At 42.1% G+C, this 144,179-nt stretch overlaps 1 non-coding gene across 1 annotated transcript; it reads left to right on the forward strand.

Moving 5' to 3' along the window:
- Positions 1-136,162: 136,162 nt before the first annotated feature.
- Positions 136,163-136,269, forward strand: LOC136130126 (U6 spliceosomal RNA). Its single transcript, XR_010656318.1, has one exon. It is a non-coding gene; the product is annotated as a U6 spliceosomal RNA (small nuclear RNA).
- Positions 136,270-144,179: the final 7,910 nt, after the last annotated feature.

Below are 144,179 nucleotides of genomic sequence, written 5' to 3' on the forward strand. Positions count from 1 at the left end.
CTTATGTATTCACTTATCATTCTTTTGAGAATCTATATGGTATACTCACATCTTCCCCTTGTTGTGGCGCATCCTTTAACATTATTTGTCTAACCTTCAGAATATCCCATGGAATCACTGCCTAATTTCCAACAACCCAGTGATAATCTCACCAAATGAAACTTAGAAGTGGATATTCAGATAGCTTTTTGGTTCAGATAAAGTGTTAAGTGTACATGGTCTCACTCCATTGGCAAGCTGAAAAGTATAATTGCCTCTTCTACTTCTGATAGAAATAAGTATCTTTCTGTGTCAAGAATTCAGGTTGCCAAAATCATTGTAAAGAGTATTATGAAACACACATGAAGATGAAGTTAATCTTTGAGTTCTGTCTCTGCAACTTGTAAGTTGTGTGATATTGGGTAAGTGGTCCTGGGCCTCAGTTTCCTCATGTGCAAAATCAAGAAAAATTAATGGTTTTTAGCACTTAGAATACTACTGTTAAATGTTCATCGTATATATATTTTGTCTTTATGTAACTTGATTATACTGATGAATTTGTTATAGTAGGGAGAACAGAATTATGTAATGATCTGAGTTCAGATTCTGCCGCAAACTGGAATCTTGATACTTGGTTCATTGGAAGAGATTTGATATTATATCATGATAAGATCTATATGATATGATTTGATATATGGTGTGGTATGATGATATATTATTACTACAAAAAGAAAATAAATTGTTTCCTCCCATGGGGAATGATTTAATTTAATATGTCATTGGAGACCAAAAGGAAGGGATTTGTAGGCTTTTTGATATCTCTTCTCTCACTGGTTCAGAACCAAAGTAGTGGATGAAGAAGTTCTCTGTGTTGTGTCTGGGTTGTGGAGCCCAGAGTAATCCTGGGAAGCTGGAGAAGACACTGCCCTTGGAAGTTTAAGTGTGATAATTTGGCCCTTTCTAGATGCTAGAGAGTGCTGTTGGAGTTATTCCAGAAAACAGGATCTAGGGTTACCCTATGTGGCTTCTCACATCCTCGTTAATATTTTAACAAAATATTTAACTACTAAATTAAATAACTAAATTGTGGCCATAGTATAGTATTAGTTAGTACACATTTCACATTGCCTTTTTCATTTTTATTTTTTAAATTTTCTACTGGAGTATGGTTGATTAACAATGTTGTATTACTTTCAGGTGTACAGCAAAGTGATTCAGTTATACATGTATCTATTCTTTTTCGAATTCTTTTCCCATTTACATTATTAAAGAGTACTGAGCAGTGCTCCCGATGCTATACAGCAGGTCCTTGTTGGTTATTTTAAATACAGCAGTGTGTACATGTCCATCCCAAACTCACAATCTGTCCCTCCTCCCCACCCTTCCCCCCAGTAACCATAAGTTCAGTCCCTAAGTCTATGAATCTGTTTCACATTGCCTTTTTTAAAATGAAGCAAAGAGAACAAAGGAAGACCAAGACCTCTTAGTTCTTGTAACCTTAAAAATCTTGGGGGACAGCCAAAAATAAATAAAATAAATTTTAAAAAATCTTGGGGGAATAGAGGCCATTCTGCCAACACACTCATCAAAATCTAATTTCTATTATAAAGTAACTTCTGATATTTATGCAGTTATAAGCTGCATGTCTACTAAACAATCACTAATCTTACATTTTTGTTATTACCTGTTTTTTATAAATAACCATTAATAATCATATCTTACATCTTTATTGTATTTTTCAAGTTAGCTCCTCCTTACAATCTTGAGAAGTAAATAGCCCATTGACAGATGAATGTATAAAGAAGATATGGTGTATATAATACACACACACACACACACACAAAATAGAATATTACTCAGCCATAAAAAAGAATGAAATAATGCCATTTGCAGCAACATGGATGGACATAGAGATTATCATACTAAGTGGAGTCAGACTGAGAAAGATAAATATCATATGATATTGCTTATATGTGGAATCTTAAAAACATACAAATGATCTAATTTAAAAAACAGAAATAGACTCATAGACATGGAAAACAAACTTATGGTTACCAAAGGGGAAAGTGGAGAAGAGACAAATTAGGAATTTGGGATTAACAGATACACACTACTATGTATAAAATGTATAAACAACAGGACCTACTGTATAGCATAGGGAACTAGATTCAGTATTCTATAATAACCTATAATTGAAAAGAATCAAAAAATGTATATTTCTACATATATTTCTGAATCACTTTGCTGTACACCTGAAACTAGTACAACATTGTAAATCAACTATACTTCAATAAAAAAAAAGAAAAGATAAGCAGATAAGACAGGTATTAGGACACGAAACTGGCACCTAAGGAGACCATTGGTTTGTTTTTTTTTCCCTCTCATCCATAGAGAGGACTCATTAGCTGACCCAGGTCTAGGACACTGTCTCCTTAATTTCAGGTGGACTCAAACACAGTGTTCTCTCTCCTGAAGAGATCATTGTCCTTCACATCATTTGTAACTCGTAAAATTTTATGAGATAGTATTCACTTTTTCTTACAAGAATGGTAATAAATGCTCTGTAGAAAATACAAAAAAAACCTCAAGAACAGAATAGGCTTCCTATTATCCAGGATAGCTTGTTAGCTTTCTAGGTTTTTCTTCTGTGCATAAATATATAGATATATAAAATTTATTTTACTGAATTAGAATATTATGTAATAATACCTTTTCCCATTTACTGTATTGAGAACACTTTCATGTCATTTAAAGTTCTAAAATAAGACTTTTTTTTTTTTTTCACATCGCCCATACCTGTTCTAGGATTTTTAAAAAAACGCTCCATCTCCATTTCTGGATTTTGTACCTTCTTCCCACCCATCCCAGCTTTATTTATTTTTTGTTTGTTTTCTTTTCTGTTTTTAACATCTTTATTTGAGTATAACTGCTTTACAATGGTGTGTTAGTTTCTGCTGTATAACAAAGTGAATCACCTGTACATATACGTATATCCCCATATCTCTTCCCTCTTGCGTCTCCATCTGACCCTCCCTATCCCACCCCTCTAGGTGGGCACAAAGCACTGAGCTGATCTCCCTGTGCTATGCGACTGCTTCCCACTAGCTATCTATTTTACATTTGTTGTGTATATATGTCCATGCCACTCTCTCACTTCGTCCCAGTTTACCCTTCCCCCTCCCCAAGTCCTCATTTCCATTCTCTAATGTCTGCGTCTTTATTCCTGTCCTGCCCTTAGATTCTTCAAAACCTTTTTTTTTTCTTTTTTAGATTCCATATATATGTGTTAGCATACATTATTTGTTTTCCTCTTTCTGACTTACTTCACTCTGTATGACAGTGTCTATCTAGCTCTCTCCACCTCATTACAAATAACTCAATTTCGTTTCTTTTTATGGCTGAGGAATACTCTGTTGTACATACATGCCACATCTTCTTTATCCATTCATCTGTCGATGGACACTTAGGTTGCTTCTATATCCTGGCTATTGTAAATAGAGCTGCAGTGAACATAGTGGTACATGACTCTTTCTGAATTATGGTTTTCTCAGGGTATATGCCCACTAGTGGGATTTCTGGGTCGTATGGTAGTTCTATTTTTAGTTTTTTAAAAAACCTCCATACTTTTCTCCATAGTGGCTGTATCAATTTACATTCCTACCAACAGTGCAAGAGGGTTCCCTTTTCTCTACACCCTCTCCAGCATTTATTTTGTGTAGATTTTTTGATGATGGCCATTCTGACTGGTGTGAGGTGATACCTCATTGTAGTTTTGGTTTGCATTTCTCTCATGATTAGTGATGTTGAGCATCTTTTCATGTGCTTCTTGGCCATCTGTATATCTTCTTTGGAGAAATGTCTATTTAGGTCTTCTGCCCATTTTTGGATTGGGTTGTTTGTTTATTTGATATTGAGCTGCATGAGCTGCATGTATATTTTGCAGATTAATCGTTTGTCAGTTGCTTCACTTGCAAATATTTTCCCCCATTCTGAGGGTTGTCTTTTCGTCTTGTTTATAATTTCCTTTGCTGTGCAAAAGCTTTTAAGTTTCATTAAGTCCCATTTCTTTATTTTTGTTCTTATTTCCATTTCTCTAGGATGTGGGTCAAAAAGGTTCTTGCTGTGATTTATTATGTATTATGTCATAGAGTGTTCTGCGTATGTTTTCCTCTAAGAGTTTGATAGTGTCTGGCCTTACATTGGGGTCTTTAATCCATTTTGAGTTTATTTTTGTGTATGGTGTTAGGAAGTGTTCTAATTTCATTCCTTTACATGTAGCGGTCCACTTTTCCCAGCACCACTTATTGAAGAGGCTGTCTTTTCTCCACTATGTATTCTTGCCTCCTTTATCAAAGATAAGGTGACCATATGTATGTGGGTTTATGTCTGGGCTTTCTATCCTATTCCACTGATCTATATTTCTTTTTTTGTGTCAGTACCATACTGTCTTGATTACCGCAGTTTTGTAGTATAGGCTGAGTCAGGAAGCCTGATTCCTCCAACTTCGTTTTTCTTTCTCAAGATTGCTTTGGGGGGCTTCCCTGGTTGCGCAGTGGTTAAGAATCCACCTGCCAATGCAAGGGACACGGGTTCGAGCCCTGGGCTGGGAAGATCCCACATGCCACAGAGCAACTAAGCCCATGTGCCACAAATACTGAGCCTGTGCTCTAGAGCTCACGAGCTAGATCTACTGAAGCCCATGTGCCAAAACTACTGAAGCCCACGTGCCTAGAGCCCATGTTCCACAACAAGAGAAGCCACTGCAATGAGAAGCACTGCAACGAAGAGTAGCCCCCACTCACCACAACTAGAGAAAGGCCGCGTGTAGCAACAAAGACCAAACACAGCTAGAAAGAAATAAATAAAATAAAGAAGTTAAAAAAAAAAAGATTGCTTTGGCTTTTGGGGTCTTTTGTGTTTCCATACAAATTGTGCAATTTTTTGTTCTAGTTCTGTGAAAAATGCCATTGGTTCTTTGATAGGGGTTGCATTGAATCTGTAGATTGCTTTGGGTATTATAGTCATTTTCAGAATGTTGGTTCTTCCAGTCCAAGAACGTGGTATATCTCTCCATCTGTTTGTATCATCTTTAATTTCTTTCAGCAGTGTCATAGTTTTCTGCATACAGGTATTTTGTCTCCTTAGGTAAGTTTATTCCTGGGTATTTTATTCTTTTTGTTTCAATGGTAAATGAGAGTGTTTCCTTAATTTCACTTTCAGATTTTTCATCATTAGTGTATAGGAATGCAAGAGATTTCTGTGCATTAATTTTATATCCTGCTACTTGACCAAATTCATTGATTAGCTCTAGTAGTTTCCTGGTAGCATCTTTAGGATTCTTTATGTATAGTATCATGTCATCTGCAAACAGTGACAGTTTTACTTCTTCTTTTCCAATTTGTATTCCTTTTATTTATTTTTCTTCTCTGATTGCTATGGCTAAAACTTCCAAAACTATGTTGAATAATAGTGGTGAGAGTGGGCAACCTTGTCCTGTTCCTGATCTTAGTGGAAGTGGTTTCAGTCGTTCACTATTGAGGACAATGTTGGCTGTGGGTTTTTCATATATGGTCTTTATTATGTTGAGGTAAGTTCCCTCTGTGCCTACTTTCTGGAGGGTTTTCATCATAAACAGGTGTTGAATTTTGTCGAAAGCTTTCTCTGCGTCTATTGAGATGCTCATATGTTTTTTTCCTTCAATTTGTTAATACGGTGTATCACATTGATTGATTTGCATATATTGAAGAATCCTTGCGTTCCTGGGATAAACCCCACTTGATCATGGTGTATGATCCTTTTAATGTGCTGTTGGATTCTATTTGCTAGTATTTTGTTGAGGATTTTTGCATCTATGTTCATCAGTACTATTGGCCTATAGTTTTCTTTCTTTGTGACGTCTTTGTCTGGTTTTGATATCTGGTTGATGGTGGCCTCGTAGAATGAGTTTGGGAGTGTTCCTCCCTCTGCTGTATTTTGGAAGAGTTTGAGAAGGATAGGTGTTAGCTCCTCTCTAAATGTTTGATAGAATTCACCTGTGAAGCCATCTGGTCCTCAGCTTTTGCTTGTTGGAAGCTTTTGTTTGTTTGTTTGTTGGAAGCTTTTTTTGTTTGTTTGTTTGTTTTTGCGGTACGCCGGCCTCTCACTGTTGTGGCCTCTCCCATCACGGAGCACAGGCTCTGGACACACAGGATCAGCAGCCATGGCTCACGGGCCTAGCCGCTCCGTGGCACGTGGGATCTTCCCGGACCGGGGCACGATCCTGTGTCCCCTGCATCGGCAGGCGGACTCTCAACCACTGCGCCACCAGGAAAGCCCTCCCTTTTTTTCTTGATGAGTCTGGCTAATGGTTTATCAATTTTGTTTATCTTCTCAAAGAACCAGCTTTTAGTTTTATTGATCTTTGCTATTGTTTCCTTCATTTCTTTTTCGTTCATTTCTGATCTGATCTTTATGATTTCTTTCCTTCTGCTAACTTTGGGGTGTTGTTGTTCTTCTTGCTCCAGTTCCTTTTGGTGTAAGGTTAGGTTGTTTATTTAAGATGTTTCTTGTTTCTTGAGGTAGGATTGTATTGCTATAAACTTCACTCTTAGAACTGCTTTTGTTGCATCCCATAGGTTTTGGGTCGTCATGGTTTCATTGTCATTTGTTTCTAGAGTTTTTGATTTGCCCTTGGATTTCTTTAGTGATCTATTGGTTATTTAGTAGTGTATTGTTTAGCCTCCATGTGTTTGTATTTTTTACAGATTTTTTCCTTTAATTGATATCTAGTCTCTTAGTGCTGTGGTCAGAAAAGATACTTGATACGATTTCAATTTTCTTAAATTTACCAAGGCTTGATTTGTGACCCAAGATATGATCTATCCTGGAGAACCATTTGCATGGAATATCTTTTTCCATCTGCTCACTTTCAGTCTGTATGTGTCCCTAGGTCTGAAGTGGGTCTCTTGTAGACAGCATATATACAGGTCTTGATTTTGTATCCATTCAGCCAGTCTACGTCTTTTGGTGGGAGCATTTAATCCACTCACATTTAAGGTAATTATTGATATGTATGTTCCTGTTACCATTTTCTTTATTATAATGGGTTTGTTTTTGTAGGTCCTTTTCTTCTCTTGTGTTTCCCGCTTAGAGAAGTTCCTTTAGCATTTGTTGTAGAGCTGGTCTGGTGGTGCTGAATTCTCTTAGCTTTTGGTTGTCTGTAAAGGTTTTGATTTCTATGTCAAATCTGAATGTGATCCTTGCTGGGTAGAGTAATCTTGGTTGTAGATTTTTCCCCTTCATCACTTTAAATATGTCCTGCCACTCCCTTCTGGCTTGCAGGGTTTCTGATGAAAGATCAGCTGTTACCCTTATGGGAGTTCCCTTGTGTGTTATTTGTTGCTTTTCCATTGCCGCTTTTAATATGTTTTCTTTGTATTTAATTTTTGATAGTTTGATTAATATGTGTCTTGGCATGTTTCTCCTTGGATTTATCCTGTATGGAACTCTCTGCACTCCCTGGACTTGATTGTTTCCTTTCCCATACTGTGGATTTTTTCAGCTATAATCTCTTCAAATATTTTCTTAGTCCCTTTTTCTCTTCTTCTTCTGGGACCCCTATAATTCGAATGTTGGTGCATTTAATGTTGTTCCAGAGGTCTCTGAGACTGTCCTCAATTCTTTTCATTCTTTTTTCTTTTTTCTGCTCTGTGGTAGTTATTTCCACTATTTTATCTTCCAGGTCACTTATCCATTTTTCTGCCTCAGTTATTCTGCTATTGACTCCTTCCAGAGAATTTTAAATTTCATTTATTGTGTTGCTCATCATTGTTTGTTTGCTCTTTAGTTCTTCTAGGTCCTTGTTAAACGTTTCTTGTATTTTCTCCATTCTATTTCCAATATTTTGGATCATCTTAACTATCATTACTCTGAATTCTTTTTTAGGTAGAAAAAGAATTTTCTCTTCATTTGCTTGGTCTGGTGGGTTTTTACCTTGCTCCTTCATCTGCTGTGCATTTCTCTGTCTTCTCATTTTGCTTAACTTACGGTGTTTGGGGTCTCCTTTTTGCAAGCTGCAGGTTCGTAGTTCCAATTGTTTTTGGTGTCTGCCCCCATTGGCTACGGTTGGTTCAGTGGGTTGTGTAGGCTTACTGGTGGAGGAACTGTTGCCTGTGTTCTGGTGAATGAGGCTGGATCTTGTCTTTTTGGTGGGCAGGACCGCGTCTGGTGGTGTGTTTTGGGGTGTCTGTGAACTTAGTATGATTTGGGTAGCCTCTCTGCTAATGGGTGAGGCTGTGTTCCTGTCTTGCTAGTTGTTTGGCGTAGGGTGTCCAGCACTGTAACTTGCTGGTCGTTGAATGCAGCTGGGTCTTAGCGTTGAGATGGAGATCTCTGGGAGAGCTTTCACCATTTGATATTATGTGGGGCTGGGACCAATGTCCTAAACTAGGCTCTCCCACCTCAGAGGCTCAGGCCTGACACCTGGGTGGAGCACCAAGACCCTGTCAGCCACACGGCTCAGAAGAAAAGGGAGAAAAATAAATTAATTAGTTAATAAAATAAAATAAATAAAGTTATTTTAAAATAAAAATTATTAAAAATAAAAAGTAATAAGAAAAAAAAGGAAAGAAGAGATAAATCAAACCAAAAGCAAATCCACCAATGATAACAAGCACTAAAATCTATACTAAAAAAAAAAAAGAAAGATGGACAGACAGAAACCTAAGACAAATGGCAAAAGCAAATCTATACAGACAAAATTACACAAACATACACATACACACTCACAAAAAGAGAAAAAGGAAAAATATGTATATTTAAAATAAAAAAGGAAGAGAGCAACCAAATCAATAAACAAATCTACCAGTGTTAAAAGCTCTAAACACTAAACTAAGAGAAACATAAAGAAACAAATTAGATGCAAACCCCAAGTCTACAATTGCTCCCAAAGTCCACCGCCTCACTTTTGAGATGGTTCGTTGTCTATTCGGGTATTCCAGAGATGCAGGGTACATCCAGTTGATGGTGGAGATTTAATCCGCTGGTCCTGAGGCTGCTGGGAGAGATTTCCCTTTCTCTTCTTTGTTTGCACAGCTCCCGGGGTTCAGCTTTGGATTTGGCCCCGCCTCTGCGTGTAGGTCGCCTGAGGGCGTCTGTCCCCGCCCAGACAGGACGGGGTTAAAGGAGCAGCTGATTATGGGGCTCTGCCTCACTCCGGCCGGGGGGAGGGAAGGGTACAGATGTGGGGCGAGCCTGCAGCGGCAGAGTCGGCATGACGTTGCACCAGCCTGAGGCGCACCGTGTGTTCTCCCGGGGAAGTTGTCCTGGATCACGGGACCCTGGCTGTGGCGGGCTGCACAGGCTCCCGGGAGGGGAGGTGTGGAGAGTGACCTGTGCTCGCACACAGGCTTCTTGGTGGCGGCAGCAGCAGCCTTAGCGCCTCATGCCCGTCTGTGGGGTCCGTGCTGATAGCCGCGGCTCGCACCCATCTCTGGAGCTCATTTAGGTGGTGCTCTGAATCCCCTCTCCTCGCGCACCTGGAAACAATGGTCGCTTGCCTCTTAGGCAGCTGCAGACTTTTCCCCGGACTCCCTCCCGGCTAGCTGTGATGCACTAGCCCCCTTCAGGCTGTGTTCACCCAGCCAACCCCAGTCCTCTCCCTGGGACCTGACCTCCGAAGCCCGAGCCTCAGCTCCCAGCCCCCACCCTTCCCGGCAGGTGAGCAGACAAGCTGCTGGGGCTGGTGAGTGCTGGTCGGCATTGATCCTCTGTGCGGGAATCTCTCTGCTTTGCCCTCCGCACCCCTGTTGCTGTGCTCTCCTCCGTGGCTCCGAAGCTTCCCCCCTCCCCTGCCCCGTCTCTGCCAGTGAAGGGGCTTCCTAGTGTGTGGAAACTTTTCGTCCTTCACGCTCCCTCCCAGACGGGTAGACCCCGTCCCTATTCTTTTGTCTCAGTTTTTTCTTTTTTCTTTTGCCCTACCCAGGTACACGGGGAGTTTCTTGCCTTTTGGTAAGTCTGAGGTCTTCTGCCAGCGTTCAATAGGTGTTCTGTAGGAGTTGTTCCACATGTAGATGTATTTCTGATGTATTTGTGAGGAGGAAGATGATTTCCGCTTAATAATGTTGGGAATTCTAGTTAATCACAGCAGAAATGCAGTGGAAGTAATTCAATCAACAGCAAAGGATTGTCATAAAGGATTGTCATAAAGGATTGTCATGCAACTGGCCTAAAAACTGAGCTAAAACCAGAGCTTCTAATACCAGAAGAAATCCTGGGAGTCTTTTCCATATCTCATTTCTGTGTCTGTTTTGGGTTTTAAGACTATTATAGCTTTTTGTATTTCTGCCACAAAGAAGAAAATGGCTACCAATGTTAGCTAGATTTATATTTCTGCCATCCAAGAGACTAGACACACAAAGACTGAGATTGTTCAGTCCTTATTTTAAATTTCCAAGATGCAACTTACAATAGAATCAAGAAGAATAAAATACTTAGGAATAAATTTAACAAAAGATGTACAAACTTCTCCTCTGAAAGTAATTAAAGAAGATCTAAATAAATGGAAAGACATCCCATCTTCCTCCAAATCTTCATAGATATGAAGACTTAGTATTTGTTAAGATGGCACTAGTCCCCAGTTGTGTCTATGTGTTCAAAATAATCCCTGTCAATATCCCAGGTGCCTTTTTTGCAGAAATTGTCAAGCTCATCCTAAAATTCATACAGAAATGTCACTGACCCTTTATGACAAAAAACAGTGTTGAAATAGGAGAGTAAAGTTAGAGGACTCTACGTCGTGATTTCAAAGCTACAATAATCATGACAAGTGGTACTGGCGTAAGGTAGACATGTAGATCAATGGAATAGAATTGAGAATCCAGAAATAAACCCTTACATTTACAGTCAGTTGACTTTCTACAGAGGTGTCAAAATAATTTGATGGGGAAAGAATAGTCTTTCGAACAAGTGGTACTGAGACACCCACATACAAAAGAATGAAGTTGGACCCCAACATCACACTATACACAAAAATTAACTCAAAATGGATCACAGGCTTAAATGTAAGAGCTAAAACTATGAAACTTTTTAGAAGAAAATACATGCATATATAAGTAAGTGTTCATGACCTTGAGGTAGGCAGTGGTTTCTTCAAGAAACACAAGAAGCACAGTGACCAAAAAAATAAATTGGACTAAATCAAAAGTTAAACTTTTCTGCTGAAAGAAAGTGGGAGGACAACCTAATGACTGAGAAAAAATATTTGCAAATATATATCAAATTAAAAATACTTGTATCAAGAATATATAAATAACTCTTACAACTAAATAATAAAAAGACTCAATCAAAAAATGGGCAAAGAATTTAAATAGACATTTAACCGAAGAAAATAAACAAATGGCCATAAGCAATGAAAAGATGCTCAACATTATTAGTTATTAGGGAAATGTAAATCAATACCACAATAAGAAACCACTTCATACTAGGATGGCTAAAATAAAAAAGGTAGACAATAACAAGTGTTGGTGAGGATGTGGAGAAATTAGAACCCTCATCCATTGTAATGCTAGTGTGAAAGAGTACAGCCACTTTGGAAAACAGTTTGGTAGTTCCTCAAAATGTATGACCCACCAATTCTACTCCTTAGGTATAGACCTAAGAGAAATAAAAACATAGGACCACACAAAAACTTAAACACAAATGTTCACAGCAAGCAGCATTATTCATAATAGCTCAAAAGTGGAAACAACCCAAGTGTCTATCAACTGATGAATGGGTAAACAAGATATGATGTATCCACACATTTGGATATTATTCAGCTGTAAAACAGAATGAAATAATGCATGCTACATTATGGATGAACCTCAGAAATGTTATGCGAAAGGAAGGAAAGCAGTCACAAAAGACCAGCATCATATGGATACATTTTTATGAAAATAGGCAGATCTGTAGAAACAGAAAGTAGAAGAGGGCCTTGGGAGTGGGAGAGGAGGGGGAAGAAAGGGGGGTGACAGCTAATCGGCATGGGGTTTCTTTTTTGGGTGATAAAAATGTTCTAAGTGGATTATGGTGATGTTTGTACACTCTGTGAATATACTCAAAAACTTTGAAGAGAAAAGAAAATTCCCTAGGGAAGGATTCTGAATGCCTTAGTTTAGGCTGTGTATCTACCCTTGGACCCATCAGCTATGGCCAGAGAGGCAAGAAGTCATGTTTTGTGAATATGTCTGCTTCTGTAAGTATGTGGATGGAAGTATAGGGAAGGAGAAGGGGCAGTTTTCAGAAAGGATGGAGAAAACAACAGATGACTCATAACTGAGTATTCCCTTAACCAGAGCACACTAGTACGTTAATATGATGGATATAAATACCTTTTATTAAACTTACCTCTCTCTCTTTGATTTAGTCCGTTAGGAAGGTACCTAGAACTTGCTTGTTGAAAACATTATTGGACATACTAAGCAATGCCTTGACTTACCGACAAGTTCGACTCAATATTATTTTTTCTTTATCTCTGAAGAGACATTTTAACCAAAGGTTGTCAGTAAAGAGGGAGCTGACATTCGCTTTATTTGCCTGTCCTCTCCAAACACAAATACTCCTATGTGAAATGCCACCTGGAGACAGTGGCCGTGGCCCATACATTTAATTACTAACCTTTAATTCATCGCTGGCAGAATCAGCTCTTGAAGCATCTAAGCTAATCAGCCTTCTCTGACGATGCTAATCAATCGTTCAGCAGTCCGCCTTTGGCTTAATTACTCTTGCACTACATTACATTTTCAAAATGTCAAGAATCCTCTTCTGGAAAAGCAATAAATCATTCCTACATGATGTGAGTGGAGAGCCTGTTATTATTCCCTCACACTTGACCTTGGCTGCATGAAGTTAAAATTGATCATTTGCTGTGCAGTGGTACATTATAGAGAAAAGAGATTCAATAAGAATCGTAGCACACAAAAACCAGGGAGGTTTTCAGCACAGTCTTACATCACCTGAAATGAACCAGCTGCTGTCAGATGTTGTTCTTAAGGGTTGGCATGTCTACCACAGCATTTCCTGAAACAGGTGAGCTCTGAGGCTTTTACACTTCCAAATTTCTGAGACCTGAGAAGCATAAAAACACCATCTTACCAGAAATCCAATTAATCTCTTGTTGTAGATTCAAATCCAAAAATGACTACTCATTTTCCTGATATTTTTCTCCAAATTACAAAAAATCATCTACAGATACTTCTCAGAAAATGAGGAGAAAGGAGTAAAACGAAAGAAGAAAGCTCCATGTTGAGATTAAGTAGCAGATTGAGAGTTGGATCTGGGCTCGAATCCTGATCACACCACTCACTACCTACGTGAAGCTGGGCAAGTTATTAAACCTCTGTAAGCCTTGTTTTCCTCATTTCTGCCCTGGGCATAATAACAGGCAAATGCCTCTCGAGCGATGGTTCTTACCTAGGGGCAATTTTGCCCCCAAGGGGGACATTTTGCAGCGTCTGGAGACATTTTGTGGTCAGAACTGGGAGAGGGGTGCATCCAGTGGGTACAAGCCAGGGATGATGCTCAGCATTTTACAGTGCACAGGACAGCCCTTATTGCAAGGGATTACCCAACTCAAAATGTCAGTAGGGTTCGAACGGAGAAATTCTGCTCTCTAGAGCAATTAGCGCAGGTCTTGATACATAAGAAATACTCAGTCATCTCCTCTGTGGTCCCACCTCCAGCTAGGTCGGCTCCTGGATTCTAGTAACAAGCACCTCCTCATCTAGTCTCTCAGCCCTAAGGATGGTAGATGCTTCCACTAAGCCCTGGGTTGTCACATCATCCCATTTTCAGATCTTTCAACATCATTTATGGCTGCACTGGCGGGATCAGCAGAACTGCCATCACCTATGAGCTTGTTGGAAAGATAGGACCATTGTAGGACCCATACCACATCTTCTGGGTCAGAATCTGCATCTAACCAAGATCTCTGGGTGTTTGCATATTAGGGATTGAGAAGCTCTTTCTAGAACTTGTGTGTGTTTGTGTGTGAGTGTATGAAAATCGTCAGTGTCATAACCAACTCAAAAAGCATTTCTATTAGAAAGTTAAATTCCTATTATTCTGGTATTTTAGTATTTGGTAAACCACAACTACAGTGTTCCCTTCAACAAAATGGGTGAAGAAGACAACAAATATTATGTCTTAAAAGCAAATAGGAAAACAAGAAGCAGATGACTAGCTTTAACAGCCCATGGCTAAAGTTTGCAGAGATCACTACAGTTGGCAAGTCTCCAGGGGCTCACTGGTCCATGTGAGAAGGACATGTCATGTGCCAGCAAAGCACATGGTCTCCAGGGCCTGGCTCTAGCCTGGCTTTGGAGCAACCATCCAGGAGCTTCACAAATATTTGTATTCATTTTATTGGAGGCAGAGTTCCCCTTGAAATGGGGCCAACTGAAAGCTACAAAATGCCCTGGAAAGAGAGATCCAATTTAGACTTGTGATCTGTAGAATTTTATAGGCAAAGCAGGTGGCCAGTATTTTGGATCATAATGTTTGTGAGGTTGGACTTGGGGATTTAGAATGACAGTACAAAAAGTATTCGTAAGCCATCAGTATTTCTTACCAGGCCCTTATACTTTAGTAAGAATTTAGTGGAAAGAGCATGTGTCTTATTCTTACCTTCTAATCACCCAGAATGCCTCCATATACTTCTTATAGAAATGTCTCTAGGTGCTTGTTGAAAACAGGTATGCATGTATGGAAGAGGGCTTATCCATGTCCATTTCTCATCTCCTTCTTGAGTGCATGGGGGGGATTATACTTCCCAGACCCCTTTGGATTAGATGGGACAAGATGACTAATTTTAGCCAATGAAATGTGAGTGGAAGTAATGTATAAAACTTCCAGGCTAAAGCATTTAAGAATTGGTGTGATAAGCCACCTGTTAATATGGTGGTGGTTCAAGTTGAAAATCTGGTCCTCTGAGTCATTGAACAGAGGGAGTCCCCACTTACCTACTTGACTTCACATGAATTACTTTTGCTCAATCACTGAGATTTTGGAGTTGGTCTTTTGTAGACTCTTGCAGTTACTTACCTTGATTAATATCAATCAATACCGTGGACTTTTGGGCTAAAATATTAATATAGTCTAAAAGCAGTGGATTTGAAGACACAGATTCAAGTTTTTGTTCCAACACTTAATGAGTGTGTGACATTAGGAAAATCATTAACCATCTCCAGTCTTAAGTAAAATTAGATTGAGCTATATCATCTCTAAGATCCCTTCTTCTCAACTCCAGTGTCCTGGAATTATTTGAAGGTCCATATCATGCTTTCTCCTGCTTCTTGGACACTTCTCCCCTCCCCACACGCTTAATTATTATAAATGATAAGCTCATGTAAATGCAAGTACATACGCTACGCAAATCCTAAGAATATATTATTTATAAAGAGTCATGGAATCAGCTCATGCCTATAAAAATACATTTTTTTAGTGAAGAAGGTTCTATCAGTACATAAGCGATATTTATAGTGCCATGCCTCGTATTTGCCTGATGTATTCATCTCCGTGATTCACAACCAAGAGAGTCTTTCAAAGAAGCCATCATTGTCACAGTGAGGGGTCTGCCCAAAGAAACAGTCATATGAAACTGAACTGTTTCTGCTACCTCTAACTGGATGAGTTTCTGTCTGTACTTTACCCCAGTCCAGTCTCCAACTGGAATCCTGGAGACCAAGGTAGAATAGGCTGAGAAACTGATTCTCTGGAATTTTAGGAGTTATATGACCCTTTGGGGCTGCACTTTGTAAATAGCTTGTGCGTAGGTTTCTTTGGGGGCCTTCAAGTTGCTCCATACCCTCCTTTTGTGTCCAGGGCACAATGCTGTTGCTGTGACATCCTGTCTCCCCCTCCGACCCCAATGCATTCACTCCTTTTTTTTTTTTTCCTCTGGCCTTGGACATGTCAGATTTTACACTACCAAGCTTGGACTGCAGTAAACAGTGGTACTTTCCACCCTCCTTTGGAAAAAAGAACACAGACTCTCCACATTTGATGTGAGAAGCATGCTTATCATAGGTTTTTAAAATGCTAAGCTCTGAGCAGCGATCTGAGGGAAAATAGCCAGGGACTGGAGTGGGGGAAGGGAGTAATTGGGGGGAGAAAGGGCACACAAGGAATAAGCGCACTGATTATTTCAGATGGTGCTTTGTTTTTCGTGAAATAAATATATCCTCCCAACTTGGGCCATCTTTTCAGAGTTCTTCTGAAAACAAGGATGTATTTTCTTTCTCACCGCCTGTCTGTTTCTGGTTTGGCCCCTCTGGGGCTGTTTCAGCTGCTGCTGCCTCCGCCCCTGCTGTTGCTGGATGAATTGTGCTGGTCCCACTGTTTCTGTTCACCACCATTCCAGAAGGAAAGTCCTTTTGTTGCAGCCTTCTCGGGCTTCACAGCTCAAATATGTGTTCAGGAACACCAGAGAATAAAGCTCTTCCATCTATCAGGGAATGCGCGGCAACTGCTTTCTTACCACAGGGCCGACAGAAAATAGAGTTTTCTCATTTTTTCACAGCAGGTGAAATTCTGTGAGGACAGACTTCAAAATAGGAGATGGCACAAAATATCAGTGGAGTGTTTGGGGGTCTTTTGTTTGTTTACATTTGGTCCTTTTTTTTTTTTAATTAATTAATTTACTTATTTTGGGCTGCGTTGGGTCTTTGTTGCCACACACGGGCTTTCTCTAGTTGAGGCGAGTGGGGGCTACTCTTCGTTGCGGTGCGCGGGCTTCTCATTGCAGTGGCTTCTCTCGTTGCAGAGCATGGATTCTAGACGTGCTCTGAAGCACGGGCTTCAGTACTTGTGGCTCATGGGCTTCAGTAGTTGTGGCACATGGGTTTTAGAGCGCAGGCTCAGTAGTTGTGGCGCACGGACCTAATTGCTCCGCGGCGCGTGGGATCTTCCTGGACCAGGGCTCAAACCCATGTCCCCTGCATTGGCAGGCGGATTCTTAACCACTTCGCCACCAGGGAAGTCCCAGTCCTTTTGTTTTTTATACTCAAAATTTGACTGGAAACCGAGGTGCTTCTCGGTTGTTCCTTCTCAAGTGTAGATATATAACAGTAATAACCACTACTGTAAAGTCAAACTTTTTTTCCTACTAATTCATACTAAAAGGAATATTGCTCAAATTTTAGTTCTTTGTTTTACAGTAATTTATTCTCCCGTACTTCCTGAATTCTTTAGAAAGAAGTCTAAATTCTATTGAAATGTTTAGAACAAAAGTTTAATCTTATTTTTAGTCTTTGGCTTCAAACATACATTTGCTCTGCTTTCTTCTTTTCTGATATTCAACTGACTTTGAAATTACCTTTCTTTCTCTCCTGTTTTCTACCCACTCTTTGTCCACTAATATGAGTTTGCTGCCTTACCTCTCTTTCTGGAGATATCTCAGTTTTTCTCTTCTTTGAAATAAATTGTTTTCTTTTGCCCTCTTTTCCTGTATAACCCTATTTCCCAATTATCGTTTCTTTACCTTTTCCTTCCCATTTCTATCAGAGTCTGAATCAGTTCTACTTGCTTTTACCCTACTGGCAGTTGTCAAGAAGTATAGTAGAGTGTAGAATAACAAATAAATAAAAAATTGGCTTACTTGTTTATTAAGAAATTAAAACGTATGTTTCTTATAAGGGTGAAATTCTTCCCATGCCTTGGTAGCACCATGGAAGGAAAGTGTCTTTTCATAAAATCATACTCACTATGGGGCTTCCCTGGCGGTGCAGTGGTTGGGAGTCCGCCTGCCGATGCAGCGGACACGGGTTCGTGCCCCGGGTCCGGGAAGATCCCACGTGCCGCGGAGCGGCTGGGCCCGTGAGCCATGGCCGCTGAGCCTGCGCGTCCGGAGCCTGTGCTCCGCAACGCGAGAGGCCACAGCAGTGAGAGGCCCGCATACCGCAAGAAAAAAAAAAATTATACTCACCGTGATCTTATTCTTGGTAAAATGTTGCTAATTTCATTTCATGGTAGATTAAAGATAAACAGCAATGTTTGATAATTCTCGTATCTAGAGGGAGGAATCTCCTCTCCCTTGAACGTGGGTGAGCTGTGTGACTGCTCTGAGAAACAGAATTTGGTGAAAGTTTGACTAGGCAGTTTGGGCACAGGCTTGGAAAGATTGTGTATCTCCTCATCCTCTCTCTGGGAACACTCACTCTCAGAGCCTTCAACTACCATGAAAAAGTCTGACTCCTCTTGACCATACTGGAGAAGCCACGTGTAGGTGTTCCTTGCAGTAGTCCCAGCTAAGCTCAGCCTTCCAGTCAAGGCTCCAGACTCACAAAGTGAAGCCATCATGGACCTCCAGACCAGTCCATCTGTCAGTCAACACCACCAGGTGACCCCAGTCAACATTTTTGAGGGCAGAAGAACCATCCTGTCAAACTATACAGAAATTCCGGACCCATAAAATTCTGGAAAATCGTGAAATGATTGCTGTTTTGAGATACTATGTTTTAGAATGATTTGTTACACGGCAGTTAATAACTGGAATGCCTTTTATGCTGCCAGATTTTACTATGGGCTGGTGGGCCTGGAAGGACCCTCAGACAAGATGTAAGTTTCTCCCTTGGGCCAACTTGGAACCAGAGAAGCAGCTGCCCTCACTTTTTCCTGGCCACTTGAGCAAAAGGATAATATCTTGCTTAGCCTGAAGCTACTCATTGTAATTTGAACCCCAATCAATAAATTCAATGTGTAAGAAATTTAAATTTCTTTATTTTTTTCAAAACAGCTTTGGCTTTAAGCTTTTATTCCACTTACATGTGTTATCAGAGAATCCTTCCCTTTCCCTGGGATCAGCAAACTACAGTTTCTAGGCTGCGTGTTTTTGTATGTCCTGAAGGCTTAGAATTTTTTTTATGCATTTAAAGAGTTGTTTAAAAAAACAAAGAATATGCAACAGAGACAAAGTATGGCATGCAAAGTCTAAAGTATTTGGTATCTGACCTTTTACAGAAAAAGTCTGACAACTCTCGGTAAAGACAAAGAGTTGGGGTAGCTAACAATCTACAGTCATCTTTTATGCTTATGATCTCTGAGATACTCTCCTGCTTAGATAACAGACATCAGTGGATTTGAAGACACAGATTCAAGTTTACCTCTTGTCTCATCTAGAAGTTTCCTTTGGGTCTTGGAGTTCTCCCTCCTATTGCTGTCCACAAAGGTAATCATTTTGCTACTCCTGCTCCACATACGGGAAACACTTTGGATAGCGTCCAAAGCCCTCCGTCACTCAGTCCTTCTGAGGCCCACAGATATTATTCACAGAAACCCCATGCAGCTTCATCAAACACTCCCTACCTAGACTGTGCATTTCTGCTCTAGGATATGCTGCCAACACAATGTTCTGGCTGGGAAAGGGGGCATGGGTCCCCTCCACTCATACATCCCTCACTTCTATCTGCCAGTCCTGTTTTTCTTCCCCAGGACTCACTCCTGGACAAGAAAGGGAAGAGGTTCATGATGTATTCATTATTTACTGAGCTTCCACTAAATGGCAGGCACTGTGCTGGGCACTTTGATCGACCAGTGAACAAAACAAAGATCCTTGCACCATTCTAAAAGAAGTAGCAGACAATGAACAATAGAAAAAAATGAATAAGTACATTATCTATTTACTAAAAGCATATAGTACTAAAGTAGATACAGAAAGTGCAACCAAGGAAGAACAAATAGAAGACAGTAAGAGGAATAAGTCAGAGGTGGAGAGTCTTAGGGCAGGCTTTACTGAGGATAAATATTTGAATAAAAATCTGAAGGAGGTCAGTAAATGAGCCATGTAGTTAGCCATCCGGGAGAAGAGTATTCCAAGGTACTGAAGACAGCAGTATGCCTGACCTGTTCAAGCAACATGAGGGAGGCTGGTGTAAACAGAAAGGAGTGTGATCAGAAAGAGAGTAGGGCATGTGTGTGGAGTCTTGTAATCCTTGTTAAGATCTTTTTGGTTTCAAGTTTGAGTACCATCAGAAGCCTTGGCAGGGTTTTGAGTAGAGGAGTTGGTCTGATCTGGCCTAGGTTACAACAGAAATCACTTTGTCTGCTCTGCTGAAATCAGATTAAGGGTGTGGGGCAAGAGTAAAAGCAGGTATACTTGTTGGGGAATTATGGCAATTGTCTAAGCATGTCATTATAATAGCTCAAATTTAAGGTGACAGCAAGGAGAGGATAAAAAGTGATAAAACTCACCATTTCTAAGATTCCATTATTCCCCCTTCAAAATTGTCCTCCTCAGCTCAAAAATTATTTTATAGATTAAAGGTGTAAGTTTGCTCTTAAATGATCATGTAGTCTCCAAATCTGTGGACTAGGTCCTGAAATATTGCCCTTCCCTTCAAGACCCAGGCTTTTAAATCTCAAAACATGGGAAGAATTCCCTTTTTCTCTGCCTTCCAGGGAACAAGTCCCTTCCCTGCATCCTAGGATAGCCTCACTGCAACTTGATTGATGAAAGAAGGCTGGGACAAAGGCAAAGTAGGAAAGACTAGGGGAAAACCACCCATTACTATCATCATTACCATCCCACTCTCACTTTGCTACATCACAAGTAGAGAGGCTTGTTCCAAGTCAAGCTTGTTGTGAGGGAACATACATTACAAGATAATCTCACTTTGATGGAGCTTCTTATCTTTGGTGATCTTCAGCTGGCCTCAGGAGACCACAGGATAACGGAAGCCTATTTAGGCAGGAGAGAACCTTCCAGTACCCTCGTGAATAAGGGTATGTTGGATCAGTCTTGGGATCCAGAGTTAGCAGTGAGTATAGGTTAACAAATCTCTCCCTGATTTCTACCTTTTTTTAATCCCAAAGTCCCATTCTCTCTTCCCTATCCTTCTAATGGTTGATTCTTGCCTTCTTAATGACTCTGTGAGCCCCAAATCTGCTGAGTGCCTGAAGTCATTTACTCCAGGTCAAATGGACACTAAGCCACAGAGACAAGCTTCAGGCAAGCCTCTCTGGCTCAGAGCCTGCACTTTCAGGCACTAGGAAAACTGTATCCCACTGTTGTCAGCAGTTTGACTATGATGTCCTTCGATGTGGCTGGCTGTCTTGTATTTATCTTTCCTGAGTTAACTGACTTCATGAGTCTATGTCTTCTGTGTTTCCCCAAATTTAGGACATGTTGGGCCATTATTTCTTCAGATGTTTTTCCTGCTTCATTCTCTCACTCCTGTCTTTCTGGGACCCCAATTATACGTATGTTACTTCTTTGGCTATTGTCCCACAGATCCCTGAGAGTCTGCTGATAACTTTTAATTCTCAGATTGAATACTTTCTATTGATCTATCCTCCCATGGGCTAACTTTTCTTGCATCTCCAATCTGTTGTTAAGGCCATTCAGAGAATTTTCTATTTTAGATCCTGTATTTTTCAGTTCTGGAATTTCTACTGGGTTCTTTTAAAAAGTTTTTATTTTGCTGCTGATATTTTCTATCTTTTTTTCTCACAAAAAGCATATCTTCCTTTGTGTCTTTGAGTATAGGTGTAAGACATGCTTTAAAATCCTTGTCTGTTATTTTAGTACCTAGTTCATCTCAAGTTTGGTCTTGGTGGATACTCATTTCTCTTGAATATGGGTTGCATTTCCCAGTTTCTTCATGTTATAAGAAAATTTGGATGGTATCCTGGATATTGAGTGTGATTATATCAAAGAGGCTCTGGATTCTGTTATGTTCCTTTGAAAACTATTGATGATTTTTGTAAGTAAGTTAACTTTGCTGAACTCAAACTGCAAACTTTTTCTCACCTGCCATTTTAGCCTTAGCTGGGTTGTTTGCTGTCCTCCCATGCATGTGTGATGTGGGGGTCAGCCACAGACTGGGACAAGATTTATATACAAAATCGGGAACTCTCTGTCTGTACCTCTCCTTTCTGTGATATCTCCCCTCACTTTCCAGCTGCTGGACTTACTGTGAACATTGACTTTTTTTTTTTTTTTTGCGGTACGCAGGCCTCTCACTGCTGTGGCCTCTCCCGTTGCGGAGCACAGGCTCCGGACGCGCAGGCTCAGCGGCCATGGCTCACGGGCCCAGCCGCTCCGCGGCATGTGGGATCTTCCCAGACCGGGGCACGAACCCGTGTCCCCTGCATGGGCAGGTGGACTCTCAACCACTGCGCCACCAGGGAAGCCCCTGACTTCTTAATTTCAAGCCACTTCACTGCAAGTTGTTCTCTCTGAGTTTGCACTGACCCACATGGCAGAGTAGGGACTTCCCTAAGACGAAAGCCATGAAAGTGGGAAACTCACCAAGTGCCATTCCCTTTTTTTGTCAACTGTCCACTCCCCTTACAGTGTCTGCTTTCCTCTGGTGGTTCTCCCATGCCTTTAGATAGTAGTTTTGTAGTTGTTATCTCCAAGAGTGTTAGTCAAACAGGAACTGCTCAAATATTACCGAAAATGAAACCCTCTCACTTTTCGCAAGTCTTCATTTACTCATCTCTCTTCCATTATTCGAGAGCCAATTGCAGGGCTATAATTTATTCATCTCTATTTCTGATGCCAAGAGGGTTGTACTCAGTGTGTGATCCCTGGGCTGGCAGCATTAGCCTCATGTGGGAGCTTGTTAGAACTGCAGACTCTCCGAGATGTACTGAACCAGAATGTACACTATAACAATACCCCAGGGATTTCATTTGTATGTTAAGTTTGATAAGCGCTGGTACAGAGCACACTGAGGGCCACAGCATGGGCACATGGCAAATACTAATTGAAAGTGTAAATAAATAAATTCTTCATCTAGACATTTACTGCTAAGTGTGGTATATTTGCGTTGAGAAATCATTTTCCTCTCAGATTTTAATAACATTTGGTTTTATATATTTTCCTCCTAAAGAACCTCCTCCTAAATTAGTAGGAGATTTGGTTGGCCAATGTGAGTCTGAACAGTAAAGGAGATTTTAAAGGGCCATCATAAAATGGAAAGTATGACCAGTGTCAGCCACTGCATTTATAGGAGAACCAGCATCACGTGTGGTTGTAATTGAAATAAGAAATTTTATGAATCACATCTTTGGTCTGCTTTTTTTTTTTCAATATTTATTTATTTGGCTGCGCCGGGTCTTAGTTGCGGCACACAGGATCTTTAGTTGCGGCATGCGAACGCTTAGTTGCGGTGTGTGGGATCTAGTTACCTGACCAGGGATCAAAGCCATGCCCCCTGCATTGGGAGCATGGAGTCTTAGCCACTGGACCACCAGGGAAGTCCCAATACCCACACTTTTTTTTTTTAACATCTTTATTGGGGTATAATTGCTTTACAATGGTGTGTTAGTTTCTGCTTTATAACAAAGTGAATCTGCTATACATATACATATATCCCCATACCTCTTCCCTCTTGCATCTCCCTCCCAACCTCCCTATCCCACCCCTCTAGGTGGTCACAGAGCACCAAGCTGATCTCCCTGTGCTGTGTGGCTGCTTCCCACTAGCTATTTTACATATGGTAGTGTATATATGTCCATGCCACTCTCTCACTTCGTCCCAACTTACCCTTCCCCCTCCCCGTGTCCTCAAGACGTCTGTGTCTTTATTTCTGTCCTGCCCCTGAGTTCTTCAGAACCTTTTTTTTTTTTTAGATTCCATATGTACGTGTTAGCATACGGTATTTGTTTTTCTCTTTCTGACTTACTTCACTCAGCTTTTCCCCCAGCCTCTAGGCCACAGATAAAAATCTCCCTCAAAAAGAATTTCCCGCCCCCATCCCATGCATAAATTCATCCAGATGAAAGCATTCTTTTTTATTGGCAGACAAAGCTGATGATAATTATGGGCCCTGACAAAGCACACCCTGTCATAAAAATATTTCTGATAAATGTTTATAGTTTAGAAAACTACAAAATAATTTTCAAATATAGAACATAGAAAAAGCTTGACAGAAGCCAAATGAATTTCTTCCTTTACATTTAAAAACCATTCTACTTGATTAAAAATTTGTTCACTCTTCTTCAGCTAATGGTAACTCGATGTAATTTTATATGCATTGCATTCTTTAAAGGAAAATCATAATTTAAAAGCATGCAAATGGAAAACAATGCTAGTAAACAAAAGAACTGTCAAATAGGAAAAAGTTGTAAATAAAACAGGAAAAAAGAGAATCATCAAGAGGAATTTGTAACACATACACGGAGAAGCAACAAAAACATGTTTGTGCACCGGGACCATGGTGATTATTTTTCCCACAGATGTGAAAATAATATCAAAATTCTTACCCATAACGAAATTAGTTAAACATCCTCTCTCTTTCCAAGTTATCAGTAATTTTTCTGCCACATAGTAGGTGAAAGCTAGTGTTTTCTTTGTTTTCCCCATCCTAAGCACATGATGTTATTAAGTGCTGCTTTGTGAAAATGACACTTCTAAATAAGAATGGGACAACACATAATAAACCCTCCTTTAAAAGAGAAGTGTCATTTTTGTCTGAATGCCAACATAAATTCGCTTTTTGATAGATAGCTGGAGTAGCTATCAGTATTTAAAATCAGCTAATAATTGGCAGCTATGAATTCTCAAATCATGGAAAAGAATCGGCAGTAGAATTACTCTAGAAATGAAAAAATCACTGTCAACCCAGTTTTTTTTTTGGAGTGGGCATTAGGATTGGCCAAGAATATGTTATCTCACTGGACTAATTTGGTGCAAGCTTTAGCCAGGTCCCTGTGGACCCTAACCCTAGCTCATCCCTTCCCCCTGGCTTTCCAGCAGGATCACTGCTAATGGAGACGTGGATCCATCTCTACAAACTCTGCATTACCGAACAGCCATCAGGAGCATGAGTTCTAGAACCAAACACGCCTTGGTTTAAATCCTGGCGCTACCGTATCTTCGTGATATAACCTTTGGCAATTTAATTAACTTTTTAAAAAAATTTTATTTTATTTATTATTTTTTTAACTTAACTTTTAAGCCTCTGTTTCTTCGTCTTTAGAATGAAGAGGAGTTATAACCTTCCTTTTGTCATAGGATTGTTGAAAGAATTAAATGAGACAGTTCATGGAATGTCATTATTATAGTATTTGACAGAGAGTAGCTGCTCTACAAATGGTTCCTTCACTTCCTTCTTCTCCTCCTCCTTCTGTTCTTGCCGTAAATGAATTTTCAGGATGTAAAGTTTGTCGAGTGGATGATAAGCGGTGGTGCCAGCCAGGACTCTGAAATAGTTAATGTCTAGAGCAGCCCTGTCCAACAGATTCTGTTTGATGATGGAAATGTTCTAACCTATGCTGCCCAATATAGTAGCCACTAACCAACCACCTGTGGCTAAGGGGCCCTTGAAGTGTGGCTGGTGCAACTGAGGTGCTGAATTTTATTTCAGTTTTTAATTTTAATTTTATTGAAGTATAGTTGATTGGTAATGCTATGTTAATTTCTGCTGTACAGCAATGAGGTGGTAAATTTTAAATTTTATTTAATGTTAAATTATTTAAAATACAAATTTAACTAGCCACAGGTGGTTAGTAGCTACTGGATTGGACAGTGCAAATCTAGAGCAAAGATCACAAGCTTACGTGCATGCAGGGAGTAGACAGGTGACAGAAATCATTGAAGTGTGTTGAGTGTATGATAGGGTATGGTGGGACTTGTGGAAACTAGAGACATATGCCTTGTCTAAAGGAGTCAGCCAGTACTAGCCTTGGCCAGCGCTGCTGGGTAGGTGTTTGTCCAGCTTTTCTACTGTTTCAGGAGAAGCCAGGACCGCAAGTTTTCATGCAATGTCTTCCTCTTCTTTAACGTGTCAACTAATTTAAAAATTTTTGGAGCACTGCAGGCCAAACAAAATATATTTACTAACCAGATGTAGGCCATGAAACATCGGTCTGCAGCCTCTAGTTGAGAGCCTACCCCTAAAATCGTGGGAAAGTCACCAAATTAGACTGTCCATAGGACGAGCAGGGAGCATCAGCCTTGTTACCATGTCAAGTAGATTTTCAGGAAATGGGCCTTCTCGGGGACCCCATTAATGACGGCCTCATTGCCTACATCAAACCTTCAGAAACTATCTCAATTCTGGGTCCTCCATTCCCCGTGGCTTTTATAAGCTGAAAGAAGCTAGTCTAAGAAGAAGGAATCTTGCAAAGACAGTAGGGTTTCCTGGTCCAGCTCATCCCCAACACTTGGTGTCCACTGGTATAAGCATCTTACCCAAAGAGGAGAGTGACAGGGACAGGAACAGGTCCGTCTTCCATGTTCTAAATTCTTAGGATTCTTCCATGTTCTAAATTCTTAGGATTGGCAAGCCCCAACTGATGGAGAAATCAAAAAGTTTCTGTCCTGCTTGAACACGAAGCTCTGTGGCATCTGGTGACCCTGTGAAGCCACCGGAGTTCCCCCCAGTGTATTCATTCATTTATTCGCTCACTTATTGAACAGGTATTTGTTAAGCATCTCTTACGTTTGACTCGCCAGTGCTGTCTCATTCCCCACCACCTGGGCGTGGAGCGTGGTGGAGTCAGCTTTCAGCCTTGTCTTCAAGTGGGAGCCAGATGTGAAGGCAACATATCACCCAGGTTAAGAGCATTAGCTTTGGCCTCAGGCCCAGGATTCAGATTGTCCACTTCCTCTCTGTGTGGTCTGAAGCAAGAGACTTTATTTTAGGGCACTGAAATTTTATTTCACTACATTTCACTTAAGATGATCACACAATGTCTATTCTTTTTTTTCTTAATTGAAGTGTAGTTAATTTAAAATGTGTTAGTTTCTGGTGTATAGCAAAATATATATATATAAATAGTTCTTTTTCATATTCTTTTCCATTATAGTTTATTACAAGGTATTGAATATAGTTCCCTGCTCTATTACAGTAGGACCTTCATGTTTATCTATTTTATACACAGTAGCTAAGCAAGAGACTTTTTTTTTTTTTTTTTAAATTTATTTATTTATTTATGGCTGTGTTGGGTCTTCGTTTCTGTGCTAGGGCTTTCTCTAGTTGTGGCAAGCGGGGGCCACTCTTCATCGCGATGCGCGGGCCTCTCACTATCGTTGCCTCTTTTTTTTTTTTTTTTTTTTTTTTTTCTCCGGTACGCGGGTCTCTCCCTGCTGTGGCCTCTCCCGTTGCGGAGCACAGACTCCGGACGCGCAGGCTCCACGGCATGTGGGATCTTCCCGGACCGGGGCACGAACCCGTGTCCCCTGCATTAGCAGGCAGATTCTCAACCATTGCGCCACCAGGGAAGCCCAAGCAAGAGACTTTTTAATTCTTAGTACGAAATGGGAAAAGTAAGAGTATCTTCCTTAGAAGTTGGTGAGAAGATTAGATAAGATAAGCATGTCAAGGACTTAGCATAACCATAGCAAGCTCTCAATTAAAAAAAAATTTAAAAAAAAAAAGGACATTTACAAATAACGGATTACATCTCTGCTCCATGCAGTAGTATACCAAGGGGAGGGTGCAGTGGGCGTTTTCTGTCTCAGCCAAGACGAGTATTTTATCGTTGACTTTGTTTACAATTGCTGGGGCACGCTGATAATTAAAGGCAGACTGACTTTTAGTCAGTTTTATTATCGGTTTAAAGGCCTCTACAGACGTCGCAGTCTGTTATCATCCGCTCCCCGGGCGACTGCTGCCCCTGGCCTCCACTGACCATATTTAGGTGCATCGCTGGCTTCATATTTACCCCTTTTGTCGTCTTGCTCTCTGAATATCTTCAATACTGGTTTTAGTCCCTCTTGGAATCATAGGTGCATTGTGTATGTAATGGTGAGTTGAAAAATAGACTCCATGCAAACACGTATCGAGCGCTATGATCCAGGGTGACCAACTTGTGCCAACTTGCCCAGGACTTTGCCAGTTTGAGCACTGAAAGTCCCATGTTCCCTCAGTTCTGTGCAGCTGGGGGACAGCTGGTTATCCGAGACACGCCACACATTAAGGAAAGATGGTGGAAAGATAAGAAGCCAGGTTCTAATACCACGAGTTTGAATATCACTCACTGTAATATCAGTGGAGAATGAACTACAGTTGACCCTTGAACAGCAAGGGTTTAAACTGTGCAGATCCACTATACGCAGACATTTGTCAATAAATACCTGCAGTACTACGGGACCAGGGTTGGTTGAATCCGCGGATGCAGAACCGTGGATGCCGAGGAACCGCAGATCCCGAGGGGGGACTGTAAGTTATAGAGACGTTTTTGACTGCGAGGGCAGTCTGAGCCCCTAACCACCTCATTGTTCAAGGGTCAGCTGTACTCACCAAATACACACACACACACACACACACACACACATTTAAGAGCTTGGCTAACACACGCCGTACCCAGATCCCCTGCCTTTGGCATCACTCAAACATCTGCCTCCACCCACTGATCACCTCCATGTGTCCACACTCATTTAACCAAACCTGGAAGCACAGAGTTACCAACCAGCTCTTCATGCCCTTTCTTGTCGGCTGTGTTTTTATGTGCCTGCCCAGGGAGTGTTCAACACGCTCCGAAGGAGGCCACACAGACACGCAGCCTGGGCCAAACGGGATCGTTGCATAATTGATAATAGGCCTTTGTATTCACATTCTATTTAGATTATTGTACAAAGCAGGTGACAGGTGTTCAGAGAACATTACCCAAGCTGCCTGTTGCCGAGAACATCCTGAGACCAGCTGGGGCAGGGAGCCCAGAGGAAATCCCCTGAGTAATTTAATAGTTCACAGGGCTTTGAGTTGGTGAGGATTACAACCAAGAATTCAAGTGATATTGACCACCCACTTAAGAAGGGCCTTTGTGCTTTTCCCTTCTACACTTATTATTTTTGTTCCCAGGGAAATTGCTGCATGGTGATCGAGGTGAAAACTTTTTTTTGCAAAAGGGTGCATGTTGTCGCTTAACACAAGAAACAATGGGAAAGAAAGCATCTAGTAAGGGAGAAGGCTGCTTTGAAACGCCCAGTATTGGGTATGCCCGGTTGGGGTGGATGGGGGTTGCTAACTTCTCTTTTCAAAAGATTTGTACCAGAGCCAGATGTTTAAGGAAAATTGTAGAATGCAACTTTCAGGATCAGGAGCTGGTTCTGAAACAGAGCTAGCCAGAACATTTCACTTGATTTCTCAGAATTCATCCTCTAGGTTCACAGCTGAAGTTTTCACACTTAATAGAGCCGCTACATTGCTCTATGTTTGAAAATTTACTTAACAGTTGGTCTCACTTTTTGACTATTTCTCCCCTGCTTTCTCATGCATTTTGGTTTTTCACAACAAGTTTGGGTCAAAATTCATGCACTGGCTCATTCCCCAAACATTTACTAAGTATGCTTTCAACACACTGTGTGAGACGGGATTCATTCAATATCCATCCTACAGATACTTCTGGAGTATCTACTAGGTGACAAGCTCTATGCAAGGCAATGAGGACACGTTCTGTACAGGGAGCTTACATTCCAACAGGGCAGACAGAGCCGTTTGGTGGTACTTGCTGTGGAAAAATGTAGAGTGGAGTAAGGGAGGGGTGAGAGGTGCTGAAGTAGGGGAGTGGAAGAGACTATATAACTGGAAAATGACGAGTGAACTGGCCAAGTGGACATTTCCGGGCAGAACGTTCCTGGCACGGGAAATAGGCTGTGTGAAGGCCCTGTGTCAGAGGATACCTGGGATGCTTGAGGCCACAGTAAGGACTTCAGCTTCATTCTGAGTGAAATGGGAAGCCTTTATAGGGGTTTGAATAAAGGAGCGATGGGATCCAAGTCAGGTCTTAAGATCACCCTGATTGCTGTCTGAAAACTAGTAAGGGTCAAGAATAGATGATGTAGGGAGACTTCTTAGAAGTCTGTTGGAATTATCCAGGGAAGATAAGGCAATACACAAATATGTAATTCTAGCCTTCAACAAGCATGTAACTACTTGGGAAAACAGATCTTGGCAGCATATTATTTAAATGGAGGCAAAATGGAATAAGAAAAAGTAAGTGGAGGAAACAGTGGCTAATTGTTTCCATTAGGGAAGGCTTCTTGGAGGAGGTGTCTGTGAGAGACTTAAACTTTTCATTTCATTCTTTAGACCTCCTTCATTCTCTCCTCTTTCTCTTACTTCTTCCCTCTCTCCATCTTTCCATATGCCTCTCTCTCTCTTGTTGTCTTTCTTTTGATAACCTTTCTTACCTTAGTGGTAGCTAAACATTAGCTAAAACCTAACTTTTATAATACCTTTACAGTACCTTACTTTTACTACCCTCAACTCTGCTATAGCTTCATTTTTCTCTCCTCAGGCAAATAGAGTTCAGTACATTGAATACTGTTTTAAAGAAGGTTTTAAGCACTGAAAGATGGATTTTGATATTCAAAATATGACACTTTATTAAACTGATTAAAATATCATTTGAAATGGAGGGGTTGGGAGTAGAGAGGGAAGTACAGATGAAATTTGATAGGCAGAAGTTCAGTAATGGCTAAAGCAGAGCCATGAGCATAGAGGTTGAGGACACCATTCTCTCTACCTCTGTGGATGTTTGAAATGTTCTCTAATAAAATATTTTAAAACCTCATTAGATCATTCTCATGACAAATTGCCATCTGTGATACTACATGTTTGGTATCTTTTAGAAGTGATATCTTTGAAAGTCTTTTCTTTAGGAACTGATCTCTGAATAGAACGGTTTTTAAGAGTAAACATTTCAGGAAGTAACTTTCTTGCGGGCCTGTCACTGTTGTGGCCTCTCCCGTTGCGGAGCACAGGCTCCGGACGCGCAGGCTCGGCGGCCATGGCTCACGGGCCCAGCCGCTCCGCGGCATGTGGAATCTTCCCGGACCAGGGCACGAACCCGTGTCCCCTGCATCGACAGGCGGACTCTCAACCACTGCGCCACCAGGGAAGCCCCAGGAAGTAACTTTTAAACATACGAGCAGACTGGTGCAGATTTTCCTTTGAATTTGACTTAACGATATACCACTTCTTGTTTTACACTCTTAGTTCCATAACATTGGCTTTCAGTTTGATAATGTGTATCTAGAGGTCATTGGAAATAGCTGTGATGGTTTGAAGCAGTTCTATAGTAAGGCAGACCTTCCTAATCAGGGCTCAGCATGGGATAGGTGTGTAACATTATCTGTGGAACTGATCGCCAAAGCAATTTGTATCCAAATACCCATTCGCAATCACTTAGTCTACTAATTCTTAAAAAATAGAACACTAGAGGGCAGTCTTCACATTGAGAAAGAATGGAAAGGTATAGCCGGTGTAGCAGTATATAGCAGTATAGCAGTCAGACTGACAATTTTAAATAGCCTTCTAATTGAGAGATTATGTTAGATTAACCTTCATATTTTTATATAACTTCACTGCTAGTGTAGCATACTTTATATATTTTCACATATTTTATATAACTTCACTACTAGTGTAGCTCGAAAGTATCAAAGTCATTCAGATGTGCCTTATATAAGTATATATGTGTTTACCTTTTCATAGAATATATAGTAAGGATTATATTACATCACAAATTTGATTTTCTTTAGACCTTAATCTGATAAGATATCCTTTGACAATCTTGAAAACCTAATTTAGGAGACAGCATATTGAAACACAAACTTGAATGGGTTAACTAAACTCTCAGCAAACGTACAGCCCCCAAATCCAGAGCAATTTAAATGCTTCACAATGACTGTCTTCTTTTCCTGCTTCATTGGAACCTATTTTCCTTCCCAAATAATGAGTGTGATGGCTCCAAGGCCATAGTTTCCAGGTAACGAGCCCTTTATCGGTTGTTTTCCTGCTACCAGATTCTTTTTTCTCTCCAAACACTCATTTGAACGTGTGTTTATTCCCGTGATACATTTTCTTCTCTTTGTACAGATGACATCTACCAGCATCCCAAAGTCCCAGAAGATTTCACATTGATGATTCCATTTATATAAAATTTCTGAGTCACAACAGTTTAAAAACTGACAATATGTTAGCGGTTGCTAGGGGGATTAGGAACCATGGGAGGAAGGGAAGGAGGTGGGAGGAAGTTGAGTGTAGTTATTAAAGGGCGACTCATGTGATCCTTGTGGTGATGAAACCGTTCAGTATCTTGACCATGGTGGTGGAGACAGGAGCCTACACAGGTCGTAAAATTGTATAGAACTAAATATACACATACAGACCCAAGGCCAAGTGAAACTGGAGAAATCTGAATATGATTGGCAGATTGTCTCTATGTTAATGTCCTGGTTGTGCTGTTAAACCATAGGTATTTTGGTTTTGTTTTTAAAGATCAGGGTTTTCTTGTTGTTTTTGTTTTGTTTGGCCGAACTGTGCCGCCCACGGGATCTTAGTTCCCCGACCAGGGATCGAACCCGTGGAAGTGTGGAGTCCTAAGCACTGGACCACCAGGGAATTCTCCTATTAAACTATAGTTTTGCAAAATGTTAACACTGCTGGAAATCAGGTAAAAGGTACATGGAATTAGCTTCTCTGTTTAATTTGTTGAAACCAAATGTGAATCTTCAATTATCTCAAAGTAAAATTGCAATTAAAAGACTATATAAAGCAAGCATTAAAGAATCCAAACAGGACTTCCCTGGTGGCACAGTGGTTAAGAATCTCCCTGTCAGTGCAGGGATCACGGGTTCCATCCCCGATCCGGGAAGATCCCACATGTCACAGAGCAACTAAGCCCATGCACCACAACTACTGAGCCTGCGCTCTAGAGCCCATGAGCCACAACTACTGAGCCCGCGTGCCGCAACTACTAAAGCCCGCGCACCTAGAGCCCATGCTCTGCAACGAGAAGCCACCGCAATGAGAAGCCCGTGCACCGCAAAGAAGAGTAGCCCCGTCTTGCCACAACTAGAGAAAGCCCATGCACAGCAACAAAGACCCAGTGCAGCCAAAAATAAATAAATTAATTAAAAAAAAAAAAAGAATTCAAACAACACAGCTCCTCAGTCCATGGAAATCTAAATATGTCTTCAGAGTCTTAACCAATTTTTTTCCGCTTATTCAGACTTAAATTTTCTAGAACAACATCTGCAAAGTGGTTGTTTCTCAGTCCTAAGACTATGGCCCAAGAGTTGATCAAAATAATCTGAGACAATAGTTCCCTAAGGCAAAAGGGGAAAAAAGTAATTTCCAAAGTAGACTGGCTATTTGAACACTTGCCACAAAAAATTACAGTATTGGAGAGAAAAATGGTAATTCTGGGAAAGCACAAATCTTTCCTCACTTATCATGCTTTCATCATATTTTGCCAGGCTGTGTGGATGAGACGTGAAATAACATCGGCGTGTTTGTTCAGTTGATGCGAGAGCATTGGTAATAAAATCTTTTTTTCCCCACCCTATACATACTAAGCTCTTCTGTGATCCTTCTGTCACCTCTCTTATCACATGATCAGGCTTGTCACTGCCAAATGTCCTGGGCCTTCACTTCTCAGGAGGCCTGACTTCTCCAATCTGATTCAAGTAACAATGTATTGTCTAAAAAGTGAAAAGCAAAGAAGATGTATAGATGTGACACTCCCCTCGCCCCCGTGATACCACCTCACACACAAAACCCAGAATGACCTCTGATCTCCACATGACCAGTGGAAACATTTTTGTCCTTGGCTTCTGGCAAAGGAGTCTTTTCCAGGAATCAGGTGACCTTTGAGGTTGCACCTAAGTGAAGGGGAGATTAGATGAATGAGTCAGGATAGGGTAAGCTCTGCTGTGGTAACAACCACCAAATCCTAAAGTGACCAGATACGATACCCATGGGCTCAGATGACAGAGACAAGCCCCCCCCCCCACCTCCAGCACACACTCATGAGTGCTCGTGAAAACTGGAGGAAATGAAATAAAGTCTGTCGTCTGATTGACGGTATTGTGCCAGTGGCGGGTAGGCAGAGGAGAGGGACGAGGGAATGAATGAAATCCTTCTGAGTGCTCGGAAGGTGGAAACCTGGAAATACTTGGCAAATAGTGTGAACGACTGTGATACTGAAGCAAGCAGTGAGCTGCAAAACAAGCTGTCTGGGGTGTTCTGAGTTCAAATTCAGGGCCTCTCAACAAGCGATCCAGGGAGTCGCCTTACTAAAGAAAGTCCTTCCCCCTAGGTGAATTCAGGCTCTGCTACTTATTAATGCTGGGACTTTGAGTCCATTACAGCACCTCTAAGCTTTAGTTCCTTCATTTGAAAAATGGGTTTGTTGAGAAGATTAAAGGAGATGACGTATGTGGAATGTTCTGTGTGAAGTGTACAGGGAGGTGCTCAGATAGCAAATACACAACGCGTTAGCATTCCTAGTACCATTAGTATTTCTGCTACTCTTGTTTTGTTGTTATTCATTATCTCCACTATCATTTCCCCTTCCAAGAGCTATTAGGGCTCAGTCTATCAAGGCGATATGTTGAAGGAGAAATAGAGGATAGGCATGCTGGAAGTTAAAGGGTGTGTACTTATTAATCATTCCACTGAACCCTTATTTAATCCTATTAGACCTTGGTTCTTATCGTCTCACCCATCCAGTCCAGTCTCTTTGAAGTTCTTTGAGCCTAAGCATATTGTTAATATTATAAGGGAGAGTGTAGAATAGCAGTTTAAGAGGAATGACTCTCAAGTCTGGCTAGCTGCGTTTGCATCTACTTCCATCATTTACTAGTTGTGTGACACTGGGCAACTTACTTAACCTCTCTGTGCCTCAGTTTCTTCGTCCAGAGAACTGGCTGTTGTAGGGATTAATTTGGGTTTATATTTTGTACAAAACACCAGGGAAACTATGGCAGCCACAGATGACACGATGTGTCCTTCTCCTCTCACTAACCAAATAGATATTAGGAAAACATATGAACTTGCTCATATACAATCATATAATGGAGTTAATGGCCCCTCAAAATTTAAGAACCCCAGTTTTAGGTGGAGAGAAAAGCAAAGATGCATAACTGATGGAGTGAAAAGAAGCTGCTTTTATAGGTTTTTTTTTTTAATTAAGGAAACCTAAGATTCACTGCGGGTGGTGAATATTCTCAGAGTTCACACAAGTATGTCCATCTTTGGTTGATGATGTGATTTCTTCATACGAGGCAGTAATGACCATCCTTATTCCAGAGAAAAGGGAGCCCTCTTTTCCTGTCGTTGTGTGCAAGAGTAAGTCTTATTGGTAGCTGGTAATGCCCCACCGACTCATTCACTTTCTCATGGTAGCTGGCAGAGTCAGGGGCTAATCCCAGAACCTTTTATTACGATGACATTTTAAAAACTACATCCCTTGTGCTCTTGCTGCATTTCATCAAAGGCTAAAACAAAAACCTATCTAATGTGTCAGAAGGGCCAATCTAATCTGCCCTATAAACTGTGTTTATGGAGGAAAGTGCTTTGTAACCTTATATATCATAAACTCAACACATGAAGCCAATGTAAAATGTTCCTGAAATTGCAAATACTGACCCATGTCTTTTTCTCCCCAAGCAGATAAACTTGGGACATACAAAACTCATCCTCTGTAATCAGAGGAGAGTAATAAAAAAAAATATGGTCAGACTGTTTATCCCACCACATCCATCTATTCCATAATGCCCATCACAAAACCCCAGCTGCCTAGAAACATTTTATAATAAAGCATATTTTTTGAATGTTGTGTCAAAATTATATTGGCCACTTTATATTTGCATACAGTAGAGTACATTACGTAGCCTGCATCACTTGTTTCCCATACCCCATATTATCTCTTAACCTCTAACCTAATCTCTCTCAAAGTGGCATCCATTCGTCTGAACTACTGGGGAGCTTGTTAAAGATGCAGGTTCCCAGGCCCCCCCACCAGGCCCACTGAATCAGATCTCTGGGCCTGGGACCCAGGAAATGACATTTTAATCCAGCCTTCCAGCTGGTTTTGGAATTGCTGCAGTCCTACCAAACCAAATATTTAGTAATATATTTATAGTTATGGTTTAAATATGATAAAACCACAGTTACATAATAAATAGATTGATTTATACTATATTTCTTCCTTTTTAAAGATTTTCCTTTAAATATTTCAGGTGTCCACGGGTCTTCACAAAGATGATGTTTTATTTGTCGTTAACATGTTGTAGATAGAGGGATAAATAGCTGTAAATATATAGAGAGAGATCTTTATATCTAAGTTTAAAAAAATTCCCTACACTACAAATGGTAAATATTTTTCAAAAGACAAAAAAATTAAGGTTTTTCTTGACCCTAGGAAGCCTAATAAGAACATGTATTTTTTAAATACAAGAGACTAAGGGGGGGAGGTGGTTTTTAATTTTATTAATTTTTAAAATTTCTGTTTTGCTTTACTTGAGTTATTTTCTCTAATGGGTAGCATAGCACTTTTGAAAATATTAAAGTGCTGAAAAAAATGTTTCTTCATATTAAAATGCACGTCTCAGTAAAAGGAGAAAAAGAGAAATAGCTCCCTTAATTTTGCTCTAAATTATAGCTCGAGCCTGATGACAGTGTCTTCCTAAGCCAGTGCTTTCCAAAGCATCTTCCAAGAACACTGGCCCCATATGATGTGCCTCTAGGGAAGGGTTGCATTTTTCCAAATATATTTGCAAATTGCTCCAGGCTCTCCGTCCTGGCCCCCACCCCAGTGCTTCAAAAGGTACATTTTCACATTAAAGACCGAGGAGTCCTGCGGGAAAGAAACTTGGTTGACTTTGATCAGAAAAGCATTTTTTAAACTTACTTGTCCTCCAGCCCTCCCCCCTCTCTTACTTTAAATCACTTCTATCAGTTCTCGAGCAGTTCCTCAGAACAAGCACACTTGGGCTTGTAATAAGCCATCCTGAACGTATCTGTTCAGTCAATGCTCTGGGGTTCCATTGAATTCTTGTACCTGTCGGTTAGGTAAGTTTACCCTTCACCCTCATCCAGGCCGTGGGTCATCAGTGGCAGGAAACTTAAGACCACCCCCATTGCCACCGCCCAAAAGCAGACTCAGAGCCCCTACCCTGCTGGTCATGTGCCAGCACAGCCTGGCATAAGCAGAAGAAGAAGTCAGCTCGGTGCTTCTAGACTGATAGCCATTCTCTCTTTAAAGATCCCCAACAGAGGTGATTTCCCAGTCTCCTTTCCTAAAAGATGTTATCTCACCCGTCTCATAAATCAGAGATTTCTGTCTAATGTGCTCCCTGTAATCTGTGGTCGCCTAGGGCAATACCTTCCAAGGTCCCATATTTGCAGTTCTAGAATGGCTGAGTTGTGTAATACCACACATTGAGAATCTTTCAACATTTCACTGTAAAATAATATTTTTTGCCTAAATGATCAAGCTAGTCTGTGGTCCAATAGCAAGACCTTCCCTTACCAACACCCCACTGGGTTTCCAGTTTTTGTCAGCACATCTTATTCACCCCCATCCCCGGTGCCTAGAATAATAATGCAGTTCACAAGGACACACAGTGGGCGATTGATGAATACTTGTTGGAAGAGTGGATTAGGCAGAAAGCTCAGTAATGACCCCATGTAAAGGCTCCTTAGTACAGCGCATCTCTGAGATTGACCCACCAACATCATACCTATCCACTTCCTCACCCTCTCATTCAGGACCGGCAAGCCTCCTGAAACCCATGACCCATATTCCAAACCCTTGCTGCTGTAGGGCAGGGACAATGTCGAGACCTTCTCCAAACGTCCATGGGATACTGTGTGCGGGCGCCCCACCGAGGCTTCTGCCCAAATGAATAAAACACATTCTTGGTCTGTCAGTCACTAAAGGAAAACCACTATTACAGAATAAGGGATTTATCAGAAGAACAGGACAAAGAAGAAAAACAATCCAGAGTAGAGAAATGAGCACAGAGCCTGTATGCAAGCGAGCCCTCCCTTAAGCCTGGGTCATGCCCGGGTCCACTGTTGGGATCCACCCAGGGTGGAGGTAGACAGACTCAGGAAGGAGCCCCTCCGTTTTCTTTGAATCTGGGCTTTTCAGCTTCCTTCAGGAGGAATCCTCTCAAAGTAAAAAGGAAAGCGACACGACCGACTGAATCACAAACCCAGGTGCAGAGGGTTGAGAAGATCCTGGGTAGGGCGATTTGACCTTAACTCCAGTGACATCCTGGAGGAGCCCGCTGAGTGCATGTCCAGGTCTCAGACAGGCTGTGAGTAAATTCTGAAAGTGCTTCTTCCCTAAATTTGGGTCACATGAATACTTGTAAATCCCTGCTCGGAGCCTCTCTAATGCTAACAGAGCCTCACGAATGAGAAAAGTTTTCCTGTCCTTCCCCCAGCCTCTGGCACCGCTTTGGTGCGTGGACAGATGGAGGGCCCAGTGTGGTCTCAGCAGGGAACTGTGAGGCAGGCCACACTCTCCGTGGGTCCCAGAGGTAGAGGGGCCACCACCTGTCACCACCTTTCTGCTCAGCAGAGCAAAGACTAGTGCTTGAAGCTACTCAGACCATATGGGGATGAAAGCGTTCCCTCGAACGCTTGTGGGGAGGACTTTGTGGGAAGCTGGAGGTCCTGTGCGTGCACAGGTGAGGGCCAGAGGGTGAGTGGCTTGTACTGCAAGACAGGAAGTTGTCTCTATGATGACAAGACCTCTGTAGCCAGTAAGTTTGGGCTTTCGGGACCTCCTTCTCTGGGTAGTCTTGGGCACACAGGTCGGGGACTAGCATTTTATTTACTTTTAATTTTTAAAATTGAGATAATATTGATTGATAACATTATATAAGTTTCATGTGTGCATCATTTTGTTTCTACTTCTGTATACCCTACACCGTGCTCACCACCAAAAATTTAATTTCCAGCCGTCAGCATACCCTTGACCCCCTCCTACCCAGTTTGCTCTCTCGCTTGCCTCCTCCCCTCTGGTAACCACTACTCTGTTCTCTGTAGCTACTTGTTTGTTTTTGTTTGGTTTTGTTGGTTCATTTATTTTGTTTTTGTTTAGTTGGGGCAACTAGCATTTTACAGGAAATATTCTGAGAGAGGAACTAGGGACTCTGATGGTAAAATCAAAGAAATTTAGAAGTAAAATGGACTTCGAAGGTGACTTCATTCAAATATGTCCTTTTATAGGTGAGAAAACATGCTAGAAGAGAAATGTGGGCAGTCCCTTAGGGGAGGAACAATTGAGTTTTTCCTAAACCATAGTACTAAGTAAACGTCCTATTCTAGTGCATGTTGCCTTAGCCCTGGAATTTGAAGGTGTGCTCTGGCCTTTGACGAGGACCCTCATGGAGTATGTGATTGCCAGTGTTAAAACGTCCAGAACTTTATTGCTCTGCAGATGTAAAAGCCGAGTTTTGATCTCTAGAACAAGGTACCTGCTTCAGGCACAGTGGGAAACACCTCCCCAACGTCAAGGCCAGAATTCTGCCACATCAGCTGCTTGGGGCTGCAGTGCCAACCAGCTGGCTCCAAGAAGTGCCCTAGGAAATCCGTGCCTCTGCTAAGCCTCTAAGCTGCCCGCCCCGGGAACCCTGTAGGCACCTGGGTTATTTAGTGCAAGAATATCCCATCCCTCTTCCCTTCCTGTGTGAGCTGCATCACAGCAGTGACTTTGGAATAAGAACCACCCTTGGCAGCATCTGCGAGGAATTTTTTTACAAGGTAGGCGTTAACCAGGCACACTGGCTGGTGAAAGGCCCAGCTCCTGCCTGATCCCAGGGGAGCCTCTGAGAAGGCCCTTGATGGGCCTCTTCTGGGAAGAGCTCTCCAGCAGAGCCCGAAAGCAATGGTGGGTGGGGTCTTCTTAGCCATGTCCTTCCTAAATTCCTCATGGCTTTGTTGTAAGCCTCTAGAAATTCCAAATCATTAAAATTGGAAGAGTAGATATTCTAAGGTTCAAAGGAGAATAACCACAGAGGAAGGCTCATTTGGGATCTAGACTTCACAGACTCATCTCCTTTTCTACCAGTTCTCCACCTGTCCAGGCTGGGTCCCTACCCATCAGTAGCATTCTTCCCTCAGCCCTCACTCTGTGAAGAGAGAATGCTTGTTCTTTCATTCATTTGTCCCACCAAAATACAGTTACTGAGCCCCAGGCACTGCACTTAACATCAGGGATACAGCATGGCATGATGGGTCCCTGTCATCAGTCAGCCTGCAGCCTGCGGGAGATCCTGATGATTACACAATAGGGTGAGAAATGCTGGAATCGGCTTCAGTGCAGATGGCAGGAGAACACACGGGAGTGACACCTAACTCAGTCTCAGAGGGTCTGGAAGAGTATTCTAGAGGAAGTGATGCTTTAACTAAGATCTTAGGAATAAACCAGTCACTTGTCAAAAGTGAGGGTCCATGGGTATATAGGAAGATTGTGGACCTGCAGATAGAACAGCTTATCTGCAAAAGCTCAGAGGTGACAGAGGACACCGTTCATTCAGAAATCAAAAAGATTAAGCGAAAGAAAAGAGCATAAAAATGGGAGTCCTCAGACTGGGGCTGCAGTCCTGGCACAGAGATAGACGAGCAGTGACCTTGAACAAGTCACTTGATTCTGGTCCTCATGTCCTCATTCATAATACAAAACTGGCCTAAAGGGCAATGGAGAGGAGATGGTCATAAAGCCCCTGCCCCGGTGATGATGGCACAAAGGCCCTGCATGGACTCTTGCTGGAAGGGTGAGGACAGTCACCTTGGTCTCAGTCTTTGGAGCCACTTCAAGTTCCTGCAGTCACGTGGCAGGACGGCACTGGGAGGCTGTGGAAACTTTTTCGAGACTTGGAGCCGCTCTAGTCGCCACTGAGTCCTGTTATCACAGGGAGACATTTGTATAGTCCTCGTTCTTTGATAGTCTGTGTCTGAAACGTTTTGTTAAACCCAGAGAAGGGCAAATACTTACGTGTGATTGCATGGCACGGTGAAAGAACTTTCATTGTTGAATGAATGGAAAACAAATAGTGATTGGAACTTGTTAAAATTGCGGTGTATAGAATAAGAAACAATGTTTATCAAGGTTCTTAGACTCCTCCTACACATAGTAGGTGCTTAGTGATGATGTTGGCTTGATTTAAATGAATATGTAGTATATATATTAGTTGTGATATTACATGTTTGTTACATGGGGCTTGTTACTGTTTGATTTCCCCAAAAACCTAGTTATAGGCTGGGTTCCCGCCATGTTGACTCAAACTCAAGGGATATTTTCCCCCATGTAAATGATTCTCTTCTGATTTGAAACATTATCTGTGGCCGTGGTCAAACAAATGTGAACCAAGGTAAATCCATATCATCACATCAGAACATGTTGTAATCAAGGTCATAGACCAAACACGTGCTTTATCTTTCATCCGCTAAGGTCTTGGTGCTGCTTAGGACAACTGTTATGAATACTGGCGGACACAGCTTAAGGTCAAACAAAATGTGGACTGGAAGGAATCGGTCCGTAAATGATATACATGATAACTGATTTCATTTTCAAAGGAAGCTGCTGTCTGTTGTTAAATAAACACGAGGGAGGTACCCGTTGCAGAGCTGTAACCCAGTATTTTCAACTACACACAAAAACCATTCAAAAATACATTGGTAAGTAAGACTGCATTAAATGAAACAAAGAAGTTAAGTTTGGGAAGGTTATAGTTTGGTTTCATGCAAACACGTCAAGCTGTTTGGCTGGCCTGACACCTGGTACAGACATCACATTGTAATCAGTCAGGCTGTGCGTCATTTCATCTCCACTCACCCAAACCAGGGATGTGACCGAGAAGGGTATTGTGAGGTGGGGAGAATTCAGGTCAGAATTCCGAAGCAAGAGAAGTTGAAAGCAGCCAATTCGAGAGTTGTCTCAAAAACTGAAAATTAGAGAAAGCCATATGTGCTGTTTGGAACAGGCGTGTAACTGGAATGTCACCACCCCCTTCTTCAGTTTGGAGGTCACCAGTGTTCATCTCCAGATCATGCATTCTAACCCCCTACGCCCATCCCGCACTTCCTCTCTGAGAGCAGCTCCAGAAATCACCACAAGGGGGAGCATTGACCTGGTGAGTCGGGGGTATCAGGCGGATCCTAGTCTGGGGATACAGGGGCAGGTCACAAAGCTGACACTTCATGGCCAAGCTTCCACCATTCGCATGCCCAGAAGTTACCTGGGTTGCAAGCTCGCCCTCCTACACCGGGTCAGGGAGGGCACAAGCATCTACCACCTATTAGAATCCCAACCAACCTCTCATGCCACGGGTCACTCCGAGGGCCTGGAAATTTCTCAGGCAGAACATGTTCTCATGCTTCCTTTCCTGAACATTGGAGTGGGCAGCAAAACCTCCCAAGAGAGACTGTCTTAAATGCCTGCAAACCTTCTTAGAAAGGGACATATCTACCTTTCGGGCCTTAGAGATCATTTCCCTTCCTAATGCTGACCAAGTTGACTCCCCAGGGTCATTTCTGTGAGAGCAAGGACATTGAACAGTGTTCCCAAGCTTTCCCAGGCATCTGCCGTAATGCGTTGTAGAAATCCTGGATCGAAAACTCAACTTTCCCATTTATGGCCTCTGTGAGGGTGGCACGTTTCTGCCAGAAATAAGTGTGGGGTCTGGTGTGGAATATCCACTTGAGTCTTGAAGATGACTGGCCAAAGAAAAAGGAGGAAGGAAAACAAGTCATGAAGGACTCCTGTCTGTTAGCACCTGCCCCACCGTAAGGTCTGCTCCTTGCCCCGACAAAGCTCTGTAAATGTGAATGCATACCACACATATGCAATGTGCACCCAAATTTAATGCGCTGTTTGCTTTGCTTGTCCTATAACTGGCTGTGTGCACTCTGGCATCTAGAGAAAACTGCAGCTTTTCAATGTTAATATGGCATTTTTCTTCCAGCTTTTTGAATTTAATTTTTGCAACTGAGGTCTTAGTCACTTGGTGCCAAGGCCAAAACAGTTCATTTTTGTGTAGAAACTTACACTGATCTTGACGATTCACTTTTACTGAGTTGGCCAAAGAGGAAGAAAAGTGAGAGCATATCAGTATAAGATGTCCTAGCTTTGGAAATGAGGGTAATTTAAGGATCTGGTTAGAAAAGATGGGTCTCCCCACCCTAAGGTTCGGTATTATTACAGTCACTTTGGAGTGGATAATTTAACCAAATGACTAGGAAGCTAAGAGATTCAATAGCCTAAGAAGAGGATTAATCAAAGGAAAAAGGTCCTAACTTACTTGTTGAAAACCCCCTCCCCAAAGTCTTTTTCAAGGGAGAGCATTGTCCAGACAGGAATGTTAACCCTAATGGTCATTTCTGTTTCTGAAACTCTCGGTAATACACTACCTTTGCGTACATTATTGCTTTTGTTTTTCACAGCAACCCAGAGAAATGAGCTCGGGGACAGTTACTATTCTTTACAAATGAGGAAGGTTTGAGGGTCATGCTTAAGGTCACCCAAATAACTGGCGGCATCGGTACTCACACCAAGACCTTTCAGTGTGGGGATTTAGTACTTTTCCCTTACCCCTGTCATTACTTTCTAAGAAGCAGAAAACGGGCTCATTAAATTGTTAGGCCTTTCAAGAATCACCGTGCTGGCAGAGGAACAGCATCTTCAAACCCAGCTGCCTCCCTCATTGCAAAAGAGCTCACAAAAACAGGCTTTCTCCTCTCACTTTTACTGTCAGCTGTGAGACATAAGACTTGAAAATGCCTTAAAGGAGTAAGTTGGAATTCTGATGCCCTGAGCCTTTTAAATACCCCATTGTCTCTCAGGAGAAGGACAATCCAGGCTTTGTACTGCGGTGCATTTTTCCTCAATCCCTGATCCCTGGAAGGCCCCCTTTCCTCAGAAGGGCTGTTGTGTTTTTCCTGCCACATCACTGTGACATGTCTCGCACTTAAGACGGCAGCCTACTCAGCCCCATTCATGGATTCCTCTGGAAATTGATGTCTGTTCACCACCACCCCCTCAAAAAAAAAAAAAAAAAATTCTGGCTTTTTCAAAAGAGTTATTGGAAATGGAACTTGTGAAAAACCCTTACTATGCAATGTGAACCCAGACAATAATGTTTTGTAACAGTTTTGTTTGATGTGTGCTGACAGGAATTAATCATTTTAGTTAACAGAATTGCTCTTTGTTATGTAAACTTGGTAAAGTCCGCCTCATCTGACCTCTGGCGTTGGGGAATCCACTGTTCAAAACTGTCATCTTTCTGTGGGCAGCAAGATTCTTATGGCAACTTCTGGAACCAAATTAGCCCTTGACCTTAAAGTTTATACCACCACTGGGTTGGATGCCAAGCCAAGCAAAGACGAAACTACTGTAAAGTATGTATACACACAAGTCCCATTCCCCAAGAATTGATTAAGTGGAATGAGTATTTGTTTTCCCATTTCTCCTTTTCATTTGCTGGTATCTCAGGGAGCCGACCTCTATCAAAAATGATCGCAAACCTGAAAACACACCATTTGTAAATTCTATACGCTTCTGTTCACTTTAGATATCCAGTGCTTGTGTACGTATAAATTGAGAAGATAGTTGGCCCTGGGTTGTGTGCTTTTAGATTGGCTCTTTAAGAAGCAAATAAAATAGGCTCCCACCTCAGTCATCACCTCCAAACCCCCTAAAATAGGAATTCCCTTACCATGCGGTTTCCCAAGCATCTCTGACATGGCTCGATCCAGCTCTTGCGAGAACTGTATTCCATAAAATCACCCCACCACCATCACCACGAAGACCACCAGTCTCAACTTTATTAGAACCCATTCTTCAGTCTTTTTCTGCCCAGAAGAATCTAGAATGACGTAACCATCTCAAACCTACCCAGACTCCTTCAAAGTTAAAAGATTTTTGTCTCCTGAGCTGCCAGCCTCCTACAGTTGCTTGTGAAGGGGTCGGTTTCTGTGTTTTCCCCGAGTATTATTACCCTAAGAAGCCAATGGATGGCCCCAAATTGTTGAGCTGTAAATCTTGCACAAGTGACAAGGGCAGTAGCAATAGATTAGCGTAACATAGGAAGAAAGAAAGTGGGAAAGAGAGGCCTTCAGAAAAAAAAAGATCTGAGGTCAAGCCCCACCTCTGCAACTTGCATCCCACCTATGTGTCCTGGGACGTGTTTTCAGACACCTCGAGACATATTTCCTCTCTTGTATAGTAGGAGTGATGTGTGATAGAAATGAAATGCCTCAGTTCACATTAAAGCTGAACTTCAGCGCGTGGCACATAGTAGGTATTTGACAGATGACAGCTGCTAAAATTATCACGGTTATAGCAAATAGTGCTAACTCCTTTTTGTTATTGAAGTCCGTTTTCCACATAGTGAAAAATCAGGACATTATACCAGGAAACAGATCATTGTTCTTCTTAAATTCTAGATTTCTTTTCTATCCTGCCCCAAGTTTTAAGATAAATAAATCTATAAATCCACTTTGGAATGCCCGTTGCCATCCGTAAGAACACATGTGAGAGTTAAATCACGTGCTTTTTAAAAGAAAAGGATAACCTAGTGGAAAATTACAAAAGCCAAGCATTCAGCCCCTAAGACTCTTTTCTTTGGAGTGATAGAAAAAAAAAAAACCCTTACTGGTTTCACTCCAACTTTATCTGCCATCTTAGTGAACAAGATTAAAGTTCTAACCTGTGCATTTAGCACAACTGATAATACCCTGAATGTAAAACGTCGGGTGGTAGCGTGACGTTTGTCAAGCACACACAAATGTTTCCCTTGTAACCCTACCTGGGTCTTCAGTGTTTCCCCATCCTTATCAGAAACTGATAGGAAATACAGCACACTTGTTCGCCAGCTGCAGGGGTATACGGTGGCTCTTCCAAATAAAGGGCATGGTAGGCATAGTCATTTGAAAACTTATCTGCCAGGATATCTGCAAGCCCATCAAATGTTCGCTGGTAAACAGGTAATCTGAACTGGTGGATTCCTGCAGACCAGGAGCGATTGAGGTGCCCTTGCCAGGGAGGGAGAGAGGAGTTTGCCTGATTCAGATGTATGCTGGGCCTCCCGGCCGCTGGACAGCCTCGCGTGAAAGAACACAGGAGCTTTTGCACTGGTTATCGAAAACCTCGGCCTATGGGCCGAGGGCCCTGCCGTGTCTCCCTGCCAGGACACTGAGCCCAGGCTGAACAAGCAAGGCTGCAGAGGAGATTCCCTACCCCAACTCGTGTGAAGGAAACTCTCAGCACGGATGACAGCGAGTTTTTTCTCACTCTGTTGACCACAGCGATGCGTAAACAGATGTATTTGAAACATACATTTGGGAGACAAAATTTCAAAACTGAGTCGCTTTTCATTGGTTTTTATAACATTGATTAGTTTATTTTTCAATGCAGGGAAAGAGGAAGAAAACAACTGGTCTGTAATCTTACTACCCAAGGATTCCTCTTGACATAATTCTTGGAACTTTTATTCCAGCTGCACACGCATGTAGGAAAGTATACAAATCAGAAATAGCTCGGTGAATTTTCAGATGAGCACACCTTTGTTACTGGCCAGCAGCTCCCAGATCAAGGGAAAACATCCTCCTCCTAGAGTCTTCTTGACCTCTTCTAGGGTACTACCCACCTCCAAGCACAAGCTTGATCTGGACTTCCCATGGCATGGGTTAGCTTTGCCATGCCTTTTTTTTTTTTCTTGAATTAAAACAAATAATTAGGTATATATGACCAGAAAAAATTTTAAGTACAGAAACATAAACCAGAAAGCAAAATCCGTCTCCCTACCCTGAACTTCCATTAATAGATTTTCGGTTTTGTGGTTTGTTTCGTTTCTGATTTATTTCAGGAAAATGATTATGCCCTTTGCCAGAATTATTCTCCTCCTACCCGGTCTCCCCCCTCCCCTTTCTCCCCTTCCTCCCCTTCCTCCCCTTCCTCCCCTTCTTCTCCTCTTCTTTTTCTTTGAATTTACACACAGCAGATGATACGTACCTATTGTCCTATTTGTTGCTTACCTTCTTTGTACCATTTTTCCCCAGAAAGGATGTTCCTACAGATTTCATACTGTTGTGTTAAAAAGTCCTTTGGTGGTAGGGGAGAGTAGGGGGGAGGGTGAGAAGGGCCATTTTGTAATTTACAACCAAGTAATTTCTGTTTTTAATTAACAAGGGGAGGGTGGTGCTTTTTCCTTTCTTTGAAAAGATACAATAGATCAGGTCTCCCGTGGTCATCCCTGCCTCTTGTCCAGAACTCTGGGTCGTTTTGTAACAGAGCTCGAAAAAGGAAGCCCCCAGCTCATGAGAATAGCCTGCTACGCTTACAGCCTAGGAAACTCAGCCCCCATTAGAGTTGGCCATGTGACAACTTGCAGCAAAGCTCTTTCCCGAACTATGGTGTTTGTGGGTCTCAGATTTCATTGTTATTTCATATTTTCTTTGTATCCAGTTAAAAATGAAAGCTTCCCCCCCCCGCCCCCCCAAACAAAATACCTAGAGCTCACCTACCGTTCCTTCAGTGAGCTGGCTTCACTTGGCTTTTCTTTGGCAGGGAAATTGCCATTGAGGGAGGCATTTTCCAATAGTACAGCTTTAAGCCTGCAACTTGATGAAAATATATTTTTCCAATAGGTGGCACTAATGTGTTTAGCTAGAGTGAATACATCCCCGCCGAGGGGAACTGTACAGGTCAAAAGAGCTGTTCTTACCACTTCTCACCAAGATTCTCTTACACCCTTGGAGGTTGTCTTAACTTAGTACCTCAAACCAGGTGACAAGATACCCAGATAAGCATCTCAGAAACTGGCCCTTGCCTCTTGATAAAGAATAAGAGATCACAGAGAGGATAGATCGCCCATGAAGAGTCTTCCTTTTGTCCTTTAATTCATTTGAGGAAACATTAGTACCTGAAATGCAAAATCTAGGAGTGAAAATCTTCTTTTATATATAACTAAACACCAAGGAAGCAGCGAAAGTCTAACAGGCCTACAAGTCACCTACTTGAAATGAAGGCTTGACACGCGTCTGGAGGAAGCCATGTGCTTTGCTTCTGTTCTAGGTTTTCCAGTCGTGAGATAGAGGCCATAGTGGCTTTTCCCAATTAATCATTGAATGTGAGGATTTGAACAACCTCAAGAGGTTGTTCTTCATTCAAGGTCAATTTATGTTATGGCCTCAAGAGGACTTTAATTTTCACCATGTTTCAGCAGTATTCTGAATGCAAAATGAGAGCTGCTCTTTGTGTATCACAGAATATGGGAAAACTCAAGATGAGACCATCTATGGGTACTTGAATTGTGTTGAATATAATCCCAGTTCCTTCCCTTTTCTATTCTGTATCGTCACCGAAGTGTCATCTAAACCCTTTGCTTATTAATCCATCTGTAAAATGGAATTGAATATAATAACTTCTGCTCCTTTACTCCTTCAGGGCAAACAAAAAGCCACACAGTTTTAGAGCACCAGGCTTGGGTTGTAGATGCAGTTTTATTTTTCATTCTGTTCTTTATACTTGAACTATTTCACAACTAAACATTAAATAATTCATTTGTAATAAGCATCACTGTGTTTGGAGGGAAAGGCAATATGTAAATTCAAGATGACTTTATAAAACTTTTAACTTATCATAAGAGTGATACCTGGTAATTATCGAATAATTGGAAAATTATGAAAAGTGGAAATGGAGGGGAGAGCTCACCAGCTTTAGGGGAGATTCCCACAGCTTCCATGAGCCTTAACACTTTGGAAGATTGTGATTAGCATTTTTCACAAAGGTACCTGTTAGAGAGTAGCAAACCAATATAATAGCACTGCTTCGGATTGCAGAAACCAAGGAACAAGCTCAGCGCCTTAAAAATCCACTTAAATTGTTGAGAATTTGCACCGGTCAGAAGATTCAACTGAAGTTCTAAGGTCCTTTCCAAAATTGATTCTATGTTGTTATACATTCGTTCAACAACTACTTAGGAGTACCTACTACATGGAAAACACTATGCTGGTACTAGGACATACAGTGATGAGCAAAAGAAACAGGAAGACAGGCATTAACCAATAAATCAGGTAATACATTACCTGATTACAAATGTGTATAATAAGGACTGTGGTGAGAGAGAAGGCAGGGTATCTGACCTGGTGTAGAGAGCCAGGAAGCTGAGCTTTGAACACTGAAAGAGCTTTGAACTAGACAAATGAAAGAAAGGTAATGGAAAGGAGGGAGCTATGCAAAGGCGCTGTGGCAGGAAAGAGCCCCATGTCATCTGAGAAGAGAGCACAGTGAGTGGAACGGTAGTGGATACAGGAGCCATCACAGATGAGGTCAGAGGGTTGTTTAGTTTTATTCAAAATAAGGTGGGCTTCCATTGAGTTATTTCAAAGTGACTTTTTTTTTTTAGTTGAAGCATAGTTGATTTATAATATTATGTTTCAGGTGTTCAACACAGTGATTTGCTATTTTTATAGATTGTACTCCATTTAAAGTTATTACAAAATAATGGCTATATTTCCCTGTGCTATGCAATGTATCCTTGTTGCTTATTTATTTTATACATAGTAATTTGTACCTCTTAATTCCCTACCCCCATCGTGCCCCTCCCCCTTCCCTCTCCCCACTGGTAACTACTAGTTTGCTCTCTATATCTGTGATTCTGTCTCTGTTTTGTTATATACATTCGTTTGTTTTATTTTTTTAGATTCTATATATATGATAACATAGAGTATTTGGCTTATTTCACTAAGCATAATCCTCTCTAGATCCATCCACATTGTTGCAAATGGCAAAATTTCATTCTTTTTTATGGCTGAGTAATATTCCACTGTATATCTCTATATATACATACATATATATGTATATATATATGTGTGTATATATATATATATATATATACCACATCTTCTTTATCCGTTCCTCTGTTGATGGGCAGTTAGGTTGCTTCCATGTGTTAGATATTATAAATAATGCTGCTGTAAACATTGGGGTGCATATATCATTTCAAATTAGTGTTTTCCATTGCGATTAGAACATTTCCTAACACCATATACAAAAATAAACTCAAGATGCCTTAAAGACCTAAATGTAAGACTTGAAACCATAAAACTCCTAGAAGAGAACATAAGCTGAACAGTCTTTGACATAAATCGTAGCAATGTTTTTTTTTTTAAATCTGTCTCCTAAGACAAAGAAGTAAAAGCAAAAATAAACAAATGGGACCTAATTAAATTTAAAAGCTTTTGCATGGCAAAGGAGACCGTCAACAAAAAAGACAACCTACTGAACGGAAGAATGTATTTGGAAATGATATGACCAATAAGAGGTTAATATCCAAAAATATATAAATAGCTGATATAATTCAGTATCAAAAGGCACATGAAACAGGACTTTTTAGGCCTGTAAAGATGCTCCACATAGCTAATCATCAGAGAACTGCAAATCAGAACCACAATGAGGTATCACCTCACACCTGTCAGAATGGCTATTATCAAAAAGAACAGAAATAACAAATATTGGCAAGGATGTGGAGAAAGGGGAACCCTCGTACACTGTCGGTGGGAATGTAAATTGGTGCATTTATTCTGGAAAACAGTATGGAGGTTTCTCAGAAAACTAAAAATACAGCTCCCATGTGATACGGCAATTTCGCTACTGGATATGTATCCAAAGAAAACGAAAAAGCTATTTTGAAAAGATACATGCACCCCAGTGTTCATTGCAGCAGTATTTACAGTATCCATTGAGTTTTAAGCAGGGCCTGTCTACCGTTCAGATGTGGCTTCTGTGTTGAGGCTGAATTAGATGGTGACAGGAGGGGATATGTGTAGAGACTGACTCTGCTTAAATAGTTCAGGCAAGAGATGGTGGTGGCAGTGGATGGTGGAGAAAGATATTTTAAAAGTAGTATCAATAGGACTTGATACAATTGAACATGGCTAGAGGGGGAAGGTAGTAGAAAGGATGACATCCAGGCCAAATATATTAAAGTAGGTTGTTGATATATCTATTAAATTTCAGGGAACGTGACATTTTTTCAGTCAACAAACATCTGTTAAGCCCCTGTTATGTTTCAGGCCCTGTTCTAGGCCAAGTGAACAAAGTCAACAAATTCCCAAAGCACCTTTGAAACCGTGTTATGAAAAAATTTAGACCAGGTGTCAGCAAACTGCAGCCATGGCCAAATCCAGCCTGCTGCCTGTTTTGTAAGTAATGGTTTCTTGGAACAGAGCCACGCCCACTCGTTCACAGAGTGTCTGTGGCCGTTTTCACCCAGCAATGGCACCGGAAAGCAGCTGCAACAGAGACAGTTTGACCCACAAAGCTAAGAGTATTTGCTCTCCAACTCTTACAAGAAAGTTTGCCAGCCCCTAACTTAGATGATCCGTGTACTGATCTTACCTTTCTCTCTGATTTTCTTTGTAACCTTGAGAAAACTAGTTAACCTCTCTTACTCAGTTTTCTCAGAGGTAAAGAAACTATGCTACCCAGGCGCGCAAATTGAGAAACTGTCAGTGAGGGCTTCGGGTGGTATAAAGTGTGAGCTGATAAAAGTGGTCTAGATCTATCACGCGTGTGCTGTTTTGATTCGAATCTTCCTTGCCTGGTCCCTAACCTCCTTTTCCAACCTGATCTAGCTCCAACTTCTAAAGGCATTTTCTGCTCCAGCAAAACTGAAAACTCTCTCAAGTCTACGCCATGTTTATGCTGCTTCCTTTTCCTTTAACTCTCTAAGTTTACTGAAACCGTGCCTGTCCGTCATCTTGCCAAAGTGTCCCCTTCTTAATGAAATCTTTCCTAAGTGAATCAGCCTGATGCCGTTCTTCTGTTCGTTTACTCTTTATGGTAGGTGTGTCCCTCTCTTAACAGCCTACCCACCTCCCCCGTCTGCCCTGGTGTTCGTTCTATTTGTCTTGTTATGACTTAAGAGATACAAGGGAAGATGGGCATTGTCACTTGCTCATGTCTGCAGCCCTGCCGTGCTTAGCACAAAGCCTTGCCCAAAGGTTCACCCACTAGCCAGTGACTTGAATTAAATATACACCTAATAATGACTTTAAGTTTTAGAGTGTAACCCTCAAACTAGCTCCTCTGTAGGAAGAAAGTTGAGTGGAAGATGAGACTTCCCAGCAACCTAATGACAAATGCAGTAATGATTGACTCCAGCCTACAGACCTGTTCTTTTTGACTTGAGCTATGTGAGCCCAGCCATTATAATTATTTTAATTGAGTTACCAACCTCTTAAAATGGGAAAATTTCACCAAAAATATCTGTATTTCTGCTTTCTTTTAAAAGAAGTCTGCATTCCCACATGGCATTCACCTGCCATACTTAGCAGAAACTGTTAGAAACTGTTACTTAGATGAAGCGTATGGTTTCAAACTTGCCATAGTCCCCGCCAGTCCCTGTTGTCTGTCTGGTGTTGTGGCTCTAACACTCTGACCATTTACTTGTGCTTGCTCCACTTAAATCTATCTTTTATCACACATAGAGTTGAAAAAATGAAATATTTCTTTTGCCCATGTTTTTAATAAAAGTGTAGAATTAAAAATAGCCTGAGAAGTAGAGTAGCATGTGAGTAAAGCCATGATGGACTCAGGAGTCAGACTGTCTGGGTTCAAGTTCTGGTAGCCCCTCCTACTTAGGGTTACCAGATAAAATACAGGAAACCCGGGCTTCCCTCGTGGCACAGCGGTTGAGAGTCCGCCTGCCGATGCAGGGGACACGGGTTTGTGACCCGGTCCGGGAGGATCCCACGTGCCGCAGAGCAGCTGGGCCCGTGAGCCATGGCTGCTGAGCCTGTGCGTCCGGAGCCTGTGCTCCGCAGCAAGAGAGGCCACAGCAGTGAGAGGCCCGTGTACCGCAAAAAAAAAAAAAAAAAAAAAAAATACAGGAAACCCTATTAAACCTATATTTTAGATAAACACTGAATAATCTTTAGTATAAGCGTGTCTCAGTTTCTTTGATTTGCTAAATCTGCCAACCCTACTTCTACTGGCTGTGTGACCTAGGGTAATTTACTTAGCTTCTCTGTGCTTCAGTTTCCTCATTTGTAAACTGAGGGTAATAAAAAGACAATGTGATGACAAAATAAATACTAGCTACTATCATTATCAGTTTTTAAAAATTTTTGTAAAAATTGAGATGTAACTGACATTCAACATTGTATAAGTTTAATGTATAAGATGTTGATTTGATGTATTTATATATATCATATATTGCAATATGATTACCGTTGCAGCATTAGCTAACACCTCTGTCACATGATTATCGTTTCCTTTTTGTGGTGAGAATGATTAAGATCTAGTCTTTTAGCAACTTTAAAGTTTATAATGCAGTATTATTGCCTGTAATCACTGTGCTGTACATTGGATCTCCAGGACTTATTTACCTATGAGTTGCAAGTTTGTACCCTTAAATAACATGTCCCCAATTTCCCCACCCCCAGCCCCTGTAACCACCATTCTACTCTAGTTTGGGGAGTTCAACTTCTTTAGATTCCACATATGCATGAGGTCATACCGTATTTGCCTTTCTCTGTGTGACTTTTCTCATCTAGCATAATGCCCTCAGGGTCCATCTATGTTGTTACAAATGGCAGGATTTCTTTGTTTTTCATGGCTGAATAATATTCCACTGCGTATATTTACATACTGCATCATTTTTTTTTACCACATTAATTGGTGAACACTTAGGTTATTTCCGTATCTTGGCTGTTGTGAATGATGCTGCAGTGAACGTGGGGGTGCAGATGTCTCTTTAATATACCGTTTTCATTTCTTTTGGACGTAAACCCAGAAGTGGAGCTGCTGCATCATGTGGTAGTTCTAGTTTTAATTTTTTGAGCAACCTCCATACTGTTTCTGTAAGGGCTGAACCAATTTACATTCCCACAGATTGTGCACAAGTGTTCCCTTCTCCAACCTTGTCAACACTGGTTATCTCTTGTCTTCTTGATGACAGCCATTCACAGGTATGAAGTAATATCTCACTGTACTTTTCCTTTTTAAGTTTTTTTTTTGGATTTTCGTTGCTGTGCACAGGCTTTCTCTAGTCGGCAGCGAGTGGGGGCTACTCTTCATTACGGTGTGCGGACTTCTCACTGCAGTGGCTTCTCCTCTTGTCGCAGAGCACAGGCTCTAGGCACGCGGGCTTCAGTAGTTGCAGCATGCAGGCTCAGTAGTTGCGGCACGTGGGCCCTAGAGCGTGCAGGCTTCCGTAGTTGCGGCACGTGGGCTCAGTAGTTGTGGCGCACAGGCTCTAGAGTGCAGGCTCAGTAGTTGTGGCGCAGGGGCTTAGTTGCTCCGCAGCATGTGGTGTCTTCCCGGACCAGGGCTCGAACGTGTGTTCCCTGCATTGGCAGGCAGATTCTTAACCACTGCGCCACCAGGAAAGTCCCTCATTCTACTTTGGATTTGCACTGCTGTGATGATTAGTGGTGTTGAGCATCTTTTCATATACATGTTGGCCTTTTGGATATTTTCTCTGCAAACATGTCTGTTTAGTTCCTCTGCTCATTTTTGAATCAGATTGTGTGGGAGTTGTTGTTATTGTGTTGTATGAGTTCTTTATAAATTTCAGATATTTTTCAGAGATTATTAGTCCTTTATCCTATATATATAATTTATATATGTAATATTAATTTATATAAACCATATATGTATAATTTGCAAATACTGATTTTTTTAGAGAAAATAGAAGACAGCATAGGCCATCAGGACAGTGAGGAGCGTGTCTATAATTTGATAAAACAAACTATGTCTTTGTTCAAGCATACAACTTAAGATGCTGCATTTGGGTAATTAACATTAACTGGCACTCTGGACAAAACTTGAAAATCTCATTGGCCTAACAATAAAGATTTCTTTCCACCTAGTATACAGTAGAATGTAGATCAGCAGGCCATCTCCTTCTTATGTAGTTACCTCCAAAGTCACCATAGCTGAAGAAGAAGAAAGTAGAGGAGGCTTTCCAGCTGTTAACAGCCTTGACCCAGAAGTGATACAAGCAGCTTTCATGCACAGCCCATTGGCCAGAACTAGTCACATCACCCTAACCTAACTGCAAGGGAGCCTGGGAAATACAAGGAAACACATAGAATATTTGATGAGTAGTAACTATCTTGGCCACAGTTACCATTGTAAGACAAATATGGCCGTCTTCACTTTTTGTATTACTCGTCTGGCTACAGTAGACAGTTGGATTTGCAACTCTAGCATATGCAATGGATGCAAAGTCAGAAGACGTGTGTTCTAGTTCCGTTCTTTCTTGAGCCAGAGAAGTATAGGCAGAGGATTTTCTTCCCCTGGGAGGTTCATCTCCTCCTCCTGCCAGTTGAGAAGGAAAGCGATGCTTTTCTCTTCCTCTCAGGAGCAGGAAGTTGCTCTAAGTTGAGTTGGTTATACCTCTGACTTGGAAACTTTGAAACAGAATGTGAAGTCGAGCAGAAGAGGAAGGGAAGGAGGAAGCTGAATTACTCTGATTAGTATGCGAAGTAGTAAGGCGTTTTTCACATTGTAGCATGTAAACCCGATCTCATTTTCTATTTTGGGTATGGATGTCTTCCAGAATTTAAAGAATGATTCTCAAAAGAAAGGAAAATGTCTGCACAGGTCCAATCAGTGGAGTGAACCCAGGTGTTTGCCTGGAATGGAATTTAACCAAAAGAGTTCAGAAGATCATCACGTCGATCAGTACAGCTGGGCACTGGGGCTCACTGGTCCATCTGAGAGACAAAAGCCAGTGCCAGCTGCCTGGCTGCCAAGGTTAATGAGGCTATGTTGTTGTGACCTCATCTTAAACAGGGTTCTGAGCCATGCACAGGGAGGGAGGGAGAAGTGAGCTGGGGAGAGTAGCTTGTGATGAGTGATGAGGCTTTGTCAGTTACACCCAACGTGTACAGTTCATAAATCAGAGAATATTTCCTGATCTGAAAATCTGGATTTGCAACTTTGGTGATTATTTTTAGATAAATTCTGAGAGGTTGCAAGTAGGGACTTGAAAACACAATCAAAACCCCGGAGCAGATAAGCCATCTGTGTGTGCTCAAGGAAAGAGAAGTGAATTTAATTTTATACTCTTTGAAAAAGGAGGAAGGTGCTGTTGGCAGGTCCATAAAATATGTGTGATCGTCAGGGTGGCAGACACTCAAAGTCAGGGAGAGAATCGTTTACCCAATGTAATCATTCTGCCTGGGTCATCTTTTAAAGCTTCATGAGCATCAGTCCCACTGCCAAAATAACCTCTGAAAAGAAAAAATTCTTTTCTCACAAAGATCACAGGTTTGTTCTATGACTTATCAATTTTGGGAGGTGTTTGTTAAATGTTTAGTAAAGTCAGGAAGACTTATCAGGCACTTAACTTCTTTGGGGGACTATGATGGTCCCTTTCACCTGTGCTTCACTTTGCCTCTCCAAAATCCAGAAAACTCGACAGCTCCATGATAATAAGACATCCCAGGGGCTTCCCTGGTGGTGCGGTGATTGAGAGTCCGCCTGCCGATGCGGGGGACATGGGTTCATGCCCCAGTCCGGGAAGATCCCACATGCCATGGAGTGGCTGGGCCCGTGAGCCATGACTGCTGAGCCTGCGCGTCTGGAGCCTGTGCTCCACGACGGGAGAGGCCACAGCAGTGAGAGGCCCGCGTACCGAGAGAAAAAAAAAAAAAAAAAAAGACATCCCAAATATAATCTCATAATACAGTCAAGTGAAAATTAACCAGACCCTTACAATTTATTTTTATTATCAATCATACTTGACAGTTAAGAACTTTAAAGCCATATTCAGTGAGGTAAAGAGTGTATACTATGCGTTTAACAAACTAAGAAATACTCTCCTTATATTTTCAGCATTTTTATTCTTTCAGTATTCATCATAGTTATTATCTGGTTGAAGGAAGATTCCTTTGATGAGTATCTTGCTTTTGGATAGTCTCACTTTGTCTCTGCACATTTATTTGTCTTTCCAGTGACTGTGATGTTACTAACATCCTTACAGTAACTTCCTTGTTTTGCTTAAATCAGATGGTTAGTTTCTGTTGCTTGCCCAGAACTTCTGCTTGGTACATTACCTATTCTGCCTGGTATTAGAATTGTTTGTGTTTGTGTGTATCTCCCCAAGGAGACTCTGACATCTTTTGAGATGAGTTAACTTAATCTCTGGCATTTGTAATAAAGCCCATCGTAGAACCTCACCTACTAGGACAGTTAAAAGTGTGGATTCTGGAGCCACGTCACCTTGATTAACATTCTAGCTTCTTCCTTTACGAACTCTGTGACCTTGGGGAAGCTAACAGCCTTTCTAGGTTTTGGTTTCCTTGTGTAAACTTGCGAGCACCGAGCTGTATTAATGCTTAAAACAGGGCCTGGTACGTAGAAAGCATTTCATAAATATTAGCTGTTATAACAGTATTACATTTTATTATCTTATTTCTTATTACTTCATGTTATTTTCATATTATATATATTTATGATATGTTATAAACTTTATTATGTATTATGCATATAATGTATAAATTATGTATAATATATATTGTGTTATATAAGTTGTATATTATATTTCATTATATTATAGTATTATTATTAAAAACGTTCAGGAAAATAAATGTTTAATTGAGTTTAGCTGTTTCTCAAACTGTAAGCTCACTTCCAGTGGACAGTATGACGTTATTTGTTTGTTTTTAAGAAAAGTTTTCTTCCTACCCTTGGTTTTGTTAACATCTATGCTAAAAAGCTTCCCTTTGGAGGAAGTAATAATTTTTAATATGCAGGTTATGAAAATACCAGCAGGAAGTTTTTCATAATATGCTAAATTTCTCAACCTCTGCGCAAGTAGTCTTCACCTAATTGAAACGTTGTTGAATGTTTTTCTCACTGTCATGATGTTTTTTATGAAGAATCTGCACATTTCATCTGCCTGAATGGAATGCTTCCCTGGACCAGCTACATTTTCCATGAAGTTGTAAGAGCTGTGAAGTCATCTCTTTATCCAGACCCCTTTTACTTAATCTTAGTATGGCACCTGACACAGATTATTCCGTTCTTCGTGCGTTTCTGAAGGACTGTCTGCTTTTCTTCAGCAGACCCATGAGTCAGTTTGATTCCTGTATCTGAGCTCTCTAACAACTGGCATTGTTTTCACTGTGCTTCTTTGTGGTGTTGCATGGGATTCTTTTGAACTTCATTTCCCCTGTTCTTAGTGCTGATGTCAGAAACTGTCATTTGTTGAGAAGTTTGCATCCTTGGATTGAAGCACTAATACCTCCATTATAATATCATCAAAATGGCAAGCAGGGATTGGTTTTGTTTTCATTGTTTACTTTGGGAAACTCCTGGTCCCCGAAGGAGTCTCACTGTGGAACTGCTGTAGTAAAGTAGAATCAATTCATCTGTTTAGCAGTTGTTAACTGGGGACTTACAGTGGGCAAGATTTGCTCAGAATGTTGACCCAATTCAGAGATGAATTTGGCATATCCACCAGTGCTCATCTTTAGTTCATGTTCACTGCACTTGTCCTTATTTGGGGTACAAATACAGTGAGTTTCCCAAAGAACGGCAGGAAGGATGGAGGAAGTGAGAAGAAGATTGTACAGGGAAAAGGTTGGGTTAAGCATTACCAGCTACATCAGTGTCCTAGAATTCTTCTCATCCAATTTCACGAATAAGAAAACAAGAGCTCAAAGAAGCCTGGAACCACTTCCATGGTCCATAGCCAGCATGTGCCCAAGCCATTTGCTGGCCTGGGAAACCTGTACTCTTCCCCTCATCAGCCACAGTGCCGCACACACAGGGGATAGAGGGTGATGGGTGACACACCAGGGCAACACGCTGTTCTCAGTAGTCTAAAGGCCCCTTATTGCCGTTGCTCCAGAAACTGAGAAGATAAGTAAAATCAAGGAAGAGGAGTTGAATGATTTTAACTCATAGTAATTGTTCCTACCTAATTAGAGGGTGTTTGATACAGCCTCTTACATTTTAAAATGTGTCTATCCATCTTCCCAGCCAGCCTGTATCTTGGTATCTACCCTAGAGGAATACCTGCATATGGGTAGAAAAAAAGCATGTATATTAATTGTAGAATTTTATGAAATGTGCAGAAATCGGAACTAACACAAATGTTCATTGATAATGGAATAATTAAATTCTGCCAAATCTGTACTGTTAAATGGTATGCCGATAAGGTAGATCTATACAGGTAGAACTAGAAAGATCTTCAGGATACACTAAGTTAACAAAAAACCAAGTAGTGGGAACGTGTGTGTATAAAAAATTAAATAAAATTCTCTATTTCAGAAAAGGGAGCGATGAGTTAAAAAGAGGGAAATAATACTTCCAACTTTGAGAGAGCAAGTGCAGATTGCTTCATGTGTAGGTGATACTGGAATTGCAACTTAGAGCGTGGTGAAATGGAGAGATGTAAGGGTTTATCCAGAACCACCTAGGTAAACAAGGGGCTTGAGCCAACAGAGGCACCCAGTTCTGAGTCCGAAGCTGCGGCTTTTAACTAAGATTCCTCTCACCATATGCATTCTAAGCGCCAAACATAAGATGGAGGTAAAACGCACATACATAGGTAGAGGCTATGCATATGCTTTCATTAAGTACTTACCTTGTGTCAAGTACCCTACTAGAGGTTCTGTGGACTATTCTGATGAATTGGAGTTCCTGGCTTTAATAGCTTGAGATATAGTGTGGGAAAGAAGATGTATTTATAAACCTTTTAAACATATGAAAGTGAACCAGACCCTAAAACAAAACTACAGGGAAATTCAGAAGAAGGATTCACGAGCCAAGACAAGAGAAAGATACTTGCAGCTGGGGAGTCTGGAAGATGTACCAGGTAAAATGTGTTAAGATACAAGAAGCAGGAAACTGAATTAACAGTGACTTAAACCATAAGGTTTAACTTCTTAACAAGAAGTCTGAATTTGGCTGTTCCCAAGCTGATTCAGCATCTCAATAATGTCATCAAGGACGTAGGTTTTTCCTGTCCTCCTCAGTAATCCTTCATCTTTGGGCTTGTCACATCATTTTGCAATATGGCAGCCGCAGCTCCGAACATCTCAACCCACATTCAAGGGCAGGAAGCCGGAGGTAGACAGGGCAGCAAAGAAAAAGTGGGACTTTTAATGAGGGCAGTGTCTTTGCATCTCTGAACAAACTTTTCCCCAGATGCCTTCTCCAGAGATTTCTTCTTATAGTTCATTGGCCAGAATTGGATCACAAGCCCCCCACCCGCCTGGGCCCAAGGGCTGCTGTGAGAGTATGATTCTGGCTTTCCCCCTCTCTATCATGGAATGATGGCTGGAAATAAAAAGCCCCATGGTACTGAGGAACATCTGAGAATATCTGCCACAGCAGGTTTCATGGAGGAAGCAGTACTTGGGGTGGATCTGAAACAAGGATGAAAAGAACATTTATTGGATTGTCTATTGAGCACCACTTTTCTAAGAATTGACGCTCCCCAGCTCCAAGTGGGAGTTACCAAGATCATACAGTATGTTCCTGTCTCCTGGGAATGAATTGTAATAGATGTCATAGATGCTGCCAAATTGGTCTTTGTTTTGTTTGTTCCTCTCAAGCAGCATTTCTGACTTTCTTCCTTTTATTGAAGCTGACTGTGTAAGCACAGTACTCCTGCTTGGTTGTTAGTCTGATGGTCGTTCAATTATCTGTGCTCAGTTTCCGGCAGCAGTCAAGAATCCCAATTATTTTTTCAGAAAGAATTTAACAGAAAGTATTATTAACCATGTATAAAAAAACAGGGCAAAAAAGGGACACTAGGGTATCACAGAGGTAGTAACTGCAGGAAGCTGGCCACCACCCCAAGTGTTGGGGGAACAAAGAAGTTGGGGTACCTGTCGGTGGTGGTATCTCTGAGTTTGATACACCTGGTTCTGATAACAGTAAAAACGTGCAACCTGGAACCAGCTCCTGCTTCTGGAACCAATGGACTCTGCCAAATTTAAAACCCATTGCTGGAGAGATGCTGAGGGCAGCAGCAAGCAAAACTGGCAGAAGCAAGTCCCTTCTCCCTCCTCCATCCTTCCGGCTCCCTCTAGCGCCCCCTATTGGTGAACCTAACAGAAAGCTGCTGTCAAAACAGACGTGGGGCTTGCAGAGTTCCAACTCCAGCATCGCATAGCAGGGTATAGAAGATTTGGAGCTGAAACACCTTAATACCCAGCACATCATTTTATTATTATTGTTTTTAGCACATCCTTATTAAATGGAAGTAGTAATAGAACCTACCTCATAGTATTATTTTGAGGTTTAAATGAGGCAGACCGTGAGAAGTGATGAGCAGGGTGCCTAGAGCCTAACAGGTACTTAGGAAGTATTAGTGGATGTTATTACTACTTATTCAAGAAGTATTTTTTGTGTACCTGTTTTCAGATCTAGGGTCTGAAAATACAGTAATGAGTCAGATAGATAAGATCCCTGTGACATTCGTATTCTAGTGAGCAGTGGCCCATAATAAATAAGATCATTTCAGAAAATGGTACATGGTGTAGAGATAATAAGACAGTCTGGCAGTTGAGAGTTACAGGGAAGAAAATAACTAAGATTCAATGATCAGCGGCTAAGAAAATGAAAAGACAAGCCACAGACAGGGAAAAAGTATTTACAAAACTTGTGTCTGACAAAGAACTTATATCCAGAATATAGAAAGAACTCTCAAAATCATAAGAAAACAAGCAATCCATTTTTAAAATGGGCAAAAGGTTTGGACAGTACATCATAGAAGATATGTAGATGGCAAATAAGCACATGAAAAGGTGCTCAAGATGAAAAGATGACCATTAGTTATTAGTGAAATGAATATTAATACCACAATGAGATTCTACCTTTTTAAAAAAAAACTGACAGTACTGCTGATGAGAAAGCAAAATGGCACAATCACTTTGGAAAATACTTTGTCAGGTTCTTATGAAGTGAAATATTAACTAACCTTGTAACCCAGCATACTTGCTCCTAGGTGTTTACCCTAGAGAAATAAAAGCTTAACTTAACACAAAAACCTGTGTGCAAATAAACATATTCTTTTACTTTATTCATAGTGACTGTATTCATAAAATTGGAAATAATCCCAATTTTTCTTCAGCTGGTGAATGGATAAACAAGCTGTGGTATATCCATACAGTGGGATATTATTCACCAACAAAAGGACCTATGTACTATACCTGCAACAACATGGATGAATCTTGAATGCATTATGATAATGAATGAAGCCAGATTCACAAGGCTGTATTGTGTATGTATTCATTATGATGACATTCCAGAAAAGGCAAAACTAGAAGGACAAACAGGGGATCAGTGGTTGCCAGGGGTTGAGAATGGGGTCCATGGTTGACTCCAAAGGGGCAGGAGAGAATTTTGTGGGGGTGAAAGAACTGTTCTCTATCTTGACTGCGTTGATGGTTACATGACTTACACATTTGTCAAAACTCATAGAATTGTACAGTAAAAAGGGTGAATTTTGCTGTATAACAATGCCATAGACTGAATGTTTGTGTCCCCCTCCCCCCACCACAGAATTTTTATGTCGGAATCTAATCCCCAGTGGGATGGTATTTGGAGGTAGGACTTTGGGAAGGTGATTGGGTCATGAGGGTGGAGACCTCATTAGTGGGATTAGTGCCCTTTTAAAAGGGGCTCTAGAGAACCTCTAAGCAGAGGGAACAGCAAGGACAAATTCTCCAGACAGAAGGAAGCAAGGAATGTTGAAGAAAGGCCTGTGGGACTAGAAGAATAGAGTGATAAATGGTGAAGAGAGCTGCATCTCAGAGGCCCTGTTTGGTAGGGCTACCAGGTTTGGCTAAGTGAATAAATGAATAACTGGACACTCAGTTAAATTGGAATTTCAGGTAAGCAGTAAGTCGTTTTTAGTATGTTGTATGTAATATTTGGGACATACTTATACTAAAAGTATTGTTTCCTCAATTTCAAATTTAACTGGGAGTCATGTTTTTTATCTGGCAACTCTTCACCTAGGACATGGTATGAATTTTAGATTTTCTTCTGTCTACAGTGAGAAACCAACAGTAGGGTTTTAAGAGGCACAATGGGGTGATCTGTGTTTACTAAGATCATTCTCATTACTGCGGAGAACAGATTATAAAGAGGCAAAGACACGGCCATTGCAGTGGTCCAAGAAAGAGAAGATGGTGACCTTGTCTAGGTAGCAGTGGAGACTGAGAAAAGTAGATGGATTGGGGAGATATACTTTGGCGATAGAGATCTAAGGACTTGTTTATAGATTATGTATGGGGGGGCAGGGGAAAAGGGGAAAGAGGAAAATGAAGGATGCTCCTAGGATTTTGGCCTCACCAACTGGGCAAATTCTGTACTATCTAATATTAGCAAAGACTTAAATAGTGTTGACAGTGGGCCGTGCTTGCTTCTAAGCACTTTACATATATGAACTCATTTAATCCTCACTGTGATTTGAGCGCTTGAGAGTTACAGGGAGCGTTATCCCCATTTTACAGATGAGAAAACTAAGGCACTAAAAGGTTAAGTAGTATGCCCAAGATCATGCAGATAATAAGTTGCAGAGCTGGGTTTCCAGCCCAAGCAGCCTGGCTTGAGTCCATGCTGTCAGTTGCTATGCTCTGCTGTCTCTTCTGCTATTGAGCACGTGTTAGGCGCTCAATAAATAATTGTTGAATCAATGAATGAATGAATGAGTGAGTGGAAGGATGGGTTCCCACACATGTCTTATGTTGATTTTTATGCAAGGTGATGATGATGTCCTTATGCATGCCAGGTAGACGTTATCTGTATGCTTTTCTCCATTCTCCACACAAATTTTAACTTTACCTCCATTCTTCTGGACATCATCTCATATGTTGATGTTGGAAGTCATTAAAATAATTCCTAGGACGTGTTTTTAAGATTTCAACTGTTATGAAGTAGAATTGAGAAACACTCTTTCCCAGTGTCCCAAGCAAATTGGCACACGTGGTTAACTCTGAACTCTAAGGAGGCCACATTGTACCAAATTCACATCCTCTCTACTGCCAACTGAATTTGTCCTCCAGATATTCTCTGACCCACAGGGCATAACATGCAGGTGCACCATCTCATGCTGAGGGACTCAGTACATCCAGCGGGAGGTAATCCAGCGTGGTGGTTAAGGCTGCTGCCTGGGTGGTCAGAGAGACGTGCATTCAAATAATGGCTCTGCTCTGTGGCCAAAAGGAAGTAACTAAGCTTCTCTGTGCTTAGCTTCCTCGTCTGTGAAATGGGGAGAGTACCAGTGCCTGTATCATAGGTTGACTGTGAGGGCTGAGGAGTTGCCAGTACCTGACTGAATAAAATGCCAAATAAAAGTTGTCATCCATTATTTTTATATCTAATTCTCACTTAAGAGAAGGCTGGTTGTACCTGGCCCGCTAGAAGTATCCATAGCTACAGAGTAAGTTCCTTGCCTGGAATTTGCTTTGGTTCTCACAGTCCAACTGTGAGCATGAAGAAGGATCCATGTGATTGTTCTTACCACTCTCCATTTTCCCTTGTCTTCAGAAGCGTTGCCATGGAATCCTTCCCACCTCTCAAGACAGGTGGACTAGTGTCCATTTGGAAGGTATTTAATGATCTTCACAAGATCTCTCAGGCCTCTTGTGACCCCTGCTTAGATTCCATCTTGGCATCGGAGCAAGTGCACAACTCAGGAATTTGTAAGCAGACTGATACTCCGAGCATCAAATGAGTCCACATTTTCCATTCAGTTCACCAAACGTGTCAGTGAATTGAATGGAACTAATTGAAGAATATTTAAACATTAAATGCCAGGCAAGGGCAGAGAGTGGGGTGCATAGGGTTCTTGGTCTTCTTACTGAGAAATGCTGGCATCTGGGTGGTGAAACCTCCAAACAAAACAACTCCCCAAGGAGACCTGTCTGAGTATTTTCCTTGCACAAATCAGTGGGACATAAATTCTTCTTTATGGCAACATTATTGAGGAAAATGATCTCAAAGAGCCCGCTATGTCCAACAAAAATAATTCTTTATGAAACAGGTGAACTTATTCTTAAGAAAACCCTCCATCTAAATACGAGCCCTTAAAACAGCTGGAAATTAGGCATGTTTATTCACTTGACAAAAGGAATTTTTTAGTTTTCAAAGCAAACTTTTTCCTGGAATTTGTTAAAGTATGAGCTACTGAAACACATTTAACATATTATCTGATTCACATGAAATATTCCCCTTTACATCCTGCCTTTTACACAGACCAGCTCAATCATCTTTTCTCTCTGTGTGTGTCCTGCCTTGCAAAATAAGGAGTTTAGGATGAATAATTTTGGAGTCTCATCTCTAGGAGCAAAATCCTCTGTTTATGGGACTGGAGAGTAGTTTGACATATTAATTCATTTTGTTCTACAAATATTTTTCCTTTACTCTTTCCCTCCTTTAAGCAGATAGCAGGTTCTGGACTTCTGCAACAGAATTTGGTGGCAAAGCAGAAAGGAGAGCGATCCTATCTTTTTGAAGGCAGAGGCAAAGAGGGTAGGGGTTGAGGATGGACTTGGAGAGGCATGGAGGGAAGAGTGCTGTGGCCAACAGGAACAAGTACTGACCAGGGTTGAGCTTCCTGGCAGTGCCACAAGGAAATGGCAGAATCCCAGAGAAACATGGCTCAATGAAGCATCTCAGGCAGCCCACCAAATGAGCCTTATTTCCCAAGCTTAAGCTGAAGCAGCCACAAGCTTTAGAACCAGCCTCTGTAGATGATGACAGTGGTATCCCAAGGCCACCTCTGTGGTCTGACAGCCGGAAGGCACCCCCATCACACCACCCCTGGCACAGAGTTAGACCCTAGAAATCAAGAGTGAGGAATCTCCACAATGACGTGAGATTAAGGTTCCCACCAGTACGGAAGGATAAGGGCTCGAAATCCAAAATAAATTGGCTTAGTTATTTAAAGAAATGTCATGTTTCAGGAACACCAGATATAGGGACTGAGTTCATATTTACCACACGTCTATATCACAATATTTGCAATCTTTCATTCTTTCTAAATCTCCATTAAATTCCCCCCTGGTTTTGTCCAATCCTTTTATTTCTCCTCTTTTGAAAACTATACATGTTACTTGAAAGAATGTTGAAATGATTCCCTCCACGGCCTATCTTTTCCTCTTTATCCGAGAACTCAAGGGTTTACAAAACACTATGGGGCCCCTGTGGATGCTGCTGTCTGGGAGGCATTTGGCAACCAGGACTCCTTGTTGCGTTGAAGGGGCACCACTAACTAGAGAGAGCTGTTAGGACTCCATTCATCAACAAAAGCTTTGTGACTGTCTGGCTGTGTGACAAAATCAGTTTATGTCTCTGAGCCTCCATTCTTATAAGTGGGGCAGTAGGGCGAAGGAGGAATGAGTCATATCCAGAGCTTCCATGAATGGCTGGGCAGACCATGCCTTCCTCAAGTGCAGCCCACCATGCACTCATCAGCCCGGTGCTCAGTGCTCTGGGACGTGAGTGTGTCTGCCTTTTCCTCACCCACACAGGGAAGCAACATGGACTACCTAGCCCTCATTATAGCTGCATAATCCAACTTGGATATTTTGTGGTTCCAATTTGCTAAGCCTTTTCTTCTAAAGGATTTTGCTTCTAGCAGTCTTTCTGGGGGTGGGGGGGAAACTTCCATAAATACATTCCTTTTTTCCTCAAAAGTACTTTTACATATATATATATTTAAAATATATGTATATATATATTAGATAGATAAATAATAATATAGATAGATAGATAGAGTTAATAATAAGAAAGTTGTGACCATGTCAGGCACAACCTCCAAGGACCCCATAAATATCTGCAAAAGTAGGGTTTTGTTTTTTTACTCAAATTTATTGATATGACCAGTGAACAGGGAAGTTTGTCCAGCTAGTATGGAAAGTAATCCTTGTTCATTTTCAGGTCTCTGGTTAGCAGGGCTTAAGGGAAACCGAGAGGGCAGGGGAATTTGAGGTCCAGCTAACATTTCTGCAGGAGGGTGCCGTTGTAGTTCTGTTTCTGGAAACCACACTGACTGCCTGGAACACTGGGGCTGGGGGAGGAGGTGCTGTTGTTGCTTCCCTTGTCCTGGGCTTGGGGAAACAGCTCTGAAGTTGCAGCAACTGGCCCAGCTGGGGTTTGTCAGAAGTCCTGCCTTCACCCATGACCCAGTCGTTGCCGAGCTCTCAGTGGGGAAGGCAGGCAGTGAACACCTCCTGGGGAGATCACGTCTTGTCCCCTGCTTGGCCCTAGAAGGCAGACACCCGGCTTCAATGATGTCTTTGTTATCAGCTCGGGCAGGCACTCTGGTTTGCCGATTTGATGAACATGGGACACCCAGGCTGAAGCACCTCTGCCCCCCCATCTCCACGGCCAGGAAAGCACAGCCTGGGATCTGGGACCTGAAGCTGCCGGGATGTCCTTAGGAAGGCACAGGGGGGCTGGGGAGGGGGCTGGGAGGAAAGGGCCCGTCCCCAGGGCCACCGTGCGGGACAGTCAGGATGCCCAAGGGTCCCCCTCGCTCTGCCGTGCCCTCCTCACTCTCTCCCTCCCACCACCGGTATTTTTTTCTGTTTTCTGGCTGCAGCTACACGAGGCACTTGAATTAGAGTCATGATTGTAATTTAATTTCTCCAAACTCAGAGCTATTTTCTTTCCAAATGTATCAGGGGCCAGGAAACGTTCAAAGACCTAGGGAAACCATTCCAAATTCAGAAAGGTTAAAGAGGAAGAGAAGTCACAGATGAATACTACTACTAACATACTCTTTAATAATAATTATAATATCTCATGTACAATGTATTATATACCTTCACATAGCATGAAATATGTATTCTTATATATATGATAATATATAGTAATCTTACAGATGTGCTGTATGTTATGGTAGTTATTGTATAGTAGTGTGGCATAATACATATAACATGTAACATGACAGTATTCAACATGTTCAAAAGTAATTTTCATAATGTTAAAAAATTGCAGGACCCTTCCAAAATCAGAAATTTTTAAGAGGAAGAGACAGGGTAAAATAATTATTTTTATGGTAATTTATATTTAACACATAGTTACCTATATATTCTGTATCCTAATTATTTTTTATATGATAATATAGGATATAAATATAATAGTATATTATTGTTGACATTGTTATTGTAATTAAAAATAATATTTGTTGATTTTTTACCAGGCACTGTGCTAAACACTTCACAGGCATTGTATGACTTAATTTTTATAATAACCCTGTGATGCAGATAATGTCTTTTTTCTCCTGTTTTAAAATTACACTTTTATTGAGATATAGTTCACATACCATACAATTCACCCATTTGAAGTATGTAACTCAGTGGTTTTTAGTGTATTCAGAGTTTGCAGTCATAACCACAGTGTTAGAATATCTTCATCATCCCAAATGGAAACCCCATACCCATTACAAGTCACTCCCCATTCCCCCCTCCCAACAGCCCTAGGCAACCACTAATCTACTTTCTCTCCCTATGGATTTGCCTTTTCTGGACATTTCTTTTAAAAGGAGTCATCCTATGTGGTCTTTTGCGACTGGCTTTTTTCATTGAGCATAATATTGTCAAAGTTCGTCCGCACTGGAGTACTTTATTCCTTTTTATGACTGAATAGTATTCCATTGTATGGATATACCACATTTGTTTATCCATTCATCAGTTAATAGACATTTGGGCTTTTTGTAATTTTGGATTATTATGAATAACTTTCTTCTGGATACTCACGTGCACGTTTTTGTGTGGATGTATGCTCTCATTTCTGTTGGAGGTAATGTGTTTTTACCCCATTGTACAGATGAAGAAACTGAGGTACAGAGATGTTAAGTAACTTGCCCAAGGTCACACAGCTGGTTAATGCTCTGAGACTCAAAGTCAGTTGTGCCTGATGTTCTTAGCTACTATGCTCTGTTGCCCTCAAGTTTATCACAGGTTAATATGTGGAGGGTGGGGACTCATGTCCCTCAGGGCCTCTCGAGAGATACTGAAAAGAAGCATAGCAGGAAGAGTTTCTGTGCAAGATGAGGATGAACTTTCTCTGTTAAGGCTGGTTAGGTAAGCCTGGGAGTGATTGCCAAGGGAGGGGTGGATTCCCCTTTTGAGATGAAGGATCCTCTGTGGGGATCTTTAAGACATAGCAGGGATGGGTGCCTCGGTCCTAGGAATGAGGTTTGGCTCATGGTTGTCCAAATGGCCGCCCTCATTCTGCATCTGGAGTCCAAATGGTGCGAGAGGAGCCGGGCCGCGATTCAGGCCTTCCTCACCCCTTCTCAGCCCTGACCTTACCCCAACCACCCGGGCCTGTTTCCAAACCCCCGTGCCACAGAGCAGGGCCTCCCAGACCTCCTCCATGTCCATCCCAGGCCTTGACCTAGCCCTCTCTCTGGCTCTCGCTTGGGCGTCTGCAGAGGGAGCTAGCTGGCTGAGGCCAGTGGAACCAAGGCTGGAATTGGGTGGGGAGGAAAGTGATGAGGTTCAGGGCGGGAAGGAGCTGAGGGGGCCAGAGGAGCCATTTCACAACACCCAGGGGCAGGGCAGGGCGGGGTGTGGAGGGCAGGATGCACAAAGTCTTCCCCAGGGAGGTGATGTTACTCAGAGCATGTGACCATAACCTGAGCCCTCTGTACCTATGTGGCTTATAGAGCCAGTGTCATTTGAAATATTTCTATACAATATGGGTTTTCTTCTTAATCCTACCACAGGACAGACCCTGGATTCTGGAATTGTTACTGTATCAGTCATACGAAAAACAAAACCCACAGGCTCTTTGGGGGGAGGCTTTAGTTATGAAATGTAGTAGAAACAGCTTAAGTTTTTTTTTTTTTTAACATCTTTATCTGAGTATAATTGCTTTACAGTGGTGTGTTAGTTTCTGCTTTATAACAAAGTGAATCAGCTGTACATATAGCCAGAGGCAGAATCTGTCCCTCGGTAGCTATAGGACCCTGAACAATTTTTTTAACCTTTCACAGCCCTTGTTTTCATGTACAAGATGGAAACAAACAGAAGGACCTGCCTTGCATAGTTATTGGCAAGATTAAATGAGAACGTGCCCTGTTGGCCAGTGTATATTCTTTGCGATCACACTTCTGCAGGATATTGTAATGCGGAAGCAAAGAGGCGGATGATTTAGGGGAGCAGCAGCTTGAACAAAGCTAAACAGGTTCTACTCTTGAACTACTTTTCAGAGCATTTAATATACTGACCTGCATTAAGAATGTCTAAGAAGAACCACTCTGTCGCATTTCGCAAATTTGTTTAACCATGGCAGCTTTTGGATCTAACATTCAGGGTAGAGGTTTCAAACTGGCGGTCCATGGGTCAGATGTGGCTAACAGATGTAGAGGTTTTTTTTGGCCAGTGCAGTGTTGCTTTTAAAAGTTTCCTGTATTTGGGTATAGTGAGATTTCACATATAGACGGCAAGATTTCACATAAAAATTAACTTTTCAGCTTCTCTTGAAAAATCTAAACCTTGGGCCCAGCTGGGTCGTTTCCGCATGGTGACACTTGGTGGGAAAGTGGGTGGGCAGAGCTCTGCGGCAGCTGCCAACTTTAGATGAGGCATGTGCTCTCCACTCAGTCCACGGCCCCCGAGGCCTTCCAGTTTGTGACCCCTGAGAGTCTATTGCTTCTCACATGCTGCGATGAGGAATGTAAAATAGTGAGTTTTGTCCACACCCCCCTTTCATTTACAAATTGCCAGACAGCTGCTTATTAATCATATCCATGCATTACTGAATGATGTGATATGTACATTAAAAAGCATAAACCAAGAATAATGTAACAGAATGAGATTAAAAATCAACATGAATCAGGAGTTTTGCTCTCCACCTTTCGCTCTGTGGAGGCCCCTGAGCCAGCTCGTCATACAGAACTGGCACCTGGTCGGGGCTCATGACTTAACAACCCTTATTAATAGGTGACATGATTGGTTGATGGTACATGAAGATGTGTAACGTCCTTGTTAAAGAAAAGCTGAACATGGAGCCCCCATCCCTGTAGCTGACACTGAGCTCAATGTCTTGTGTATCTGAACTCCTCCATCCTTACAAGGAGATAGTGAATTAAGTGCTATTTCGCTTTTACTTGGCCCATGAGGGTTACTTTTTCTTTAACTAAGTAGCATAAACAATAGTCTCTGGAACCCAGGCCCTACCTGAAATATGAATATAGGTAAATACCAGTCTATACAAAGAGAGAAATTGGTGCACAGCATTTTTTGTTTTTTCCCAAATATTGGTGAAGTGCTTGCTTTAGCCAGAAAGATCTGGGAAAACATCAAACAACTTTGAAGGGACTCTTCGAGTCTCGAAGCAGCCACACTCCGTTACAGTCCCCAAGCGAGGAATATAATAGTAAACAGTAACTGCCTGTGAAGTCATCTGAGATTTTTAGATGGAAGGTCAGGCAGAAGCATTTTTGAAAGTGTTATTTATTATGTCAGTTTAGGTCTTAGCTTTCCAAGGTTTCAGCCTCATCCTGTAACAAAATTTCAAAAATAGTGAAAAGTAGTGTGACCGATAGTAATTGGTTTTCTTCTTAAAATCTAGTAAGGAGGCTGAGTACAACTGGGTGGGAAAGTCCTCTCCACTCCACCCTCCCCTTGGACATTTGAAGTGCAGTTTCGGGAGCCCACTGAAGAGCTGAGGAATCCAAATTTCTTGTAATACTGCTATCCTTGGCAGCGAATGCTAAGACTTTGGGCACCACTGATCTGAGCAGATGAAGCAGCCATTCCAGTGCCCTCTATGACATGGACCCAGTCAGTAAGATAGCCACATGGTCAAAACTGTGGGCTCTGAATCACCCCTGGGTTCCAGTTCCCCCCCTACCACTTACTAGCTGGGTGTGTGGGGCAAGTGACTCAACATCTCTGGGCCTCGGTTTCTTCTGCTGTAAAATGGGAATAATACTAGCACCTGTCCGGTAGAGCTAAGAAGAGAAAATACATGTGAAGTGCTTGGTCCAGTGGTTAGGCCCACAGAAAGGGTTACTTACTGTATGGCAGACAATGAGCTATTTCTCTTGCTTTTCTGCTCTCAAGATCAGAAATGTAGATGTCCTCCTTTAACTATTTGAGTCCTCTAGTTTTCAGCTGTTCTGACCCAGGTCTCCATTACTTAAGCCAGGTGTCGGAAACCTCTTTCTGCCAAGGGCCAGATGCATCCCTTTCTGTAGACCGTAAATTCTCCATCACCACTACTCAACTCTACCCTTGGCACTAGAAAGCAGCCATGGAAGCTCCAGAAGTAAATGGCTGCGGCTGTGCACCAGTGAAACGTGACAGGACAAAGTCTGCTGCCCCCTGATTTAGGCTCTGTTTCTCCTCAAAACATGCACAAAGAGGGCAGGAGAGGCCGCTCGAAAGAACCCAGTGTTTAGCACGTGTGGTTCGGAAGGAACCCGGGAAGGGAGTCCGGGCTTGTGTGGATTTAAGGGAAATGGGAGAAAATTGAGCCCCCTTTCCCTGCAAAAAGCCACCCAGCTTCTCTTTGCAGAACAGGACAGTCTCAAAGTAGAAGGAACAGTGCTGTTGGCGAGGGGAGGGGGGTGACGAGGGAGGGGAGGACAAACTGATATTTTAAAATAACTATAAATGGTGTATAACCGTTAAAAAGTGTGAATCACTATACTGTACTCCTGAAACTTACATAATATTGTTGTTTAATTTTTATTGGAGTCGAGTTGATTTACAGCGTTGTGTGAGTTTCAGGTGTACAGCAAGGTGAATCAGTTATACATATATCTACTCCTTTTCAGATTCTTTTCTCATATAGGCCATTACAGAGTATACAGTAGGTCCTTATTAGTCATCCATTTTATATATAGTCGTGTGTATATGTCAATCCCAATCTCCCAATTTATCCCTGCCCCCACAACTTTCCCCCGGTAACCATACGTTTGTTTTCTACATCTATCACTCTATTTCTGTTTTATAAATAAGTTCATCTGTATCATTTTTTAGATTCCACATATAAGCGATATCATGTATTTGTCTTTGAGTCACTTCATTCAGTAGTTTTGATTCTTATATTAACAATCATCTAGATCTCTACCTAACTCACTAAACTGTATAATTAGTTCCACTCACTGATACATATTCTTTTCCATTATGGTTTATCACAGGATATTGAATATAGTTCCCTGTACTATACAGTAGGACCTTGTTGTTTATCCATTCTATATATACTAGTTTGCATCTGCTAACCCCAAACTCCCAATCCTTCCCTCTCCCATGCCCACTTCCCCTTGGCAACCACAAGTCTGTCCTCTATGTCTGTGAGTCTCTCTCTGTTTCGTAGATAAGTTCATTTGGGTCATATTTTAGATTCCACATATAAGCAATATCATATAATATTTGTCTTTCTCTGTCTGACTTACTTCACTTAGCATGACAATCTCTAGGTCCATCCATGTCGCTGCAAATGGCTTTATTTCATTCTTTTTTATGGCTGAGTAATATTCCATTGTATAATATGTACCACATCTTCTTTATCCATTCCTCTGTTGATGGACATTTAGGTTGCACATCAACTATACCCCAATTTAAAAATATATTAAAAAAATAAATAAACTTCTGAGAAGGGATTTGTAGGTTTCCTGGACTGCCAAAGGGATCTGTGCCAAAAAGAAAAAAAGACGAAAAGGTTAAAAATCCCTGATCAGATTATCACAGTGACTCCTTGAAGATGGCAAGGTAGTTACTATTATCCTCTTTCCAAGGATGAGGAAGCGTAGGGAAGTCCAGTGACACGTCCAAGGTGGCAGCAGTGGGTAACGGAGCCTGAGCACACATGGGACGCTCAGGGTTCCCAAGTGACCGCAGTCAGCAGAGTGGGAGGGAACCGTGGCCCCTCTGTGTGCAGTAGCCAGCACTTGAGCTGGAGCAGTGCGGAAGGAAAAAAACACTGAGAAATTCTTGCCTCTGGGGAAGGTAATCACCAGATACAGCCAGAGGTTGAGCAGAAGCAAAGAACCAGGCCTGTCAGGCTGGGGTCCAGTGATTAATTGGTACAGGGAGCACAGCCAAGAGCAGAGAAGCCATACCAGGCCTCCATCCATTTGTCCATGCCCTGGGGTCAGAGATGGAGCAAGTGGAATCTTTTATAAAAGAGGAATGTAGCCGTCGGGGGAGTTCTGCAAGGAATTCACAGGTGTTCTCTTATTGTGCCTGCCCCTCCCTGAGGACCTCTGGGTGTGCCGTTCGCAGTAGAGAGGAGGGGGGAGGTGCGACCCCCTGTGTGCTCTGTGATCTTTCACATACACCCCTCCCCCAGCCCTGTATTTTTTATGGGCTACAGTGGTTTATATTGAAATCGCAGAAGCCAAGTTCACGTCACAGGGATCTGGGTCACTGAGAAACTCATTGGGTTCTTCAGCACACGTCAACAGGTGCACCCAGAGGGGCTTTGGGTCTTTGGCGGGAAGGTGTCAGTCACCAGGGTCACCCCACTCTGGGCCATGAAGCTGACCTTCTGTAAGTCATCTCGTTGTGGTGATTCTGTAGATTTAGATTCAAGAGAAACTCAGCAAACTCTTCTTGCTCTTGAGGAAAGAAAGCTCCAGAGGTTGGTTCAGCCCATTTCTTCCAACTGAAATTCTGGTGAGAGTGTGTTGGTAATTAATACTCAGAAGCAGTGTATCAGGAGGTCATTTTTTTCCCCCAACACCTACTTGAATTAGGAAATGATGGAAGATTTGCAAAAGTTTTTTAAAAAATAAAACGAGTCACTTTTAAATCATCAACCAGTAAAACCAATGTTAACATTTTGGTGCCTCTTCCTGTGGATAGAAAGGTAGACAAATAGGCAATATGTGTGTAATGTAGAAAGCATGCAAATACAACCATTCAGTCCATAAAAACTCAGTCCCATTAGTAGGATATTATGAACACAGAGAGTCCTACTGTGTTGCCTTTTGGGACATATAAAACCAGGTTCGGAAACATGAGGTCTCCATTCTTTCTGTCTCCCTCCTTTCCTCTGCCCGCTTCCTCATGGATCTCAGGTTCATCTTCTATCCTGCAGATTTCTACTGTCATACACTTAGTACATGGCAGAGCATGAATTCTAATCCTGACCATTTGATTTGGGAGCCCTTATTTGTAGCAGATTGTGTCACCCTACAGTCAGCAGTTTCCTGTATACTTCCAAGGGATGTGCACCAGGCTAAGGGTTTTAGATTCTTTAAGAAAAGAAACCGTATGAGACAAACAACTTCCTCCTCCTTTAGCCCATATCAACCATCTCTCATGGTGTAATTTAACTCGTTTTCACACTCGAAGACTCTCCCTTCCTACTAGAGAATGGGAGGATAGACGTAGATGGTAAGGACAGAGGACCCCTCCTGTTAACATTATGTAACAAAGACCTAATATTTTCTAGCACTTAGTACGTGCCAAGTCCTATACTAATTGCTAAACATGAAACTCAACGAATCTTTACATCAACCCTATGAGGGTACTGTGGTATAAGAGTAAAGGTAACCGAGACCTTTACGAGCCCAAGGTCATATGGTTAGTAAGTAGCACAGCATGATTTCTAACCCAGGCCATCTAACCCAGGAGCCCCCGTCTTGGCAGGTTGTATTTCCCAAAGATGGCAGCACCAATATATATCTCATCCCATATGGTTTCTTTCAACATTTGATAATACGCCTCCATCAAGCATTGGGGATCTGTGTTTCTCTCCTTGAACCTGAATGAACCCTTGTAACTGTCTTGATTAACAGAATGTGCTGGAAGTGACACTGTGTGATTTTCAAGGCCAGGTTGTAAAAGGCAATACAATTTTGCCCAGCTCTCTTTCTTTCTAGGGACATTTCCTTTTAGAATCCAGCCACCGTGTTGTAAAAACAAAACCCTTGCTGCGTGGAGAGGCCTTGTATGGTGTTCTGGCTGATGACCCCAGTGAGGCCCCAGTCAAGAGTCAGCATCATCCCCCAGCACACAAGGGTGAGTGGGCCTTTAGATGAGACCAGCCCCAGTCTTCCTCCTTAGATTCTAGACCACAGAGAGCGGAGACAAGCTGTTCTTAGTCTGCCCTGACCCACAAAAATTGTGAGCAATAATAAATGATTACCATTGGTCGATGCCACTAAGTTTTAGATACTTTGTCATGTAGCCGGACTAACTGGAATATTGCTCTTGACTATTACAGCAGGGCTGGAATAAGCTCTCTGGAACTCTCCATCCCTACATTTATTCTGGTCCACTCTGGTACATCACCAAGCTTGATTTTGCCATGAGGGAAATCTTGCATAGATTTTTCTTGATCCAATTCCATCAGGAGAATTATTCCCATGAGGCTTTCTATTGTTGTTTAAGTTTTTGCATTTTCCTCTGCTTTCCTAGGTCTTTTGTTGGGGATTAACAGGCTGCCTCCGAGACTGTAAGACAAATGCTGTTTTAAGCCAGATGTTAAGTTGACCTCTTTCAGGAAAGATCTAGCCAGTCCTTCAACAATTATTGACTAAGGAGTTACTCATACCAGTACTGGGCTTTGTCCAAGTGAGTTTATTCAGTCAAAAGATGCTGTACAAAAATTTTCTGAAAGAAAGGGAGAAAGAAAGAAAAGAGGGAAAGAAAGGAAAGGGAAAGAAAAGAGAAAAGAAAAGAAAGGTCCCATGTGCTTAAAATCGTGACCCTTTGATTCTCTCTGTAATGCTCTTCTCCAGAAAAAGAAATTGAAGGGGGCAGGGGTGGAGACCAGCAAACCAAGGGAAAAATATAAAGGCCTAAATACTAGGTGAGGAAAATCTGCTAATGTCGTCTGATTGCAAGAGAGATGCAGGATGTTTAAAATGTGCAAACCTGTGGATGCCAAGCTTGTCCCTACCCCAGAGCTTTGTACATGGTTTTAGAAATTTTTCTCTCAGATATAAGCATGGCTCATTTCTTTTAGCCCTCTGCTCAAATTTCCTTATCAAATGTCCATAGGTGATGATAGAGTTTAAATAGTTTGGTGTGCGGAAAAGGGAGAAGAAATGAGAACAGGTCAGCTCTCTCCCATTAGCGTAAGGAAAATGCGTGGCCAGGTTCACATGGATTTTAATACGCAAATTGTTCCCTTTATGGGGACATCTTTTTGTTTGTGTTACATTTAAGTGTGAAGAGCTAGAATCCTTACTAAATTCCCTCCTGAAAATCTGTATATGTTTCTTTACTTATTCCTGTGCTCACAGGCCATAGGGCTGGGAGTAAAAAAGAAAGGACAAATAGAGGGGAGAGGTGGATCAAAATTAAATGTGGAGATGCCCTAGTTTGAATTGTAAGAGATTAAATATGGCTATGCTGGCTCAGGGTCCCAACAAGAACAGATGGCACGTGCTGAGTAAGGTTATTTGGGAAGGTCTTATTTGCAAAGGGTTTACTTACAGTGGTGTGGGTGTAGGGCACTACGGAGGATAATGCAGAAACAGGGGCATATCTGGAGTAAAACTGTCACTACCATGGCCTAAAAGGGAGGGAGAGGTTGCTGGAACTGGAAAGAGAGAGTCGTGTAGAAGAGCTACGTTGAGAGGAGTTATCGGGACACTTTCTGGTGGGACACAGCTGAGGAGCTCTCACAGAGGGGGCCGGAGGAATTAATAGGCAGATCTCACTCTCCTCCTTCCCTTTTACCTGCTGGAAATTTCCACTGGCTGTACCTACCTGGATGCCAGAGATCCAAGAGGCTGTTGAACTAGTCCATAAAGGTCAGCCTCTGGAGCAGACAGCAGAGTAGAGATGGGTAATGGACCTGGAGGGTAAAGGGGAGATATGCAGCACACCTGCCACCCACACATATGAACGTTTTCAAGATCACAAAATGCTTGCTTGGAGAGAGTGCTAAGTATTACCAGTAATGCCTAAAAGGTACAAATTCAACTTTAAACCACACACAGACTTTAGGAGGACATTTACAAGAGCCTCAGGTTTACCTTTCGTCTTCTTAGCTCAAATATAACTGAGTGCCCTGGGTGTACAGCAAGAAACTGCATTCCTATTTATCTTCAGGAGACTGGACTTCACAGTGATAGGAAATACATCATAAACTCTTGGGTACTAAGCCTCAATAAGTGGTATTTTTAAAACATAAGTCCAATGATGCCTCCGCTCTGTTGACCACCCCCTTCCCTGTGGTTTGGAGTAAGAGCGAGAGTCTTCACAATGGCCTACAAGACCCTGGATAATAAGCCCCTGGCTATTCTGTGAACTTACCACTACTGCTCTTCCCCTTGCAAAGCTGGCTTCAGCCAAAGTGGTTCAAATCCATTAATCATAATCTGCCCCAGGGCCTTTGTCCTTGTTTCCCCTGCTCTTTTCCAAATACAAACATGACTCACTCCCTCACTTTTTTTTTTTTTTTTTTTACTCCCTCACTTTTATACGTTTAAATATCACCTGTAAAGAAGCCTGCCTGACAATCCTATATAAAGTATTATCTGTAGCAAAATGTGTTTTCCAAAAAGGGCCATACCAATATTTCCACTCCCGCATGATCTTCCAGAAACTTGCCACTGCCCATCCATCAACAGGTGGAGTCTGTGTTCCCTCTCCTTGGGTGGGACTTGTGACTGCCTCAACAAATAGAATGTAGTGGAAATAATGCTGTGGATTTCCAAGGCTAGTTCATAAAAGGTGATAGAGTTTTCTTCAGATGCTCTCTCTTCCTGGGACATTTGCCGTTGGAACTCAGCCACCGTTTTGTAAACGAAGCAAAGGCCACGTGAACAGACCACATATAGGTATCTGTTCAACAGCCTCAGCTGAGGTCTCAGCCAATACCAGCACCAGTCACCGGATACCGGAGTGAGTGAGCCATTAGGTGACTCCAGCCTACAGCCTTCAAGCTGCCCCATCTGATGCCAAGTGGAGTAGACAGAAGCTCTTCCTGCCAAGACCTATTCCCTTTGCAGATTCATGAGCAAAATAAATGGTTGTTTGTGCTGCTAATTGTTGGAGTAATTTGTTATACAGCCACAAAATCAGAATATATTTTTGGTAACAGAAGTGAGACGCAACAGAAACCTAAAAATATGTGGGAATGGCTTTGGAACAAGGCAGTGGGCAGAAACTAGAAAAACTCTAAGGGCAGTGTTGGTGAAAGCCCAAAGGATCTTGAGGAGACCAACAAAGGAAGCCTGATAACCCTTGATGAAGCTATCAGGGAGGGCTTCAAGGAAGGTGAAGAAAAGATTACGGGAAGCTGGAATGTTATGGAAATCCTTGTTATGTAGTAAGAGAAAGTTTAGCAACACTGTTCCTGCAGTAACTTGGAAAACTGAAGATGTACGTAACTAACTGGATGATCTAGCTAAGGGGATTTCAGGCAGATTATTGTAAGTGTCTTCTTCCCATTGTCTGTGGTGAAATGAGAAAGGAGAGACGACTTTTTTAGAAAAGGAATTTTTCACTTTTCAAGTAAAATGTAGAGGAATTATCAAGAGCAGGACTTGATGTCTTAAAAAATGAATGTAATTCTACCTCCTGGCCTCTCCAATATTCTCAAATTAAGAGAGAGCTTCAGAGCGAAGGTTAAACCCAAGTTTTTTTGCTAAAAACCTCAGCAGTGCCTCCAGAACTCTTCTGCTTGCACAGAAGGCCCTTTAAAGATCTTAAGGGGGTGCTTCACAAATCCTCTCTATTAACCAATAGAATCTAAGAATCTAGACTCTTAAGAATCTAGACTGTTGTCTGTCAGCAGTTTTACAGCAAGCCCAAGGTAGAGAAGGGCTTATGTTGACAAGATTCGTGCATGTAGCTTTTTCTAATGGAATGTATTGTAATCTGATTCATAAGAAATCCACGAGGTTATAAAAACAGTCATGTCAGCTTGGATAGAAAGGAAGATTTAATCAACATTTTACATGCAGAAAGCAGGCTGAGGAAACCACTCAGCGAAAATTAGGCCACTTTGTATAAAAAGGATGACGATTTGGAGGGCATAACCAATAGCCATGCTGAGTCATTGCCAGGCAGAAGCATGGTACCCTAATCAAGTAAGTGGTAACATACACCCTACTGGATTTCAAAATTGTTATGGATTCCTGTGTGCTTCCAATTTTCTCCCTTTTTGAAGAGAAGGGTCTATAGCACTTACTCTATACAGTTTCCACGATTACACACGTTTGTGTGTGTGCGTGTGTGCACGCATCCGCATGCACGTGTGCACCAAATTGCTTCTTGAGTTCATGAGTCTTAAGATCAATGGAAACTGTCTCTAGAAGCTCTATCTGAGGAATGTCAATTGCATGTGAACAAGATCTATATGGCAAGATCCTAGACTGTGAGCCGGATCTTTAGGCCATAGTGGGATTAGACACTGGGGAAAAGGGTAGCCGTTTTTTTGCTAATAAGAGGGATTTGAATTACTGTAACCAAATTGTGGTTACAGATTGTGGCAAAGTATTATCTTCAAAAAATGGCATGGCAGTATTTCTGGTCCCATATGCTCATCCATAACCTTGCCACTTGCCTTTAAGAGGTGGAGTCTATTTATCCTTAGTTTGGGTATAACCTGAGAAATGTAGCATCCATATAATAGCAATTACAAAAGTTTTGGTGAAACATTGAAAAGGAAACCAAAATAAATGGGGATATGTTTATGAATAGGAAGACACCATGTCATAAAAATACTAATTATCCCTATATTAATCTATAAATTAAAAAAATTCTAATTACCATTTTAATAGGCAGGCCTTTTCATGGAACTGGCCAAGCTGGTCCTAAAATTCATGTAGGAGAGGAAACAGCTATAAAAAGCCAAGGCATTATGAATAAGAATAGAGTAGGATTTGGAGGGAAATATTTACACTGGTGTATATCAACATTATAAAGCTATAGCAATTAAAATATTGTGGAATTGGAACACAGATACATGCATAGACCAACAAAACAGACTAGAGGAAAAAGAGAGATAATCATCTATAATGTATGTGCTACTTGATTTATCATAAAGGTAGCCATACAGAGCAGTAAGGAAATGAAGTGTTTTCAATAAGTGGTACTGAGATATTTGGTTCTCCATAAAGGAAACAATTAAATCAGAGTTCTTCTCCATTCCAATTCCAGGTGGGATTTTAGACTTAATCGTGTAGATAAAACTTTCAGAATAAATGCAGGAGGGTGTCTGAACAACTTCAGGGTAGGGAAAATTTTCCTAAGCAATACACAAAAAGCACTAGCTGAATAAAAAGATGGGTAAAATTGACTGCATTAAAATTCAGAACTTCTCTTTATTCAGGGCACACCGAAAACAAGGTGCAAAGAACTTAACCAAATACTTTTGATGCCTAAAAACCCACAAAGGATTAGCATCAAAAATATATAAATAACTCCTTCTCATCAGTAGTAATTAGGAAAATGCAAATTAAAACCAGAATGAAACACTATTCACAGATATCAAATTGGTAAAAATAATAATAATAAAATAAAATTCAATCTGTTAATATCAACTGTGGGTAAGAATGTGGGGGAAAGACAAATTTGAAACATGCCGGTGAGATTATAATAAGGTTGAAGCCACACATTGTATATAAGCAGCATTTCCACTTCTAGGCATATATATGCAAAGAACCATGTCCAGGAATATTTGCAGAGGTCTTGTTTGCTATATGTAAACATTAGAAATAACCTAAGTGTTTATCAGCTGGAAAATGGAAAAACCAATTGTGGTTTATTCATACAGTGGAATGTTTTATAGCACCTAAAATGAGTGAGTTAAATTAGACACGTAAACATGGATAAATTTCTAAAATATGATATTGAGTAAAAAAAAAAAAAGTGTTGTAAAACGATGCACACGGAATGATCCACTTACGGAAAGTTTTAAAACATGCAAAACAATACTGTAGTTTATGATATTGCATAGGTAGTAAAAACTATTAAAACAGACTTAGGAATGAGAAAAAACAAAATCCATCTGGGGAAGGAGCAAAATAGGAATAGAGAGAGGTACTAGAGAGTCTCAAGCATATTTGTGATGTTTCATTTCTTTAAAAGGAGAAGAAGGCCTATTGCAAATTGTTAAGTTTTCATTGTTTTGCTGTGGGTAAGTGGGGTGCTCGATACATCATTCTCTGTCCTTTTCTGTTCACAAACTTTTTTTGAAAGCTTAATGAGAATCATAAGCGTCAGTGGGTCCATATGGTTTGTTGCCTTATTTGTGGATCTAGCTATATACATTGGGTACACACGTTCTGCTAAGAATGTTATAAAGGTATGCATGGAATTCTGTTGTTGCTCTTCTACACATCACAGTTTATTTATTTATTTATTTTGGCCTTGCCACGTGGCACGCGGGATCTTAGTTCCCCAACCAGCAACCAGGGATCAAACCCGTACCCCCTGCAGTGGAAGCAAGGAATCCTAACCACTGGACTGCCAGGGAATTCCCAAGCCTCTTCAGTTTTAAGTAGAATGAACAATTAGGTTATTCTCTCCTTCCAAGGAGAGGGCTTTCTCTTACATTTATCGTCAGAAAATCCACTCCCAACGAGTCCAGTCTGCAGAAGAAAGATAAGATGTCGACAGTGTATCCTCCCAAATTGTCTAAAGGCCAGAAAGAAAAGAAATACTCAGCATACTTACTGTGGTTACTAAGGCCAGGTTAAACATCAAATTTCAGTTTTCCAGCACGAGGAGGGAGGTTGAATCATCAAAGAGGATGAGCAAGGCTTGAATTAGGACTCTAGAAATACTTGGTCACTGAAAAGTGTCTAAGAGGTTATTCTGTCTCCATGTTGACTTCTCCATCTGCCCTCACCTCATTGTTCTAGGAGCAAAGAGTGATACAGGACAGGGCTTAATTAGGTGGACATAGGTAAATAGCTTTGTCTTGTTTATGTATTCATTTTTAGATGGAAATCATAGATATACTGTTTGATTGTATTCCCTTAAAGTGGACCCTAAGAAAAGGATTTAGGTGAAAGTAGTTTATATCACAGTGAGGGAATGCGGATCAGACAGAAAAGGGAGGGAAGGTCATCACAGGTGGAGGGAAGGTCATCACACGTGGATTAATGCGTGGGTTGCTGCCCTAGGCAACTGGGGCTCCATTTTGCTGGAGGCTTTTTGAGGGCCTTTGGAGAAAACCCTTGAACCTAGCTCGACAAAACATAAGGAAGCAGGAGCATTTTTTAATCAGCTCCTTATTTAAGGATTGTTGCTTGGGAATATTAACTCCTTCCACCGGGCCTGTCTCCCGTGAAAGCTTGCCAAGCAGATTCTTATGGGCTGCAGAAAGCCCCCAGGCTGAGTTCAAAAGCCAGCGGCATGCAAGGGAACTTGCGAAAATTTCAGGTGACATCCACCTTGGCAGGGCCGTGGGGATCTGCCTACAGCATGTGACAAGGATATCTATCACAGAGCCCAGTGTATCGTATGTACCAAAGCATGGGATAAGTATTGCCAGTGGTTCAGGAGACAATTGTAGGTGGTTCTGGGTCATGGTGTTAAATAGTATTGAATCACATGGTGAGGGAGTTCTGCCCTTTTCCCTTTTGTTTCAACTTTTCTTATTATTCCAAGAATAATATCTCATTTTGGTACTAACTGTTATGGGCTGAATTGTGTCCCCCCCCAAAGTTCATATTTTGAAGTCCTAACCCCCAGTAATCTCAGAATGAGACTGAATTTGGAAATAGGGTCTTTAAAGACATAATTGAGTTAAATGAGTTCATTAGGGTGGGCCCTAATTCGGTATGACTGGTGGCCTTCTAAGACGAGGGGATTTGGACACACACTGGTACAGAGGGGAGACCTGTAAAGCCACAAGGAGAGGGCCGTGTATTGCATAAGCCAAGATAGGCATCAGAAGTAATCAACTGGCCAACACCTTGATCTTGGACTTCTAGCTTCCAGAATTGTAAGAAAATAAATTTCTGTTGTTTAAGCCCCCCAGGCTTTGATACTTTGTTATGGCAGCCCTAGCAAAGTAATGCACTCATTATGGCTTTAATCTGTCTCCAGCGCTTGCTAGCTACCCATTGAGGAGTGTCAGCCTCAGGCTCAGAAGGTTTACTGATGACCACAATTGGCTAAAATGTGCCAACATTGTCCTGTTTTCATTGATTTATTTGTACAATTACCCTCAATCTGTGGCATGTGGGACTATTTATTATCAGCAACGATGCAAAGTTTCCTTTTTAAGTACATGTATTTGATCTTTGAAGCCAGCCAATTTAAAGAACAACATTGAGCAAATCATAGAACCATCAAGATAGTATAAAATGGCTCAAGTCTGGGAAATACTATGAGCTCTGGAGCAACATGTTATGATGGACAGAAAGAGTGTGACCTTGGGTGAATCACCTAGCCCCTCTGAGCTTCAGTTCCCCTAATACTGACCTCATAGAGTAGCTGGGAAATTCAGATGGGATATTTGTCAAGCAACAAGCACTCTGCCTAGCAGTAATTAAAAAATCAGTAAATGTTGGTTCTCTCCCCTTGAAATATTTGTAAGAAAATATAGATTTTTTTTAATGGGCCTTTGGAAAGTTATTACTCAGATATTAGAACACGGCCAATCAGATGTTAATCAAATCTAGTGTAATTTTCTTTAGAAAAATTCCCTTTTCTATCATTTTGTTCCATCCTAAGAAACTGGGTCCTTTTGATCTGTTTGGAACTGCTGAGCCCATCTTTTCTGGATGTTGGGAAGATCAAATGAGGTAGCAGGTGTGGAAAGGCATTAGAAAGTTTGCACACAAATGGAGTGGCGATGGGGTTTCTACTTATGTCCCGCTGTGGCTGTGTGAATTGATCTGTATATCTTGGTTGCATTCATTGAAATGAACCACAGTGCTTAAAAACTGCCTTTTTTCCTATGGCTTTTTCTATTAATATGGGAAGTGTTCACAAGTTTCTTATCCAAATAGCAGAGCAACGGGAACCCCGAGAGGACCAGAGGTTTTCAGTAGAGAAAAATCTGTCATCTCAGAATTCCCGAGACCTTTACGAGAGAAGGTAGTGAGTCGGTGTTCTTAAAACGGTGGAAGTGCCAATTCTGAGTACAATGTCATGTTTCTTTCATGGGGGAAATAGAGCAATGTGGAAATCCCCGAAGTATGCGTTATTACGGGGTTTCTTTCTAGTTGTTAGGATATTTGAAGTTATTTTTTTAAGAGGTTTAGCATTGTGTCCTGAAAAGCTCTTACCTGTCAGCAGAGTCTTCAGGAATGTAGTCTCCAGTCACTTCCAAGGGATGCAATTCCTTTCATGAATATGCCACCTCTAGTGCATGAAGGGAAGGGTGGCCCTGGGGAAAAGTAAGGGGGTGGATACCAAGGTGAGAAGAGGATATAAATAATAGAGTCCTATCTGGCCTTAGGTTATTCTTCAAATTAATCAAATCCTGCCAAACCGTAGATTCCTGGACAAAAGAAATTAACACCTGAAATGAACAGAAAAAAGTCTCTACCCTCTGGTAACATGTGCTAGTGCAGGATTTTAACCTCATGCCACTCATCCTGTGGCGGTTTGGTCAAGTCTACGGATCCTTTCTCAGAAGAGTGTTTTCAAATGTGGAAAATAAAATACACAGAATTCAAAGGAAAGCAATGATATCGAAATTGAATAACTTGCAGCACTATGTATGACCCCTATTATTGCACACTCTTTTAGCTATAGGCTACTTTAAATAACACACTTCAATAATTATCTCAACCATCACATGTATTTGAACTTATCTAGTCTTTATTCCTAGACTGCATGACGATCCTTGTTACAAAAGTCCTTGCAACCTTATAGAGAGTTAAGAATTCTTACGTGGACTGTCCAGTCTTAAAACCTTTTAACAAACAACAGAAACAACTCACTCTTCCTATGTATTGATTAACATTGTAAATAAGAAATACTAGAATGCAAGGAGATGTCTGGGTCATCAACGTAAGAAACCATGGTTTCACTGTCTGGTGGGTGAATGATAACCAGGCCCAGAACTGCTCTGTAACTGGCCATCTATGCCTGTGAGCATCTGTACCCGGGAAGGCTCTGATCACATGCCACCTTGCTGCAAGCCCATTGACTACCATAACTTGTAAGCAATGGGCATAAAGGATATCTCAAGATACTGTCAACAGCTGTAATGTCATAGGAGCCACACCTGTGATTTCTTGTTGATAACAAGTCACTGGCAGTGCTACACATTCAGTTTGCTGTCTGTGCTTATAATGGAAAGAAATGTTAAATTTCAGTTAGAGCTCGGTAAAAATAAGGATATGATTATTTTCCTGTCCAAGGACCTCCTAGACTCCCAGTTTGACTCTAGGAAAGAATCCCTTGTGGGAAAGCAGGTAGTAAGTAAATAATAGCATGCCAAGTGATGGTAAATGTTATAAAGGAAAATACCACAAAGTAAGGGAGGCGGAGAGAGCCAAGCATGTGGAGGGGACGAGCCGCTCTTTGATTCTAGGAATGCCACTCTAGGATGACATTTTGGACAGTGAAAGAGTACAGGAAATGAGCCCTGTGACTATGTGCAGAAAGAACGTTCTAGCTAGAGGAAGCCCCAAGTATGATCCCACCTCTTAGGACCTTATTGATTGTGTTAGTGAAAATTTAATCAGGAAAGCAGAACCCCTGTGAATATCTTGGAATAAGGGCTTTATTACAGGAATTAGACTTTTCACACTTGTGGGAGGAGCTGGGGAAGTAACGATCTGGCAGCGGGTACTGCATGTCAGGGAGGAGTTCCTAACCAGCCCTGGCGCAGGGGATAAGCCAGAGCTGGCAAGGGGGATCTGAGCTGGGAGCCAGACGCGTGTCCAGATGCTGGGATGGGGCTACGAGAAGGAGCTATCGAAGGCGTCCACGGGAGGCTGTAGCCCAGCCCGTGCATCGCCCCTGCCTCTGAGGGTCCACAGACGAGCGTGTGCAGTTGGGCCTGCGGCAGCTGTTGGTCAATAACCAGGAAGAGCTAGACATCGGCCAGAGGAGAGTGAGAAACACCTGGAATCCACTAGACTCATCTGTGGTTGTCCTTCACCATGTTTGACTGGAAAGACCTTCCTAGAGTAATGGCCACTGTTTTCCTTCCGCCTTTCAAATCTTGTGCAAATTCCTCTTTGGCTAACTCTGACTCAGAACAATTCAGGGAAGAGGATTCTGTGAAAATTAGTTCCAGCTTAATCAAGTCGACAAAGTACAAACTCCCACATCGGTCAGTGTCAGGGCTTTGGCTTTTAATGGCGAGATGGGAAGCCACGGGTTGGTTTTGCATGATGTAAGTTATAAGAATCTCTCTCGCTCCAGTGTTTGGCACAGTACTAAGAACAATATTTACTGAGTGTTTTGCATTCTTTTGAGAAATGCAGAAGGTTTTCTTCTTCTTTTTTTTTTTTTTAAACTAGGGTAGCCCCAGTCTGAACCAAGCAACTGTGTCCAAACGAAATCTCTGCAGTTCTGAATCTTCCTATAACTGGAGGAGCAGAGAGGTGGTTTTGAGGTAAAAGACCTATAGTTTAAAGAAATTGAATCCGTTTTTTTGTTTTTTGCTTTTTTTTAAATAGCTGATACAGCCACTGTGGAAAACTGTATGGAGGTTCCTCAAAAAATTAAAAATAGAACTATTGAATGATCCAGCAATTCCAATTCTGGGTATATATCCAAATGAAACAAAATTGCTATGTAGAAGAGATACCTGCACACCCATTTTAACTGCAGCATTATTTACAATAGCTAAGAAATGGAAAAATCTAAGTGTCCACCAACAGATGAATGGATAAATAAAACATGTATATATCTGTGTCTATATCTATCTATCTACCTATTTGTCCACACAATGGAAAGCTATTTACCCATAAAAAAGGAAGGAAATTCTGCCATTTGCAGCAACATAGATAGACCCTGAGGGCGTTATGCTAAGTGAAATAAGACAGAGAGAGAAAGATAAATACTGTATGATCTCACATGTAGGATCTTAAAAAAAAAAAGTAAATTAAAAAATTAAAATATACTTAGTACCTTCTGTGTACCCAGTACTAGGGCACTATTCTAGGCATGTGGTATTTATCTTGAACAAAGTAGACAAAAATGGCTGCCTTTATGGAGCTGATACTCTAGTGGGAGTGACAATAACATAAAAATAATTGTTACACAGTGTTTCGAAGTGCTTTGGAAAAAATAAGTAAAGCAGAATAGAGCAATCAGGAGTCCTGAGGAAGGTTTGGGAGACATAATATAGGATTGAATAGGGTGGTCGGGGGAGGGAGTGCTGCTTGAGACAGTGAGATGTAAGCAGAGCTTTGGAGGAGATAAGAAGTGAGCCATGTGACTGGGGCAGAGGGAACAGCTAAAGCACAGGCTCTGAAGCAGACACGTACCTGGCATGTTCAAAAAACAGCAAGGAGTGAACAAGGAAAGAAACTCATAGGAGAAGAGGTCAGAAGGCACAATGGGGCCAGAAGCCTTGAGCCTTGAAGTCCCTGTAAGGACTGTAGCTTTTACCCTGAGTGAAATAAGGAACCACTGCGGAATTTACAACAGAGAAATAACAGGACAGCGAATTGTTGGCATGGTTTTATTACATTTTGGAGCTAAAATGCACAGGTAGCCTGAGCTCGTGATTGTTTCCAAAGCCAGATAAGAAGAGTTGAGTCTCTCTGAAAGGAATGGTAAGAATAGAAGCGGAAAAATGAGACTGGGAACCAAGTCCACAATATCAATCTTAATGCCTGCATCGTGCTCGGGAAACGAAAACTGGACTCACCTGAGAGCCTGCTTCATGTTCTTGGAAAGGATTGCAAGTGGGCTGAAAGGGCGTTGCTGCAAGATCCCTTGGGGTTTGGAATTAGCCCAGACTTGGTTTCTGTGAGCCCAGAAATGCTAACTGGGACTTCCCCAAAGTACACTTGATGTTGCTTGATGATAAAAGGCCTCCCTGTTCTGTTCCTTTGAGTAAAAGACAAATCCCCACATCTCTAGGTGCTATAATCTGCAGGTTGGAAGAATTGTCCTTTGTCATAAAGGAGAAGCTCGAGTAGAAAAGACACCAGCTCTTGTGATAACCAGATTGGATCGATCTTACCCAAGAGTCAGCCTACGGTTCTCATTCCACCAAATCTGTGATGTTTGAGCCCAACCATTAAATTACAGTGGTTGCTTCTCAAATTGGTCACGCACTAGATTCTTCATGATGAAACCAACCCAAAGGATGTCCTGCAGAAAGAAAGAAAACCTCCGCAGAAAGTCACTTTCCAGCCCTCCACCCCATCATTTCTCAATTCAGGGCTAAAAAAATCCAACACAGACTTCTTTTATAAGCAAGAGAGGCAAACCAAACCTACCATTGAAAGCAGGTAAAAAATAGAATAGAAGTACCAGTTTGGAAGGCAGCTGAAGAGTGATTGCCCAATACTTGGAATACACTTTGAGACTGAGTCCCATCATATATACAGAAACTGTAATGCAGTCCGTGCCCTGAGGCCCTGTGACGAAATCCCCTGTGGAGTAAACAAAAAAAGAATAAGTATCAAGACCCAACAGGACTGACTCGACCAGAATCAGGGGAGGACTGGCAAACTCACAGCAAAAATTGTAATACAGGTCACAAAATCCTCCCTAAGGCCGCCAGTTTCCAAAAGTGTAGTCAGAGCACATCAGCATGTTGAAAGATAAATATGAGAGACTCAAACAATGAGACATTTTTTTGAAGGCATGGCACCCTCGACAGCGCACCTACAGAGGCGCCCCAGACGGTGAGGAAAACGAAGGTCTTCCACAGGGAGAGTGAGAAATCAAAAAGGTCGCAAACTCCAGGGTAATTTAAAATCACACTCGTTATCTTCCCGAATTTTAAAAGGAACATGGAAATAGGCCCCTGTTAGCTAAAGATTTACAAACCCAGGCCAAATTCTAATAGTCTCAGCTCAGTCCAGCCAGCTCCAGGAAGCTGCTGTACCAGTTTTTGGGAAAGGAGCCTGAAGAGCTGGAACCACCTGGTTTCGGGGTTACTTGAGGGCATAGAGTTCACTTGACCTGGTTCTTTAAGAGTCAGAAGGTAAAGACTGACATTCACTTACCTGGGCCTTATTGTTGGATGATAAATTGCCTATTATATCCCTGCCCTGGAAAAGACAAGCTTCATTTTCCCATTAATTCCTGAAATGAGAATTGCTTCCTGACTGATATCCTCTAGAGACTGACTGATAGAAACACCATCTGGGCAAACAATAAGCTTTGTACTGCTGGCAGAACTCTTCCAGTGAACACCCTAGACTACAGTGAGGATGTGAGAACCAAGGCTCTGGAAGCCAGCGGAGGGACAACAAACCTTGGGCCCTGAACATCAAGGATGTCCCGAAAGTCATGTTGGTGGGAGAGAGTCCAGGTCAGGGGAGGCTGTTACTGACCAGGACACTTCCCTACACCCAAGGAGGGCCCCCCCATCACCTTCAGCAGAGACACTGATAGCATCTCTCCTCTTGGGCTTGATAGTCAGTTTTTGGAATCCCCCTAGAAGTTCAGTTGAGCTGGAGAACTGAACTGTCCCCAGAAAAACCATGCAGACTGAAAGTCTATGAACAGAAGTTGCTGGTTTGGATATGAGGCCCATGCCAAACAGTTTGTACCCTCAGTGCAAATTTCTTAGGCCTCACTTGTAGCAAAGAGCAATTTTGACCGTAAGCAGAGTAAAATAAGGTAGGGGCATAACCGCTGGCCTTGTTTTATGAACTCCCAGCTTTTTTCTTTATATTTTTTTGCTGATTTGGATTTTTAGCCAAAGAAAGCTCCTGTAGCCTGTGTTGTCAGTCTGCTTTTTCCAGAGAAACTGTTTATTTTATTAAAAACATTGAGTAGAGATTATCATACTAAGTGAAGTGAGACAAAGACAAATATGATACGATATCACTTATATGTGGAATCTAAGAAAATGACACAAACGAACTTCTTTACAAAACAGAGATAGACTCACAGACATAGAGAACAAATTTACGGTTACCAAAGGGGAAGTGGGGAGGATAAATTAGGAGTTTGGGATTAACAGATACACACTACTATATGTAAAATAGATAAACAACAAGGACCTACTCTATAGCACAGGAAACTGTATTCAATATCTTGTAGTAACCTACAATGGAAAAGAATCTGAAAAAGAAAAAAATATATATATAAACTGAATCACATTGGTGTACACCTGAAACTAACACAACATTCAACGTTGTAAATCAACTGTACTTAAATTAAAAAAAAAATTTTGTAAGTTACCTGGTTTTCTAAACAAACAAACAAACAAACAAAAAACCCACTACAGTCTTTAAAACCAATCGGAAAAAAGTGAGAGGAGGAGGAGGAGCGATCATCCTGACCATTTTTAAATCACAATAAGCCTAATTTATTCTGTCAACATGTGAGTCATAGGATTTCATAAGGCATCTAATCCACCCTTCTCATTTTACATATGAGGAGATTAAGGGCCAGAGAGAGGAAATAACTTGTCTAAGGTCATGCATGTTTATGAGTGTAAATATAATGTTAAAATGTATTCCCAGCTACTGATTTCCTTATTATTATTTAATTTCCCGATCCTTCTTTCCGTGGGAGCTGATGAGCATCCTGAAATTTGTGATTAAGAAAGAACCTGGCATGTTACAGTGAAAAAGAAGAGAAATTCACTTGGACCAGCCTCTTCTTATCTGTCATGGCCTAAGAAACCTGTTGTACCAAGCTCTGGTAAACAGCCCCATCCTTGGGTAACCAGATGGCCCTGGGGGTCACAGTTGCAAGGCCCAGGACAATAACCTCACTTTCACTCTTCTGTCTTTGCTTGGAAAAGAAAACTGTAGAATCAGCTATGCCACTGTCTTACTAAGCATCCGTTTTACCTGCAAGGATTCCTTGCCTTTGCAGAAATTAGACTTTTGAATTAAAAATTCAGTTCCCAGAAAATGCAATGATGGTGTTCCAGTGTTGTGGAAAGACTAGGTCTTTAGTTATCTAAATATGTGGTTCTCATTTTCCTCGTGATGGGATTATTGGGAAATTCAGAGACACTATTTACAAATAGTATGGCTGTTATTATAGCAGTTTGTCATTACTGTGTGTAGCTGGACAAATCTTTCCTCACATTGTCTGAATTAGTAATTTTAATATTTTTCTTTTGGAGAAATCTCTCCAACTTCCTCTTCCTTTTCACTAAACAGTTTTTATGTGATAGACCCTCCATCATGTGTATTCAGGGATCCGTATTTAAAATGAATTTTAAGTTCTATTTTATATATATGTATTTAGAAGAAAATAGCTGATCTACGTCAGGGTTTCTCAGCCACAGCACTATTGACATTTGGGGCTGGATAATTCTTTGTTGTGAGGCTGTCCTGTGGACTGTAGGATGTTTAGTAACATACCTGGCCTCTAGTCACCAGGTGCCAGGGACACTTCCCCTTCATAGGTGTGACAACCAAAAATAGGCATTCCAAGCAGCCTCCAGGGATAAAATCACCCCTGGTTGAGAACCATTGATGAACTTGTTTCAAAAAGAGGTCCCAGTAGATGGTATGCTCCATAAGAACAGGAACTGTGTCTGTTTTGTTCATCACTATGACGCACATAATAGGTGTTTTTAGAAAACTTGTTGATTGAATGAAAGACACATGTGGTATAAAAGAGAGAGCCTTAGGTACAGAATGTTCAAACATCAATCTTCTGCTACCTAGCCATGCCATATTTCTAAATCATTTTATTTCTTTGAATCTTAGGCTCATAATGTGTATTGCAGAAAATAATCTTTACCCTGACTCTACTATCTTGTGAATTTCAAACCCGATTATTTGTGCAAATATGTCTGTAACCTGTGAAATGACCTCAGATCTGAAAGATAGTGAGGGACAAATGCCTTGAAGTAGACACTGAACTCCACAGGGAGACCCAGATCAACCTAAAACAATAGCTCTTGCTTATCCGGGAACCAAGAGCTCTGAGCTATGCTCTGGCCTTGAGGTAAGGTAAAGAACGAGGAAGGAAATGGAGCTGGATCGGGCAGCTCCAGAAACCCAGAGGGATGAGTCAGACACAAGTGGACAGTGCCTACTTATGGTTTCTTTGTACAGCATAGATCGTTCTACACCAACCCAGGTACCAAAGGACAACGGTACATTCCTAAGAAGGTACAGTGCCGTTGGGAATTAAGACTTTCAGAAGCCTTTACACTGAAAGACTATGATTTCCCCACTCCCCAACCTTATCGGCAGATCAACTGAAAAAATCATATGTGTGTGTACGTGTATAAAACACAGAATTTGTCTATATGTTCATTTTTCCTTTAAGCAGCTAGTTTTGCTGGAGGACTAAGGGCATGACTGGCCCACCTGTTGGAAAGTCCAGTGCAAGCTGATGGACATGGTGCAAAGAACCACCAGGGGTCAGGTTCTGTGCAGAAGGAGAGGAGATGTGTGGATTGTATCTGTGTATCGGTGATAGGCAGATCTCAGTGGTGTGTGCAGGAGTCTTCTGCCTGGGGTCCATTTCATAACACATCCGGATTTATCAATAGATACTAGTGAGCCAGAAAGTGAAGTGTCTGTGGTTCCATGTTATGAGTTCTCCAGGAGCAAAAATTGGTGCAGGAGGATTCTTGCCCCACTGTGTTATAAACCACCTCGTTGGCTGTGTGTGGTGTGGGGAGGGGTCGGGGGAGCACCTGACTTTTTTCTGCCTCAGCTTCCTCACTCAGGAAAGGGAATGGTATTGCTGACTCAGTCTAACTCGGAGTGCTGTTCTGGGGGACAGATGCAGTCAGGAACTTAGCATTTGTTTGCTTTTTTCACGTTCATCAGTTGCTTATCATGTTAGTCAGGGTTTTCCAGTTGAAATGGAACCAACGTTGGGGGGTGATGTGTGCATAGGTATACCCGTGGGTGTATTTATACATGTACATATACACTCTAATTTTTCTTTATTACATCACTTTTTAATTTTTCTGTTTAGACATGTAATACATGATCATTGTGAAAACTGAACCACGAAGCAGTGAATGTCCGCCAACTCCTACCCATAGGAGTAACTGCTATGAAGGTTTCGTTGCTTATATATCTACAGATTTATTTCTATGTGTACATTACTATAAATCGGAAAGGATGACGCACTAGTCAGTTCCAGATGAACAAGTGTAGTATCCAGGGGAAGACTGCCCAAGAGTAGTGACAAAGGCAGGGTTTTGCAGTGGTGCCTGCCAGCCAGTCCTGCCCATCATCAGAACCTGCTAGTGGGCGTCACTAGCCGTCACAGGCGAGACCGGTCACACTGATGCTCACTCAGGCTTTCCAAATGACACAAAACATTCCTACCGAAATCCATTGCTTTCCAGGTTGAGCTTCTAATAGCCCACAGTATTTTTTTCTCTCTCTGTCCTTGTATGCTGCCTCTTCTTTCTCTGGATTTTGTCTTGAACCAGATTCAATAGTACAAGTGTTAACTGCCACGGCAAGTAATGATTTGTACACCCGACGTAGTCCTCTTGTGTGATTAACCAAAACAGCCAGCTCCAGCTATGAATAATCAGGGAAGAGAGAAACAGATGCATGTTGCAGTGGCATTTTTGTCTCTTTGCCTTTGGTCATTCATTGACCATTTTCACTATTTTAGCCATGTTTATGTGCCACTGGTACGACTATTGACTTAACACTCTTTTAATCAAGTCACTATTTTATCTTAAAGTTGCCTTAAAACTTCTGTCATTGACATAAAAGGTAGGCCAGCATCACTTGCCATAAGTGGAAGGTAACCATAAAATAAATACGTAATTATTATATTCACCTAACACCTTTCCCCTAGTTTGGGGAATATTGCTTTAATTGTCTAGCTAGAGATCCACAGCATTAAATTATTAAGGGGATCTGTGAATTCTGGAGATATCCACAAGAAAAACAGGCTTTAAAGAAAGTTACCACAAATAGAAGCTTTGTCAGCCTCCTGGAACGAAGGTTTGGCGAGTCAGAGAAATCGACCCCACGGATTGGCAGTGCTTCGTATTCTATAGACTTAGGCGTGTGCATGTTTAGAGCCGTAGAATCTTAGGACTGGGAGCAGAGCTCACTCCAACCTCAGTCATGGAAGCTGAGGACCTGGAGACAGAAGGTACCTGTGAGAAACTCTCATAGGTAAGTGACAATAGAACAAAGCCATTTCCCCCGACCTCTACCCTCTAGGCTTCCTGTAAACTACCAGCTGTTGGAGTCAAGCCAACCTAATGTTTTGCTTATCCACTGCTGTGTAACAGACTGCCCCGGAATTTAGTGGCTTGAAACAGCAACCATTTAATTCCTCACAATTCTGTGGATGATGAATGTGGGCAGCGCTCAGCAGGATGAAGCTCTTGCTCCAAAAGGTGTCAGTGGGGGTCATTCGTTCGGCTAGAAACCGGGTTCGGCTGGAAGGTCCAAGAACCCTTCATTCACATTTCTGGCACCTAGCTGCCTCTCCACCTGGCCTCTCTCTCTCCACGCCATAACTTGGGCTTCCTCACAGTACGGAAGCCTCAGGATAATGAAACTTCTTACATAGCATCTTGCTGCTAGGAATGTGAGGGAACATTCCAAGACCTGCAAAAGTGGAGACTACAGATCTCTTAAGACCTGCCTCATTTTTGTTGATCACAGCCAGTCACAGAGGTAGCGAAGGGTCAAGATCAGGGGACGTCAACCTTACGTCTCCAAAGGAGACATGGCAAAGAATCTGCATGCAGTCTTCTTTTTATTTTTTTAAAATTTTATATTGGAGTATAGTTGATGAACAATGTGGTGTTAGTTTCAGGTGTACAGCAAGTGATTCTGTTGTCCATATACATGTATCTCTTCTTTTTCAAATTCTTTTCCCATTTAGGTTATTACAGAGTATTGGGCAGAGTTCCCTATGCTATACAGTAGGTCCTTGTTGGTTCTCTGTTTTAAATATAGCCGTGTGTACATGTCAATCCCAAACTCCCAGTCTGTCCCTCCCCTCGCCCTTCCCCTTGGTAACCATAAGTTCGTTCTCTGAGTCTGTGAGTCTGTTTCTGTTTTCTGCAGTCTTCTTGAATCCACCACAATTAGGTTCAACCTCCAGCTCCACTATGTGCTAGCTCTGTCTCCTTAAACGAATTATTTAACCTCAGTCCCCTAGTTCGGAATAATTCACGTGTAATAATATTTACCCCATTAGATTGCTGTGAGGATTAATCTCAGATAAGCATATAAAGTGATAGCACAGTGCCAGGAAGATAGTAAGCGTTCAACAAATTTTAGCTGTTTCCTTCCTTATCTACCAAGAGCTGATTTCCGCCCCCCTCACCGACGTTACGAAGGTCAGTAGCCTCCACGTTGAGAACCGCGGTCCTGGGATGGAATATTCAAGCATGATAGAAACACTATCGACCAAAATGTTAAGCAAAAGGGAAATGCCCCCAAAATATCAGTCTCCCAGCCATCCCAGACTCAACCTGAGTCCAAGCCAAAACAGAGGCTGTGAATTGAAAGGTTTATCTTCCAAGGCTGACCTTTAAACATTCCGAAGCCCTCTGTAAGAAAACAACCATGGAGCCAGGCCATAGCTGTCTTGAGTCTGATCTCCAAATGATAATTTCATTGATTGCTGTGTTTATTCCAGTTCCTAAATCTGTTTTGTGTCTTAAACAGAATGAATACCGATTCTCCTCTGTTTGCATTCAAAGCCCAATAATTTTATTAAGCTGGGCTATTTACTAATAGAAAAATAATGGAAATTTTTGCTTGGTAAAGAACTGTGTCCTGTACCCTAGAACAGTAATTCTCAACGGGGCATGATTTTGCCCCACCTACCCAGGGGTTCTTTGGCAGTGTCTGGAGACAGTTTTGGTTGTCATAACTGGAGAGAGGAGGTAGTATTACTGGCATCTAGTGGGTGGAGGCCACGGATACCGTTAAACATCCTACAGTGCACTGAACAGCTCCCCCCAGTGGATAATTAATGGCCCAAAATGTCAGTAGTGCTGAGGTTGAGAAAGCCAGGTCTGGGACATCACAGCCAGGTGATTTGCTTTAAGAACTGATATAAAATTTACACAGGGACAGGCGAACTTGGAATCCCTGTAGCCATTTAGTGACTGAAAGACCAAATGGACTTCATTATTTTGCCTATCAGAGAAAATGCATGTACAGGTTCAGAAGCGTGTGGCCAGGGGGTAAGAGGTATACTGTGGCAAGTGATACTTCTCCCTAAGCACATATTCCAAAAGTGTTGTCTTTTCAACAGTTTTAAGGTGGTTTGTAAGATGATAATGAAAAGACAGAAGGGGAAACCATGTGAAAATAAACTCATGTTACCTTGAGAAGGTAACCAAGGATGGCATCCTTTTCACATCCTTACCAACCACCGGCACAGCCCTACTCCATTCCCAAGCATGACCTTCCCCATCCTGGTGCCTGAGGGTACTTCTGTTGGCCCAAAAAGAAAAGTACCAGGATGTAAGTTCCTTACGCATCTCTACATCCTCCAGCACCTCTAAAAGCATGAAGTGGCTGCTTATTGGTTGTTGATGGAATGAAAAAACCAAAGAACAAGTCAACCAGTCACTCAGCCAAACAGACAAGCAAGCTGTGTATTAATTTTTTGTCACAAGATATCAGCACTTTATTTTTTTTTTAATTATTATTTTTTTGTGTGTGTGGTACGCGGGCCTCTCAGTGTTGTGGCCTCTCCCGTTACGGAGCACAGGCTCAGCAGCCATGGCTCACGGGCCCAGCCGCTCCGTGGCATGTGGGATCTTCCCGGACCGGGGCACGAACCTGTGTCCCCTGCATCGGCAGGCGGACTCCCAACCACCGCGCCACCAGGGAAGCCCAGCACTTTATTTTTTTAAGGTGCCTAAAAGCAAAGCATAGAATGAAGATTTGAAATTTTGAAAAAGACCAGCATATTTTGAAAAATATCTTCAAGTGAAAATCTGGAGAAAAAGACACACCTTTAAAGAATTGAGGGAGGGAGTACCTCACAGCAATGAGAATAAATGCACTCGTGACACATGCAACCACGGGGATGGGTTTCACAGAAATCACGGTGAACAAAAGCGACCAGGAAACATCCTGTGTGATTCCATTTGTAAGGCAGCGTTTCTCAACCTTGGCAATAGTGACATTTGAGGCCAGGTGATTCTTCGTTGTTGGGGGCTGTGCTGTGCATTGTAGGATGTATAGCGACACCTCTGGGCTCACTAATGCCAGTGGCACCCATTCCCCAGTTTTGACAGCCGGCGGTGTGTCCAGATGTTGCCAAATACCCTGTGGGGAAGGTCACCCCAGGTTGGGCATCCTGACACAAAGTAAACCACAGTGTTAGAAGCGTGGGTAGTACCAGGGTCGGGGCCCAAAGGGCGATTTCTGTGGTGCTAGTAATACTTTTTTATCTTGCTACCGACTAATTTTGTGTTTTCACTTTGTTAAAAATTCATCGAGCCAAGCAATTGTGTTTTGTGCACGTCTCTGTATATATAAAGTCTGCTTGGAAAAAGATGAACAGGCCTGTAAGAATAGAGAAAAGAAATTTCAACCCCTGGTAGGGCAGAGAGTTTGGGCTGGTGGAAGAATCTGTACCATATTCCAATATTTTCCAACAATACAGGTTTCTCTTCCGACGTTTGTTGCTATTTCCGAAGTTTCAGGAAGGTTTTAACAAAATGTCATCGGGATGAGGCATTTCCTAGCTCATCTTTAGAGGCAGAAAGCTGGTGGAAAAGTAAAAGTGTGTGACCTACAGAGTCCTGGAGCCAGCACGTCCTCTGGGCAGCCCCTGAACTTGGCACACCATCTCCGAGGTGGAGTTCCACACACATGCACAGATTACATTGTTGAGATTATCATGAAAGGGTTCCGTGTGTCAAATGTCCCTTCCTTGCTGTGATAACTGCCAGGTTCTTAGGCAGCCATTGTCCCCATCTGTTCTCACAGTGAGTCATTGCTGTGACTAAAATAAAATCCTTCTCTGAAATGTCTCTCTTGATGTACTGGGACCCTTTAAACTTGCCATGGCCCAGAAATCCTATTGAAATGACCTCTGAGGTTCTTGTGGGATCCTTTTCTGATGTGAGAATTTTGCTTTATGTAATACTGTTTTAAATAAATAGACCAATGGCTAGAGCTTAGAAATATTTTTTTTGCTCTTTAGGGATTATCTCTGCAACGTGGTGATTTGAATTTAACCTATCTGACACCGAGGTCATTCCATTTTAACGTCTCTGCTAAAGGAAGAGCAAAAGCCAGAGAGATGGTGCCTGAATGGTTTAGAATACGCTCAGGACACTGTTTTTCTGGAATCCCCTAATGGGAAACTCTCTCAACTTTCCCACCCTTTCTTTGCTCCATTGGCAAACTAGGTTCTGTAACTTGGTGGCTGTTCCGGAATTTCACTGAGCTTAAGGACACACACAGGCACAAATATATATAAATGAAGTATTCGTTGAAGGTTGATATTTCTAGTGAGATGATGATAAGCCACAGGATGAGCTATTCTTGCAGGAACAGAAACTAGACCATGTGTCCTCTGAGCAAATTATATCTCATTTTCCCCAGGTTCTTAGCTGTGTTTCTGGAAAAGGACCATCCATGTGGCCACAGCATCCTTGCTCTGGGCTTCCAAGAGATGGCACAGAATCCACTGATCTCTTGTTCTCTTGAGGCACAAAGTTGCCTCCCTTCTTTAAAGACATACAAGATCCAAATTTATGGAACTAGTGAGAAGTTGGGGGAAAGAATCCTGCCCCAGAGTTTCCCATCTCCGAGAGAAAAATGACATTTCCTGACTTAACACAAAAAGTGTGGCCTACTGACACTGGGAAGTTGATGGAAATGAGTCCCAAGACAATTTCTTCTTTTGAATCGAAAGATGTATTGAGCTAGTGGAATAGCAGTTACTATTTTATCTGCTAGCATGGGTCCACAGTGACTGCCAGAGGGCCGCAGCCAGCCATGCTCGTACATTTATGTATTGTCTGTGGCTGCTTTCACGGTACCATGTCACCGTTGAGTAGTTATGGCAGAGACCACAGGGCCACAAAATATCTACTCTGTGTCCTTTACACGAAACATGTGCCAACCCTATGCTGTGACTAGAAAGTGTATTTTGTCTATAAATTTTATTAATGTTTAATTGTCAGAATGATACTGTTCTCTCTTTTTTTTTTTTTTTTTTTTGCGGTGTGCGGGCCTCTCACTGTTGTGGCCTCTCCTGTTGCGGAGCACAGGCTCCGGACACGCAGGCTCAGCGGCCATGACTCACGGGCCCAGCCGCTCCGCGGCATGTGGGATCTTCCCGGACCGGGGCACGAACCCACGTCCCCTGCATCGGCAGGCGGACTCTCAACCACTGCGCTACCAGGGAAGCCCACTGTTCTCATTTTTAGTTTTAGTCTTAAAAAGTAAAACCTCCTGAGATATATGCTTATAAGGTTCCCATGTAATACATTTGTGGCAACTTGGCATTTTTGTCCCTTGTCACCACCTCCAATCTCTCTCTCCCACTCCCTCTCCTTTTTCTCGTCCCTCTCCCTTTTCTTTCTTTCCAGCTATCTGACTCCTTCCTACCTACCTACCTGTATCCCTGGTAAAGAGAAAGCGTTTTTATACATACAGTTTTTAAAGGTTACTTTCCATTTACAGTTATTACAAAACATTGGCTTGATCTGCCATGTTGTACAATACATCCTTGAGCCTATCGTAGCCCAGTAGTTTGTACCTCCCTCCCCACTGGTGACCACTAGTTTATTCTCTATATCTGTGAGCCTGCTTCCTTTTTGTTGTATTCACTAGTTTGTTGTACTTTTTAGATTTCACATGTAAGTGATATCATACAGTATTTGTTTTTCTCTGTCTGGCTTATTTCACTTAGCATAATGCCCTCCAAGTCCATCCATGTTGCTGCAAATGGCAATATTTCATTCATTTTTTACGGCCCAGTAGTATTCCAGTGTGTGTGTGTGTGTGTGTTTGTGTATACCACCTCTTTTTTATCCATTCGTGTGTTGATGGGCATTTAGGTTGCTTCCATATCTTGGCAATTGTAAATAGTGCTGCTGTGAACATTGGGGTGCATGTATCTTTTCAAATTAGTGTTTTGGGGTTTGTCTGGATATATACCCAGGAGTGGAATTGCCGGATTATATTGTAACTCTATTTTTAGCTTTTTCGAGAAACCCCCACACTGTTTTCCACAGTGGCTGTACCAATTCACATTCCCACCAACAGTGTAGGAGGGTTCCCTTTTCTCTGCATCCTCACCACCACTTGTTATTTGTGTTCTTTTTGATGATAGCCATTCTGACAGGTGTGAGATGATTTCTCCTTGTGGCTTTGATCTGCATTTCCCTGACGATTAACAATACTGAGCATCAGCGAAAGGGTTTTTTGATAAGAGAGAGAAAAGGCACAAAGACATGGTTACATCACATTCCATCAATACGTTTCTGTAAAAGACGATCCTTACTGCCCGTGGATATATTTGTCCTAAAAGATGCTTCGGTATAAAGACTCTGAAGGACACAAATCAGTACTTCTCAGGGACAAAAGAATCTGCCATTTTCACATGCCCATTATAGTTTGAGACCACCCCAGAGGTTAGACTAGGTTCCCGAACTCTTCTATCCATGGACCATTTTCTATCCACCCCTTGTGATGGATGCTGGCAGGGTTTGTGTTTGGAGATCAAGACAACACATTCTTCTTATCAACTGTCTTGAATTTCCTCTGCCCTGACCACCAGCTTCCCAGGGGAAACGTAGACATTTTTCACAGGGCCTGGAACACCTTCGCGGAGCTAGAACAAATGGCCCTCCAGAAAGCGGGGAGATGGACTGCCAAGCTTAGATGTGCTTCCTGCTGAAGTAAGCAAGGAATGAGAGGCACAGGGACATGGTTATCATACAGAAAACATTTTCTGGATTGGAGCCATGTGTGCAGGGGTCTAATACCTGGAGGCCATTAAGATGATGACGGTGCCAAACAAAGGCCATTAAAATCCTGAAAACAACCCCCCCATTTTTTTGAGGAAAAGGTCAACGTAAACAAGCTGTTACCCTGAGACCTATCGTATCATTGCTGGCTTTTTGAACAGTTTGTAAAGAAATGGCCTCTACTGATAGAGAATTCTTCTTCTAGAATCTGTACTTAGTATTAATCACCTTCAGGGTCCCCCAGTGGACCGGAGACCTTCATCTTACCACTTCACCAGGAAAGTCAGACAGAATTACTCTTCCTGTGCCCCTGTTGATAATTATTTGAGCCTATTTTCCTTTGGGGACTGATCAAAACTGTTATAATCACATGTTTACAGTCCCTGTCACCAGCAAGATTGGGAATTCCTTGAGGACGACCACTTGTTCAACTTTGTATGTCACCTCACGCCGTGCCTGATATGCACCCCTGGTGACATGGAGTGGATGCATCAGTTCGTTCATTAGTCAGAGAAAGAAGAAAAGCTGCCCCGTGTTTCGTGGCCTGGGGCTGGGATGGTTGATAATGTGGGTAACGTCAGCCAGCTAACTTGCAGAACTTTCTTGCAGCCAGGCAGTGGAGGCGGAGACCATTCTCTCAGCCTGGGGGACGGTCGGTGTAGGGATTACCACACGCAGCTGCTCAGAATTTTGCTTGTGTAGCAGTCCTATGGGGCCAAACTATTGCACTTTTTTCAGACTCAGCCCCACGAATGGACATTTTCTGGACCACAGCTCTCTGCTCAGATGCTTCCTGCCACTCTGACTACATTTGTTCCCATCACACCACCCTGTGGGTTGAAGAAAGTGTAAGACCTCGGAGAAGATAAAAAGGCATCTTTAGGCAAGATGGCTCCCGTGGCAGCCTCACAGCTGCCGTGAGGGATCATTTTCAGCCCTCGGTAGACCCTTCCTTTCCCCCCGCCGCCGTGAGCACCAAAGCTCACTTCAAGTCATGCTGGTACAGTGGCAGTGATCGTTAAGGAAAATTGTGTTTTCCAGCGAACGTGTGAGAGAAGAACATTCTTTTTCTTTTGGAGCATGACCCCTTCTCCTCAGCCCAGTGGCAGCGTGACTGAGACACACTCATCCCCGTCTGTGTTGCAGCTGCTGAGGCAAAGGAAGAGGCTGGGATACTTTCTGGCATTGGGGCCCGAGTTGCTTATACGTTGCTTTTGGCACTCGTTTCTGTAAGCACTCAGCCTATTTTCAAGTAAGCCCCTGAGATTTCTCTTTACGAAGAAAAACATTCTCTACATTCCCATCTTCATTTGGGCATGAAGATGGGAGCTTTCCCTTTGTCTCTAGCCAGTGCTGTTGTTCAGTTTAACAGATGTCATTGAGCACCTACCACATGGCCAGACACGGCCCTGTGGGTTGTAGGGAGTCTGATGCTGAATACGGCAGAATCCTTGCCTTCAGAGACCCCGTGACCTATCAAAGGGGATATACCAGTGAACAACTTACCATAATACAATAGAATAAGTTCCTATAATATGTAAGTACCCAAGTGCTGGAGACAATAGTAATCAATTCTATTTGGGGGTGACTGAAGGTTGAACTCAAGTTGGAGTTTTAGGGGATAAATTGAAGTTTGCCAAGCAAAAACAAGCATAATAACAATAACAATGTATATTTATATCATATAATTTATAATAATGTATATCTATATCCAGTGCCACTTACTGAGCACATATTATATGGCTGGCATTTTGCTGAAGGATTTACATACATCATCTCATTTATTTTTCACAGTAATCATTAGAAGAATAGTAAACATATTTCTAATACTTGCTATGTAACAGCCATGATCTACTTTATATATAGACAGAGAAGAAATGGGATGGAACCTTTGGATGGATCACTATTCTGAGAATCCTCAAGAGGAATATGTTAAACATTTTTCCAGTGGTTCTAAATTTATACTGTAAGTAAACCACGCTTAACATGTGGAAGAGGAAATAAAAAAGAGAAAAAGACAGAAAGAAGGGAGGGAGGGGAGGAGGGAGGAAGGAAGGAAAGGAAAAGAAAAAGAAAAGGAAAGTTTGTCCTCTTCCTTGTGCTTGGTAAAGAGCTATAATGAGCTATCTCGTGATCTTTCTCCAAACTGCATAAAATCTTACTGGGAATTGTCTGCTAGCGTGAGGCCGTACTTGTGCTTAGCTAAAGCCAAACCTCTTTGGTTTCTGTCTGGAATTGAGCTTGGGAGGCAACACTGTTCTATAGCTGATCTCTAAGACAATGTGTGACTTGGCTTTGGACTTAGTTGTCCTTGGTATATTGCTGACTTTCACCATTAAATCTAAGAAGTCTGTGTTTGTATTTGTATTGGCACAAATTGGGAGGATTCTAGAAAAATGGTACAGATGAACAGGTTTGCAAGGCAGAAATAGAGACACAGATGTGGAGAAGAAAAGTATGGACACCAAGGGGGAAGAGCTGGGAGGAGGGCGGTGGTGGTGGGATGAATTGGGAGATTGGGATTGACGTATATACACCAATATGTGTAAAATAGATAACTTATAAGAACCTGCTATATAAAAATAAAATAAAAGCGGACAAACTTAAAAATATTAATAATAAATAAATAAAAATATATGATTTATAAAAAAACAAAAAAATTGGGAGGATTGATTGGAATGAGGAAACAATGAGGAAAATTTTTCGCATGGTAACAGTTATTTCTTTACGGTATAAAAACTATTCTTCCTAGTTTTCTCTCTTCTTCATCCAACTTCACAGTATAAAAACAAAGTGAAATAAGACTATTTCATGCTACAGAAACGGGACAATTCCATAAGGGCAACAGTCATTCAGTCAATCAGTGGTTTGATATCCTGTGTCCATCTCTTGATTTGCCCTAAGTTGCGGACCACCAAATTAAATAAATGCCGATGTCCAGTAACCAACCCAAGCCCAAATCCTGTTAACAGGGCAGCCTTCAGAGAAACCCCATGGCACCTTCAGAAAAGACCTTTAGGGACTTCCCTGGTGGCGCAGTGGTTAAGAATCCGCCTGCCAGTGTAGGGGACACGGGTTCGAGCCCTGGTCCGGGAAGATCCCACATGCCGCAGAGCAACTAAGCCTGTGCGCCACAACTACTGAGCCTGTGCTGTAGAGCCCACGAGCCACAACTACTGAGCCTGTGGGCCACAACTACTGAGCCCACGAGCCACAACTACTGAAGCCTGTGCGCCCAGAGCCTGTTCTCTGCAACAAGAGAAGCCACCGCAATGAGAAGCCCGCGCACCACGACAAAGTGTAGCCCCTGCTCTCTGCAACCAGAGAAAGCCTGAGCCCAGCAACGAAGACTCAATACAGCCAAAAATAAAATAAATTAAAAAGAAAAAATAAGAAAAGACCTTTAAAATTCAGTAAACTCCTCCCACCACGTGAGGCCACCCCCTCCGGCACCCTACCCCCGGACAAACTCTTCTTCAGACTGAGAGTGCTCTGGTCCTGGCACTCACCAACCAGTCTTTCTGCAGAAACAGCATCCTGGAGGATGGAAAGCTCCTAACTCATTTTCAACACCCTGTGAAACGAAGTCCGAAACTTCCATAGTGTCAAGATCCATCAAAATAGGCCTTGCACAGAGAGTTCTGGGTCCGGATAACCTAAACAGAGACCAAGTCCATCTCTAGAGTAAATCAAAATGTTCTGCTGCTTTGGTTGAGCACAAACTATCAGTCCACGGACGTGCCCCCTGCTCATTAGAGAATCTTCCCATGTTTCTAGATAGCGCAGGTGTAGGGGGTGGAGGAGAGCAGGGGCAGGAGTAGATTTTCAAAAGGCAAAGCAAACATCATTTTTAAGACTTGTTTTGTTTGCTTTTTGTTATCTTCTATGCAGCAACACTATTTCTTGGATTTTATTTCTTCTCCACATTTTGGTTTTCAATATTGTCCTTTATTTGTTAGCAGTTCCTCTCTGTTTTATGGGATTATTACGTACAGCATTCTAAATCTCAGATTCATTTAACAATCCCAAGAATTTCAAGGATACCTGAGTGCCCACAGGGCACAGCTTTAGTGAATCCTTGGCCTCACGGTGACACTAACAGTTCTGTGGTTCCCTGAGAAGTAAAGTACGTCGTTGAGAGAGAAGGGCAGTAGCTTGGAAGCTAATCTTCTAAATATTATTTGAGGTTCTTAAATGTGAGCTCTCACTGCAGGCTCCAGACTCCCCCCAAAATGAAATTACATTGAACATTAAACATTTTTCAGCGTGTACGTTCCACTTTAAAGAAGGGGAAGAAAATTGTTGCAGCAATGCAAATGTCTATTAGTGTACGCATCAAGAATAATAAAAATAGGTCTTTTAAAAAGAGCCTTTTTAAAAAAAAGAAGGCTGTGGAAAACAGCTCCCAGAGAAGTAATTTTTCAATTTCCTTGATTTGCTTAGCTGGAAATTGCTCTCCAATTTATTATAATTTGAAAAGACAATGAATTCTTCATTTGGAATTAATATAAAAATGACTGAAAAGCGTCTTGCTCGTCTCAGAATTTACAACCTGTTTGGATAAAGCATTTTGAGTCGCGCATCACTGTTAAAACCCAAGACTTGGTGAAGGCTGGTAATGCTTTCCATATGGTTTCCCTAAATGATAATTATAGCTCATTCTGAACTACAAATTATGTACACTAAAAACGTTAATTTAATTTAGGGTTACTGACTAGATTTTTTTTTTTCTGAAAGCAGGTGTAATAGGAATTACATTGTCTGAATATTGTCAGTAATACTAGACATGATGAATAGGTATAACCAGATTATGGCTGAATTTGACTTTATTTTGCGGATTCTGCTTGCAAATGTTCAGCCTGCTGTGCCTTCTCCGTCATTTATCCTGAAAGGAGAAAACATTAATGAGGGAAATCAAAACAAATGCCTCTCCTGGACTCTCCAATAAGCTGTTTGAAATAGTCTGTGTAGGAGAGAGGGTGGGCATGAGTATAAAACTGCAAACCAGTCTTATACTCATGTGACTTCTTGGAATTTCATCATCAATCAGCATTAAGTCAAACATTAATAAGTATTGAAGTTGAAATTAACTGCAACCTCTGACTGAAAAGTATTTACTTATAACCTTTCAGTTAGATTCTGTAATGAAATATGGCAATGAATTAGCCATGATGGCCTGGAGAAAGGTGCTTAATAAGAAAAACTGCTCATGTTGAGAATCCACGTTCTTCTCATGTTTATGTTAATGAATCCTCTTCATCCTTCCCCTGCTCCCCCCACCCAAATTGCCTTTTCATGAATCCACCAGTGCTTACAGTAGAGGCAGATAGTAGGAAGAACTTTAATTAGTCTTCAAATTTGCAAGGTATCAGGAGCCTTAGAAATGGTTAGGATCCAGAGGTTCTCAAAAATCAGTGTTCAAGAGAGGCAGAGTGTACAATGCAGGGGCTGGGGTTCTGCAGCCAGACCGCTTGTTTTGGAACCTGGCTCCCCACACTTCCTACACCTGAGACCCTGAGAGAGTCACTTAATCGTTGTGACTCTCAGTTTCTTCATCTGTCAAGTGGGCATAATAATAATGACACTTATAGGTAGGTATGATGACAGCAAAGCTTATCGTACAATCTCATACTTAGAAATAGTCTATAAGTGCCTTATCATAGGAACAATTTAGGGTGCATTTTAAAAATATAAATCTCTCTAGGTCCTCACCCTGAGCAATTCCAATTTATTCAGTGTTCATTGAAGTCCAGATATCTGCGTTTTGACCAACATCCCAGGTGGTCCTGGACCATACTTGAAGAAACACTGATTTGGTCCAACACCCTTGTTTGGAGGATGAGAAAAGTGAGTCCCGGAGGGTGAAGTGCCTTTGTCAAGGTCACACAGCTATTTAGCGATCCACCTGATAGAGATCCCAGGTCTCTCATCTTGCATTCTAACGTGCTCTCCACCGTAGCTGCCTCCATTTATTGACTCTTTAAAAGTGAGCTTCTTAACCAGAAGTGCACATCAGAAACACCTAAGAAACCTTTTCAGATACTCATGCCCAAGGCCCAGCCCACACCTGCTGAATCTGATAACAAGTGGCAGCTCTCAGACCTGAACCCGAGGTCCCTGATTGTTTTAGAGGACCAGGTGATATCCTTGTGTTAGCTTCTCGTGCTTTTCTCACGTGGAGCTCAGAACACGCGATTTAAATCATATTTGAGTCATTTTCATTTCCTGACCACACTGTCGGATCACGGTACTATAATAAAAACACACTTTATTTTTTAGTTTATTTAAATATATATTTTTAGTTTATTTCCCTTCCCCTCCCACCATGGAAAACTCTGGCATTAGCCACTGCCCTGGCAAAGCATTTTGGCACTCCACCCCAATCTCCCAGGGCTTTTAATATACAGATTGGGATAATCCAGCAGTCCTCAACTGGGGTTGCTTTTGCCACCCAGGAGACATTGGGCAATGTCCAAAGACATTTTCGGTCGCCATAACTAAGGGGCAGTGCTACTGGCATCTAGTGGGTAGAGGCCAGGGATGCTGATAAACATCCTTCAATGCACAGGACAGCCCCGAAACAAGGAATTATAGCGCCCCAAGTGTCATGAGTACCAAAGTGAAGAAACCGTAAGCTAATCAACAGGAAGAAGGGCTCAGAGTGAGGATTTGTCTCAGAGAGCTCTGAGAGCCACTTCTAGAAGAAAAAACTCACGTGGAAGAGGCAAGAGTGAGGACAGAGAAGAGTGAGCTACCATTTAGGAGTATGAAAGAGGAGTCTGGGGAGAAAGTGGAGAGTGAGGGTGAGGGAGAAGGATATGGTGAGAGCTAGCAGCTGAGAGATGGTGCTTTGACTTAGGAAGTGAATCTTCTTTAAGGTTCCTCAACAGAGGCAAGTTAAGATTAGAATGATTTATACTTTTGGTATCTTTCAACGTGATACCGCTCCAAGACTGGGCCCATGGAGTGCTGGCTTGTATTACGGTTACAGAATAGTCCTTAGAATTACATCCCCTTCCTAAAGATGATAAAAATCCTCTTAAAATATCAAAATAATTTTGCTTTTTCCTTATGTAAGCCTTAGGTCAACATCATATACCTATACCATATACAGCACATATGCTTGTCAGTGAGGAGAAGGCGCAGGGAGCTCAGAGAAGCTGATTCAAAGACCCAGAAAGGCTCTAGTAGCAAGTGTCTGGCTTGGCCTTGCCCCTTGTTTCGTCCGTAACCGACCACACTGACTAAAGGCCATTAACTATGCTGTTGCCCCCAGAATACCAAATAACCATGTAATTTGTAGGTAAAACAAATTTTAGGCTGATGGGGACAGAACTTTCTGGAAATAGTGACTGTGGAAAAGAATATCCGGTTGTAGACTACCTGAATAGCGTGTTGTAGACTGTTACCAGAATGGCCCCAAGTGAATCACGCCTCCCTGTGCATGCACCTCTGCAGTATGATATTGCCACTCCTCCCCACAAAAGGCAGGGTCTGTTGCTCCATCCCCTGTGATCTGTGCTGGCCTGGTGACTTGCTTTGACCAAGAGAATGTCGTAGAAGTGATGTTGTACAGGTTCTGAAACCTGGGCCACAAGAGGCCTTGAGGCTGGAGCTCTCAGCCTCTTAGAACCCTGAGACCTCCGTGCTGTGAAGAAGCCTCGTGTGGCTTCTCACACGTGGTCTCTCAACCGCTGCGTCACCAGGGAAGTCCCTTTTTTTTTTTTCCCCCACCAACCACATGCAGCTACTGACCATGAATTAATTACAGTTGATTTACATCTAAATGGAAATTGCCACAGGTGGCTGGTGGCTAGTGGCTATAGTATTGGATAGTGCCGGTGTAGGGCAGAGCATAAGGGCGTTTATTGTAATATTCTTGTCACCTTTCTGTAGTTTGGAACATTGTTCAGATAAGTCCATTTTAAAAAAGAGATCTATTTTAAAACTTCAAGAGTGGTACACTAAGACATAGACCAGACACAGATGCTTTGGCGTAATCATAAGGTAGCTTTATTAAATTCCTTTACTTTCTAAAAAGTAAAGGTCCGTTGGAGGATGGGAGACAGGTAGAGGAGAGCTGAGGCATTGCCCATCCGCAGCCAGCACCAACTGCTGGGCGTGTAAATGAAATCATTTGAACCTTCCAGCCCCAGTCGAACAGTCAGATAACTGCAGCTACAAGAGCAGTCCCAGGCAAGACCAGCAGAAGAACCACCTAGACTGCCAACCCACCATATTGGGAGAAATAATAAATCATTGCTCTTTGGGGGTGGTTTGTTTCTCAAGAAGAGGAGCCTGAAAATTCCCCCAAAGTCCCCAGGATCAAATTGCTTTAGGCAAGGGTGGCCAAGGTAGCTGAATCCCCCACATCTTGTTCTTTCTTCTCCCAGGCCAACAACAGTGCCATCTGGATCCCTAAGCAAAATGGGTAAGTCAACTAGGTGTGGCTGTGGGGCCTTTCCACTTGTTTGGGAAGCATTCTTCTTTCCTCTTCTAGGAGCTTCTGTCCCCCCACAGACAGTCCCAAGATGCCAGGGCCACCACAGGGTCATCTTTTCGCTACCAGCTTTCTTCATGCTCCGAGAAGGCCTCCTTCTCCTCAACCGCAAAAACCTTTCTTCCCTGAATACCCTGTTCCCACCTCACTGTCACACGGATTATGGTCCAGACCTGTTGATTTACTGAGATGTGAATGACTGACGAGGTGTTTTCACAATATGTATTCATAATGATATCATACTGGACAGAAAATAGGTCATCAACAAGGACCTGCGGTAGGGCACAGGGAACTTTACTCAACCGTCTGTCATAACCTATAGGGGAAAAGAATGGGAAAACGAATAGACACATGTACTGATATATGTATAACTGTATCACTTTGCTGTACACCTGAAACTATCACAGCATTGTGAATCAACTATATTCCAGTATAAAATAAAAATTAGATTTAAAAAACAAAGAATCCTGTGTACTTCAGGCAGACACTCCCTCTAGCCTCACACTGACCAGGTAAGGGGGACACATGAGGCAAAAGAATCAGATGGGTAAAGTGACTCTTCAAAGTCATAGAGCTTAAAAAGATGGAGCTTAAGTCTTTCAGACTCTAAAGATAGTACTTTTCCAATATTTAACATCACCTGCTCTATAGGTGTGACCTCACATACTTAATTTCAGAAGCTGTGTCAGGAAAAGGAGAGTTGGAAAATGTCTCATCATTAGTAGGTGTCCACTGAATTCTCGTTGTCCGTGGAACACGGACCATCATAGGAGCCACTGAAGATGTATAAGGACCACCGAAGATTTCTGAGCAAGCGAGCCCATGATGATATTGTTTTCCCTTGAAATATATTCTCTCCAGGAGCCTTAGAGAATAAATTAGGATGTAGAGCGAGCATCTAGGAGGCTCCTCCAATGCACAAGGTAAGTAGGAAGACCTGAACTAAGGCAGGTGGTTAGACAGTTGTGAAGTTACTTAGAGGCAAAATTCACAGAATTATAGTTAGACTCTGAGAGATGGGATTTAAAGCTCCTCTCTCTGGTGACATATCATAATAAGCCTTCATTGTGTATCAGCAGAGTGGAGCCAGGTTCTGGAATCATACAGAAGTGGATTTGGATCCCAGCTCTATCCTTTAATGGCTGTATAAATTGGGCAAAATACTGTGCCTTCTAAATCTCCATGTCCTCTTACGTGAAAAGAATGTAATAACATTTCCCACTTCAGAGGACCGTTGTGAGTACTGAATGTGGGCCTATAGGCAAAGCAACAGGAATATTATGAAATCTCAGTAAGTGGTAGTTACTTCTTAAAATCATTGTTCTGCTTGTATTTGCTTGCAAGCTTTTACTATGTGCCCAAGTTCCTCTTTCCTTGGCATCCGTTTTTGTTGTGACATTGGAGTGTGTTTGATGATTGGTCAAGCATTGTATGGTCCCTGAGAAAACTGTATAAACATCATCACAGTTGTTCTCAAACTGTGTGCATTTTACCTATTAGTTCTGACTATTTTAAGATGTCTTGTGGAGTCTCCAGCACTGCTTTAGGGTCTGCATGACCCGTGTTGTGATTTAAGGAACTCAGTTATCTGAGAAACTTGGGAGAGTTTGCCCTCAAGGAATTAGTCCGTTTAATGGGGAGGGTAGCAAGCATATTCCCTTCAACTGCAGACTCCTCTGAAATATCAAAGTTTTGCCTAGTGTTTGAATTGAGTCGTATGTCAAGAAAAAAACGTATCACATTCCTTTAACATAAGACAAACGCCATATGTTAAGTTTATTTTTAAAGGGTGGGTAAGAACAGGGAGACCATGTTCCAGTCTGAGAAAATATTGATGCCGTGGTGTCGGCAAGGCAGGTTATGGTTTAATTCATACCTGAGGATTAAAGAATGAAAAATGAACCCACACCCCCAGCCTGACATCTGTGTAAATGGTGCATAGGGACGGAGGCCTGTCTACCTTCCTGAATGTTCTCGGGATAAAGTAAATACTGAAGGGCTTGACGTCTCTCCCAAGCCTCACAAAGCTGGCACAGCTGGCGCCCAGATGCACCGTTGGGTGGGTGGAAGGTCCTAGGGGCTGGGGAGAAAGAACAGAAGTGAGAAGATGCCTTGGGGTTTAGGGGACTTAGGAGAAATAGTGGAAAACCCCTGCTTTTACCGAGGATTGTTATGAGCAATTGAAAAGTGGCTGAAGTTGGAATCTGGGATGTCCCTTCAGCCACCTCCTTTAGAGCTGGTCGTCCTGCCAGCCCACTCCTCGTTCCATACCCCATCCTCTTCCTTCTCAGGGTTCACAGTCTCACTTGATACGATCATCCAGGGCAGTTTGGAAGAATGTCTCAAACCAAAAAAGTGCACTTACCTTCCCCCTCAGCTCTTCCCCTCTCATATTCATCCTACCTACACCTGGGCAAGGAGATCTGGTAGCATGTTTGTCATAGCAGACAATTGGAGACATCGTAAATGTCCAGCAGTAGATGAAATAAAGCACGGTCTTTTTCTCCTGGTTCTAAGATTTCTCCTTTGTGAAATGGGACCAGTGCCGGCTGCTTATTTCATGCAGTTTCATGAGGATGAAGTAAGAGCAGTTCTTGGCAAATTGTCAGCAGTCAATAAGTTGTTAGTAGTAGTAGCAGTACATGGAATACTATGCAGCTGTTATGAAGAATGATTTATGGGGCTGCCCTGGTGGCGCAGTGGTTGAGAGTCCGCCTGCCGATGCAGGGGACACGGGTTCGTGCCCCGGTCCAGGAGGATCCCACATGCCGCGGAGCGGCTGGGCCCGTGAGCCATGGCCGCTGAGCCTGCACATCTGGAGCCTGTGCTCCGCAACGGGAGAGGCCACAGCGGTGAGAGGCCCGTGTACCGCAAAAAAAAAAAAAAAAAAAAAAAGAATGATTTATGTTCTTCTGTAACAACTGATATTAAGGACAAAAAAATGTGAAAAACTCTAAGCACAGTATTCCATTTATATTTTTATTTTTATATTCTTAACAGCATCAGATTGCCTACCAGAAATACACTTGCCCAGCTTTCAACTCTCATTTTGATGAGCATCTCAGACATTCAATAGAACTGGGAAATAAAAATGTGCAGAAACAGCATATATCCATTTTTTAAAACCTCACAAAACAATATTATAGAGTTTCTTTGGATATTCCTATGTGTATAAAAAGAGAAAACCGTCAGAAAAAGAACAGATCAAACTCCTGAAGAAGTGCAGTGAATCAAGTTTGGGGGTTTTTGTTTTTCTTTGCTCTCAAAACATGGAAGTGATATGGGTTAGGGTTGGAGGTGGGAACCATTTAAGTCTTATCTCTAATGTTTTCATTTTGTACAGGAATAAATACTCATGTGTGACATGTGCCATTAAAAAATAGTTTAGGGCTTCCCTGGTGGCGCAGTGGTTGAGAGTCCGCCTGCCAAGGCAGGGGACACAGGTTCGTGCCCTGGTCCGGGAAGATCCCACATGCCGCGGAGCGGCTGGGCCCGTGAGCCATGGCCGCTGAGCCTGTGCGTCCGGAGCCTGTGCTCTGCAACGGGAGAGGCCACAACAGTGAGAGGCCCGTGTACCGCAAAAAAAAAAAGTTTAAAAGTGGAAGAGTAGCCCGTGCTCAGGTGTTCACTTTTAATTAAGTCAGGTGTGTTTTTCTTAAGCAGCATGATCTGAATCTTCAACCTCAGAGACGTTGCAGAACAGGTGCCTTGTCTCCAGCTGAGGGAACCAAGAGTTTACTTTTAATTTTATATATTTTTTTATCGAAGTATAGCTGATTTGCAATGTTGTGCCCATCTCTGCTGTGCGGCAAAGTGACTCAGTTATACACATACGGACATTCTTTGTTTTACATTCTTTTCCATTATGGTTTATCACAGGGTACTGAATATAGTTCCCTGTGCTCTACAGTAGGACCTTGTTGTTTATCCATCCTATGTATACTAGTTTATCTCTGCTGATCTCAAACTCCCAGTCCTTCCCTCCCCGACACCGCTCCCCCTTGGCAACCACAAGTCTGATCTCTATGTCTGTGAGTCTGTTTCTGTTTTATAGATAGGTGCATTTGTGCCATATTTTAGATTCCACATATAAGTGATATTGTATGATATTTGTCTTTTTCTGACTTACTTCGCTTAGTATGATAATCTCTAGTTGCATCCATGTTGCTGCAAGTGGCATACTTTCTTTCTTTTTTATGGTTGAGTAATATTCCATTGTGTATATGTACCACATCTTCTTTATCCATTCCTCTGTCCATGGACATTTAGGTTGTTTCCATGTCTTGGCTACTTGCATGTATGTTTTTGAATTATAGTTTTGTCTGGATATACGCCCAGGAGTGGGATTGCTGGATCATAGGGTAATTCTATTTTTAGTTTTCTGAGGAACCTCCACACTGTTTTCCATAGCACCAACTTACATTCCCACCAACAGTGTAGGAGGGGAAACCAAGGGTTTAGCATGGGAGTGAGTAGCTCGAGGCCACATAGCAGAGGGAGGCAGGAGAGTTGCAAGTGTTGGGCTTGGAAAGGAACTAGTGAAGTTGAAGATCAGCTAAGGTTAAGGGGGCAAGGAGGTTGGAAGAAGAGGGGATGAGTTAGAAGGTTCTTCAGAGGTTTTGTGGTCGAGATCCACAGAAATCGACATCAGCAGGCAAGTTCCTCAGGCTCTCCCCTTCCCACTGCTTCCCAGGGGGTGCCTGGGTTTGCCTCTAGGGCCTTCGGTTGTGTTAATGCTGATAATAGCAAAAGGAGAATTGAAAGATAGCCAGAAAATATAGAAATCTTTACATGAGAAAAGACTAAGACCCTCTTGGTGAAAAGCTGAGGGGCGGATCTCAGAGAGGAGCCAGGCGCAAGGGATTTTGGAAAGCGTGGGGCCTGGGAGATGCAGCAAGAGTTAGCCGCACTCCAGAGACAGTGGGACAAAGGGGAAAGAGGACTGTCTGAAGTTTCCACGGGTGGGATTGTAATCCCCTTCACATGATATTTGGAGAGACTTCAGTAAAAGTTGAAGTTGCTCACTAATATTTTCTGGATGTCAGACTTGGTTTTGTGTTGAATGAACAGTAGCCCAAGATCCTAAAGTTTACACTAAAAAATTACCACTGCTGATGGAGCTAGAAGGAAATACACAACACTCAGGAGATTTTAAGTCAATATCAAGAATGGGATCTGGAGCCCTCTCTCCAAATTCTGCCCCTCAACCATCTTCACTCTTTGCTCTCATCCCTTTGTTTCTCAGACAAAGGTAAAAAGGACATGGTGGTCAGAGAAAGCCCACCTTTGAAACCACTTCCTTTCCCAGCGGGGTGAAAAAGGGTTTTTGTAAGAGCGCCAACTGCCAACCAAGAACACACTTGCGGGCTTCCCTGGTGGCGCAGTGGTTGAGAGTCCGCCTGCCGATGCAGGGGACACGGGTTCGTGCCCCGGTCCGGGAGGATCCCACATGCCGTGGAGCGGCTGGACCTGTGAGCCATGGCTGCTGAGCCTGCGTGTCCGGAGCCTGTGCTCTGCAATGGGAGAGGCCACAACAGTGAGAGGCCCGCGTACCGCACCGAAAAAACAAAAAAGAACACACTTGCCCGGCTTTCAATTCTCATCTGAAGGAGCCTCTAAGACTTTCAGTGGAATTAGAAAGTTAAAGTGTGCAGAAACAGCAAATATGTCAAATCATCATGACCTGAAGGATAAAATACACGCGCAGACACACACGCACACCCGCCCCAAGGAGAGGAGAAAAAAGACACATGTCCTTGGTTTGTGCTGGCAGAGTACCAGATAAGGGGGGCTTTGGGAATTAGTATATTTGTTACCCTGTTGAAAGGAAGTTTAAGGTTTTTCTGCTTTGTTATAAGCATTCCCCATAGAATCTTGCTTTATCTGCCCTTGGTTCCCTAAGCCTGGTGAATGGAGTTTATACGCTGCATTTTCCAGGCAGATCAGAATATGCATTGACAGTCATTTGCCAAAGATTACCTGGGTGGCACCTTCTTGTAAGAATGGAAGTGATTCTCCTGAATCCCGCACACGTTGTACGGAGAATAAACAACCTTGTTGAAATCATCTACATGACCTGGAATGCTAAAAGCCTTTGGTTTGCTTGCTGTAGTGCAAAAATATGAGAAATATTTAATCTTTAAAAATACACAATGGAATCGTGATTTTGCTGCAGGTTCAAAGACAGCACACTGTATGACACAGTGTATTTAAAATGTAACGGCAGTGTATATTTTCAAAATGCAAACAGCAGAGAGTTTGAGGAATAGCTAAAGACCACCAGACCATATCTTATCCTTATAAAAATGTCTCCCATGAATGTTAACTGTATCTCTCAGAAGATTCTTAATATGCTCCATGGCTGAGTGTGTAGACAACAACTCTATAGAAATGTATATGCCTACCTGGTGTGTGGTCTTCGTCAACTCAAAGTGACGGTTGTATAAACTTTGGGTGTCCAGCCTTTTGCTTTTGAACAAGGAAACAAATGTAAAGTTTATGGTTTTCCAGATCTCTCATATACCTAGTGTTTTAAAAAATCTATTTTTGATGCAATATTCTTCTATTTTTAAGTAATCAGACCAGATTATTTATAGTATATGTTTATCTGTTTGAATCCATGTTTGTTGTTCGATTGTGTATTTAAAACTCTGTTTGTTTTATATCATAAAACTGATATATATTACTGTAAAAAAAAGGAATTTGTACAGGGTATGTTCAATTCAGGTACAGGTAACAAAGGCATAAATGTTTGGGGCTTTATTCTCTCTTGTAGAGTCTGGAAACAAGCAGTAGTATGGCAGTAGCCAGCAGAACTTGCTGCTATGATGGAAGTGTTCTGTTATCTGTGTTGTCCAACTTGATAGCCACTAGCCACCACTGGGTTGTTATCGAGTACTTGAAATGTAGCTGTTGGGCTGAGGGACTGAATCTTTAAATTTTATGTAATTTTAATTAATCTAAAGCTAAGACGTCACACATGGCTCGTGGTTCCCATAGTAGACAGCAGAGCAGTGGCGGTTGGCATGGGGGAGAGTCATGCTCTTTCATCCTAATATCCCAGTTTGTGGCTTCTACACTCAAGATGTTCTCATGGTCCAAAGTGGCTGCTGGAACTGCACCATGACTCCACAGTCCAGGCAGCAGGAAGGAACATGGGCAAAAGGGCTAGTCCCTTCCCCTTTAACGATCCTTCCTAGCTGATCTACACAGCACTTCCAACCTACACCTTGCCCAGAACTTAAGTCACATGGCTACACCGAACCACGAGGAGTCTGGGAAAGATTCGGTTTTGCTTTTTGAACCGAAGTAGGGATTTGAGGGCAGACAGTTGGCAGTCCCTGCCACAAAAATGTATTAAGTCCACCATTCCCATGCATTCCCCCATCCCCAACCCAAACTCATTCCTCGTCTGCAAAGATAACTGCCGTGAATAACGCTCTATATAACCCTCTGGCAAATTCATTTGTATACGCACATATGGTTTTTTTTTACATTTTAATCTTTTTATATACTCTGCAAATCACATTTTACATTTTTATAACATATTTTGGATCACAGACAGAATGTATAGATCTAGATCGTTCTGCTTCATCCAATATACAGTCAAGTGAGGGAAGGCACTGTGTGTACGGTGCTCATCTTTGTGCCCTACCTGTAGTAGACAATGAAAAAATCCAGCAGCACGGTGTCTCCTTTTACGGGGTATACCATAATTTGGTTAATTCATTCTTTCCTCCTACCCCCAAAATAACAACCCCGCCCCCCAAGAAACAACTTTGCTTTGACGCTCTGAGAACTTTAGACAGTTAACCAAATAAGTACCACCCATCCAATTTCTTAGTTGTCTTCCCAACCAACTGCAAAAATTGATAGTCTCTACTCCGTTGTGATTTGATTCTGTTGTTATGACAACTCAAAATTACGTGTCCGTGTTTCTGTTACTCCATGGAGGTATGCATATGGACTCAGAGTGCCAGTTAAGGGAAAAGTCGAACTAGTTCAAAATTCTCTTAGGGAGGGAGAGAGATGACTTCTTTGTGTTTCCAGACATTCTGTTGGTACAGATGTACTCTACAGCTGGAGATAGTTACCTTATAGAAGTAACATGGCTGGCTGACACTAGACTACAAAAGTGAGGACGCAGAGTTACTCATTTCCTCGAGGACATATCAACAACACAGTGTGATGAGCACAGGATAGAGATAAGTAGGAGGTCAAGACATTCCATTGTTACAGGTGTACTCTACAGCTGGTTACATACACAGCTTAGGGTAGGAATGCCGTGAATGGACGCTGTGGAGGGCTTTCACCATCCCCAGCAGTTATGCCGGTTCCTGGGGGATTACTGTGTGGAAAGTGTAGCTGAAGAAACAGAGAGACAGTTTGACAAACAGGATGGCAACCACAGCTTTGGAAACAGACAAAACAGGCTTTGACTCCTGGCTCAGCCCCTTCCTAATTCTGTGACTCCAAAAAAGTCACAAAACGTCCCTGAGGCTCGGTGACCTTATCATTAAAAGGTGATAGTGTCCCTTGCCTCCTAGCATTGTGTGAATTAAATGAAATAGTATCTGTTGCTGGGCCTATAGCAGGACTCACACATTCAGAGCTGTGCATGTGGAAAATATTCATGCGTTTCCAGAATATTGGAGTGGGTCCTGAGAGCCAGTGGGTCGGTGTCAAGAGGGAGATCTTCATGACGGTGGAGCTGCTCGTCAGTGTTGAATAACTCAGACTGATCTGGCCTGAGATTGAGCACATGTTCATTCCTCTATACAGGCATCCTTACAGAAACATAGTCCAAATGTACTTGGACTGATGTACATCCAAATGTACATCCTCACTGATGGATTTGGTCCATCATTTTGGTATGTGGAGGATGTAGAGACCAGTGCAATGAGCAGGGCAGTAGCAGCCCAGCAGACCAGGATCCAGCATCCCAGACTCCGATTTAGAAATATTTCTAAACCGGAGTTTTACATTGACCATCTGCATCAGAAATCCTTAGGGCTGCTGGTTTCATATGCAGGTTCCTGGGGCCAACTAAAAATGCAGAATCAGAATTTATGGGAGTGGGGTCCACAGTCCCCCAGGTTAACAAGCTTACCAGGTGATTTTTGTGCATATGAAAATTTTAAAACTTTTGTCCCAGAGTGACTTAAATTGAATAACAATAACTAAAGTGAGTAATTGAATATTTTTTAGAATCTACCTCATAGAAGTAACATAACGTAACTGCCTGACACTAGACTACAAAAGTGAGAACACAGAGTTTCCCATTTCCTCAAGGACATAACAACAACACAGTGTGATGAGCATAGGATAGAGATAAGTAGGAGGTCCAGAGAAATAGCAGAGAGGAAGGGGTGATTAACTCCGGCAGGCATTGCTAAAGGAGGCTTTAAAAAAGAGGTGATGATATCTGAGCTGGGCTTTCAAGGATGAATAGGAGTTCACCAAGTTGCCAAGATAGCATAGTTCAATTCTAGGGGAGCACTTCTCAGGCTTTACTGCGGGTATGAATCACTTGAGGATCCTATTCATAAAATACAAGTTCCGTTTCAGTGAATCTGGGGTGACGCTCTTGTGTGATGGCCTATGGATGGCCTACTGTGAGTAGCGAAGCTCTGGAGGTAGAAATGGCATTGGTTATAATGCATCAGACGAGGTTTCTGTTCTACCCATAGTGAGGCGTGTATTACACATTATGTTGATATGTATTGACTCCTCTTTCATGAGGAACAGCTGACCTCCTTCTTTCTGCCCAGGAATATCATAGCTATAAACTATAATGGAAAAGAATCTGAAAAATAATTTATATACACACACACAATCATATATATACACATATATGTATAACTGAATCACTGTGCTGTACACCTGAAACTAACACGACATTGCAAGTCAACTGTACTTCAATTTAAAAAATGGTTAGGAAAAAAGGTACCTATCGCATAGTATTTCTGAAAGTAACGAGCAATTCGAAGTGAAGGGCACTGCACCTAGTTTATGATGGTTATTCAGAAAGAGTAGCTACATAATCATCCTAGTCACCTGCCCTCCTACAATAACCTCCACCTCACCTCCCTGTACTGACCCGGATGGCTGACTCATGTGCCCAAGCGCCCGGTGCCCACCTCCACCTTCACACGACTCCTCTCCCCCATGCTGTACTACCCTGTGTTTCACCTGAAGCCAACTCCTGCTGTGTATTTCTTCTAAAGGACTCAATCTTGTTTGCACAGGAAAACAAATACACCCACACAGACCACATGTTTGCTCTCTCTCCACGTTCCATTATAAGCCTTGCAGACAATCACAACAGGCCAGGAGAAAGGCAGCTTAGGGAGAAAGTGTACTTGGACGCAGTTGCCAGGCAAAGGTGCAGCCATGACAACCCATGTACACGCAGGGGGATAACTGAGATTTTTCAGTTAGGGGTTTGACTTTGTAAACTCCTAATCGCATCTACCTGTCTCAGGTATTTGAGGTAACTAAATACTCTTGTGTCCTGTCGTGCCGTTGCTTCCTGCTATAATGACAGCCATTCCAACCTTTTGAAAGGCTTGCCACTTATTTTAAGATGGACCAAGGATGCTTAAGTTGTATCCAGAAACCCTGTAGTAATTAACCATTTTATTTCAAAATCAGTTAAAATCCTCAGCGCTTACTTCCGCACGTGGGTAGGTAGTGGGTGATGAAGAAGGTGGGGAAGGCTGACCTCCATCTACTTTTCTGGCTCCTGTCGATCTACGGGAACTGAAATCTATTTCCTAACCTGGTGCTTTTCAAACTGTCACAAATTTATTGATTCATCAAAAAATATTTCCTGCGTGCTTCCTATGCGTGGGAACAGGATCCACTAGGGAGATGCTGGTCCCGGTGCAGCTCCCAGATTTCTCTGTGGCAAAGGTCCTGGGGTGGCATCTGGCTGGAAGGGGGAGGGCTGGGGCCCTTTCCATGAGGCCACAGGCGCACAGCCAGGGTTTCTCCTTTAATTACTTACTTTTATGCGGGGTGGTCTCAGGTGAGGACTTGAAGAGGGGCTGAAGCCCCCCTTTGGCCCTGCCCCTAAACGTTAAACATGACAAACAGGTTGCCTCCCTCCAAGGGAGTTACAGTCTAATGGTGCAAGAAACAGACACTAAATAAGGAAGTAAACCCCAAACTAGTTAAAGATGGCAAGAAGTGCTATGAAGGAGATGAAGATGGTAGCGAGATAAAGAAGAATGAGGAAGACCAGGGGAGGTGACGTTTAAGATGGAATTTGAAGATGAAGAGTCAGACACACACAGGACAAAGGGACAAGTGTGTCAGCAGATGGAACCACACAGAGGCCTAGAGATGGGAGCAGAAGGGCCCTGGGACTGCAGCGTGGGAAACCCAGGTCGAGGACCACTGCCTGCTGTCAGAGCTCAGATGGAGCCACGTCCCACAGACTCCTTGCCAAGGGGTTTGTGCTTCTATACCCAGGGCAATGGAAAGCCAAAGGTTTAAAGAGCAGGAAACCCCCCCTTTTTAAAAAAATTATTTAAATTTATGCATACATGCCTGCATCCAGGCTGTGCCAGGTCTTAATTGCGGCATGCAGGATCTTCGTTGCAACATGCAGGATCTCTAGTTGTGGCATGCATGCAGGATATAGCTCCCCGACCAGGGATCAAACCCGGGCTCCCTGCATTGAGAGCATAGAGTCTTACCCCCTGGACCACCAGGGAAGTTCCCCCCCCCCCGCCTTTTTTAATTAACTAAAATCTTACTCAGAAGACAGATATTTTAAATGATAAAGCAGACCTTTCCTGATTAAAATGAGGAAGGGCACCCCGAGCCAGCCTGAGAAGACTTCTCCTCCTAAGCTATTCCCCAGGCACCCCCTGGAACCTTAGCTCTGCAGGACACAGGTAACTCACGTGGCCAGTGCTGGTATTGAAGTTTGAGAATGATTTCAACTAGGAGTGAGTAAAAAGACTGGTTTCAGAGCCTGGAGGCCAGCTTCTCTGGAGGAAATGGATTTGAAATGATTCAGGTCACCACTGTTACATGATTTCTGTTAGCATTATTCAGCATCCTAGGCTAGGATTAGAAAAAGTAGATGGTTGGAGTTAGGCAACACAGGTATGACCAAAGCTCTAAGGTGCTGGCTATGTATGGGTCCAGGGTGGTTGAAAAAGAAGAAAACAACTCAGGAGAGGATTGGAGGAAGAAAGTAGGTCAAGGAAGTTGAGCCCACCAGGAGGTCCAAGTGAAGATTAGCTGGGCAAGAACATGGAAGAAATAGAAGAGGGCTTCCCTGGTGGCACAGTGGTTGAGAGTACGCCTGCCGATGCAGGGGACACGGGTTCGTGCCCCGGTCCGGGAAGATCCCACATGCCGCGGAGCGGCTGGGCCCGTGAGCCATGGCCGCTGAGCCTGCGCGTCCGGAGCCTGTGCTCCACAACAGGAGAGGCCACAACAGTGAGAGGCCCGCGTACCGCAAAAAAAAAAAAGAAATAGAAGAAGAGATAATCAGGGGATATTGGATGGAGATGAGCTGCGTGACAAGATCCAAAATGCATCTTGTGAGTTCCTAGGGCAAATGATGGTCAAGGTTGTTGGGGCAGAGGACCAAGAGCGGCAGGGCCGCTGCAGTCATGCGGGTAATGGTAGGGATGGTGGAGAGGAAAATTGTAGGCTGAGTATGGGTGAGAGTTCATCAATGTAGGATGGCGACGAGAGTGGGAAGAGGGTGACATGACTGAGTTATGTGGTCTAAGAGAAAAGTTATTTTGTTTTCATTTACTTCGATCAGTATTTTAGACCCCCAAAGGTGTACAAAGAAAATAAAATAAATACCTTTGTATCTGTCACTCAGCTTAAGAAATAAAGCTCTATATCAGCACCGTTGTAGCCCCCTGGTTAAATCCTCGTAGATTTCATCCCCACTGCTGCCCCCAAGAAAGTAACTGCTGTTAAATACAATGCTTATCATTGCCAATCTCTCTTTGTGTTTCTCCTCCATATACATGTATCCTTAAAGCTTTGTTTTCCATGTTTTAAAATTTTATAGAAATGATACTGTCCATTTTTCTACAATTTCCTTTTATTCATTCACCATTAAATTGTGGGATTCATTCAAGTTGAGATATATAAATATATAAATATATTTATATCCACATATACCTACTTCAGGTTTATTCACATATAACTACTGTATTGTTTTTCACTCTATGAATATACAGTGTATGTATCCTTCTCTTTAGTGAACATTAAGTTGTTCCCAATTTTTGTCATTTCAAACTGTTGCTCCAGTAAACATTTTAATGCATAATCTATGTGCATCTCTGTGAGAGTTGCTCTGGACTCACCTAGCAATGAAACTGTCAGGTCCTAGGGTGAGGGCTTTTTTTTTTTTTTAACTAACTAGATAACTGCCAAATTGCTCTCAGGTGTGGTCATAAGCATTTATGCTCCATCCAGGAGTCTAAGTTTCCATTACTTCATGTTATCGTCCCCACTTGATATTGTCCAACTTCTTAATTGAGTGCGAAATTGTACTTACTAAGGTTTTGGCATGTATTGATATTTCCCTAATTAGAAGTGGAGTTGAACATCTTCTCGTGTTTTGTGTGATGTTCAGGTTTCCTGGTCTGTGGATTGCCTCAATGTATCTTGCTCCCATTTGCTTTATATTGTATGATTTGTTTTTTATTAATATATAGGATTTCATTATATACTCTAGACACTAATCCTGAGTGATATATGCAGTTAAAACCTCTGTTTTGTCATTTGCCTTTGCTGTCTTTGGTTGAACCTATGTTCTTAATTTTAACTTAGACGAATGTATCAAGCTTCTCTGTGCTGTATTTAAGAAATTCTCAAAAGAAAAGTTCCGGGATGAATGTGATCTGGAAGCATCCATGATAAGTCAAGGGAAATCTGAGTCTTACTTTTTGTCTTGGGTTATAGAAAGTAAGCATGAGGGAGTGGCCTGTACTTGCACAGCAGACTTCTATTAAGGGATGAGAAGTTTCTAGAAAAAGACTACAGTATAAAGTGATATTTTATGTCAAACCAATGGTATTCTAAGGAGTCAAGTTGACGGGGTTTGGCGGGGGACATGCAGGACAAGGAAACTTAAAGAGAAGGAAAAGAATGAACCAGGTGCAGGTGGAGAAAAAGAAGGAAATGTATGGAAGGGACTCACCTCTTAACCAGTGACTATGAATCCCAGGGAAAAGGGAGGCAAAATTGAGGAGGGACCCGTATGGATCTCTTCACCCCAGGGCTCTTCTCAAACTTCACTGTGCACCTCAATCACCTGGGGACCTTATTGAAATTCACACTCTAATTCAGTGGGTCTGCGGCCCAAGATGCTGCATTCCTAACGGACTCCCAAGTGACGCTGAGGTTGCTGGTGTAGGGAGCTACAGGATAGTGCACCGTCCTTTGCAGTCAACCTTTTAATAGCATTTCTCAAGATAAACTAAATAGTCTCAGAAAACGTATTCGGAAACCGACAGATCTGCAAAAACGTTATTTGACCCCGAACATTTCTACTGTTCCTTCCAGAGATCGATCCTCCCCCCTCCTTTGCAACTTCCAAGATCTTGAGACTCGAGCCTTTGAATAACAAGGTAGAGGACCGCTGCTCTGATACGAGAGAGTTGGGTTGACTTCCAGCCCAAGCAGGTGCCTGGGCGAGGTGATGACAAGTAGGCTGATCTGTCTAGGGCTTTGGGGACTGAGGAAGCTGAGCCACTTCAGGCTAATGGTACACAAGTCTCTTACAAGGAAATGTGATCGATTGGGAGTTGGGTTTGACATGTACACACTACTATATTTAAAATAGATAGCCAAGAAGGACCTACTGTATAGCACAGGGAGCTGTGCTCAGTATTCTGTAATGACCTAAATGGGAAAAGAATCTGAAAATAGATACATGTATATGTATTGCTATACACCTGAAACTAACACAACATTGTTAATCAACTATACTCCAATATAAAATAAACATTTTTTAAAAAAGGAAATATGATGAAGATGCCTAAAAAGTAAGACCAGGCTCCAACAGGGGGGATAGAGGAGCTAACCTGACTTTCCAAGGAAGCTGGATGGGTCACAAAGCTTATTATAGGCAGAGTTGTCCTAGAACAGACGGTCGGAAAAATATGACATTCCAGGTGTTTGGCTGAACATTGACTTCAGTTATTTCAAGCACTGGGACTAGCTGAATTAATATTCCTATCCTAAGGAGACGTTATCATGAATGGCATCAAAAAAAAATTTTTTTTTAAATCCTGAGAACAAATAATAATCTTTCAGAGTTTACTTTTCCCAGAACTGTAATTATTATGAGTCACTAGTTTGTTTCCAAACAATCACACATCATAAAATAGTTTGTATCTTAGGCTATAATAACGTGTGTACATTCAGCTTTAGAAAGAAGCAGTGCCCAAGGCTTTTAAGAAATGAAGGAAATTGATGTTTTCATTTAGACTTTGTCATTTACTAGTTCTACAACCTGGGGGTAGAGCTGCTTCACTTCTTTGGATCTCGGTTTCTTCATTGGTAAAACAAGGGAAATGATGTTAATACTCTCTAAAGATCCAGTCCACGGTTTTCCTTTCGTTTGGTTATTTTTTAGCTCGTTTCAGTGGAAATTTCTATAGAGGAACTATGAATATGAGTTTTCATGTGCTCAGCAAATGCTTGGGTCTTTTAGTCTGACAATCTGGGAAACCAGAGAAAAAAGGAACCATCTCTGGAAGAAGCAGTGGAAATATTCTGGCTTAAACTAGCCTGTTGCTAACGTGTTGATTTGTGGACACTCTATCCAAGGCCATTTTAGTTTATCTTGAGAAAAGCTGTAACCAACCCAAGGACTCTTAGAACCCTGTTGGAGTTCAACTGACATAGTTTTATGGTGATTTTGTTTTCCTCCATGAAATTCATTGATTACTCCTCTGAATGGACTCAATCAACTGTCTTATTTTCTTGCTGTGCTGACTGAAGAGGCATCTTTCCATTTGTAGGATTTTATTGCTTTAAGTATGAATTCTCTTCTCCTGGATATGTCTCCTGTGTTGGTTTTCTTCCCCCATTTTCTTTTCTTTTTCTTTTTCCATAATCTTTAGCGGTGGTTATCAGGATAGTAGCAAAGACTTGCAAATTTTCTTAAATGCAGTACTGAGTTTTTCTAACACCAACCCCTGGCGTCAGGGGCATCTGCGTTTCTTCCTCTTTCTTGTTGTCTCTTGTGCAAGAAGGGAAACCAAAACAAGCCCTTGGAAGACACTGAACGTCATAGCTTGGAAAAGTTTATCATCTCGCAGGATCCTTCAAGGGTTTCAGACCTTGGAGATAAAGACAGGAATCTGAGTGGCCTCAAAAATATTCTACTTTCAGGAAGACACTTGGATTCAACTAGGAGGCAAAGGCTGAGTTTTAGACAGTGAGGGCAGCCCCTCTCTTGCTACCAAGGAGATTTCAGAACTGGGCCTTGGCAAGGGCAGGTGGGGACATGGAGGGGGGAAATTCTCTCAACAATGACCACAGTGCTAAAATACTGAGCTGCCATTACAGCTCAGGGAGATGTCCAGCTGGAAATATTTGAAAGGATTTTGATACCCCGTGGAAAACTCCAGAAGGGGTTCCAGGGTTATGGGTCACATATGTAGCCTTAAAGGCTACGTATGACAGAGTTGTTTTTCTATCAGCACTTGACAGGTGTGTCGTGGACAGCACGTCTGGCTCCTCGGGGGAGCTGACAAAATGTCAGGGCTCTATGCCCAGATTAGTTGAGCCGTCAGTCACTTCAGGCCCTTATACAAATAGTTTTGAGTCTCTGGGCCCTTCCTTTCCATTCAGGCTTTTTTCAAGTTAAACAAAGTCACTGACCATCACAAAGAAAATATTCATAGCATTGTATGGGGAAAAAAAGGGTGCAAAATGGAACCGTTTACTTTGCTGTGTTTGGATTATAAACAAATGTTCACACCTGTGCTGGGCCTCCGGCTGGTGAAGAACTCAGCCAACTATTTGAAACAAACACATTTTCATACTTTTCATAACTCCCAGTCACTTTAGCGTAGATTGCCAAGACTGAAAATTAAAAGACGAAGAAGAAAAAAGAGCAAACAAAGTATTCTGTGGGTGATTAACCACAGGAGGAAAACTGCTAACTTGGCTGAAATTCATCACCACTCCGTGATCTATTCATTTCTCTATTCACCAACCTTGCTGGAGGTGAAATACTTTTAAGGGATCCTTTAAAGAATTGCTGGCGCTGATAGATTGGTGCAACGCATAAAATGAAAGAGCAATGAATGCGTTTCACCACAGTATTCATGCCAAGTGTTAAAGTTGGAAGAAAAAGCAAAGTCAGGAAAATGAACGTGATGAATGTAGTACAACATGCGGTCAGGTCAGCCTCACCAAGGGTAGTTTCTTGTTTTTAACTGTGGTCTGGTCAGCCCAGTAGCACAGTAACTCCATGGCACCCCAATATTGATTGGGTGTCCAGCATTCCGATTCCGACGTCTGCTGACTACATAGAGATGGCTCCTGTCAACAAACAAACGAGCCCTTTGCTTCTTCGCTCTGTGAAGCAGAGTGAAGTTAAGTGCATCTTCTTGAAAGAGCTTTAAAGATAATCACCTGGCTAGTTTTAGAGCCATGAAGGCCACTGTTTCCTTGCTCAGTTTCCTCCCAGATCTGTGTAGAATTATTTGCTGGATTATGATTTCCTGGAATTCAGGGTTGGCTTAGGGATCGAGTTAGTTTGCTCAACGGTGCCAACTGGTAGCCAGACAGCACGGCAGACACAGCCAACGAGGTTCCTCGTGTGATGGTGGAGCGCCTTGGGTGGCCCTCGTATTCACGTGACTGACTCACCTGCAGACACCACAGGCAGGTCCAGAGCCACTGTCACATTTGGTGAATGTTAAAGAAAAAAAATACATGGAGAGCGATTTCCTTAGATGAGATCTAGAGGAATTATATTAGACTTTTAGACTGAAAATTAGGCCCTTGGGTCTTCCTTCTCCCTGTAAACACTAGTTATGCTTGCCACTCGCAAAGCTATTTTGTGGTCAGTCCCAAGGGTATTTTAAATGAATTTTATTTGAAACAGCATAAACATTCATGGAGTGTGGATGAGGCCAGACTCAAAAATGAATGAAGCAAGGATCCTGGCCCAGGGAAAGTTTTCTTCTATCAGGGTCTAAAGAGTTTTCTTTGAGGCTAGCAGAGGAGGAGACTGATTCAGAAGAGATGTTAATCTAAGGCAGTGTTTCTCAACCTCGGCGCTGTTGACATTTTGGGCAGAAAGTTCTTCATCGTGGAGGCTGTCCTCTGTGTTATGAGATGTGGAGCAGCGTCCCTGGCCTCTACTCACTAGATCCCTGTAACACACACACACACACACACACACACACACACACAACCAGTTGTGACAACCAAAATTTTCTCATGCCATTGCCAAATGTCCCGTGAAGGCAAAAAAACCCCATCACCCTTAGTTGAAAAGCAGTCTTCTAAGGCATTGTTCCTCAAAGTTGAACCAAGGGCGAATTGCACCAGAATCACCTAGGTGCATGTTAAGAATACAGTTTCCCAGGCCTCACCGTGACCTGCTGAATCCATGACTACCGAGAAGTAGGGCCCAGGAGTCTGCCTTTTAGCAAGTCCCCCAAGTAATTCTTATACTCCCATAGCTGTTAAAAGAAGCCCTGCAGGCATAAATGCTACCTATTTGGTAAAGTTACCTTTCTGATCAAAGGACAGAGTATTACTAACGTTTAAGGGCAGCTCTTGGGAACTTGGAATTATGTATCTCTATAGACACAGTTCACGGCTGATTTTCCTATACTGAATCTTGCTCTGTGTCATATTGTATTGCAGAGAGGCTCCAGACCAGTGCATCTCCATCTTGACTGTACATTAGAATCAATCACCTGAGGGGCTGTAAAACTCACAGATGCATAAGCTTCACCACCTGGAGAGTCTAGTTTGGTTGGACTGGGATATGGCCTGGGCATTAAGATTTTTAAAAATCTCATTGGGTGTCTCTAATATGTTTCCAAAGTTGAGAACCGCTGTCCTGAACCAGAGATTCTCAAACTTGAATGTGTTGATACGCACCCACAGATGACGATGCAAAGAGTAATAAAACAGGTCCCTGCTCTACAAAGTTGTCTAAGTTGATCACAAATCCCTGGTCACAAGCTTGCAGAAAACAGAAAGGCATCCCCAAAAGAAGATAGAAATGGCCAATGAGTCCAGAATGTGTGAGAATTTGAACCTAATGAGATTTTTTTTTTCATGTTTTACTCTTTGGGGCAATGAGCTAATGAGTTAAAGCAGGGAGGTCATGAAGCTACCAAAGGCAGCCAATCTTCTTAGGGATTGTTCCTCTTAAAGAGACTGATATTAAACGTGAGGGTCAGAAGCTCAAAGGCGTGACCTCCAGTGACACACATGGATAGTACCAAACCCACAGAGAGCCCAGTTCAAACATTGGCCACTGGGTGTTGGCCTGGCCCTGCCTGCGTGGACTCAGGCCATCCCCTGTTCTCTGACTGGACAAGCTCTTAGGAGGCCCACCAGAAAGTCAGTTCACTCTTCCTTTTCAAGTGTATTTCACTCAAGCTGGTCACACCTACAACAATAAACTCTGAGATTCCACGTCCCAAACACCTGTCTTTCCTATTTCCCTCCTACTTTGTGGCAGCCACGCTCACTGTGATCTCTTGAGAGAGACATTTATGAACAGATCACACCATCATTATTCCTGACATACTGGGGCTTCGCAGACACGGGAACAATATTTGAATCCCAACCCTGCCGTGGGGAAGTTGCCTAGCCTATCTGAGCTTCATTTTCCTCCTCTTTGCAATTGGGTTGCTAGGGTCGTCCTGAGGTTTCAGTTCCACCCCCTCACCTTCGCTGAGGTGGATCTTCCTTTTACTAAAGTTTCAGCTTAAATCTACGCCCCCACCACTGGGGTCTTTCTTAACTACCCAGTGGTCCTCTGTCACATTACTGTATTTTAATTCCCTGCGTAGCACTGACTCTGTTGTGTGTTTGTTTGTTTATGAGCTTGTTGGTTGTCTCCTCTTGCTAGAATAGAAGCTTCAAGAAAAGCAGACGTGTCTTGTTCACTGCTGTATCTTTAGCACCTAGAATGATGCCTGGTACACAGGAGGCTCTCAAGAACTACTGATTGACTCATATGTACCAAGGACCTCATACAGTGCCAGGCACTCAATAGGTGCTCGTGAAATGATAGTCATGATTATTATTTCTAATTAAATTTCTTCGAGATGACAGAAGATTCTGATCCAGAAAATCTCCCTATGTTCACAAAGAAGATGATAGAGGTGCCATGACTGTGAGACTGGTTATTAATTAGGGATCAAGGAACAAAACTTGGTTGATATTATTTCAAATATTTCTAGTACAACATTTAATGCTGTCTATTCTGTTTTCTATAGTGCTAATAAAACATGATTATAATTTTAAAATGAATTCTGTCATAGACAATAACAAGAGATAGAGTGCCGCCTTGATTTCTCTCTTTTCATCCGACATTTTTTTCCTGCTTCGCTGATCTCAGGTCGCTGATAATTGGCTCGTGTTGCTTGCTTCTAGCAGCCCCCAAAACTAATAACCTCATTGATTTTGCTTCCATCTCACCTCAGGGCAAAGAACAGAGCCATAAATCTGAGCCTTAACCTATAGCAAGAATTTTTTCCTGAAGTTGATGTTCAAAATCATAGCCCAGCCAGGGCCACACACAGTCTCATGAAAAGCATGGTAGATTTGGGCAGAAGCAGTTTGGTGTTAGTTGTTTTTTGTTTTGGGGATTTTTTGTTTTTTGTGTGTATTTTTTACATCTGCATTGTAATTGAAGAGGATTAAGCAGACAGTTCGAGGCTTTTGTTGAAGGCTCTGGAACTAATCTGGGGCTGACCCTGAGCTCTAAGAGTGATAGCCCTCAGAATCTGACAGGAAATAATATTTATAAAAGTCCAACATGCCTTTGAATAAGAAAGTCAGAACAGAGATAATGATGTATAAAAACCAGAAAAATTGTACTCCCTTCTTTTATTACAAATGAGAGAATACGTCTGACTGTTATTACGGCCACCACTGAGTATGGGGTCTACATTGTGACTGTTTTACAGCCGTTTCACTGAGTGTCTGGAGAGGGTGGTTGTATGAACTGCATCCTTGGCTTGACCATTTGTTTTTAAAACTCACACTTGATGACAGCCAGAGCCAGGAACTTTTAAGGAATAGAAATGTGGTTCACTTTTCATTTCCTGTGGTTCAGGCCTCCGTGTGCCACACTCAGATCTTTTTCAGCAAAGAGACACGAACCAAAACAAAATAGACAACAACAGTGATCCTATTAGCAGCTGTTACTTACTGAGCATATACTCTGTGCGATGCTCTGAGCTACAGGCATTCTGTATGTGATGTCATAGTCAAACCTTCTTCCCCTTTTTTTCTAATAGAAATGTTAGAATTATTCATGGGTCTCTGCCGCAAAGTTTACTTTGTAAAAAGAACTACCCACACAGTGTGTATGAAGTCTATGTAACGCATAACCTCTCCCAAGATACGGTATGGACTGGAAAGATACACAGATTCAAAGAAAGCAAAATAGGCAAAGGATGTACATTCAGGAATGTTCACTGCATCATTATTTATATGAGAAAAAAAAATCTGAAATGATTGTCAAATAAGAGACTGGTTGGTTAGGGACTTCCCTGGCCGTCCAGTGGTTAAGACTTCGCCTTCCAATGCAGTGGGTGCAAGTTCGATCCCTGGTCAGGGAGCTAAGATCCCACATGCCTCGTGACCAAAAAACCAAAATATAAAACAGAAGCAGTATTGTAAATTCAATAAAGACTTTAAAAAAAAAGAGAGAGAGAGACTGGTTGGGTAAATTATGACACATTTCATATCAACAGTACCATGCAGCTATTAAAAATTATGTAAATATTAATTGAGACAAAAACATGTCTGGTGAGACACAAATATTTGCATATTCACACACACACACACACACACACACACACACACTTACACACACATATACATCCATCCCTATTTATGGAAATTTGTACACATGCAGGTATGGCCAGAGAAGTGCCTTCAGGGCTGGTCACTAAATCATTGACTCTACTCATCTCACATTAGGGCCAGAAGGATACTGGGTGATTTTCACCTGCTTCTTTGTACTTTTCTACAGTTTGACAAGTTTTTAATGAGCTTATGAATGTGTATGATTTTTAAAAACAGACTTTATTTTGTATAGTTTTAGGTTCACAGCAAAATTGAGCTAAGAGTTCCCACATTTCTCCTGCCCACACACATGCAAGTTCCCCCACTACCAACATCCCTCACCAGAGGGGACATGTTTACAATTGATGAACCTACATTGACACATCCTCATCACCCAAAATTCATAGTTTACATTAGGGTTCACTCTTGGTGTTATGCATTCTGTGGGTGTGATTTTTAAAAAAAAAAAACAAAAAAACCACTAAAAGTATTTTAAAGGTTTTATGGATTAATGAAATATTCTGAGTTATCTCTAGAAACCGGATGTTTATGCTGTCATCCTGTCTCCACCTACCCCCATCTCTTTGGGATTCCTAAATGAGGATGAGTCATTCAAAGGGAGAGGGTGGGTTTAACTACAGCAATATTTTATTTATACATGTTCTCCCTGCCTTTGGGCTGTTTGAGAAGCTTAAATAAGCCAGCTACTCCCTGCCTTTCCCTTAGCCTGTGTCCCCGTGGATCAAAAGAAGCTGAACTTGGAGTTGTGGTTTTAGGGGCTGGGAAGATAAGAAAGAGCAATGATAAGGCAGAAAGAGAGGTCTAGTTGGCAATTCCTAGGACAAAACTTCAAATTGTAGGGGCAAACTTTGGGGCATACGCCATGATGTTTTAGACCCTAGAAATACCTTGGGTTGTATTTCAGTGGTATCCTTTGCATTCTCCATACCCACAGGTGGAAAAATGGGGAGAATAGTTTCAACATGAAAGCCCTGAACTTAAGATTCTGGAGAGCAAGATAAATGTCACGTTGTCCTTATATCCTCAAGATCCCACTTAAAGCCTGGCCTTTAGTCAGCGCTCAGTAAATGTGTGAATGGATGGGAGAAGCAAGGAGACGAAAAGGGGAAAGGCAAGGGGGTCAAAGGGCAGGAGGCTTTATATTATAGAGCAGTTAGCACCCACTTTGGGGTGAGATCCATTACTTTGTAACAAACTCTCCATGACTTAAAGAATGTTTGTGTTCTTAAAGCTAACTTTGACCACACCTCACCTTGTCATCCACATTTGGCTTCTTCTTGTACGTGGTTTTCCAATGAAAATGAAATTTAATTTACTCTTTCCTCCCTTTTCTCCCACCACCTTCCAAATGCCCACCAACTCCCTTTCCATTGGAAATGACAAACAAAATAATTGTTCATTGCACACTGGTTAGGATTATGTAAACCAACTTTGGCTTACAATAGTATTCTCTAAAATGCTGACTACAGGATATCAACTCTTTCTCTAGCTCTTGATCACTGAGAACTCTGTGGTCTGCATCCCCGTGCTTTTGTTGGGAAGAACAGCAGAGTGGAAAGAGCATGGGTTTGAATCCTGCCTGTGCCTCTCAATAGCTGTGTGTCCTTGGGTAAGTTACTGGAACTCTCTGACTGTCCATTTTCTCATTTGTAGAAGGGTGAAAAGAACTCTATTAGATTGTGAGGATTATATTAAATGAGCATCTGGAAACTGCTGTTTAGATTATTATCTTTCCAGCAAGGCCGTGTTGCCAAAACAGTGAAGGAGGATCCCATTTTTCAGTTTCTCCATTTCAGTAAGAGAGAGGATGGCCAGAAGCTTCAACCCGTCTTTGAAAATATTTATTTAAAATTTTTGGAAGTCAGGGCTGGGTTTTAAGGAAGGCCTAGGAGGTCTGGACGCTTGGGTGTGATGAACTCAGTGAGGGACACCCGGCTCCAAATTTTTACGCGGGGAGGTAACTTTAAAAACAAAAAAGGCACACCACCTGCTGATTTCTTTATTGGGAAAACAAGAATTATGTAACTCCAAATCATAAACAATCCGCATGTGAAATGCGAAGGCATAGAGGGGACAAGTTTTGTCAAGTTTATGGGCATTCTGAGACCTGTAACCGCAGAACAAGCACAGGTGAAGAAATCTTCAGTTACAAGGCTGCTGGATGCCAAGTCAAAACCTCAGGATAAACTTGAGGCAGCGAGATTGTGTTATACAGCTCTGGCCTGGGAGAGTGGAAGGGCAGTGCAGTAGGAAGCCTGGAGGGAGAATACTTGGATCGGTCAACAATTTAGTTTATGGAAACTAAGTGGCCGTACAGCAGAAGGAGTTACAGTGAGCGGTAACATCTTGGGGGTTGATGACGTCATGATATGAACTGTTGGCTACTTTTCATTGATAGGGAAAGCAGGTGTATAAATATCCATGAACCCAGCTCAATGTGAGGAGTGTTTTCTTTTAAAGGCTCTCATTTGGCATCAGAACATCTTTCCCTTAGACCAGAGATCAGCAAACTTTTTCTGTAAAGAGCCGGAGAGTAAACGTTCTCAGCGTTGCAGGCCATACGGTCACCATCAAAACTATTCAACTGCTGTCGTGAATGCAACCAGAGATAATTCGTAAACAAACAAGCATGACTGCCTTCCAGTGAAATGTATTTGTAAAAACAGGTTATGAGCCAGACTTAAGTCAATGGGCCATAGTTTGCTGACTCCTGCTTTGGACCAATAGTCTCTATTTTGGTCACCCCAGACCCTAAACTACTTATTTTACCGGCTGACCTCATATTCTTATTGTTCAAGAAGAATTTAGTTTGTCTTTTGAGTACAGTGGATTTGTGTTGGGTGTTTCGAATCTGTGACCTAGTCCAGAAAATATTCCTACCATAAAAATAGCACAATAAGATTATCTCTTCCTTTCTGACATTTTTTCCCCTTGGGAGATCTTCAGGACATGGCTATAAACCACCTAGTTCAACTTGTATCTCTAGTTTTAATCCTATTTTTCAACACATTCTCCAAGCACCAATAAACCTCCATCTTTCACACAGTAGAGAGGTTTTTTTTCAAATGCACTGGTTGAACAAAGACAAGCGAGTTTACCAATGTACACCACAGAGTAACTTGCTACTCATGTGTTCAATGAATATTAGATGACTGAAAAAGTGAGCAAGTGAAGGAAGAAAGGGAGGAAGGAGCAAGGAAGGAGGGAGGAAAGGAGGAAAGAGCAAAGTTATGGTGCATCATTGAGTCAGTGGTTTAATGTGTTTGCCAGATCGATACTTCTGGTCCTTTTACAGGTAGATTTATAGTCAAGGGCTTTCTGGTTACATGTTTAGTTTATGAGATTCATCAGAAATAGACTCACAGACATAGAAAACAAAGTTTCAGTTACCACAGGGGAAAGAGGGAGAGGGATAAATTAGGGACTTGGGATTTGCATATACACGCTACTATATATAAAATAAACAACAAGAACCTACTGTATAGCACAGGGAACTATATTCAATACTTTGTAATAACCTATAATGGAAAAGAATCTGAAATATATACACACACACATAATTGAATCACTTTGCTGTATCCCTGAAACATTGTAAATCAACTGTACTTCAATTTTTTTCATTTTTATTTTATATTGGAGTACAGATGTTGTGTTAGTTTCAGGTGTACAGCGGGGTAATTGTTATACATATACATATATCCACTCTTTTTCAGATTCTTTACCCATATAGATTATTGCAGAGTATTAGGTAGAGTTCCCTGAGCTCTAGTCCTTGTTGATTATCTATTTTATATATAGTAGTGTGTATATGTTAATCCTAACCTCCGAATTTATCCCTCCCCTCCACCTTTCCCCTTTGGTAACCATAAATTTGTTTTCTATGTCTGTGAGTCTGTTTCTCTTTTGTAAATAAGTTCATTTGTATCGTTTTTTTAGATTCCACATGTAAGTGACATCATATGACGTTTGTCTGACTCATATACTTCAGTTAAAAAAAAAGATTCATTAATAAGTGTGCTTGCTTCAGCAGCACATATACTAACATTGGAACAATACAGAGAAGATGAGCATGGCCCCTGTGCAAGGATGACACGCAAATTCATGAAGCATTCCTAATTTTTATGATCTTATTTGCAAAGCAGAAATAGAGTCACAGACGTAGAGAACAAACGTATGGATACCAAGGCGGGGTGTGTGGGGGGGTGCGATAAATCGGGAGATTGGGATTGAGAACCTACTTCAAATGAGAACCTACTGAGTAGCACAAGGAACTCTACTCTGTGTTCTGTGGTGACCCAAATGGGAAGGAACTCCAAAATAGAGGGGATATACGTATTCATCTGGCTGATTCACTTTGCTGTACAGCAGAAACTATTACAGGAGTCCCACTCCCCTGCAAATAAAAAACCCTTTTTACAGAACAACTTAAATTAATTAAAAATTCGTCAGTAAGGAGAGAATCATTCATTTACTCAACACATATTCATTCAGGAGTTTCATTGTGCTATGACTTGGGGATATAGTGATGAACAAACAAGACAGAATCCCTGCCCTCATGGAGCTTAACATTCTATTAGCAAAGGTGGCCAATAAACAAGTCAGTATATAATAAGGTGCCAAGTGATTGGCTTCCAGGCTCACTCCAGAACTATCAACACTTGCCATTGCTTCTCCCTCATCAATTATTTGCCAAAGAAGCAACCCCAGCCCTTTTCTTCCACTTCCTTCCTGCAGAAGAGACCTGCACAATCATCACGGGGTAAAGTTGGGACCATAAAACAGTGAGAATTGGGATAGATTCCCAGACACTGCAAATAGCTCTCTTGCTTCAGCACCGCTGGGAGGAAGAAGGCACTTCTTTCCAGCGATTTGAACTCTCCCAAGCTGGAAGCCTGCGGGGAAGTGTAAAGTGTTGGTGACAACTTCAGTAACTAGAGCCAGGGGGCTGTCCTTGGCAGCTTGAAGCCTGTGCCATCTCGGGACCATATCAATAACACCAACACAAACATGGCCGGTGCCCGTGGCAGTGACAGTCCCGGGAACATCTGCTTTTTCTCTCCCCAAGCCCCACGGCCTAGAGCCTGGGCTCCTGAGGAGATAAACAGAAAAGGGGATTAGTAGCCAACACGGAGAGGAACGATCAAGGCTGTTTGCTGCTGCGCTAGCCAGACCAGCCTCTGCTTGTCCAGACAAAGCCACACAGGGGCCAGAACCCTGCTCACTCTCTCCTCCGCCACACTGACCCTCAGACCTCTTACTGGAGAGAGAGAAAAATAAGATGACTGCAAGTGTCCCAACGTTGGGTCTTTCTAGATGCACTCCTGCACCAGGCTTGTGATATACTCCGTTGTTCTCTGGGAAAGAGAGAGACAGAAGTTGTACTTCTGGGAGAGAGACAGAAGTAAAATGAAGGAGAGAGACAGAAGTTGTACTTCTGGGAGAGAGACAGAAGTTGTACTTCTGGGAGAGAGACAGAAGTAAAATGAAGGAGAGAGTTTGTTTTGGGGAGGGCACACCAAGGTGGACACGTAGAGACATACCAGAGATGTTGGGAAGAGCATTCGTACATACCGCACAAGCCCAGGGAGATGGAAACCCACCTCTTCTTTTGTGGGTCCTGTCTCTGACTAGAGCAAATGCTCGTGAAAAGTAAAAGCATGCAACCCCGCCCCTCAAATGTATACAAAGCAAGTCGCTGGTCTACAGAAATCGAAGTACAGAGGGTAGCCTTTAAGAGCATAGATCCTTAGTCCCAGTCCCAGCCCTACCGCTTCCTAGCTGTGCAACTTTAGGTGAGTTACTCAATTCCTCTCAGCTTCAAGTTCTCCATCCATGAAATGGAAATGATGGTAGTCCCTGTACCTTGGGATTCATATGGGAATTAGATGTAGGATTTATGAGAATTGTCCAGCGACCACAGAGGCCAGGGACATAGGAAACAGTCTATAAATGGCAGCTGTGAGTCACGAAACACTACATTACCCATGTGTATCGACAGATCTGATTTTTTTTAGACCTATAAAAAACCTATTTAATTGGTTTTATTTTTTTCTATTTGATGTAAAATGCTGTGACACTGAGTTTAGGGAAGTACAGTGAATTGCATTCGTGTGATTATTCATGTAGTTTATTTATGTAGCTGGATGATAAAGTTTTGACCAAAGAGAGGGTGAGAAACAACATAGCAAATCGTGGTAAGTTGCCTCAGTTTTGGGGTAAACCTAGGGAGGCTCAGCCATGAAAGTAAATTCATTCCCTCATCAAATATTTATTAAGCACTCTTCCACATGCCAGGCAAAGATGAATAAGAAGTAACCCCAACGTTGAAGATGTTGAAATCTAGTAAGAGAGAAAAGGGAAGAACACACATATACAGCAGATACAAGTGCCCCCAAAGAGATACAAAAGTCGCATGAGGACCTCAAAGGAAAGTTAAGTCATATTTAGGTATTGAGACACAAAAGTTTTCATGGAAGAGGTGAATTTCAAAGTGGGCTATGACAGAACTGAAAGATTAAACAGAAGGAGGAAAGAGCATTGCAAGAGGCAGAAACAATAGGAGCAAAGCTTTTGTCCATTTTTTCAGTTTGAGTAAGATGCAGGGCAAACGGTGGGAACGTGAAGGGAGAAGGCTGATCTGAGAAATTAGGAGAAAAATGGAGAGATTTGAACACAGGCTTACAGAACTTAGACTTTATTTGATAAGGCATCGATAGATGGTACTTTAGGAAGATCAGCTTTTATCAGTATAAAGCAAGGAGAAACCCAGGGCAAGGAGATTCAGTTAAGAAGCTTTTGCAGTTTTACAACTAAGATGTGGTGAAAAGTAATGAAGAAGTGAAGTCTAGTTGGAGTGGTGGACAGTCGGAGAGACAGAAGTCGAAATCGTTGAACAACGGTATCTTCAGACCTTGATATCACTTACGTGACAGACACTGGTGGCTCTGCAATTATGAGCCTGGGTCAGTGGGAGAACAGTGGTACCTTTAATAGGATGGGGAAGTCAGGCCCGTCAGAGGAGGGAGACTGTGAGCTCTGAGCCTGGTTCAGTTATTACTACTATCCACTCACCTACCCAAGCCTGATGCCATCACAGATGTCTCCCACTTTCTACCATTCCTTAAGTTATTGTACTAGTTAGCTACGGCTGCCTAACAAATTACCCCCAAATTTAAGCAGCATAAAACAACCACCATTTATCACATCACACAATTTCTGATGGTCAGGTATCCAGTCAAGACTTAGCAGAGTAGTTCTGACTCAGGGTCTTTCATGAGGCAGCAGTCAAGCTGTTGCCGGGGGTGCAGGCGTCTCAAGGCTCAACTAGAACTGGAGAACCCCCTTCCCAGCTCCCTCATGTTGTTGGCAGACCTCAGTTTCTTGTTGGCTACTGGCTGGAGGCTTTAGCCTCCTGCCAGGTGGGCGTCTCCTTAGGGCAGCTCGCAACATGGCAGCTGGTTTTCCCCACAGCAAGTGATCCAAGACATAGAGCTCGAGATGGAAAGCACAAGTCTTTTGGAACCTCATCTTGGGAGTGATCTATCATCACTTCTACCATGTGCTGTTGGTCATCCTGACCACCCCTGACACAATGTGAGAGGAAACTACGCAAGGGCATGAATATCGGGAGGCAGGCATCATCAGGGGCCATCTCCAAGGCTGCTTCCACAGCCAGAAAACCCTGCCAGTCAGCCTCCGTATTTGCTAAAGCCGGCCCCTGTTCTCCATCTCACTTCCGCTGCTCCAGTGCAATGTCTTTATCTCCGGTTTAGTAGGATGTAATTTCAGTCTAACAGGTCATGCTATTTTGGGCTTTTCTGCCCACAGCCTCATCCTTCTTACCCCTGCAGGAGTGATCACTCAAAACTGGACATCTGCCTATCCCTGCACCAACACACACCCCTCCTGCACCCTCTGCTGGGAACCCATCGCCCACATGATGTAGGTCAACCTCCTTAGCGTGGGTATGAGTCCCTCTGTGTCTCAGTCCCTCTTAATGCTCCAGCCTGCTCCCCTGACACCCTCTGCCTTGAACTTCACACTCTAGTAAGTTGGAACTCTGTGTCTCCAGCTCTATCTGTGCTATTTCACCCAACCATGCCTTAGCCATACTCTTCCCTCTACCTGCCATATGGTTCCTCATCTCTCCCCAACGTTACAGGATAGCATTGTGATTCAGAGCATGGGTTCAGGAGCCCCACCACCTGATTTAAACCCCAGCTCTACCACTCACTCACTGTATGGCTCAGTCAGTTATTTAAACTATATGCTGGGTATTGGTCAAATTATTTATATGCATATATTATCTTACATATCCCTACCACGACCTAAAGGTAGATGATTATTATCATCATCTTTGTACACACGAGGAAGCTAAGGTGCATAGGGTTAGAGCTATAAAAGTTGTTGCAATTATAACTCTTCCTTGTTCAGGACTAAGTTCAGATACCATCTCCTCCACTAAATTTCATCCTTTTATTTTTTATTTTTTATTTTTTTTTTGCGGTACGCAGGCCTCTCACTGTTGTGGCCTCTCCCGTTGCGGAGCACAGGCTCCGTACGCGCAAGCTCAGCGGCCATGGCTCACGCTCCACGGCATGTGGGATCCTCCCGGACGGGGGCATGAACCCATGTCCCCTGCATCGGCAGGCGGACTCTCAACCACTGCGCCACCAGGGAAGCCCCCATCCTTTTAAAGACAGATGCCCTCCTCCACGATGCCCGTGGCTTCCTGAGTGTAACTCTAACCTAGTAGCTACCATATTGTTTTGAAATGACCTATTTTTTATCTGCTTTTTGAAAAATCAGCTCTTTGAGGGCAGGGACCTCAAAGTCATCTGAGCCAGTTCACCACCCAGTAGACACTCAGTCAATACACGTTGGTTGAGCTTCACTAAGTTGGCGGTGCCTGTTGAATATCCAGGTGAAGCTCTAGGCAGTTGCCAAATGAAGAGGGAAAAGAGAGAAGCTAAGGATAAGGCCTTAAACAGAAAGAGAAAGAAGAGGTAGTGAAAGTATTCTTAAGATGAAATTTAACATTTTCCTTAATAAAACTAAAACAATGGCTCTAAATCACTAACCTTGAAAAACTTAACTGAAGTAGCATCGAATGGTCCCATCTAGTAGATGGAATCAAATTGAGAGTCAACTGGAAGTGTGATTCTTCTCATGCTATTTTCTCCAGGGAAGGGTGATCATGTATATCTACAGACTCAGGCACAGCCATTAGAATAATCAGTCTACAGCACTCCTTCCCTGAACACTCCTATTTCTACCTTCCTCAAGAGACTGGGTCTGTCTCATTGTTACAGGAAGCAGGCTGGCCTGTGTGACCAGGAAAGTGGTCACATTTAATCACAAAATAAATAATGGAGGAATTCTATGAAAATAATGAGCTTTTCTTATTTTTCTTCTTTAGAGTTGCCTTTAAGAGAAAACTATCAAAACAGAGAGTCTTCAGACTATTGTGAGCTTTACAAGAATTTCTTTGGGCTCTTTGCAAATGATGGCTCATGACCCAACAGGCCCATTCAGACCATAATCAGAAATAATATGGCAGTCATCATCATTTATCTTTAGTGATCTAATCTCTGATCGGGCTTGCATCTCAGACACACCTTGTATTTTGTTGTGTGAAAAAAAAAAATCAGTCCTCCAAATTAGTCTTACCAGGTGTTTCTAAAAAAAAAAATAGTTTCCATATGATAGCAGCTCATGTCAATATCCTGCTAAAGATGTGAAACATTTTTCAAAAGTTTTTACAGCTCTGACTTTGTCTATGGGCTCCTCCACTTTTCCTGTCTCCAGTGATATCATTTTAAACATTCGCTTTCTCCAAATGGTTTGTGTGTTCTATGCAATTCTACTTGCAATGCTTCTTGGCGTGTAACTGTGGAAATATTAAATCATTCCACATGTGTATGCATTTGCCTCTCCAGGTATATTTTGGAATTTTCTTAAGAAATGTGATTGCATCTCCTTGTCCTTTTCCTCCTCTTCTTTTCCTTTTTCTTTTCCCTAGGAACACCTCAAAGGTGTTCACTGAGCAAGTTCTCAATCATTCTTGGCTGATTAATTTCCTAATAAAAAAATAAAAGCTACAGTATATCGACTAGTATGGGCCATGCATAGAATGAAGTACTCCTCGTGTTCTTTCTTTGATCCTTACAACAGCCCTGTGAGTATTGTTCCTGCTTTCCAATTGTGGAAACTGAGGCTTAGCAAGAGAACGTGACTTTCCCAAAAGTCTCAGCTAATGAGTGAGTGCCAGAGCTGCGAGTCAGACCCAGGCTGTCTCTAGAACCTGTGACTACCTCTAATCGCACTCATTCTCCATTCTTTTAACTAGCAACTTTTCAGGAGTTATTGCTTTGCAGATTTAGAAAGGAAAGTGTATTCTTTCCTTGGTGAATGGTGAATGGTGAATTCAGTGGTGAATTCAATGGGGAATCTGATGTTTCTGACAAGAGACACGGAGCAGGTTTCTTGTTATAAAGTTGACTGAATTCCTTCTCTGGTCTTCATTTCTAGAAGGTCCTGGTTTCCGTCGCCTTTGGAACAGGGCACATGCATCGCTGTCACACCCAGGCTGGTTGGTCTATGCAGCCATTCGTTAACTAGCCCACCATCCTCTACCTACTTGCCGCTCAAAATGTGGTCCTTGGACCAGGAGAATCGGCATGAGCTCAGATGTTAGAAATGCAGAGTCACAGGTCCCCTGAGGCTTGCTGAATCAGGATCTACATTTTAACTGTATCCCTGTGTGACTCGTGTACACATTAAAGTTTGAGAAGCACCGCCCTGCTTGTCACTGTCACAGAAAGTGGAACTTCTCTCTCCTGCAGCTATTAGTAAAGAGGTCAAAATGGATCAGATCCGGATTCAGGTGAATCAGAGTGAAGTCACCATGTGGCCCATCATCCTACCACCCACCAGGTGTTCAGTCTCCTTTCTCAACATCACTCTTCCAAGTTAGCTGAAAATTCTCTAGCTGGAGAGTCATGCGTTAGAATGAAAATATAAAACCTTGTCTAAGGAGAGTTTTAAAATTCATTGTGGTCTCTAGAGCCTGTCCCCAATGCCCATCGCTACCGTAGCCAAAGTTCAGCTGCTAAATTGATGTGACATTTTAATCTAGCCTAACGTCAAAACAGAATAACTTTGATAAAGGGGAGGTGAGTTGAGGATTACAGGCCCTTTTAAGACCTGCGTTAAGAAATGTTTATCCCACCCGTCTCCAGCGTGTGCCAAATTGTGTAGTTGCTGTGGGCCGGAGAATGACCTCATTATTTCTCTCTCTAACCTGTTTGGAGCTGTACAGCCTAAACACGCTTTGTACTCCCGCTGTTTGAATGCAACGTTATTTTGTAAAGTAGGACTAGTGATTATTCTGCACGGACTTCACATGTTTTGCGTCACCGTGTAGACTCTGCTGCTTTTCAAAGAATACATTTAAACTGATTGTATTTCTCCCTGCTTATATTCAAGTATTTATCAAGCAGTGTGGCAGGGACAGAACAAGTCAGACATGAATAATTGCTCTCAGTGAGATTATATGCTGGCTAGAGGACAAGACTGCACGCAGCAAAAACTAGGGAAGAGGATAAATTCATTTGTATGATTTATCCAAAAGGTAGTGGGTTCAGGGAGACGAGGGTACGGCCGTGGTCAGAGAAGGTCTCATAGCAAGCAAAGCAGAGACTTGAAGACAGGAGGGGCAAAGAGTGAAAAAGAGGTTGTTCCAGAAAGAAAATGATCTGAGCAAAGGAGTAAAGGACTCATGAGCCTGGAACCTTGTTCACGACATCCTTGCCAGTAGCTAACAAATATTGAGTAATACATCCAGGGCTGCTATGTGTTTCTTCTGCTAAAACACTAAATGAAAAGATGCATTTAGTTAGCCCATTCTCTAGAGCTTTAAATAATAATTTATAATTACATAAGTATATATCATTGTATATTACATAGTATGTCTTATAATAATTATATAATTATTATAGCTTTATTGATATCACAATTTATAATTAATTAT

The sequence above is a fragment of the Phocoena phocoena genome, chromosome 10 (assembly GCF_963924675.1).
Source record: "Phocoena phocoena chromosome 10, mPhoPho1.1, whole genome shotgun sequence".
Classification (NCBI taxonomy): domain Eukaryota; kingdom Metazoa; phylum Chordata; class Mammalia; order Artiodactyla; family Phocoenidae; genus Phocoena; species Phocoena phocoena.